This window comes from Rutilus rutilus, assembly GCF_951802725.1.
Source record: "Rutilus rutilus genome assembly, chromosome: 25".
Taxonomy (NCBI): domain Eukaryota; kingdom Metazoa; phylum Chordata; class Actinopteri; order Cypriniformes; family Leuciscidae; genus Rutilus; species Rutilus rutilus.
The window spans coordinates 22,298,442-22,442,620 of NC_140229.1; the positions used below are offsets into that span (position 1 = coordinate 22,298,442).

Below are 144,179 nucleotides of genomic sequence, written 5' to 3' on the forward strand. Positions count from 1 at the left end.
TGTTTTCTTTTTTCACAAATGTATTACTTTTGGAAGTGCAATTTGATTACCATATGCAGTTTTAATAAAGTTAAATAACGTACTCGGTTACCTAATGTAACCTCGGTTCTCTCTAGAAGAGGGAACGAGTATTGCGTAAGTTGCTTACGCTACGGGAAAGTTCTCTTTCTTCGAGATCTGAAGCCAAAAAATTATCCTTAATTTTGTATTCATTGTCAACGCAGTGCGGCAGCCGGCAGACCATGGCAGGCTACATAAGCGCGCTCATTGGCTGCCCGGCGGCAACTGCTGCAGCCTACCAGTGAGCCCTGTGTGACGTCACACCCTATGAGGGCGTTTTGTGCCCTCCACACCCTTCTAACCGTCAAGATGGGTGTGGCCAGTGTGTATATAAGGAGGGCTCACAGGCTGAGAATCTGGTTTTCATAGTCTGAAGCGCAAAATTTCGTGGCGCGTCACGTCAGGTTACGCAATACTCGTTCCCTCTTCTAGAGAGAACCAAGGTTACATTAGGTAACCGAGTACGTTCTCTTACGAGAGGTTCTCTCGTATTGCGTAAGTTGCTTACGCTACGGGAACCCCTTGTCAACGCCGTGCGCGCCGAGCATCCAGCGCATGAGTCCCAGGGAGACCGGGGAAAACAACATGCTGAAACAGGTGGCCGGTCGGAGAAATGGGCCAGCACATGTACAAAGCACTTCACTTCATATATAAAATAGAGCGGCACAGCCGGTCTATATATCAACGTAAGCAATATATCAATATATCAACACAAGCGCGTAACGGGGAACAAAGGAACAGAGCGGCACAGCCGGTCTGTGTACAAAAATACTCTTCCCTTGGTGCCATACCAGAAATATTACCAGTACGTGAACATAGTCTGCACATGAGCGACTGGGCAGAACATACATGCCACTTATACTGACAACAGTTTAGCCTGCAAGGCGGGAACTTCCAGGTTAAAAACCACACGAATGTCGATGGGGAGGCCCAACCCGCCGCCATACAAATATCGTGAATAGAAATTCCGCTGGACCAGGCCCACGACGAGGCCATGCCTCTAGTGGACTGGGCTCTGATACCCAAAGGGCACTGCAGGTGTTTGGAGGCGTAAGCTGCTGCAATCGCGTCCACTATCCACCTGGACAGGCTCTGTTTCGAGGCGGCGAGACCCTTGGTGCGCCCGCTGAAAGAAACAAAGAGCTGCTTAGAACGCCTAAAGGCGGCGGAGCGCATAATGTAAACTCTCAGCGCCCTGACGGGGCATAGGAGGTTATCACTGTCCCCGCTATCGGATGCTGGCAGAGCCGACAGGGAGATGATTTGCGCCCTAAAGGGGGTACCAATCGCTTTGGGGATGTAACCGTGTCTCGGTCTGAGAATGACTATGGAGTCATTTGGTCCGAACTCAAGACATGCAGGGCTAACGGATAGCGCGTGCAGATCCCCCACGCGTTTTACTGAAGACAGAGCTATCAGAAAAACGGTTTTGAGCGAAAGGTATTTCAAATCCACGGATTCAAGCGGTTCAAAGGGAAAAGCCTTCAGGGCCTCCAGGACCAAGGACAGATCCCAAATAGGAACCGAGGGGGGCCGCGTGTATTCACCTGTCTGGCTTCTCTGAGGAAACGGATAATAAGCTCGTTCCTTCCTATTGCACGGCTGCGCGTTGTCTCTGCGAACGCTGCAATAGCCGCCACATACACTTTGAGCGTGGAAGGGGACCTGCCCTTATCCGACAGCTCCTGTAGGAAGGAGAGCACCCGCGGAACCCCACATGTACGTGGATCCAAGCTCTTAGTAGCGCACCATTTAGAGAACACAGACCATTTAGACGCATAGAGCCTTCTCGTGGAGGGAGCTCTAGACTGCGTGATCGTGTTTACGACCCCTTCTGGCAGGTCAACGGGTATCCGTTGATTATCCACGCATGCAGAGACCAGCGCTCTGGATGGGGGTGCCAGATTGATCCACCGGCTTGAGAGAGGAGTCCTTTCTCACCGGGATCGGCCATGGGGCTAAGTGCAACAGTCTCACTAGCTCTGGGTACCAGATTTGGTTCTCCCATCGCGAGTCTATAAGAAGCACTGGGTGGTGCGTTTCCCTGATCCTCTTGATGACCTGTGGTAACAGGGAGATAGGAGGGAAAGCGTACAGCGGGAGGCTGGGCCAGGTTTGGGCCAGCGCGTCCTTGCTCTTTGAGAAGAACGTCGGGCAGTGAGCGTTGTCTTTCGACGCAAAGTGGTCGACTTCCGCCCTGCCAAACAGGCGCCAGAGTGACTGGACTGTCTGGGGGTGCAGAGACCATTCTTCCGGGGGAATGATGTCTCTGGACAGTCTGTCTGGGCCGACGTTCAGGTGGCCCAGCACGTGCGCGGCTCTCAGCGAGCGCAACGAGCGATGAGCCCACACAAGAAGGCGTTCTGTCAGTTTGCATAGGACACCACGGACATGTTGTCCGAGCGGACTAGCACATGGTGATCCCATATGAGTGGGACGAAGCGCTTGAGCGCGTTCTCGACCGCTATCATCTCCAAACAGTTTATGTGGAGGCATTTCTCCTGGTCTGACCACAGGCCAAAGACCGGTTTGCCCTCGAAAAGAGGGCCATTGTTATAGCAATTTTTTATCTCACTGGGAAAAACAGCATCACAGGGTTAAGGAACACTCAAAAGGCAAAATTGTAATAAAGAAGAAAAGGCCTTTATTCTTTGAGGAATCTTTTCGCAACCGCAGCCACCCAGATGTGAAACAGAAAGCCTAATAGACATAATAAAACATACAGATCTTATACAGTTTCTCGGCAAAAGAACTCCTCCTTCCAGGTTTCTTGTAAATTTCCGGAAAGATACCCCCTATCTCCTGCTGGTTCGGACTGGTTCTACCCCCCCTGGGCAGGTCATGCTGTTCTTTGTCCCTGTGAAGCCAAAAGGCCTTTATTTACAATCTTTATCCCTGAGAAGCCAAAAGGCCTTCATTTACAATCTAGATGACCTCCTGCTGTTCTTTATCCCCTAAGGGGATGGCATGGGACCCCTTGTTTATTGTTAAACGACCCCTGTATTCTCCTGGCTGGATCCTTTCTCGTGCTCAGGTGTAAGTTTTATCACCCTGTCTTCCTGTCCCTTCTTCAGCTGTTAGAAAACCCTCACAGAAATATATATGGTCAGATGCTTTTACACACACTCAAATGAAATCAACAAGTTTAAATGAATGGACACAAGAACAATGAATTTTTCATTAACACCATCATTGCCACAGAGTCCAGATCCAAACCCAGAAAAGAGGTTGACTGACTGGGCACCAATGAGCTCTTGGTCCAGTTGACCGTGAGACCCAGGCTTTCCAGGTGGCTGAGAAGCACTGTTCTGTGGGCGATAAGCTGTGCCTCTGACTGTGCTAGAATTAGCCAATCGTCCAAATAGTTCAAAATTCGTATTCCCTGGCCTCTCAGGGGAGCGAGAGCCGTGTCCATGCGCTTCGTGAATGTATGGGGTGCTAGAGACAGGCCGAACGGCAGGACGGTGTATTGATATACCTGACCGTCGAAGGCGAATCTCAAGAATGGCCTGTGACGGGGTATTATCTGGATCTGAAAGTAAGCGTCTTTCAGATCGAGAGAGATAAACCAGTCCCTCGGGCGAATCTGCGCGAGGATCTGCCTGATTGTGAGCATTTTGAACGGTCTTCTCATAAGAGCTTTGTTCAAATATCTCAGATCCAAAATCGGTCTGAGAGCTCCGTCCTTCTTGGGAACGAGGAAATAACGGCTGTAAAAGCCTGACTCGCTCATAGAAGGGGGTACCGGTTCTATAGCCCCTTTGCACAGAAGTGTCGCTATTTCTGCTCGAAGTAGATGTGCTACCTCCCCATTCACTCTCATCTCGGTTCGCGCTTGAAAGCGCAGGGGGCGGCGAGCGAACTGCAGAGTATAGCCCTTTTTTACTGTGCTCAGCACCCGTTCTGACATGCCTGGAATAGCTTCCCACGCTTTCGCGTGTGCAGCCAGGGGCCGCGCATCACGGGCTCGAGAGCTCGAAACGGAGGCGCGGGCGCAGCAGCGGCTCGCATGCAGCGATGGTTGGCCGTTTTACACACAGTGTCCCGGTGGCATTAGACGGGGAACATATAGTGTGAGGCGCGACGCACGAGGGTGGCATCGGGGGCGAAATGTTTGTTAGTATGTGTGAGCGCTCGAGGGCAGGCACAGGACTTACATTTAAAACATGACCGGTCGTGAGAGGCCGTGTAACAGAGCGGGCAGTGAGTAGGTGTGGGCACGGGGGGTGGACACGTGACCTACTTCTAGCACTCGAGCGGCTTTTGCCCGCTTTATGAGAGTGGGCTCTGTGAGAGTGAGAGACACGGGATTTATAGTGCTTGTGTGCAGGGGTGAACACAGAAACGTGGGCACATTTACTGCACTTGAAACACATGCGGCGTGAGCCATGCAACCAGATATTATGCTCTTGAGATTTCTCTGGGTTGCCCTGAGAACAGCGGTTGCGCGCAGGCGAGCGGGTAGATATACCGGCTCGTTGGCTGTGAGGTAAACATCTGCAGTAGCCGCGGCAACGGGGACTGACAGAGCGTGAAGCTTTGACGGTGGTCCGGCCGCAGTGGACTTAACCGTCTTTTCCTCCCTCGTGTTTAGACGCTCATAAATACTCAAGCACCATTAGTAGGTATGGTGCGAGAGGCGGGTTCGCTTTCTGTATGTAAGAAAAGCTGGCCGCGAGCTCGGAGAAGCGAACAGCATAAATTTTTATCTGCCGCGAGAGCCAGGATCGAACACAGGTCTCTGGCGCAAACGCCTAAGATTCTGCCACTGAGCCACAGGCGTGCGTGTATCATAACAGGCTCGTTTACTGCAATAGTAATATTTCCAGCCGCCTGAACTTAAGAGGGGACTGAGAAATGTGTGAGAATTGGCGGTTGGTCCGGCCTCAGTGGGACTAAAACACTCTCTCTCCTCTTTTCGCCGGTGAGTGAGGCGCGCGCGCTGAACGTTGCTCGTGACCGTCCGCTCTGTCATCCCTTGTGAACGGCGCAATCTGCGCGGCTCAACAAGGGAGAGAGCGGGATGAGTGACGCGCGCGAACGGGGCGAGTAGCAGGTTCGCTTTCTGTATGTAAGAAAAGCTGGCCACGAGCTCGGAGAAGCGAACAGCATAAATTTTTATCTGCTGCGAGAGCCGGGATTAAACACGGGTCTCTGGCACGAAAGCCTAACATTCTGCCACTGAGCCACAGAGGAGAACACATTAGCTTTTGGTTAGCGCGAGCATATAAGAGAGCAAGGGCGTAGATTTGGTTTGAACATTGGGGGGGTTGTAATGTTTAATATAGTTAAAAAAAATTGTTCTGCATATTTTTCATATGATCATGGTATAAATATTGGGGGGGTTATCTCCCCCCCACCCCCCCCACAAATTACGCCCCTGTAAGAGAGCGTCATCATGTCTTGTGACGCCATTTGCTTGCAGGCGTGCGTGTATTATAACAGGCTCGTATACTGCGATATTAACAATTCCAGTCGCCTGAACTTAAGAGGGGACTGAGAAATGTGTGAGAAATGGAGGTTGGTCCGGCCACGGCGGGACGAAAACACTCTGTTCTCCTTTCGCCGGTGAGTGACGCGCGAGGACGGAGTAGCTTTCTTGTAACGTAAAGAGAGCTCCAAGACCGTCCGCTTCTGTCTTCCCTTGTGAGCGGCGCAGTTTGCGCGGCTCGAACAGAGGGAGAGAGAGCGAGGAAGCTCGCTCCGAGACCGTCCGCTTCTGGCATCCCTTGTGAGCGGTGCAGTTGCGCGGCTCGAACAGAGGGAGGGTGTCTATCTCATTTGCCTCATCCCCTGACACGGCGGCGGCGCGGGCGAGAGCCGGCGGTTGAGCGGCCGGGAGGGGGGGGCGGAGAGGGCGAGAGAGAAGCTCGAGGGAGAGATTCCGGCGAGCTCCTCAGTGTCACATCAGTCTCCGGTGGTCTCTGCGAGTGGCGCTTCTTCCTGCGCGGCCCGGCAGAGACAGGCGGAGCGACAGCTTGGTCGAAAACTTCAAGTCGAGCCCGCAGGGTCGACATTGGGAGTTCTTCGCACTCGGGGCAGCAGCCCGTAGAAAGTGCGGTGGCAGCGTGCTCGCGGCCCAGACAGAGAGCGCAGATGAGGTGGCGGTCTCCGTTGCTGAGCAGGGCGCGGCACGAGCCGCAGGAAAAACGAGGCATTTTTACAAAAACGCCTCGTGCTCTTTTAGAGTAATGAGAGAGAGTGTGTGTCGCAGGGCGGTAATAAAAGGATATGTCGCCGGATAGCGTAGCAGGCACGGATGGCTGAAGGCGGCGAAGGCGGCCGGCTTCTTCAAGCGCTTTCCTAAGCTTGCTGGTCGCTGGTTTCAACGGCGGCGGCTCTCAAGATCCAGCGATGCGAAGAGCTTCACTGAAGACAAGAAAATGAGATTCTCAGCCTGTGAGCCCTCCTTTTATACACACTGGCCACACCCATCTTGACGGTTAGAAGGGTGTGGAGGGTGTGACGTCACACAGGGCTCACTGGTAGGCTGCAGCAGTTGCCGCCTGGCAGCCAATGAGCGCGCTTATGTAGCCTGCCATGGTCTGCCGCCTGCCGCACTGCGTTGACAATGAATATAAAATTAAGGATAATTTTTTGGCTTCAGATCTCGAAGAAAGAGAACTTTCCCGTTGTGTAAGCAACTTACGCAATACGAGAGAACCTCTCGTAAGAGAACGAAACCTTCTCTCATTTTTACTCTTCAAAGTGTACACTTGCAGGTGTTGATAGCCCCATTAAATAATAATATAGATAAAGAAATAAACTATAAAAAGTATATAATTATCTAACAAAATGCTAAATGGGGGATATAGCAGCATATAAAAATATTGTCAGAACGTCGTCTCTCAGTTGCTGAATGTCGTGTAGCAACGTTGCTACAGCCCTGTCGCGTCTTACAATTCTACGTTGTTACAATGTTGCAAGCACGTAGACAGCGACGTTGCCATAGCAGAAATGCAACGTGCCACAGACGTTGCCACAACGTAAATGTGTTTGCTGGGTGCGCGTGGTTGTCCTCGATGATAGATATACAATTTGTAAAAAATGTGGATGTAAAGTGGCTGAAAAAGGAGGAAACACATAGAACACCATCCCTCTGCGCGGAAAAAGGAAGGTATGTCCTGTTTATATTTAGATGCAGAGGGAATCTCAGAATCCAGTAATACGAAATGAATTTACAGTAGGCTATAGGTACTTGCACACTGAGTCCAAAATTTTCGTATACTTTTTTTCGTATTCGTCATTCGGTGGCTATGAATTGTCAAAACACCATTGAAAATGCTTGCTAGGATGCAAAAAAAGCTGAAAATCAAGACATGTGAGGTCGTATTTATTTTTATCATGCGAAAATTTCGGACGTGACTTTCAGTGTGCAAGGACCTCAACGCAGATGTCACGTAAAAGACGCAAACTGATGGATGGATAAATAAATCGAAAGTAGAGCTGTGTCTGTGTGGGAATGAGCTGCGTCGCTTTGATACAATCAAGCTCAAGGTGTTTTCATTGTCTCACAAACAATACGAGGACATGAATACATGAACATTTCCAGAACAGGGGCCCGTTCTTCGTACCTCGCTAACTCAGTTAGCTGGATTTGGTTGTTGACGATTTGGCAATATCTTGGATTGTTTGGTTCTTCGAAGCTCATCCTGGACTTGCTGTCATAGCAACAGGTCCATAAGCTTAAACCTGCTCGGGAGGTTTCCCTCATGCTACTATTGGAGATGCGGAGAACTTGATGGAAAGTGCTGTCTGTTGTGTCATTCGAAGTTTACCTGGCGCTTTTAGGTTTTAAAAACAGTGTTAGGTTTTTTTGTGGCATTTTCAAGCCACTTAAGACCCAATGTTGTAAAGCAGTTTTTTTAAAGCAGTTTTTTTTAGGCTATGACCATGCTATTTCTATCATGACCATGCCGATTACAGTAGCCTATATGTAACTCAGGCTTAAAGGGATACTCCACTTTAAAATGAAAATTCTGTCATCATATAGGCTACTCACCCTCATGTTGTTTCAACCCTGTATGAATTTCTTTCTTCTGCTGAACAGAAAGGAAGATATTTAGAAGAATGTCAGTAACCAGACAGTTTCTGGTCTCATTGACTTCCATAGTTGGAAAAAAATATACTATGGAAGTCAATGAGACCAGAAACTGTCTGGTTACTGGTACCATTAGCCGCTTTCCGACCGGAGGAACCTTTTCACAGTTCCTAGAACTATTGGCTAAAGTACCCGGATGTCGGCGTGTTCGCACCGCAGGAACTAGGAACGATTTTAGTTCTAGGAACTCCATTTGGAGGAACTAATTTAGGTCCTACTTCAGAGTAGGGTCTAAACCAGCACTATAGGAACTACCCGTGACGTTAGTGTACGCTGATTGACCGAACGCACGCGGAACACCAGCACCCGCCATTTTTAAAACAGCTAACGTTAGAATGTAAACACACAGATTATAGCCTATATTCACTCCAGAAACTATCTATACAAACATGGAAAACAGTGATAGATGGGTCTCTAAACCTTTATGCTGAAGAGAAAATCCAACGCAACTTTTGAGGGGACCAAGCCAAACATGATTATGTTTATCTGCCCAGCTAGCAACACTGGATATCAACCACACGGCATAGGCTAATAACCTTTTTTTCATATACTGTCTACTTTCTATAACAGTTCTATCTAATAACATATTAAACAGTACTGTTAGACAGATCGCTAACTAATAAACACAGAGAATGCGAGCATCGTTTGCTCTGGCGTTCTCAGCGCCGCCAAAATAAAGGTCCGTCGCGCCGTCAAAATAAAAGTCACCGTGCTTGCGTCACTCCCTTACCCCTCCTACTAGTTCCTATGGCCACTTGGCCAGTGCGAACGCAAACAGCAAAACTGAGTTTGGGGGAGAGTAGTTCTTAGAACTGTTTAGAAGTGGACAGTTCCTAGAACTAAGTTCCTGTAACTACTTGGTCGGAAAGCGGCTATAGACTATAGGCTGCCATCAAGGCCTCAATGAAGGGGATTATGTGAACAGAAAGGGGGTTCACAATGTAAATGTGCTGCCTAGTTACTATTGTTATTCTTAATATTCCAGATTATATCAAATAAAAAAAGGCATTTGACTAAAATCTTCCATATCACAAATGTGAAAGCAAAATGGCCAGGATCTGTGCATGACTTAAGAATTTTCAGAGATTCACATTTATGCACATTATTTGAAAGTGGTAAGGAAAGTTCCACAATTAAATATCAATCTCACTGTATTACATACACTTATGCTGATCCTAACAGAACTGCATTTTTTCATAGGTGATTATGACATGTTCCTGCCTGCAGACACGTGTTTTATGACACCATCCCCTGACCCAAACCAGTTACAATGCAGCTCTAGCCAGGACAAGGGCACACAATGAAATTAACTTTGGCTAACTAAAGGGAAGATGTCAGTGTCTGAAAAGTCTGAGGGTTGCACACCTGACAGGGCCTGTGACATTGTTGCATGTGCCATATTACACAACATTGCCAAAAAAACAAAACAAAAAAAAACCACTTTTCATTCAATGTTTAATAAAAGACAAATATGCTTAGTTCCTTGAGTTTTATTTCAATTGTTCTTTGTAAGGAAAAGCCAGTGGTCAAGTGCCTGCAACAAGAGATATTAGACACATGCCTCATGCAACAAATAAAAAGGAAAAGTTGGCTATACACTGCCCACCTGTAGGCCTATGTCTCCTCTGTCTGTGCAGAGTCTTCTGTAGGCCTTTCTGTAGATGTGGAATCCTGCAACTTATATTGCAGCCATAAAGCATACAAGTATAAATTAAGTAAAGTTATTTATGGACTTGCAGGTTCCTCCATATGACAGTTATCTGAGATGGTTTATTCACTGTCCAGTGCAATGGAAGTCTTATACTTTCTTTCCTTTGGAAAGTTGGAAAATGTCCACTAACTGCACATATTTCAGCCACCACCAATCATCAGAAAATCTCTGAACAACTTATGTCAGTGGAGAAAGCCATATAGTTCATCATAACATCGTAATATACATCATACACTGGCTATATTGCTAAATATGCGATTTTTCATAATACCTGGATAACCTGGCTTCTCGAGATTCCCCTGATAGTTTGCTGTTAGCTAAATCCGCCGGCACCATCGACACATTGACGTGATTGGTTACAAGGTAGCCTGTGACGTCAAACACCATTTTATTACTATTTTAAACGCATTTTTGAGACTTTGGTTCTTTGGTTCATTGCATTTTCAAAGAAAATGAATTTGACAGCACTATTATTATATTAGTGTGTGGGTCAGGTTTTTTTTTTTTTTTTTTTATTATAAATTCAATGAGTCCTTCATTTAGTGATATGCTGTATACATATGACAGATAAACCAAAACCAGGAGTGTGTCCAAAGAAAACCATTGGAGGAGTGGTAGGAATGTGTGTCGGGTCACGTTCCCTTGATAGTGACTGTCCGAATGATGAGAAATGCTGCAGCAATGGATGTGGACATCAGTGTATGGCTCCGTATACAGGTAGCCTACTTTTATTTTATTAGTGTGTGTGTGTGGATCAGTTCATTTTAATTTAATACAGGCAGTCATTCATCATTCACTGATATGTTGTTATACAAACACATGACAGAGAAACCAAAGCCAGGAGTGTGTCCAAAGAAAACCATTGGAGGAGTGATAGGAGTGTGAAGTCCGAAGGCCAAAAAACAAAAGATATAATAAGAGTTAAGAGGCCAACTAATGGAAACACTAATCACTGTTATGGTGATGTCAAATGAAACACGTTAGAGTTAAACCTTTGTTAATTCTCGATAAAAACGTTTGTAGACGTCTGACAGAAATAAAGTCAGTCTAGTTAGTAATAAGTGAAGCTGGTAATGCTGTTTGTGGAGTTGTTTAATCCTCCTCTGCTGAGATCTTCAGAGATTTAATGTCTTCTTTTCTCTTCACTTGATTTCATCTAAGGCTGTGGCTGAAGTCAGTTGTCCTTCTTGTGTTTCTACTCGTCTCTTTTTCTGCTCTCTTCTTTCCTTCAGTGATTCTGCTTGTTAACAGGCTTATTAAAGTTGAGATGACTCCATATTTAATATACACAGACTTTGTGGCTCAGATAAGGTCCAGTTCTGGTTTATTTCTTTGCTCTTGGCTGACATGTGGCATTGCTATGGCCTGCTTGTGTCCCAGATCTGGCAAACAGGAGCGGTCCGCCCAAGTGCCATCATTTCATGCTGCATGTGGGCCAGATTCGCATTCCACAAGTGCCAGATGTGGGCCGGATCTGGGCCGAAACAATGTTGCTATAAAGTTCTTTTATTTTAAACCCCTAGCCACTCATGTGACCTACCGTTTTATCCTTAACGATATTATTTATTTTCTATTTTGAAATGCCCGAATCATCATCTCTTGTTGTTAATTTCTTTATTTTATATCCATTTTTTTTTTAACCACAAGCAAAATTGGCTTAAATCTCCTTTGTTTTCCTCTTTTTCTTGTTGAATTTAACTCTCGTCACTTCCCTCATGCTTATAACAAAAATGCATTTTTTATTATAATGAATTATTCAAGAAAATATTTATGATATTCAACCTTGTCAGTTCTTTTTTCGTGTGTATAAAATTTCATATTATGTACGCAAACCCATGATATGTTAATTGTTGTTGTTTTTGTCATTATGATTGTTTATTGTTAAAGATACAACCATGGTATCTTTCCCTGATCTTAAATAAGTTCTGCAATAAAAAAAAAAATCGCACCAGCGACAGGTGCACTAACACCTCATAACATCAGTAACTTGAAAGCCCTACCCAGCTGCTTGAAGATTCGCCTTTGGAGAAAATGTTTGATTTTATACTCAAACTCAAATGTAAGTATCATTAATATTAAAATTAATATCACCCCAGAATGAATTGCATTGTTGTCCCACCCCAAAACATACAATAATCATAATGATAAATGCTGACCAATACTTTATATTACTTTTTACTGAAAATGCTATAATTCAATAAAACAAACAAAATGTAATTTGTTATGTCATATGATGGACAAATACACACTACATGTGTACATAGTGAACATATCTAAATTTTCAGTCAAGCAATGAATTAATGCATAAATTAATTATTTTTTTTGTGTTGAACCATCACAATAAACAAATGTATATACAAGTCAACAACACATGAAACAAAACTTTATTCAAACTACAGTCATGTAGTTAGAAGCGCTGAACCCCAAATCCTACTGCCATCTCAACTCAGCGGTTCCCATTCTGTGCCTTTATTCTGATCACCAGAGGTGAGCCGTTCCTTCGTGCCGGAGCTTTTTGCTTGCTGCGTTGTGTTTCACAATCTGAGGCAATAAGGGCCGGTGGAGTGATGGTGGGTCTCGTAAGGGCAGGTGGAGAGATGGAGGTGGAGTAATGGAGGGTCTCATAAGGACAAGTGGAGTGATGGAGGGTCTCATAAGGACAAGTGGAGAGATGGAGGGTCTCGTAAAGGGCAGGTGGAGAGATGGAGGTGGAGTAATGGAGGGTCTCATAAGGACAAGTGGAGAGATGGGGGTCTCATAAGGACAGGTGGAGTGATGGAGGGTCTCATAAGGACAAGTGGAGAGATGGAGGGTCTCGTAAGGGCAGGTGGAGAGATGGAGGTGGAGTAATGGAGGGTCTCATAAGGACAAGTGGAGAGATGGAGGGTCTCATAAGGGCAGGTGGAGCAATGGAGAGTCTCATAAGGACAAGTGGAGAGATGGAGGGTCTCATAAGGACAGGTGGAGTAATGGAGGGTCTCATAAGGACAAGTGGAGAGATGGAGGGTCTCATAAGGACAAGTGGAGAGATGGAGGGTCTCAAGGGCAGGTGGAGTAATGGAGGGTCTCATAAGGACAAGTGGAGAGATTGAGGGTCTCATAAGGGCAGGTGGAGCAATGGAGGGTCTCATAAGGACAAGTGGAGAGATGGAGGGTCTCATAAGGGCAGGTGGAGTAATGGAGGGTCTCATAAGGACAAGTGGAGTGATGGAGGGTCTCAAAAGGACAAGTGGAGAGATGCAGGGTCTCGTAAGGACAGGTGGAGTGATGGAGGGTCTCATAAGGACAAGTGGAGAGATGGAGGGTCTCGTAAGGACAAGTGGAGTGATGGAGGGTCTCATAAGGACAAGTGGAGAGATGGAGGGTCTCGTAAGGACAGGTGGAGTGATGGAGGGTCTTGTAAGGACAAGTGGAGAGATGGAGGGTCTCATAAGGACAAGTGGAGAGATGGAGGGTCTCATAAGGACAAGTGGAGAGATGGCGGGTCTTGTAAGGACAGGTGGAGTGATGGAGGGTCTCGTAAGGGCAGGTGGAGAGATGGAGGGTCTTGTAAGGGCAGGTGGAGTAATGGAGGGTCTCATAAGGGCAGGTGGAGTAATGGAGGGTCTCATAAGGACAGGTGGAGTGATGGAAGGTCTCAAGTAAGACTTAATGTGATTCAGTTTCATTCAATTTAATCATTCAAAACACAGATTCCTTCGAGCATCACAGTTGCTTGGAGATGCGCAACAGTTCTGACGTGGCTTTGTTTGAAACTATTTTCACAAAATAGAGCAAAAACAGACAGTATTGTGGCTGAAATAAGTCACTTAATATCACCTTATTTATTCAAAATAAAATCATTAATGCATTAATAAATACCGATTTGTAACTAACAAACAACTGCATGTCTGTAATTCCCTCAAATTGAGTTTAATTTCCTTTAACTTGTCATTTAATTGATTAGTTATGTTATTGTAGACTTTTACATTATGGAAAATAACTTAAGCTTGGTCCGTTATGGTTGAATCACGGGACCGGACCCCAGTTATCTGCATGTATGGAAAGTATATGTATAAACCACACTGAAAAAAAATGCTTTGCATCAAAAAGGGCAAAGTCCAGTAGCAGTGGGGGTTCTACATTGAATTACACCCTGGGCGAGACCCCCTTTAATTTTAATGGGGGGGGGGGGGGGGGGCAGATCATTGGCAGATCATCATGTTTTGATGATCTTCTTACCCCATTGGCAGATCATCATGTTTTGCTTGTTTTAAGCAAAAACTCAATTTTAAGTGTTTCACTCAATTTTAAGATATTAAGTCTTGTTTTCTGAAAAAAATAAATAAATAAAATTATTTCCCCAGAAAACAAGACTTAATATCTTATGTCATTTTACCACTTTGTTAACGTTATGCATCTTTATTTAAGAAATGTTTGATATTTGGACTGGAAACAAGACAAAAATACTAATTAAGAAAAGCATTTTTTGCAGTGTAATAACTGAACTTGTCACAGTTTTGTTGCAAAGCACAATATTATGGTGAAATTAGATCTCGTGTTTGAGTTAAAACCGAATTATTGTTAAGCATAGCAAGAAGAATCATAGCAAAAAGGATAACAAATAAGAGTTATACCCACCAATTAATATTGCCCCTTCATTCATGACATGGATACCGTAATCATACAGAGAAAACATAGTTGCATACCTTTATCTTTCACTCGTTTCTAAATTGGACACCTGATGGCTTTGACCTTTCTTGTCCATCTCTTATTTGGCACTCGACATCGACAATCAACAGATTTCCCCTGATCCCCCCCATACCAACTGTCACTCACGAGACACGACCAGAAGTCAAGACTAAACCAATTCACCTTGGTGGTGACCAAGTAATCGTTTTGTATTACCTATTTTTATTCAGACCATTCAGAAAAACAAAAATGTGCAGGAAATATAGAGGCCTGTATTTATAATATTATGAATGAAAGTCGAGGTGTGACTGACTTAGATAACTATATGGATCCCCCCCCCCCTTGTCCGTTCCATTTGGGAGAGACCCAGAGGTGAACTGTCATCCGCGCCCGCGTCTCCGCGCCCCCTCCCCTTTCCCCTTTTCAAACAAACAGCTTCTGTGCGCGGCATCTTCTCAGCAAGCAGGGGCGCCTGCAGCTGCAGGGGGCGCAAATTTGCCAATTCCCCACACAGTGAAATGATAGATAATAGAAAACCGCTTCGCGGCGCAGATTATTATTATTTTTTTTGCTCGTGCCGGCGGCGCCGCCCCCCCAAAAATGCCGCCCCGGGCGATTGACCGGTTCGCCCGTGCCTAAAACCGCTACTGTCCAGTAGTCCTCTTGCACATCTTTGTGTTTCAACAGCGTCAATACACTGAGGAAATGCAGCACTCCTACAGCCGTGTCCCATCTACACTCAAACTGCACCCACTAGTTGTCTATCATCTTTGTCGATGGCCCTAAACGGCCATGAGTGGAAATGACCCTAAAGACAGAGTGAGGGTTACCGTCCTTTTCACTGTTTTTCCATTCATCTGTACACAAGGCCTCACACTCCCTCTTTTTGCTTTTAAGAATTTTTCCACCTCAGTCTGTGAATACATAGATCCAGCCCCGGTGTTAATCACTTTGCATCAGTTTTAAGCTGCATTTTTGGTTTCATTTCTAGTTTGACCAAAAAAAAAAAAAAAAAAATAATTGAAAAGCCTTACACTGAAATATATACAATAACAATAACCCAGAGGAATGTTTTACTAAACAGATTTATTTGGTGAAAAGTCAGTCCTCATGTATGGTATGCAAAATCAATCTCAGAGGACTCTTTTTGATGGTTAAACCAGCACAGGTGGTTGGGCAACACTTCTGTCTGGCAGGACATTGGCAATCATGGATCCACTTGTCGGCACAAAAAGGGTGGATAACATTTACCAGGCGTCACTGCATGGATACAAATATTCAACTTTAGTCAGTGCATTTAGCGGCATTCAATTTTAGAAACCGCAAAAAAACTCAAAGCATGAACAGGTTTTATTGTTACTAGTAGTATTCTAAGCATTATAGATCTTTATTTTGTAAAGCAGAATCTTTGATAAATGTTGGTCTTAACTATTTTATCCTTTTCATGTCAATCCAACATACAAACAAGCGCTGATTCGAGCGCAGAAATTGAACATTAGTATGCTGCCAATCAGATCATATGAATGATCATGTGTTGATAAATGTGGCGGCTGAAAACAATCGTCATTTGAAAATCACGGCCCTAAAAATACATGGTTTTGAAGCCTCATCTCTAGAGTTTACGCCACAGATAATGTAACCTGGCCAAGAAGAGGAAGTTATGTTGAAAGAGAAATTGGTCTTATTGCAAAAACAAACATTTAACTTAATTTCTATGTATATTAAATACAGGTGAATGAAACTAAACATTTATCAACAAACACTATAGCCTAGGTCATTTACCCCTCATTTCACAAATCCTTTAAATTCAGTGGTATTCAAAACAAGAAAGAAAAATAAGCTATAAATTATATTGAACTAGGCTATAAAATAAAGTTATGCTATGGTGGCATTCATAAAAAATATATATATATACCACACTGTCGTCCACATCTAGTGCTGCAGCATTTCTCATCGTTCGGACAGTCCCGGTCATAGGAACATGACTTGGTACACACTACTGGTTCGATGATTTTGCTTGGACACACTCCTGGCTTTGGTTTATCTGTGTTTGCATAACATAATATCAATGAATGCCTCACTGCATTTAAAAGAAAAAGCTGACCCACACACTAACTCATACCTATGTATGGAGCCGTACACTGACGTCCACATCTATTGCTGCAGCATTTCTCAGTCGTCGGACAGTCACTGTCATCGACACATGAATCCTTACACACTCCTCCAAGGGTTTTGGCTGGACACACTCCTGGCTTTGCTATTTAAAAAAAAAAAAAAAAAACAAGGAAGCCAGATCACTGATTGCTGAATGTCTCATTCAATGCATGTTCTACTGATGCCTGGGTCAGTTTTCCCCTATTACCTTTATATGGAGCCACACACCAATGTCCACATCCAGTGCTGCAGCATTTCGCATCTTTCAGACAATGACTGTCATCGGAACACGCCTCAAAACATATTGTTTCGTCTCCAGGTTTTTTTTCTGGACACACTCCGGGCTTTGGTTTCACTGTCATATCAATAAATGCTGAATTACACACTGCACAAACGTATGCCTTCAGAGCCGGACAAACAGGGTTTCAGACAGCTCTATACGTTAACATTGAAGGGTTCCATTGAGCTTCAGCCTAATTCCTCAAAATGAGCCTTATAAATATCTCTCTATGAGCAGGCGACAGAGACAAGTCCGAATGGACTGTCTTTTCTGATTTTGCACTTTGTAGACGGTCCCTTCGGACTTGTCTCTCGGCTGCCTGCTCATGGAGATCAACTGATTATAAAGCTTGTATAAAAGAAATTAGTTTGCAGCTCATTTTTCTATGTTACTACGATTGGAACGAGGTGACATGAGTTAACGTTTAGCACATGAGTTATTGATCTGGGAAGTTTGAATCTGTGAATATATTGCCAGTTTTAATGAACAAATAAACCGCTTCACTATTAACGCTCTGTAGCCTTCTGAAACACTGCCAGCGGGACATTAAACAGGAATGTCAATGTAATGTGTCACAATGTGTCAATGTAAAACAGTTTTTTTTTTTTTTTTTTTTTTAAACCACCATGTCCCTTTAGGGGCTCTGTATAAAGCTGACCCACACACTATACAATTTACATACATCCTGTATATGGAGCCATACACTGATGTCCACATCTATTGCTGCAGCATTTCTCATCGTTCAGACAGTCACTGTCATGGGAACACGACTCAACACACACTCCTATCACTCCTCCAAAGGTTTTCTTTGGACACACTCCTGGTTTTGGGTTCTCTGTCATGTGTATGTAAAAAAAAAAAAAAAAATGCTTTCCAACAGGTTTTATCGTAGTTTTTGTCCAACTCCATTGACTTGTTTTGGATGTGCTGTGAGGTACGGTATTACTCCGCTGGGCTGGAGTGTCTATTATTCAAGCTCTCAACGGAAGAATGTACGGGTGTGGAGGGGGAAGCGAAAGAAACCTAAAATTCTCGGGACAGCAGCATGTGTCCAAATTTTAATCTTAACCGTTCTATTTCATCAGAAACGATCTGCAAACAGGGCTTTAAGTGTAAAATACCGAACTTGTTCTTTAACTTATCGCCTGACTGCGCTTATTTAACACCTTACGGCGTTAGACGGCGTTTTAATATTGATACGGCGGTCAAAAGCACGCGAATTCGGAACCATTTGGCTTTCGATAAACGGGTGGTTGAAATTTAAAACATGTCACAACCTTAAGCAATGGCCTTGAACAGTGGTTTAATGTCGACATTGTAACAACGCTGTAACAACCTTCATCACACAACGTAGTTATAGCAGCCTTTTGGCTATGATGTTAAAACGTTGCTAAAAGGTTGGGTACGTTGTGCCAACGTTCTGTGTTTGCTGGGTATTTAGCTGAGGTAAATTAGACGCAATTCTCACGTAACCTTGCTTGATAGGTACAATAGCTGTAACAACCTTCACCACACAATGTAGTTATAGCAACCTTTTGGCCATGTTGTTAAATACGGCTGGGCAATTTTGTTTTTCGATTAATCGTTTTTTTTAAATGTGGTCGATTCAAAATCGATTCTCAAATGCCATGAATCGATTTTTTTCCATATTTATTTATTTATCTATTACCCAAAAGCCAGTATTAGTTTTCCTCCACTGTTCATAGGCTTGCAAACTCCATTTTATAGCTAATGCTGTGAGATTTTATGTTTGTTTTATCTTAATTATAAAATAACCTCAACTAGTGCTGCACGATTAATCATATCGCAATCGCGATGTCAAGCCTACGCAATTATATGACGCAAAATGCTGCGATTTTATATGAAATAAACAAATTTGGGCTGTTAACGCAATTAATGCAGCATCTGTTAATTTTTGTCATCCTTTGGCTAGTGTTACATGATCCCGCTCTTATTCATGCTAATGTTTTTAAACCATTCATGCACGACAAGTCAAAAAAGAGCTCGCTGCCTGTGAATGTCCTGAGTGTGACACACAGAAAGACTCGCGCTGATATCGTGCGTGTGCACAAGACAGCCCAGAATACAGTTCTCTTTCACGCTTGAACGAACAATAACACACACTTATGCCAAAATGTGTTTTTGTCGAGTATCTTCATAACATAAGCAGTCTTATGATGAACGTGAAGAGTTGACTCGTGAGAGAATGAGGCGCGTGTGAGATCCGCGTCTCTGTCAGCAGCGGCTGCTCTTAAAGGGACAGTACACAGTAGCCACTAATTACTAGGGGTGGTGAAAAAAATCGATTATTGATTAATCGCGAGTATGTTATGGACGAGTATGAATCGATTATTAAATTTTCAAAAATCGATTTTTTATTTAAAATGTTTTTTTTTTGAGCATGTTATGTTATGAGAGGCGAATCACAACTACTTCAGAAAACCCAGCACAATATAGGAACTACCAGGCAGTGACGTATGTGTACGCTGAAATAAAAAGTATTTCACCTCAGAAAAACGGACGTTCCTGTCAGCCGTTATACTGTACTCATAGCGCACACTCTTCAATTGCACGCGCAAATGCGGAGGGGCGCGCCGTGTATCGCTTCACTGTATAGTGCAAAGGAAACTACTACGAGCATGCAACGTTGTTACATTGTAAATTAGTAAGTCATGAAATAAAAGTAAAATACCACTAAATCACGTTACTGGCACGTCGTGTGTTAGCTGAGAAGGATTTGCATGCAGGTATGATTTTCATTCTATTCACCAGGAGCAGTTTCCATGTTTCATTAACAGTTCTTGTTAGTATTGTGTATTCACCATGGTAACTGTCGTTTCAATATTAACCCCAAAATGCCACTTTATTTTCACTTTGTGTTATTTTTTATATTTGTAAAATACTGTGGTGGCTCATACCAACATTGTATTAACAAAAGCTAGTGACTGCTATTTAATATCTTTAGCTGAACACCTTGTCTTTCTAGAAGAAAATTGTCCAGTTTCTACAGTATGTTGGTTCTGATCTACTTCCTAAAGGAAATAAGCCTTTCATTTATTTGTTATTGTTTAGTTCAACTTGATGAGTCACAACACAATGTGATGTATTCATTTCTGTGTTCTACAGAACATAAGCTACATACAAATAATTCTGAAGTTATAACTACACGACACAGAAAGTGCTTTGAGTTGTTACTCAATAAAAGAGTTAAGTAATTCAGCAGCTGACTTTTTTTAATACTGCAATCACTTTGTAGTGTATTTTCGTTTACTGTTGTGAACTGGAAAATCAATAATCGCTAATCGAGAATCGTTAATAATCGAAAATCGACTGTAATCGAATCGGGACTTCAATAATCGTAATCGAATCGAATCGGGAAATCAGACAGATTAACCACCCCTACTAATTACCTCTGTCGTTTAAGTTAATCAAAGAACAAAGGGTAAAGAGAAAACAGACACTCACTGCTGTTGACTATAGAACTTTTGTAACTTTAATAAGGATTAGTCTATATATAATTTATAATTAATGCAGCGCAGACTGTTTGATAACTTTATTCAATTTCTGTATATGTCCTACCTGTTAGAGACAGGAAGGGCACAGGTAAAAATGATATGGCAGGTTTTTTTTTTATATTTTTTTTTTTATATGGGTTTATGTGAGGATTGTTAACCTGTTTGATCAAGGCATGTGACTGTTCTGACTTGTCCAATTTTCAGCATAAATTTTTCATCTTGCATCAAAATCCTGTCTATGCATTTGAAATATAGACTTTGGTTCTGTTTTAATGTACTCAAGTGTACCTAAAATAAAGAGAGTTTAATATACAGGTTTGTAGCTCTTAATTTATTTTTATCAGTTAACCACTTGTAAACTTATGTTCACTTTTCTTTTTTCTTATAAATATAGGTTTTGTATTAAATATATATATATATATATATATATATATATATATATATATATATATATATATATATATATATATATATATTTATTGAGTCGAATTGAAATCGAATTTAGAATCGAAATCGTTTTTACAAAATCACAATTTATGCGTCGGGAGTGGCGTACGCCTCTTTTAGGGCCTGTTTTGTGCATACGCAACAATTATAAATGAGGCCCCAGAGGACCAGACAGACACGTATACAAACAGGATTTTTTTTTTTTTTTTTATTCAATCTTACTGATTAAGATTATGTCTTGCATAAGAATTCTTAGACTTTTAATTCAGTAATTTGTATAAAAAACTAAACAGAAAAGGTTGTAGCCTAAGCTCATGTTGCGTGTACACATCATGGCAGATCAGACATTTTGGAAAGCAATCGTCTGAACATTGTCAACTTCTCAGCGACAGGTTGCTGAAGAACTTCGCAATTTCCTGAGTAGTACTGAATGGTCACCTCTTCTGATGAAATAAACTCTGGCCAGACTTTTTAGGCCCTGTGTATGTTAACATATTATATTTTAACATCTTAAAAGTTGTACAACCACATTACTTCCGTAGTTTTAAAATTTGTATATAAAACCACAAAATGGAGGAAATTAATAAAAAGATGACGTACCCTACCCTGATTTAAGTCGTTAAGAAATTACTTTGGTAAACCATGTGTTTTTTTTAAATACTTTTTGTCATATGTTTTGTAAAGGCAACATAATGTCATATCTAATCAATAAAGAAAAAACAACATTATATTTTAAATATAGCAGTTATAACATACTCACTCGGTTTAGATGATTCTGAAAATACAAATGAAGGAATATTCCCAAGGAAAAGACTGACTATTAATATCATCTTGGACATGTTTACATTACTCACTTGTTTTGTGTCTGTTTCAGTCTTCCCTGTTCTGCCCTAATGTATCTGCTCTATTTAATTTTTTATTACAGTTCACTTTTACATAAGTTATCAAAAACCTAAAATAAGCAATACTAATATGTATAAGGAATAAATATATATATTCTGACCTTTAGTTACATGTAGACACTATATATAACAATCAAGTACAACAAAAATGTTTCACATCACAATTCATATTGTAAACAAACTTTGCACTTCTGTGCAATCATTCAATTGGCTACCATATCTTTATTTCAGTGGGGAAATTTACTGTACTGAAGAAGATAAACCATTAAACCAACTGATAATTATATTTTTGCATCATATGTAAGAGATGCTATGATAAATTGATTGTTTTATTGTACATATATTTTTATATTTATATGGTACATCAATATCAAGTAACTTGCGTACAAGATTAGTTCTATGTGCCAAAAAAAGGGGGATTTATAAATGTAAATTTACTGATTTAGAAATCTAATTCTCATCATGGCAACCTTCCCACACAAATACTGACTTTAAACCAGCACCCAATTCAGAGGTTGCGTTTACAAAAAAAATTCCACCATTTACAGACTTTTTAAAACATTTAGAGAAGATTCAGAATGCTTTCTGTCATTTCGCTCTACTGCATTCCCCTACATGGAATTAATGTGTGTGTCCTACCTCTTCTCATGACTCCGCAATACTCCGCACACTCCTTCTTGCTGTTGAACTTGTTGTCATTGCCCAAGCAGCCTCCATATATGAAGGGCACACACTTTCCCGCAGAAGAATCGAAGGCCCACATGGGTATGTCTGCTTTACAAGGACCAGTGTCCATAGGCAGTCTACAGGTATCTAGATGGACAAAATACACTCTATATATTAGGAGGACCGCACCAAGATGAAGTGTGTGCTGGGTCAGTATGGGCCACTCAGCTGGGCTGTAATTGATCTTTGAATCACACACAAAAAAACCAACGGACACACACACAGACACAGACACAGACACAGACACAGACACAGACACAGACACACACACACACACACGCTGGCACCTTATGAGGACTTTCCATTGGTGTAATGGTTTTTACACTGTATTACCTGTATATTATCTCCCCAAAACCTCACCCTACTCATCTCAGAAAACTTTATGCATTTTTACATTTTTGATAAAACATTGTTTAGTATGTTTTTTTTTAAGCCATTTAATTACAAGGACTCAGGAAATGTCCTCTTTAACCATGTTTATGCTGTGATACCAGTTTAATACCCATGTCATTATGCAAATTTGTGTCATCACGCACGCACGCACGCACGGTCATTTTGCAGATGCTTTTGTCCAAAGCGACTTACAAATTAGGACTAAATTAAGCGAGTCATAGTGAAGAGGCAAGAAACAACGCAAGAAGTGCTCAAAATACTAAGTTCAGGCATTGTTCAGAGTAGCATAAGCCCGATAAGTGAGGATTTAAAGGAAAAAGGAGATTTTTTTTTTTTTTGAGGTTAAGTGCTCACGGAAGAGATGGGTTTTCAGCTGTCTTTTGAATGTTGTCAGGGATTCTGCATTCCGGATCAGGGTGGGAAGAGCGTTTCACCAGCATGGAACTGTGAATGAGAATGTTCTGGAAAGTGATTTTGTGGCTCTCTGTGATGGAACCACGAGACGTCGCTCGTTGACCAATCGTAGGCTTCTGGTAGGGGTGTAGACTCGTAGGAGTGAGTGAAAGTAGGAGGGAGCTGAGCCTGTGATAGATCTGTAAGCAAGCGTCAATGCCTTGAACTTGATGCGAGCAGCGAGTGGTAGCCAGTGCAGGGAGATGAACAGAGGAGTGACGTGAGCCCTCTTGGGCTCGTTGAAGACAAGACGAGCTGCAGCATTCTGAATCATTTGTAGAGGTTTAGTTGCACATGATGGAAGTCCAGCCATAAGAGCATTGCAGTAGTCAAGCCTAGAAGTGACCAGGGCCTGGACGAGAAGCTGTGTTGCATGCTCAGTTAGGAAAGGCCTGATCTTCCTGGTGTTGTGCAGTGCAAACCTGTTGAGGCGGGTGTCGGATTGTTTCGAAGCCTCGACACAATATGGTACATTTGCTTCATAAGTTTCATTGTTTCACAAAGCCTCGATCTGCCCACCACTACCTTCAGTGTGAGTGTAACCATATTAAAATGCTAAATGTAGCTTATGGTCAACCTGATAGCTGAAGAGCCACATTAGAAGAATGGCATTTGGACAGCATGCTTACCAAGTAGCATGCTAAGCTAACTAACATAAGGCAACAAATACAGGCAAGGTCAACTTTGGAGACAAATATCTCAGGAACTTTAGTTCTTAAAAAAAAAAAAAAATTTATGTCAAAATCCAATATTGTGAAACTCTGTATCCACAAATTCAGCATGACACAAGGAATCCATAGACATGATTTTTTGACAAACTGTTAAGTTATTGGCAATAATAGCCATTTTCCAGATCTCATGACCTGTTGTGCTGTTGCCAAATTTGGCATGGCCAATCACATCGAATTGTAACATCTGAATCGATACCCAACCCTAGTGTTAAAACGTTGTTAGAAGGTTGGGTACGTTATCGTGCCAGCGTTCTGTTTGCTGGGCTGCTCCGTCTGCTAAACGTTCGTAAGCATGGGTCAGAGTTTGCGTGCAGCACAATACAAAAGCACAATTTATGCGTCGGATGTGGCGTACGCCTCTTTTAGGGCCTGTTTTGTGCGTACGCAACAGTTATAAATGAGGCCCCAGAGGACCAGACAGACACGTATACAAACAGGAAATGTTGGGTTTTTTTGTCAGAAACACTATTTTATTCAGTCTTACTGATTAAAATTAAAAGTAAACTCATATGTCTTGCAGAATTCTTAGACTATTTTAATTCAGTAATTTGTATAAAAAACTAAACAGAAAAGGTTGTAGCCTAAGCTCATGTTGCGTGTACACATCATGGCAGATCAGACATTTTGGAAAGCAATCGTCTGAACATTTTGTCAACTTTCTCAGCGACAGGTTGCTGAAGAACTTCACAATTTCCTGAGTAGTACTGAATGGTCACCTCTTCTGATGAAATAAACTCTGTGGCCAGACTTTTTAGGCCCTGTATATGTTAACATACTATATTTTAACATCTTAAAAGTTGTACAACCACATTACTTCCGTAGTTTGAAATTTGTACAAAAAAACACAAAATGGGGAGGAAATTAATAAAAAGATGACGTACCCTACCCTGATTTAAGTCGTTAAGAAATTACTTTGGTAAACCATATGTTTGTTTTTTTAAATACTTTTTGTTATACATGTTTTGTAAAGGCAGCATAAATGTCATATCTAATCAATAAAGAAAAAACAACATTATATTTTAAATATAGCAGTTATAACATACTCACTCGGTTTAGATGATTCTGAAAATACAAATGAAGGAATATTCCCAAGGAAAAGACTGACTATTAATATCATCTTGGACATGTTTACATTACTCACTTGTTTTGTGTCTGTTTCAGTCTTCCCTGTTCTGCCCTAATGTATCTGCTCTATTTTATTTTTTATTACGGTTCACTTTTACATAAAAGTTATCAAAAACCTAAAATAAGCAATACTAATATGTATAAGGAATAAATATATATTCTGACCTTTAGTTACATGTAGACATTATATATATATATATATAACTATATATATATATATATATATATATATATAACTATATCTAAATATATATATATATATATCTATATCTATATCTATATATAACTATATATAACTATATATATATATATAACTATATATATATATATATATATATAACTATATATATATATATATATATATAACTATATATATATATATAACTATATATATATATATATATATATATATATATATATATATATATAACTATATCTATATATATATATATCTATATCTATATCTATATATATATATCTATATCTATATCTATATCTAACTATATATAACTATATATATATATAACTATATATATATATATATATAACTATATATATATATATATAACTATATATATATATATATATATATATATATATATATATATATATATATCACTATATATATATATATATATATATATATATATATATATCACTATATATATATATATATATATATATATATATATATATATATATATATATATATATATATATCACTATATATATATATATATATATATATATATATATATATATAACAATCAAGTACAACAAAATAAATGTTTCACATCACAATTCATATTGTAAACAAACTTTGCTCTTCTGTGCTATCATTCAATTGGCTACCATATCTTTATTTCAGTGGGGAAATTTACTGTACTGAAGAAGATAAACCATTAAACCAACTGATAATTATATTTTTGCATCATATGTAAGAGATGCTATGATACATTTTGATTGTTTTATTGTACAAATATATTTTTTTATTTATATGGTACATCAATTTTAGAAATCTAATTCTCATCATGGCAACCTTCCCACACAAATACTGACTTTAAACCAGCACCCAATTCAGAGGTTGCGTTTACAAAAAAAAAAAAAAAAAAAAAAAAAACCATTTACAGACATTTTAAAACATCGAGAGAAGATTCAGAGTGCTTTCTGTCATTTCGCTCTACATGGAATTAATGTGTGTGTCCTACCTCTTCTCATCGTGACTCCGCAATACTCCTCACACTCCTTCTGGCTGTAGAACTTGTTGTCATTGCCCAAGCAGCCTCCATATGTGAAGGGCACACACTTTCCCGCAGAAGAATCGAAGCCCCACATGGGTATGGCTGCTTTACAAGGACCAGTGTCCATAGGCAGTCTACAGGCATCTAGATGGACAAAATACACTATGTATTAGGATCACACCAAGATGAAGTGTGTGCTGGGTCACTATGGGCCACTCAGCTGGGCCGTAATCCATCTTTGAATCACACACACAAAAATAACGGTCACACACACACACACACACACACACGTTGGCACCTATCATTATGAGGACTTTCCATAGGTGTAATGGTTTTTATACTGTACAGACTGTATATTATCTCCCCTAAACCTCACCCTACCCATCTCAGAAAACTCTGCATTTTTACATTTTTGATAAAACATTGTTTAGTATGTTTTTTTAAGCCATTTTAATTACAAGGACTCAGGAAATGTCCTCTTTAACCATGTTTATGCTGTAATACCAGTGTAATACCCATGTCATTATGCAAATTTGTGTCCTCAATCATATAAAGCACACACACACACATTTACATTTAGTCATTTTGCAGATGCTTTTGTCCAAAGCGACTTACAAATTAGGACTAAATTAAGCGAGTCATAGTGAAGAGGCAAGAAACAACGCAAGAAGTGCTCAAAATACTAAGTTCAGGAATTGTTCAGAGTAGCATAAGCCCGATAAGTGAGGATTTAAAGGAAAAAGGAGATTTTTTTTTATGAGGTTAAGTGCTCATGGAAGAGATGGGTTTTCAGCTGTCTTTTGAAAGTTGTCAGGGATTCTGCATTCCGGATCAGGGTGGGAAGAGCATTCCACCAGCATGGAACCGTGAATGAGAATGTTCTGGAAAGTGATTTTGTGGCTCTCTGTGATGGAACCACAAGACGTCGCTCGTTGACCGATCGTATGCTTCTGGTAGGGGTGTAGACTCGTAGGAGTGAGTGAAAGTAGGAGGGAGCTGAGCCTGTGATAGATCTGTAAGCAAGTGTCAATGCCTTGAAATTGATGCGAGCAGCGAGTGGTAGCCAGTGCAGGGAGATGAACAGAGGAGTGACGTGGGCCCTCTTGGGCTCGTTGAAGACAAGACGAGCTGCAGCATTCTGAATCATTTGTAGAGGTTTAGTTGCACATGATGGAAGTCCAGCCATAAGAGCATTGCAGTAGTCAAGCCTAGAAATGACCAGGGCCTGGACGAGAAGAGAAGCTGTGTTGCATGCTCTGTTAGGAAAGGCCTGATCTTCCTGGTGTTGTGCAGTGCAAACCTGTTGAGGCGGGTGTCGGATTGTTTCGAAGCCTCGACACAATATGGCACATTTGCTTCAACAGTTTCATTGATTCACAAAGCCTCGATCTGCCCACCACTACCTTCAGTGTGAGTGTAACCATATTAAAATGCTAAATGTAGCTTATGGTCAACCTGATTGCTGAAGAGCCACATGGCATGGACAATCACATCATGGTTCTGATAAAGCACAGGTGTCAAACTCAGTTCCTGGAGGGCCACAGCCGTACACAGTTTTATTCCAACCCTACTCACACCTGAAGGACTTGATCAGCTGGTCAGGTGTGTTTAATTAGGGTTGAAGCTAAACTCTGCAGGGCTGTGGCCCTCCAGGAACTGAGTTTGACACCCCTGCGATAAAGCAAACCAACGCAGCTCCATGTCTCTCTGGCACGGCTCGTTATGTTCTTTGTTGAGGTTTTTGTACTGATGTAACGATTTTGTTTGACAAGCATGTTCCCGGTATGGGATTGACTTGTGTTATTTTTAGTTTATATTAAGAGCTGGTGGTATTTTGGTGATGGGTTTTCACGTTGTTTAGTTTAATGTTAGTTTAGTGTAGCAGTTAGAGGACCCTTAAGACTCACAACAAACTTGTCTTTTGTTTTGGTTGGGAGGTAGGCAAGTTTCACTTGTCTTGTAGATGTGTGGTCAGGGTTTTTTTTTTTTTTTTTTTTTAAGTTACTTTCTTACTACCATGCTCTGTTTATGTCAAATCATTATATTTCATTAAATTAAGTTGATATGCACTGTTGTACCATTTCAGTTTATTTGATGGTCTCGTAACAGGTTTGTATAATGGCATATTAGTGAATGTTGAATGACTCCCTGCATTTTGAAAGAAAAAAGCTGATCCACACACTAATATACCTTTATATAGAGCTGTACACTGATGTCCACATCCATTACTGCAGCATTTCTCATCTTTAGGACAGTCACTGTCATGGGAACACGACTCAACACACAATTCCTCTGATACTTCAAGGGTTGTTATTGGACAAACTCCGGGCTTTGGTTTCCCTGTGATGCATTATATAACAGCATATCAGTGAATGTTGAATGACTATGCATTTTGATAAAATAAAAAAAAGCTGATCCACACTATAATACATATTTACGTTTATATGGAGCTGTACAGTAATGTCCACATCCATTACTGCAGCATTTCGCATCCCCCGGACAGTCATCGTCACCGAAACAAGATTCAGCACACAATCCTATCATTCCGTCTGTGCTTGGACACACTCCTGGCTTTACTGTTATTCAAACACATGACAAACCATAATTACTGAATGCTGTATGTCTCCACCATTCAATAATTTTCTGTTACCATGAAAAAATTCAGTCTGTCTCCTTCAAAGTTTCACATTTAATTTAATGTATCACTTGCATTTTCTTGTGAAACTCAACAGCAACATTTTTTTCAGTGTTTCTTTTGGAGGACCTCTGACATCCACTATTTAATGAAAATGGCTGAATGCAGGGAGACAATCAAATCAGTTCCACAATCAAATCATTGCATTCGTGTCCTTTAGAGCAGTCTTTATCAGAAACAGAAACGCAATTTAGTTTCACCAGGCACCAACTGGCCACTATACAGAAGATAACTAAAGACGATCATTGGGGAATTTGTAATGCGTGTATCAAACTGAAGTATAACAGCCACACATATATCTGCATCGAGTCAAAGTCAAATTAGTTTAGAAATCTACCATTTATCCCTAAATTGTTACAAAGTGCCATTACAACACAGAACCTACCACTACTATTGTAATGCTAATATAAAACATGGACGGCGATTCATATTTTGTGGCATAATTATGTTGAACAGTTACATTAAGCATTTTAATACACACACAAAAAAAAAGCAAAACAGACAGAACTCATTAAACTCATGCAATCCATTTTTCTTTTTTTAACAAAAGTGGCTTGTAAGGTAATACTTCAATAAATAAGTTATTATCCCCCGTGCTTAATAGTACATCATTGTTAAAGGGGTAAAGGGACAAGTACAAAGTACAAAACTGCAAGCAGCGATTTCAGGGCCATGCCCCTGAAGAAACAGCAACAGCAGTGCAGAGCCAGAAGAACAAAAACAGCAGAAATCTAATGTCTATGGGGAAACAGCTGGTTCAGAAGTGTAGGTGAAAAATGCCACTGTTTGCAGCTTGCGCCATGCAGTTGACCCTGACTCACCAAACTGCAGAGGAGAGCCTTCAGTGTGAGTGTAACCATATTAAAATGCTAACTGTAGCTTATGGTCAACCTGATAGCTGAAGAGCCAAATTAGAAGAATGGCATTTGGATAGCATGCTTATGTTTTGGATGGCCTGTTTTGTGGTACGCAACAGTTATAAATGAGGCTCCAGAGGACCAGACAGACACGTGTACAAACAGGAAATGTTTGTGTTTTTTTTGTCAGAAACACTATTTTATTCAATCTTACTGATTCAAATTAAAAGTAAACTCATGTCTTGCATAAGAATTCTTAGACTATTTTAATTCAGTAATTTGTATAAAAAACTAAACAGAAAAGGTTGTAGCCTAAGCTCATGTTGCGTGTACACATCATGGCAGATCAGACATTTTGGAAAGCAATCGTCTGAACATTTTGTCAACTTTCTCAGCGACAGGTTGCTGAAGAACTTCACAATTTCCTGAGTAGTACTGAATGGTCACCTCTTCTGATGAAATAAACTGTGGCCAGACTTTTTAGGCCCCGTGTATGTTAACATATTATATTTTAACATCTTAAAAGTTGTACAACCACATTACTTCCGTAGTTTTAAAATTTGTATATAAAACCACAAAATGGGGAGGAAATTAATAAAAAGATGACGTACCCTACCCTGATTTAAGTTAAGAAATTACTTTGGTAAACCATGTGTTTTTTTAAATACTTTTTGTTATACATGTTTTGTAAAGGCAACATAATGTCATATCTAATCAATAAAGAAAAAACAACATTATATTTTAAATATAGCAGTTATAACATACTCACTCGGTTTAGATGATTCTGAAAATACAATGAAGGAATATTCCCAAGGAAAAGACTGACTATTAATATCATCTTGGACATGTTTACATAACTCTGTTTTGTCTCTGTTTCAGTCTTCCCTGTTCTGCCCTAAATGTATCTGCTCTATTTTATTTTTTTATTAGTTCACTTTTACAAAAGTTATCAAAAACCTAAAAAAAGCAATACTAATATGTATAAGGAATAAATACACTCACCTAAAGGATTATTAGGAACACCTGTTCAATTTCTCATTAATGAAATGATCTAATCAACCAATCACATGGCAGTTGCTTCAATGCATTTAGGGGTGTGGTCCTGGTCAAGACAATCTCCTGAACTCCAAACTGAATGTCAGAATGGGAAAGAAAGGTGATTTAAGCAATTTTGAGCGTGGCATGGTTGTTGGTGCCAGACGGGCCGGTCTGAGTATTTCACAATCTGCTCAGTTACTGGGATTTTCACGCACAACCATTTCTAGGGTTTACAAAGAATGGTGTGAAAAGGGAAAAACATCCAGTATGCGGCAATCCTGTGGGCGAAAATGCCTTGTTGATGCTAGAGGTCAGAGGAGAATGGGCCGACTGATTCAAGCTGATAGAAGAGCAACTTTGACTGAAATAACCACTCGTTACAACCAAGGTATGCAGCAAAGCATTTGTGAAGCCACAACACGCACAACCTTGAGGCGGATGGGCTACAACAGTAGAAGACCCCACCGGGTACCACTCATCTCCACTACAAATAGGAAAAAGAGGCTACAATTTGCACGAGCTCACCAAAATTGGACAGTTGAAGACTGGAAAAATGTTGCCTGGTCTGATGAGTCTCGATTTCTGTTGAGACATTCAGATGGTAGAGTCAGAATTTGGCGTAAACAGAATGAGAACATGGATCCATCATGCCTTGTTACCACTGTGCAGGCTGATGGTGGTGGTGTAATGGTGTGGGGGATGTTTTCTTGGCACACTTTAGGCCCCTTAGTGCCAATTGGGCATCGTTTAAATGCCACGGCCTACATGAGCATTGTTTCTGACCATGTCCATCCCTTTATGACCACCATGTACCCATCCTCTGATGGCTACTTCCAGCAGGATAATGCACCATGTCACAAAGCTCGAATCATTTCAAATTGGTTTCTTGAACATGACAATGAGTTCACTGTACTAAAATGGCCCCCACAGTCACCAGATCTCAACCCAATAGAGCATCTTTGGGATGTGGTGGAACCTTGTTGAATCAATGCCACGTAGAATTAAGGCAGTTCTGAAGGTGAAAGGGGGTCAAACACAGTATTAGTATGGTGTTCCTAATAATCCTTTAGGTGAGTGTATATATTCTGACCTTTAGTTACATGTAGACACTATATATATAACAATCAAGTACAACAAAATGTTTCACATCACAATTCATATTGTAAACAAACTTTGCTCTTCTGTGCTATCATTCAATTGGCTACCATATCTTTATTTCAGTGGGGAAATTTACTGTACTGAAGAAGATAAACCATTAAAGCTGCAGTCGGCAAGTCTGGCAGATTGAGTGGACTTAGCCAAAATTTTGAATGTTTACAACTCTCATGCCCCTCCCCCACTACCAACGAGCACCCGCCCATCGTCAGTGCGTGTGCACCAGATTTTCTGTCTCTTCAGCATCGATCAACACCATGGACTCGGAGGTAGGCTGCCCTGGCTAATCTATCCATAGAAAGCAATAACCGAGGAATTGGAAGCTTGTTAGTAGATTTTATCTCCGCCATCACGCTTCGTACAATCTTCAGGCGAACTTCAGGCGTGTCGTGTGCATGTGATATTGTAATGAGCGCGCGTCTGCGCGAGGGAGAGGGGATCTGTAGCGTGTGCACGACCTGTGATTGACAGTCAGATCTCACACCCCCTGCGCTGATTGGACCCGATGAGCCGGGAGCGGTGGATTTTTGCAAAACAAATAACACGCTCCAGGTGGAGTTAGAAGCTTGGGGTTTTTTCTAAAACCACCTTATTTATGTTGTTCTGTCGGATTATAGTGTCAATTTCACTGAATTTGATCAAAACATTTTTGCCGACGGCAGCTTTAAACAAACTGATAATCAATTATATTTTTGCATCATATATAAGAGATGCTATGATACATTTTGATTGTTTGATTGTACATTTATATGGTACATCAATATCAAGTAACTTGCGTACAAGATAAGTTCTATGTGCCAAAAAAAAAAAGATTTAAAAAAAAGGGGATTTATAAATGTAAATTTACTGATTTAGAAATCTAATTCTCATCATGGCAACCTCCCCACACAAATACTGACTTTAAACCAGCACCCAATTCAGAGGTTGCGTTTACAAAAAAAAAAAAATTCCACCATTTACAGACTTTTTAAAACATTGAGAGAAGATTCAGAATGCTTTCTGTCATTTCGCTCTACTGCATTCCCCTACATGGAATTAATGTGTGTGTCCTACCTCTTCTCATCATGACTCCGCAATACTTCTCACACTCCTTCTGGCTGTCGAACTTGTTGTCATTGCCCTTGCAGCCTCCATATATGAAGGGCACACACTTTCCCGCAGAAGAATCGAAGGCCCACATGGGTATGGCTGCTTCACAAGGACCAGCGTCCATAGGCAGTCTACAGGCATCTAGATGGACAAAATACACTGTATATATTAGGAGGACCGCACCAAGATGAAGTGTGTGCTAGGTCATTATGGGCCACTCAGCTGGGCTGTAATTCATCTTTGAATCACACACACAAAAACAAGGGTCTCATAAGCACACACACACACACGTTGGCACCTATCATTATGAGGACTTTCCATAGGCGTAATGGTTTTTATACTGTATTAACTGTATATTATCTCCCCTAAACCTCACCCTACCCATCTCAGAAAACTTTCTGCATTTTTTAATTTTTGATAAAACATTTAGTATGTTTTTTTAAGCCATTTTAATTACAAGGACTCAGGAAATGTCCTCTTTAACCATGTTTATGCTGTAATACCCATGTCATTATGCAAATTTGTGTCCTTAATCATATAAAGCACACACACACTTACATTTAGTCATTTTGCAGATGCTTTTGTCCAAAGCGACTTACAAATTAGGACTAAATTAAGCGAGTCATAGTGAAGAGGCAAGAAACAACGCAAGAAGTGCTCAAAATACTAAGTTCAGGCATTGGTCAGAGTAGCATAAGCCCGATAAGTGAGGATTTAAAGGAAAAAGGAGATTTTTTTTTTTATGAGGTTAAGTGCTCACGGAAGAGATGGGTTTTCAGCTGTCTTTTGAAAGTTGTCAGGGATTCTGCATTCCGGATTGTGTCGAGGCTTCGAAACAATCCGACACCCGCCTCAACAGGTTTGCACTGCACAACATCAGGAAGATCAGGCCTTTCCTAAATGAACATGCAACACAGCTTCTCGTCCAGGCCCTGGTCAGGGATTCTGCATTCCGGATCAGGGTGGGAAGAGCATTCCACCAGCATGGAACCGTGAATGAGAATGTTCTGGAAAGTGATTTTGTGGCTCTCTGTGATGGAACCACGAGATGTCGCTCGTTGACCGATCGTAGGCTTCTGGTAGGGGTGTAGACTCGTAGGAGTGAGTGAAAGTAGGAGGGAGCTGAGCCTGTGGTAGATCTGTAAGCAAGCGTCAATGCCTTGAACTTGATGCGAGCAGCGAGTGGTAGCCAGTGCAGGGAGATGAACAGAGGAGTGACGTGGGCCCTCTTGGGCTCGTTGAAGACAAGATGAGCTGCAGCATTCTGAATCATTTGTAGAGGTTTAGTTGCACATGATGGAAGTCCAGCCATAAGAGCATTGCAGTAGTCAAGCCTAGAAATGACCAGGGCCTGGATGAGAAGCTGTGTTGCATGCTCAGTTAGGAAAGGCCTGATCTTCCTGGTGTTGTGCAGTGCAAACCTGTTGAGGCGGGTGTCGGTTTGTTTCGAAGCCTCGACACAATATGGCACATTTGCTTCAACAGTTTCATTGTTTCACAAAGCCTCGATCTGCCCACCACTACCTTCAGTGTGAGTGTAACCATATTAAAATGCTAAATGTAGCTTATGGTCAACCTGATAGCTGAAGAGCCACATTAGAAGAATGGCATTTGGACAGCATGCTTACCAAGTAGCATGCTAAGCTAACTAACATAAGGCAACAAATACAGGTAAGGTCAACTTTGGAGACAAATATCTCAGGAACTTTAGTTCCTAAAAGACCTGGTGTTTTACCTCACAGCACATCCAATACAAGTCAATGGAGTTGGACAAAAACTACGCTATAACTAGGGGTGTAATCAACCAAAGAAAATCTTGGTCGACTGAAGTCCTGAAATTTTCGACTAAAAATGATGTTAGGAAAAAAACGTTAAATGAATTAGCTGAGCACTGTGCACAGTACTTGGCAGAGATGGGACCAAGTCACACATGTGCAAGTCTCAAGTAAGTCTCAAGTCTTAACCTTCAAGTCTCAAGTAAGTCCCAAGTATTTTTTTCTTGGGCAAGTCAAGTCAAGTCAAGTCAAGTCACAGGCTATGTCAAGTCAAGTCCAAGTCAAGTCACCTTATTATTATAATGTTATCTGCAGAATCTGATCTTAATAAAGTGAAAAGACAAGAAATAAGTAACTGTCAGTAAATTACAATAATTTGGATTTGCATTGTAAATACTCATGTTCAGTAAAATACATAATGGGATCAAACAAAATTGTAACTTCATAAAATTATTTATTTTTCACTTCTGCCACAGTGTTTGAAATGTTTTAAATTTTCAACATTGAGTCCATAAAACAAATAACAGCTTAACATCTAACAGACTCCTCGCTGAACACCTCCTTCTCTATCTCTCAAACACAGTTTAGGTACAACATTAAACTTTGTTACATTTCTCCTCTCTCTCACACACACACACACACACTCATTCTCGCTCTCTCTCACTCACTCACACACACTCTCTCTCTCTCTCTCTCAGACACACACACACTCTCTCTCTCTCTCTCTCTCACACACACACACACACACACGCGCACGCACACACACTTTCTCTCTCTCTCTCTCTCTCTCTCTCTCTCTCTCTCTCTCTCTCTCTCTCTCACACACACACACTCCCTCACTCTCTCACACTCTCTCTCTCTCTCTCTCTCTCTCTCTCTCACACACACACACACACACACACACACATACACGCGTTTTTTTTGACGGCCTGCTTAAGCCTCTGTTATACTCCAGTTTTGACGCGTACACGACAGCTGTGCACAGCTCGGACGCGGACGACTAGCATTTATACTTTCTGCTGAGGTCCACTCGGTGAAAGCGTTCAACGCATGCGCAGTAGATCGGCTTGCGCTGTTTAGCCTAGTGACCGCGCATACTTGACAGCGCAGTCATAAAAAATGGGAGGCACGCGGATGTCCGCAAGCAGCCTGATTAACACTCAAGTCATTCAAGTCATCGTGTCTCAAGTCAAGTCAAGTCTTCAACTTCCAAGTCCGAGTCAAGTCTCAAGTATTTTATTTTTTGTCAAGTCAAGTCACAAGTCATAAAAACAGCGACTCGAGTCGACTCGAGTCCAAGTCACCAAGTCACAAGTCCCCATGTCTGGTACTTGGTAGCCTTGTTGTCCACCTAAATGATTTATAAATAATAATAAAACGAATAGGCTATTTGCAGTATATTAAATCGTTTTTACCTAATTATTTTGCACAGTTTCGCATTTTGAAATGAGTCTGACACACGAGTTGTCCGCTCTGACGGCGCTGCATCACGTGCACCTGCGCAATATTATGTTATAGCTTATGATTTCCGAAAACAGTATGTTGTCAACTAGTGATAATCACAAGAACTTTTGAGGAATATGCAACATAATTTAGACCATTGTTTTTGTCATGTATGTATCATAACTGACAGACACACACAGAGCGAGGCTGAACACAGGTTCGGGTTCGCGGCTGAGACACGCGGCTGAGACACGAAAAGACTATTACTCTTAAACACAAAAGGCACATCCACTTTAATAAAAAAAGAATATTTATTAAACAAACGAGATCAAGAGCAGAAAGGAAATAAAGTGCATAACTGAAAAATAAAGCATAGGCTCAAAACTAATACAAACAGTGGGCACAGCATTTGGCTCCAAATAAAAAAAATAAAATAAGTGCCCAAATCCAATAATTAATACTAGAAATATTACACTAAAACATTGAAATATGGCAATTCTGATATGTTCATATAGCCTACTCAAAACAGACGAGCCAACTTAACGCAGACAAGTTAGCTTACCATTTTTAGGTGATATGACATGTTTGTCGTCGAGCTTTGATATGCAAACTGATGCTTGCAAAATTTGCATTTTGACTTTTTCCACGTTTTCTATTTAAAAAAATGCTGCCACACTGCCGATGTCTTTGTTGACATTGTAGAAGAGGACTGAGTTAATATGTATTAAACGCTCTCACAATTAAATCAATCATATTCAGCAAACCTTCTAGTAGCCTACTTTCTTCAATCCGTCTTTCTTCTCCAGTGGGTTGGGCTAATCCAAAAGAAGTGAACACAAGGGTTCTGAAGACAGACTGGGTCTGTGAAACAGGGGTGCTCTGAAAACACCCCCATTAGCAATTAGTGCTTTCTGATGAAATGAACGAGGCAAAACTGATGAAATGAACACAGAAAAAAAAAAAAAAAAAAAATCGACCAGTCAGAATTTTGGTGCTACCACAGAAAACGACAATTTGTCCAAATTTCAAACTTAACCGTTCTATTTCATCAGAAACGATCTAAAAACAGGGCATTAAGTGTAAAATACCGACCTTGTCCTTTAATGGGCGGAGTCTTAATTTAATGTTGAATGTGCATGTCATTTTTCTTGATCAAAAGGTTCAAAAGTTATTATAACCATTTCAAAAGTGAATCTTTGAACTGGTGGGACAATTCACCATGACGTCACAACAGTAATAGACGTTCTTCCGGGTGGCAAAAGCTGAAGCGTTACTATGGCAACCATGATGGCAACACTGGTAAATTGCTTGGAAGGAAGACGCACCGTCGACAGTAAAAATGTAATAAAAATTAAAAAATTATTAAATAATGCGTTTTTTAATCATAATAACAACTGTGTTTAATGATATAAGTAAAAAATATAATAAATATGTAATATAGAAGGCCTAAACATAATTAGCAAAATACTCTCTCTCTAGCTCTTTTTTCCAGCCAAAATAACGTGCTATAAAGCCTATCATGGTCATTAAATGGCTTTCCTGAGTTAAATGTTATGTGACAAAATTGTTCTCCAGCTGTTATATCTTTGCACGTTTGAAAAACACTGATTGGTCGATATTATGTATGAGGAATATACATTTCGGTAAGTAGGGCATACCTGGCAACACTCCCGTTTTTCCCGGGTTTCTCCCGTTTTTTAGCCCCATCTCCCGGACCCCTCCCGGTTTGTTATTTGCATGGCCCGAACTCCTTTATGAATAATCGGACCAATAGTTTTTATAATGTTTACCAGTTGCCAGATCTTGTATTAAATGCATTATATTCACACACCATAACTTTCAACCCATTTGTCACCTCAACCTGGCAACTTATATCCCAATTGCGCAGTCGCGGAAGGTATAACCCGAAAGCGATCCGATAGACATGGCAGGTGAAGGCGGTGTCCCTGCAAAGAAACCTAAGTACCACAGTGTTATGTTTGTACCAGTGTTAAAAACTACAGTGCAATGTTTCTGTGATGTTTTGTTGTAGCCTAATCAAATTTAAAAAAATAAATAAATAAATAAATTAAGTTATGTTTTCATTTATGGTTATTGCAATGTAAATAATACACTTAACACATACAGTACACTTAACAGCATGAACTTTTAAGTGTAGCCTACTGCACACGTGAGGTTTTTAACTGCATGTTCACAGAGTAAACGCAACAACGTCTGACTTGCAACACACACACAGCTACAGCTGTGCTCACTCAAGGTGATTTTATTAATTAAACAACCAATCACAAATGTACACACTCCCATTACTCATCACGTGCCATTTCATTCATCTCGATCAACTCAGACATAAATATCAATAAAGAGACAAAAAAAAAAAAAAAACACATTATGGCATTTGCGAGTTTAACAAAACAAAAACAATGCACATTGAGAGCACACGGTTAACACCCCCACTTGCTCTCACATTGTTAACAGAGTATATCGCATCATTTTCCAAAAATCAATGCATCAAACTTCATCAACTTACACTTGGTTACAGGCTTTGTCAACACATCTGCTACCATCTCATTAGTGGGACAATACACTAATGTAATGTCACCATTATTTACAGAAGACCTAATAAAATGGTACTTGACGTCTACATGTTTGCATCTTTGCCTGCTCACGGGATTTTTTGCTAAGGCGATTGTACATTGATTATCTTCATATACCTTAGGTTGCGAATACTGACATGTATCAAGATTTTCCAACAGTTGTTTAAGATAGAGACACTCCTATATGGTTGTGGCTAGGGCTATATACTCTGCCTCACAGGTGGACAGTGCGACAGTTGGCTGTTTCTTTGTTTTCCATGAAATCAAAGCACCACATTCAGTTAGACTTGCACAATAGCCTGTTGTACTACGTCTGTCATTGCTAGCCGCCTAGTCTGCATCACTGTAGTATGCTCTTATTCCCTGTCTCATTACATTTTCTGTAACACAGTTCTTTGTCAAGTGTACCTTTAAGATACCTCAGTACATGTTTAACTGTGGACCATTGCTCAACAGTTGGCTCTGTGAAATATTGTGACAGTTTGCTTATAACAAAACTTATATCAGCTCTAGTACAGATGGACAAATAGATGAGGCTTCCCACTGCCTCTCTATATTTTTTCACATCAATCAACTTTTCGGCATCATTAGTGTAGTCAAGTTTTTGTTCACAAGGAGTCGATCTAGGTTTGCAATCCTGCATATTAAACCTTTGCAATATTTTTGTCACATATTTTGCTTGTGACATTCTCACACAGTTGTCACTCTGGTTAAAATCAACACCTAAAAAATGCCTTAATTTGCCCAAGTCTTTAATTTGGAATCTTTCAGTAAGCATGTCCTTCACACGTCTAAGAACATTTTCATCACTTGCCACAATCAACAGTTTGCAAGAAACTTTTTAACTGCAAGAAACTACAGCGTTGGCTGTTGTCTTCTAGCGATTTAAATCTAGCGGGTTTAGTGTATCGTGTCGCAAATACAATGACACTGGTAGTGACGATTCTGTCTGACCATCAGTGATCTGCAGTGTTTTCACGTCACATTTTAGTATCGGTACGGTACGGAACCTCAGTAGAGGTGGTACCATTTAAAGCGAGCCGTACCGTACCATGCAGTGGAAATGCGCCATAAGTGAGCCATACCGAACCATGCAGTGGAAAAGCACCAAAGAATGCCGTACCGAACCGAGCCATACCATACCATGCAGTGGAAAAGCGCCATTATAATGTTCTGAGATGTGCCTATTCATATTTTGGTTAGGTTGTTTACATATTTTCTTCGCTCTGTAATGAAGTTAAAAGATCTCACCGTTGAATCGATCATCGGAGATTCTTCTTTCGCTCCAGCAAACAGAGGAACACAATAGAACAGCGACCAACGAGCAGGAAAGCCGAGCTGTCATCCTGAGACCTGATCTGACAATGGACTCTGTCTCTGCTGGAAATGCACTGAATTAGGGTTTTAACACGCTTTTAAATATACAACTTTGGAACTTTAGGTGCGTCTCCAACTTGCCTGTAGCTTTAGTGGTGTAATCTTAAAAACCCTGATTAACTCATTCAGGTGTGTCCGAGTGCTACTTAAGGGCACGTAATAATAATTACCGTAATTAGGAGACACACCTGAATGAGTTAATCAGGGTTTTTAAGATTACACCACTTAAGCTACAGACAGGTTGGAGACATAATTTGCGGGTGGGACATGTCCCCACCACGTTTATGTAAACTAGTTAACCTGTATTTAATAAAAAAAATATATATAATTGAAATTAAGATGCTCGCCTGCCATAAGTCTCCAAAAGATTGAGCTGAACTGACCACGGAGAAGTCTTCTGTGATCTAAATATTGTAAGTATGGAAATTCAAATGCTTGCTATTTTAGGACAGATTTGACTTACTTTACCTAGCCTGAGAATAATTAAAATAAGGTGGAAGGTGTCTATATTTAAGACCCAAACAAGGGGTTAAACTAAGCACCATAAAACAATATGTACAGAATATACAGATAAGGAAGAAGTACTATGGACATAATTTACAAAAAAAATGTAATACTATCAGTATGATATACAGATTGGTGATATGAACATACTATACAGATGGATTGTGCAGTAAATGTATGTACACTATGAGCAAAAACTATGAATATAATTACAAATGGATAAGAATAAGCTATACATTAAGATATATAAACACTAGTGCAATGAACATTGAAAGTGCATAGAAATAGAAATTCCCAGTACATAGTACTCAGTGTGTAGATAATTATTATTTTATTTTATTTTTTTTACCGATTTAATGATGGGGAGGGGTGAAGAGTTTGTAGTGGTGTGTGAGGGGGGTATCATTGGGCAGAGTTTAGTAGGGAAACAGCTGTAGGGGAAAAGCTGTTCCTGAGTCTGCTTGTCCTTGTTCGGAGGCTCCTGAAGCGCCTCCTAGAGGGCAGTAAGTTAAACAGTCTATGGTCAGGGTGAGAGGAGTCCTTAAGAATGCCGTGAGCTCGACGTAAACAGCGTTTTCTCTGGACATCCTCAATGGCAGGAAGTGGTGTCCCTGTGATGCGTTGGGCGGTTTTCACCACCCTCTGCAGTGCCTTGCGGTCAGCAACTGAGCAGTTCCCACAGACTGTGATACAGTTGGTCAGGATGCTTTCAATCGCACATCGATAGAAGTTCACCAGGATGGCTGGAGACTGATGGTTCTTCTTCAGTGTCCTAAGGAAGAACAGGTGTTGACGAGCCTTCTTGACTAGGCTGGATGTGATGGTGGTCCAGCTCAGGTCCTCCGAGATGTGGGTTCCCAGGAACTTGAAGCTGGAGACACGTTCAATAACCATCCCGTTAATGTGGATGGGGTCATGTGTTCCACTTTTCTTCTTCCTGAAGTCCACAATAAGCTCCTTTGTCTTGCTGGTGTTGAGGAGCAGGCTATTGTCATTACACCATGCAGCCAGGTGCTGTACCTCCTCCCTATAGGCACTCTCATCATTGTCTCTGATGAGGCCAATCACTGTTGTGTCGTCAGCAAACTTGATGATGGATTTGGATCCATGCACAGGCCTGCAGTCATGGGTGTAGAGGGAGTAGAGAAATGGGCTCAGCACACAGCCCTGTTGTACGCCGGTGTTGAGTGTGATGGTGGTGGAGCAGGTGTGGCCTGTGTGACGGGGCGCTTAGCTACCGTCACGGCAGCGATGCGCTACCTATTACAGTTCACAAAGACTGAGTGCAAATGTTGCTTGTATTTGTTTGTCAAGCGTGTTAATGTGTTTTGTTAATCCTTATATTGTTTCAAATCAGCGGTAACCTAGCTTTTTATCAAAATTCCTACAGTAATCCCGTAGTTTCGTGTGCACACTTATAATATCTATTACTATGGTGATTTATATGCTATAGCTACTGTCATCAATACATATCTTACTGTTTAATATCATGTTATTTATCGCGCAATCATGATTAGTTTCAATAACCATGTAACACATGTTTTCGTTAATTATGTATCTGTTTATTTAGTTTAAAAGGAACATAGCTTTGACATACCATCTTTGTGTCTTACTGGCGTCTCCGGTTTGTTTGGGTAAAGGAAATTTTGCCGCAATTGGGGGGTTTAAATGACGCTATGACTTCCGGGTCAATTGCAAGTGAACCGGAGTTTGAGTAATAAATTTTTTGGCTGTTAATATGATTTGTGGCTTTGCCAAATGTTAGCTGGAACCATAGAAATAATATTTTGTAATTTTCTAGTTTTATAGATGTAGTATTTTGGCTGTTTTTAAGCATTTATGGACTATTCACCTGAGCCACCCCTGCATTGTAATATTGTGTTGGTATGTGCCAATTTCAGGGGTACCTTTAGTCCTATAAAGATGAGTAGCTTCATTCTCTTGGGGGGGCGTGAGATGAGAGGACATAAGTCTGTGTGATGCTCTATGTATAGTGGCTTGTGTAAAGGTCAATTTCAAAGCAGCTGCAAAATTTAGATTTTTTGTTTTTGTTTTGACTCTCATGTCAATTTATTTTCTTTATTAAACAGTATTTTTTTTTTTCTTTTTCCTTTTTTTTTTTCTTTGTAAATTTGTATTGCCTTTCTTTGGCCTTAATTGACCCTTCGCTAAGCCACGCCCGAAAACCGCCACAGGCCAATCGTGGCTTAGCAACCGTAACTAGGCGCGGGAGGTCTGGCAAGCTTTCGAGCGAGGGAAACATGCCGAAGCGGTGTGCGTATGGATTGTGCAAATCTGATACCCGGTATCCTAAAAGTTTGGACGGGGTGGTGGATTTTGTTCCCTTCCCGAAACCTAAAACCCAAGGGGAGATGCATTTATATAGCGCTTTTAACAATGTAGATTGTTCCAAAGCAGCTTTACATTGATAATAGGAAATAAAAAGTAAAGTGTTTTGGCTTTATAGCAGCTCTAGAATAAAGTTATTGTCCAGCTCGTGGATCAAGCAGTGTGATTAAAGGCAAGACGGAGGCTCACTGACATAATTTAACATTACTTAAAAATATATTTCAGCATTTTGTTAATCGACGGCCAAACTAGAAACGTTACCCCAATCCGATCGCGACTCTCCCGGTGTTAGTTTTAGTAAAAGTAAAAGGTAACGTTATTTAGTAAAAGCAGTGAACATCACGGGGCTTGCCGGAGATCTCCAAGGAAAAGGTTGGTATGCAAACTTAATCAGTTCATAACAGTAGTCACTTATATGACCCACGACGTGTGAGCTGTAACGTTAGCCTGGCGCACTACAAATATAAGCGGGAGATCGTTATCATTGCAAAGTGGTCAGGCTAATGTCTTGTGTTTATTCCACAATACATATGGATAAGTTGTTTGATCTATAAATATTAGAATATTTTCACATTTCACTTACCCTGCTGGCTCAATTTGTGTGTTTCCCATTTAAATGATCAGTGTATGAGGCGGCTGCTGCTTGCGCTGGGACCTAACGTTATAGACTTTAGCTTCAATTTTGATGAAATTATTCTCTAATCGTTTGCATATTATGTCGTGGATATATCCCTCGAATGCATACTGCAGTCTTGTTCTCTCATATTTTCACCTGTTCGCCAAAAATGACGTATAGACAACCTCATAGCTCGTGGTCAGTCTACCTCGGATGGTTTAGACATTATGGCTGATAATCTAAATCCTTATGGAGAAATACTGTTGACCGGAAGTTCTGAATCCCTACTCCGCGTTCCGGAAGCAGGAAGTGTGACATAGGCCTATTATCTCCTTAGGAATGTCTGAAACCAGTGCATACACACTGTAATAGACGTGCCAGGCGCAAAAGCTTGACAGGCGTAGCAACAGTAACTAAGGAGGGCGGGGCTTAGCGAAGGGTCAATTGGGGTAAATAAAAAGATCCCATCTGTTCAAACTCATCCAACTTCTCCTGAGTGTTTACATCTGCTCATGACGACTCAGCCACATTTACCCTCAACAGCCTGACCTAACATTCTGAGGTCTGTTGGTCAGAAAGTCCATAATCCAGCTGCAGAGGGAGGTGTTAACACCCAAGTCACCAAGTTTAGTGATCAGCTTGGAGGGAATGACGGTGTTGAATGCTGAGCTGAAATCAACAAACAACATCCGTGCATATGTGTTGTTGTTATCCAGGTGTGTGAGTACCGAGTGCAGTACTGTGCATACTGCATCCTCAGTGCTTCTATTGCTTTGATAGGCAAATTGGTGTGGGTCCAGTGTGGGTGGGAGGCAGTTCTTGAGATGTGCTAGGACCAGTCGCTCAAAGCACTTCATAACGATGGGTGTGAGTGCTATGGGCGGTAGTCATTCAGGCACGTTGCGGAAGAGCGTTTCAGCACTGGCACAATGGATGTGGACTTAAAGCATGTTGGCACCATTGCTTGGGTGAGTGACAGGTTGAAAATGTCTGTGAAGACCCCTGCGAGCTGCTATGCACATGTCCTGAGCACACGTCCAGGAATGCTGTCGCGGCCAGACATCTGTGGAGGTGAGTTTGAGGGTCTGATGGTCTCCTGAGAGTGTGATCTTGGTGGCTGTCTCCTTGTTGTTGTTGTCAAAGCGAGCATAAAAGTCATTTAGCTCATTAAGGAAGGAGATGTCTGTGACCGTCGGAGTGGAGTTGCATGGCTTGTAGTCACTGATGACCTGGATGCCCTGCCACATCCGCCGGTGGTCAGAGTTGGAAAAATGCTCCTCTACCTTTTGCTTGTAGCAGTGCTTGGCCTTCTTGATGCCCCTCTTCAGGTTAGCCCTGGATATGCTGTAGGCCTGAGCGTCATCTGATCTGAAAGCAGTGTTGCGGGCTTTCAGCAAGAGCCGCACTCCCTTGTTCATCCATGGCTTCTGATTAGGGTACGTTGTGATCTGTTTCTCTGTTGTAACACTGTCAATGGAGGTATTGATGTTATCCAGTACAGAGGTGGTTTAACAATGTCTGTGTGAGAGCCACTGGCAGCCTGAAAAGCAAACATACCCCAGTCCGTGTGTTGAAACTTGTCCTGAAGTACAGATTCTGCTCCCATTGGCCACACTTTGATGGTCTTCACTGATGGCTTCACACGGTTGATGAGGGGTGAATACTTGGGGGTGAGAAACAAAGAAAGGTGATCAGATTGTCCCAGGTGGGGAGGGGAGTCGCGATGTAAGCTCCTGCAATGTTTGTGTAAACATGATCCAAAGTTTTTTCTCCTCTAGTGTGGCAGGAGACATGCTGATGGAATTTGGGGAGCACTGTCTTTAAGTTGGAGTGGTTAAAATCACCCACAACAATAAATCCAGCTTTCAGGTGTACAGTCTGTTGTTTACTAATGGCCGCATGCAGTTCGTTCATAGCTATGTTCGTCTTGGCTATGTTATCAGAACCATGATGTGATTGTCCATGCCAAATTTGGGAACAGCACCACCTACAGGTCATGAGATCTGGAAAATGGCTATATTGACACATCTTGAAGAGATAAACAGTTAACAATCTTCTGTCTCCTGTCACACTTCTTGCCGGAGTTCCGTAGTGGACTAGCCTTCCACCTAACTTCACAAAATAGAGTCCTTTACAGTAATAACTTTTGAACCTTTTGATCAAGAAAAATGACATGCACATTCAACATTAAGACTTCGCCCATTAAAGGACAAGTTCGGTATTTTACACTTAAAGCCCTGTTTTTAGATCGTTTCTGATGAAATAGAACGGTTAAGGTTGAAATTTTTTTCAACAAGCCCCCCCCCCACCCCCAACCACCTGCACAATGGCAGCATAGGTGCACTGGAATAATCCTTCCTAAAATGCATTAAACTTTCATTTACAAAGACGTGAAACTCACCGAGTGGTCAGGGGTGTTCACTGATATGCTCACACCAAAATCGCTGCAAAAGATGCTTTCCAACAGGTAGGGATGTACCGATCCACATTTTTTCACTTCCGATCTGATCCCGATACCTGAATTTGGATATCGGCCGATACCGATACTATTCCGATACCAGAGCTGTGTTTGATTTAATATTATTATTATCATTATTGTTTATTTTATATGTTGCTGAAATAAACTTCTCTCAACAGGCAAGTATGAATGATATGATATGTACGTATGCATGTATGTCCCAAAAGGCAACTTGAGGTAAGTATAAGGTCAGAAAAGGAAGTCAGAAAAACAGGAAATCCTGTTAACAGGAAAAATCCCATTCTGAAAAAAAATATATGCAACTGTAAGGGTTTCAAATTGATTGTCATGTCAATATTTATTACATTACCAAAAAGTCAAATACTTGCGTCTTGAAATATAAGAAAAGTGCAAGTGTAAACATCTTACACACACACTATCTGAAGGGTGATCCTCGCTCCGATGCAGTAACTCTCTCGATGAATGCTCGATCAACATCAGCATCGTGCAAACAAACAAGCAGATTTCGCCTCAGACGCGCGTCGATTTCGCTTCAAACTTTTGCTTTTTACGCACGTCAATTTTTCTCTGGTCGCGCGAATGGATTCAAAATATTCAAGCGTCCAAATAGACGCGAATTTGACGCGCTATTCGCGTTTGGTGTGAACGCACAGTAACGTGGTGCTTTTTTAAATGTTTGATTGCATTCGTTGTGTTGTACGACGCGAGGGAGCTTTAAAACGCTCTGAATTACAGCTTTGCAAACATTGCATTTTGCTGTCTTGCTCTGCGGTGTTTCCAGTGTGAAGTATTTCCACACAGCGGACGTTGTTGGCTAGCCGCAAACCGTGGAATGGATTTCCTGAGCGGGGGCGTGTCTCATAACTCTGTGTCTCATTGAGCCGCGCCTCCGTTCAGGAAATCCATTCCACAGTTTGCAGCCAGCTAGCAGACTCGCCGGCGGGAATCACTTTTGGACTTTGGAGTCATTTCAGCAGACGTTAAAGCGAGCGCAGACATGACTCATGGATATCGGATATCTCAGCAGGTTGGATCGGGAAAATCCGATACGTGAATTACGCTGGTATCGGGTCCCGATACCGATACTGGATCGGATCGGCCCCATCCCTACCAACAGGTGTTATATCATAGTTTTTGTCCAACTCCAATGACTTGTATTGGATGTGCTGTGAGGCAAAACAGGTTTTTTAGGAACTAAAGTTCCTGAGATATTTGTCTCCAAAGTTGACCTTGCCTGTATTTGTTGCCTTATGTTAGTTAGCCTAGCCTAGCATGCTACTTGGTAAGCATGCTATCCAAATGCCATTCTTCTAATTTGGCTCTTCAGCTATCAGGTTGACCATAAGCTACATTTAGCATTTTAATATGGTTACACTCACACTGAAGGCTCTCCTCTGCAGTTTGGTGAGTCAGGGTCAACTGCATGGCGCAAGCTGCAAACAGTGGCATTTTTCACCTACACTTCTGAACCAGCTGTTTCCCCATAGACATTAGATTTCTGCTGTTTTTGTTCTTCTGGCTCTGCACTGCTGTTGCTGTTTCTTCAGGGGCATGGCCCTGAAATCGCTGCTTGCAGTTTTGTACTTTGTACTTGTCCCTTTACCCCTTTAACAATGATGTACCATTAAGCATTGGGGATAATTATAACTTATTTATTGAAGTATTACCTTACAAGCCACTTTTGTTAAAAAAAGAAAAATGTCTGATTGCATGAGTTTAATGAGTTCTGTCTGTTTTGCTACAAATGTGTTACTATTTTCTTTTTTTGTGTATTAAAATGCTTAATGTAACTGTTCAACATAATTATGCCACAAAATATGAATCGCCGTCCATGTTTTATATTAGCATTACAATAGTAGTGGTAGGTTCTGTGTTGTAATGGCACTTTGTAACAATTTAGGGATAAATGGTAGATTTCTAAACTAATTTGACTTTGACTCGATGCAGATATATGTGTGGCTGTTATACTTCAGTTTGATACACGCATTACAAATTCCCCAATGATCGTCTTTAGTTATCTTCTGTATAGTGGCCAGTTGGTGCCTGGTGAAACTAAATTGCGTTTCTGTTTCTGATAAAGACTGCTCTAAAGGACACGAATGCAATGATTTGATTGTGGAACTGATTTGATTGTCTCCCTGCATTCAGCCATTTTCATTAAATAGTGGATGTCAGAGGTCCTCCAAAAGAAACACTGAAAAAAATGTTGCTGTTGAGTTTCACAAGAAAATGCAAGTGATACATTAAATTAAATGTGAAACTTTGAAGGAGACAGACTGAATTTTTTCATGGTAACAGAAAATTATTGAATGGTGGAGACATACAGCATTCAGTAATTATGGTTTGTCATGTGTTTGAATAACAGTAAAGCCAGGAGTGTGTCCAAGCACAGACGGAATGATAGGATTGTGTGCTGAATCTTGTTTCGGTGACGATGACTGTCCGGGGGATGCGAAATGCTGCAGTAATGGATGTGGACATTACTGTACAGCTCCATATAAACGTAAATATGTATTATAGTGTGGATCAGCTTTTTTTGATTTTATCAAAATGCATAGTCATTCAACATTCACTGATATGCTGTTATATAATGCATCACAGGGAAACCAAAGCCCAGAGTTTGTCCAATAACAACCCTTGAAGTATCAGAGGAATTGTGTGTTGAGTCGTGTTCCCATGACAGTGACTGTCCTAAAGATGAGAAATGCTGCAGTAATGGATGTGGACATCAGTGTACAGCTCTATATAAAGGTATATTAGTGTGTGGATCAGCTTTTTTCTTTCAAAATACAGGGAGTCATTCAACATTCACTAATATGCCATTATACAAACCTGTTACGAGACCATCAAATAAACTGAAATGGTACAACAGTGCATATCAACTTAATTTAATGAAATATAATGATTTGACATAAACAGAGCATGGTAGTAAGAAAGTAACTCCAAAAACAAAACAAAAAAAAAACCCTGACCACACATCTACAAGACAAGTGAAACTTGCCTACCTCCCAAGTCCCAACCAAAAACAAAAGACAAGTTTGTTGTGAGTCTTAAGGGTCCTCTAACTGCTACACTAAACTAACATTAAACTAAACAACGTGAAAACCCATCACCAAAATACCACCAGCTCTAAATATAAATTATAAACTAAAAATAACACAAGTCAATCCCATACCGGGAACATGCTTGTCAAACAAAATCGTTACATCAGTACAAAAACCTCAACAAAGAACATAACGAGCCGTGCCAGCGAGACATGGAGCTGCGTTGGGATGCTTATCAGAACCATGATGTGATTGTCCATGCCAAATTTGGGAACAGCACCACCTACAGGTCATGAGATCTGGAAAATGGCTATTATTGCCAATAACTTTTTAACAGTTTGTCAGAAAATCATGTCTATGGATTCCTTGTGTCAATGCTACAGAGTTTCACAATTTTGACATAAATTGCAGTGTCATTTTTTTTTTTTTGGAACTAAAGTTGCTGAGATATTTGTCTCCAAAGTTGACTTTGCCTGTATTTGTTGCCTTATGTTAGTTAGCTTAGCATGCTACTTGGTAAGCATGCTATCCAAATGCTTCTAATGTGGCTCTTCAGCTATCAGGTTGACCATAAGCTACATTTAGCATTTTAATATGGTTACACTCACACTGAAGGTAGTGGTGGGCAGATCGAGGCTTTGTGAAACAATAAAACTGTTGAAGCAAATGTGCCATATTGTGTCGAGGCTTCGAAACAATCTGACACCCGCCTCAACAGGTTTGCACTGCACAACACCAGGAAGATCAGGCCTTTCCTAACTGAGCATGCAACACAGCTTCTCATCCAGGCCCTGGTCATTTCTAGGCTTGACTACTGCAATGCTCTTATGGCTGGACTTCCATCATGTGCAACTAAACCTCTACAAATGATTCAGAATGCTGCAGCTCGTCTTGTCTTCAACGAGCCCAAGAGGGCTCACGTCACTCCTCTGTTCATCTCCCTGCACTGGCTACCACTCGCTGCTCGCATCAAGTTCAAGGCATTGACGCTTGCTTACAGAACTACCACAGGCTGCAGCTCCCTCCTACTTTCACTCACTCCTACGAGTCTACACCCCTACCAGAAGCCTACGATCGGTCAACGAGCGAAGTCTCGTGGTTTCATCACAGAGAGCCACAAAATCACTTTCCAGAACATTCTCATTCACGGTTCCATGCTGGTGGAATGCTCTTCCCACCCTGATCCGGAATGCAGAATCCCTGACAACATTCAAAAGACAGCTGAAAACCCATCTCTTCCATGAGCACTTAACCTCAACAACAACAAAAAAAACTCCTTTTTCCTTTAAATCCTCACTTATTGGGCTTATGCTACTCTGAACAATGCCTGAACTTAGTATTTTGAGCACTTCTTGTGTTGTTTCTTGCCTCTTCACTATGACTCGCTTAATTTAGTCCTAATTTGTAAGTCGCTTTGGACAAAAGCATCTTCAAAATGACTAAATGTAAATGTGTGTGTGTGTGCTTTATATGATTGAGGACACAAATTTGCATAATGACATGGGTATTACACTGGTATTACAGCATAAACATGGTTAAAGAGGACATTTCCTGAGTCCTTTTAATTAAAATGGCTTAAAAAAACATAAACAATGTTTTATCAAAACTGTAAAAATGCAGAAAGTTTTCTGAGATGGGTAGGGTGAGGTTTAGGGGAGATAATATACAGTTAATACAGTATAAAAACCATTATACCTATGGAAAGTCCTCATAATGATAGGTGCCAACATATGTGTGTGTGTGTGTGTGTGTGTGTGTGTGTGTGTGTGTGTTTATGAGACCGTTGTTTTTGTGTGTGTGATTCAAAGATGGATTACGGCCCAGCTGAGTGGCCCATATTGACCCAGCACACACTTCATCTTGGTGTGGTCCTCCTAATATACAGTGTATTTTGTCCATCTAGCTGTCTGTAGACTGCGTATGGACGCTGGTCCTTGTAAATTCGAGAGCAAGTGGACTGTGCGTCTACCATAGTTAATGCATGTATGAATATTTATATCTGCAATAGACTTCAGCAGATGATTTAGTTAAACTAACATATTACAGCAAGTCGAAGGCGTCAGCTGACATGGCATTAAAAAGTTACAATAGTAGGAGTAAAACCATTAAAAAGTTACCATAGTATAAAAACTGTCATTTTGTGTACCGTAAATCCTCTAATAGTGGCCTGTATTCCATTAGTGGCCGGGTCTCTAACATTGGCCGGTCTCGCTGTTGGCGGAGGTAAATAAAGGCCGGTCTCTAATAGTGGCCGGGGCTATTATTAGATACAACGTTGTTCTGGGCAGGCCACAACATTATGCTTGTGATAGTAACATGCAAATACCACAGGGGGGCAATGTTTGCTAATGAATCCAAGCCATAGCTATGGTAGCCTGGTCATGTCAATCACTTCGCTCTTGACTCGCACGTGAGAATTCAGTCACCGGTAGGCTAATGTTGTTTACCATGGCAGCTGCGGAGCCAAAGAGGATTTTTGGCGAAAATCTATTTTTTAACCCCCTGGGATCGACAATCGCACTGGCGCGATAGGCTCGCTTTTTTTCTTAAGTGCAAACGAGTTTCAAAATACTCTGTTGACTTTGATCTCTTAATTACGGAGAGCGCGCGTTATTCAAACGCAAATAATCTGAGGCGATCCACGCAAACCTGAACACCCACAATCAGCTGGATAACACATCTATCTAAGTAATAATAATCCTGGAAAATTTACCTCAGAAGTGCTTGGAAGTATTATTTCGAGGAGCAACGGATCCAGCTGAGAAATAGGTCAGTTCTATTTGCTTTGTTCTAATCGCAATAGTGTCTGTAAAAGTTACACGCAAAAAGACACGCGTTTCTAGTGTGTGAATGAATGAATGAAATCAATGAATGCACAGATGCGTGCTGTTGTGGAGCTAACGTTACTACTGCTGGAACAAATACTGTTTCAAAATGAATCATTGCTTTTCACAAAAAATATTATTTATATTATATTTATTTGTTGTTAATGTTCTGTATGCATACCATAATGTTATATGGTAACTAACTGTACGTTTTAAATAAATTAACCTAGTATTTTATAGGTTAAAATAGACACAAAATCTCGTTTTTATTCATTCTACTGGTAGTCCGTTTTGCTCAAATACAAATAAAGGCCTGTCTCTAATTATGGCCTCCTTCCAATAAAGGCCTGGGCCGCGATGCGCTTGAGTAAAATAAAGGCCCGGGCCTTTATTAGAGGATTTATGGGGTAAATACAGATAAAAACACAAAGCAACACATTCTCACCTGTGAAAGGTTATCCTTTCTTCGGGAATTTAAATCTCGGCGGTTTCCCAATCAGGAGTTGTGATGTTGTGGCATCATTGATTCTCACTGTGAGTGACAACACGCTGACCATTCCAAGATGGCGGGAGCGCCGACGTGTCTGGAGCCATCGAAAATGGATTTATAGCCTATTTATAATAGGTTATGGTTGTTGCACACATGGCCTGCAGGTCGATGTCCTGTGGATAGTGATGTTACGTCTGACACCGACGCTCCGAAGCTTGCTTCAAACTCGAACGGTCCTTGCAATGAACCACTGCTTCGGAGCTTGTATCATTACGTCACTAGTCACGTGAAAATGACTTCTGAAGCAAACACACTGGTTCACTCCTGTAGTGAACCACCTGACTGCTTTGACAGCCCAATCCAGTGTTGACAGGTTTGAAACCTGGCGGCTGTATTTCTTATAAAAGTGAAGCCAAACCATGGCAACACCGTGGGTTGTAGTAGTCGGTAAATAATATTTCTGAATAAAAACCATACCATTAAATTAACACTTTGTCTAAGCCTTCTGCATGTACCCAAAGCACACCCTCTGCCACAATTTTTTTATTTTTTATTTTTTTATTATTAAAGGTGCATTGCGCAACTTTTCATGTTAAAAATACCCGTTTTCTAACCCATACATGCTTAAACAATTGCCTGATGGGCTGAATGAGCCCTTCTCTGATCACTGCGATTGCCTCTATAATCCTGTACAGTAAAATAAATAAGAGGGATTCGGGTCGGAATCTGAGACTGGGCGTGACGTCATGCGCGTTCACGGCACGCTCATATGTCTGGCAGGTTTGTGTATGCGCCGACGCCGCCATTCTCCGTAGAAAATGGATTCTAAGAGACCGGCTTGTAGTTCATTTCAAACACCAACGCAAACTCCACGTAAGATAAAAAAAGAGAACTTTTGTCTAGTGCAACCAAAAGGTCCAAATTGGAGTCAGACAGGCGTCGGGGTAAGACGAGAGTAAACATAGGGAAGGCTTTCAACAAATGTGGAGAGATCTCCGGTCTGCTCTAGGGCTCAAACCGGATCCTCAGTTGGCTTTTTTCTTGATAAAAAGGTAAGATATATCCCATTCTCTAATGTCTGATACGGCCAATAATGACAATAAATGACGATCCATAAAATGTGTAATGCTTTAGCGTAAGCTAGATAAATGTACAATCGGAATAGGTTTTACTAACTTACCATTGTCAGTGATCAGGTTCAGAATGATTGTGATATAAAATGCTGATATATAAGTTAGATACTTAGACACAAATTTTGAGCAAATTACTGCTTAATTACGATGTATTGCTATTGGAATATGCTACTTAGCTGATCAATAAAACAGGCTAAACCCCCGCAAATCTTCGTCGGACTAGCCTGTTTGGCTTTTATGGTAACGTCATAGTGCCACTTGATTGTTTATTACCTTGAGACATTTGGGTGTACTTTGTTGACCGACTGTGTATGGTATGGTATCATGATTACTATTTTGAGCTTTTACAAAGTAACTTATATTGTTCATGAACGTGTTTCCATAATAATGGTCATAAGTGGATACAGTAAACACATAACACAGTTCAACATGGCGATAGATGGGAATAAAAAACGAAGTTTTCTACTACCCCCATTTTTTCCCTCACACATAAGTGTGTTATTTACTCAATTGCCTTTCCTTTCACATATTTTAAATTACTTGCAGATTTAAAACTTTATTACCTCTGAAGACATTATGATTGTAAACAAAAGATTTGTGCGGCTGATGCTCCTTGGGTTATGACCAGCTCGTGCTCGTGCAAGCGTGCGTGTGCGTGTGGTCCGTGAACGTGCACACCTCTGGTTGCAGTTTCGCTTGCCGCCAGAGGGGGCGTAGTTCTGCGAAAACTCAGACTCTTGCGCAATGCACCTTTAATTAGAGAACATATGAACATTGTTACATAAAAACATGCATCAAAGACAGAAACTTCAAAAACTATACAAGTACAACCAGTTACACAAGCATATCCTTTTCAACATCCCACCAGTTAACAAGTTATAGAGTTCTGCTTCCCACAGCTAAACAAGATAAAGCTTTCACACATGATACTGCCCTGCTAAAAAAAACTAGAAACCATTTCCGAAATTCTATTGGATTTAGTGGTTTTCATGGGAATTTTATTGGTTGTAATGGAAATTATAGTGGTCTCTGTGGGTCTCTACTGATATGTGTTGGGTTCTATTGGTGGGGGCATTAAATCCTAATGGAATATGTCCCAAACACACTACAAAAAAGAATTCTGTAGTGGTTTAATGGTAAAAGCCAATGGTTCCTATTGGTATTTTAATAGAAACCATTTGAATTTATTTGATGGTTTCCAACTTTTTTTAAGCTGTTCTGATTTTCTGTCCTTGTCTAAAGAAATAATTACACACACACACACACACACACACACACACACACACACACACACACACACACACACACACACACATCATGCTTAATGTTTTATTATCAAGGTGAACACATGAAATTCATAAGTATCTGTAAAATTCACCTACATAAATAAGTTTCACAGCACTAACACTGTTTCAGCTTTGATCGCCTCGGTAAACACGTAATAAACGGGACGTTAACATATAAGCCTTGCATTTTATGGTTGTCAGCTTTGTTGAATTACATTTATTTCACCAGGAGATGGTGCTGCAATTTCTATCTGAATGAAGCTTCGAGTAATGAACCATTTTCAGTATCAGAAAGCAATAATGCTTCGAAACGCTTCATTTGGCCATCACTACCTGTGGATGGAGTGGTAGTGGTTCTCATTTAGCTTTGGGATCAGAACTTCATTTGGATCACAGACAGACAGAATGATGCGTGTTGTTCTGGTGTTCCTGCTGCGCCTCCTGGGACTGTTGCATGCTGGGCCTTTGCCCGATGAGCCCGTCCTCGAGACCCAGGAGAAATTTGATGTAAAACGGGTAAGTGTTTCCTTTTGGAAGTTTAAGAGACTGTTTATGCATAGGAGACCAGGATAAGTTTTCATAATTTTTACAGTTTCGATATAGTTGATTTCTATACAGACACAAAAATTCAAATGCATTGATTACATATTATGTATTGAACACTTCAACCATTATTGGTCGGGAAAAAGGACTTTTGACCTTTTGTGACAACATGCCCCAATGGTCACACTGTATGTCACAATGGGAACTTATTGTTTATTGACACTAATTTTAGAACACCACTTAAAAAAAATAAAAGTATTTAAAAGGTTTCGTTGCACTTTACTAATATTTTATATTGTAATATGAAATATTATTTGAGAAAAAAATTATATAAAACAAAAAAGTACATACAACCTTTTAAACATGAAACAAATATGAAACAAAAAATTATGAATCAGTTTAAAATTAGGCTTGTTATTTGCATTTGAGCAATCTTTCATTTTGAAATAATTAAAATGCAATATTTTGAGAAAAAAAATATTATACTGTAACATGAAACAAATATAAGCAAATCATGAAATAGCCAAAATAATAATTAATTTTATTATTATAATAATTATTGAATACAAGTTTTACATGTAAAACATTTGTGCTGCCGACCAACCTAACATTATACAAAATGTTCAGTTGAAATCTATTGCTAACTAAACAAACAAACCAAAAAAATTATATTGTAATATTACTTTATAGGTCTTAGTTAACCTTTAACTGTCACCGTCCCGTATACGGGACGCCTAAGTTTACTTCACTATATTACAATTAAATCCTAATTTAATCATGACAAACTATATATCGTTGGAAAGGTCCCCGGGGGCAATATTATTGTGCTTTAATCGCCCCTATCTTCAGTTGAGATGTTCAGAACTGCACCATATTTCATGTGTATGATAAACTTGACATCCTCTGAGGGTATCCTCTGCTAAGTTTAGTAGAATTTCATCCATGGGGGGGTATAAAATAAATTCATTTGTGTGCACATTTAGTGACTGTGTGCTGTTGAGCGAAGGGTTGCTGGTTTAGGATGATACTGTCACACACACACATGCAGGAATACAAACAAACGCAAGCATGCACACACACTGACATCCACACGCACAGACACACACCCATACACACACATACAAATCCACATGCACAGACACACACACACAAACACACATGCGCACACACAAACACACACACACAGACAGAAATGCACATACTACTTCTTTTTTTACATAAACACGTGTAACCCACTCGAAAATAGCTACTAACAAGATTACATTATTCTAGTTTAATATCTGATTTCTTGATTACTTTTAGTTCTCTTACGAGAGTCCTCTCGTACTGCGTTTTTGTAAAAACGCTACGGGAAAAGTCTCTTTTCACGAAATACTGAAGCAAAAAATTATCCTTAATTTTCATAAATGTAAAACGCGTTGCGGCAGTGCTTAGCTATGGCGAGACGGCTTGCTCGCTCATTGGCTGCTCTGCAGCAACTGCATAAGCCTATCGAGCGAGGCCTGAGGTGACGTCAGGCCAACGAGGACGCTTCGCGCCCTCCTAGCCATTTCCCGCCGAGACGGGTGTGGCTAACCTCTATATAAGGAGCTCGAGAAGGCTTATTCACTTGATTTTTCATCTCTTCAGCGAAGCTCTCACATCGCTGGATCACGAGGAAGCAAGCGTCGTTTGAGGCAAGCACTTCAGCGGGACGAGTCACTTGAAGCTGCTGGCAACGCCGCCTTCTACAGCCGTACCTGCTGCGCTTTCCGGCGCTATATCCTTTCATTTATTACTGTTCTTGTGTGTGTGTGTGTGTGTTCGCCCCGCGACACTCACCCCTAAAAGAGCTGCGTCTTTTTAAAGATGCCTTCATGTGGCTCGTGCCGAGCCCCACTCTCCCAGGGAGACCGCCACGTCATCTGTGTTTCCTGTTTGGGAGAGGACCATGCAGCGCTCGCGCTCGCTGACGGCGGCTGCCCTCACTGCGAGCTTTTGCCGATGGTGACTCTGCGGACTCGCCTGGCTTCCTTCTCAGAGTCTGCATGCCCCGCCGCGCTGCCGCGCCGCAAGAAGCGCCGCTCGCAGCGGGTCCCGGAACCCGCTCCAACCCGACCAAGCTCGCCGGTTCGCCCGCCTGCTTCACCGGCTTCTCCTGCTCTTCTTCCTGATGCTCAGCGCCCGCAGTCTGCCGCCGCTTCATCAGAGGAAGTCGTTTCCGAGGCCGCGTCGGGGGAGAAGGACTCCTGCTCTCTGTTAGCTTCAGGCAGCGAGGACTGGGCGAGCTCTGAGGACCTCGCGCCTCCTGCCCGCAAGCCCACTACGAGAGCCAATATCGAGAAGGAGCTCATGCGAGTACTCGCGCTGGCCGCGGCGAGCCTCGGCCTCGAGTGGTCTGCACCGGAACTCCCCTCTCGCACCCGGCTAGATGGTAGCTTCCTCCCTGGTGAGCGCACTTCTCCGGAATCTAAGCCCGCCCCCTTTCTTCCTGAGCTTCATGAAGAAGTGGCGAAAGCTTGGAATGCGCCCTACTCTGCGCGAACGCGCTCGTCTGTGTCGCCTGCATTTTCCTCCCTGGATAATGCAAAAGACCGAGGCTACCTTTCACTTCCGCCGGTGGAACAGGCGATAGCAACCCACCTTTGCCCGCCCTCTGCTGGACGGCGGACTAAACCGGTGTTGCCTTCCAAAGCCTGCCGCATGACGTCGACGCTGCTCGCGCGAATCTTCTCCGCCGCTGGGCAGGCTGCGTCAGCGCTACACACCATGGCTACACTGCAGATATTCCAGGGTGATCTCCTCCGTAAGTTGGATGAGATAGGACCTGAAGCTATCTGCATCGCGGATTTAAGGAGCGCTTCGGACCTAACTCTCCGCGCTACCAAGTCCGCTGCACAAGCCATGGGACGATGTATGGCTTCCGCCACTGTTGCTGAGAGACACCTATGGCTTACGCTCACGGAGATGGCTGATTCCGAGCGCAACGCGTTCCTCGACGCCCCGCTGTCTTCCGCTGGCCTGTTCGGTTCTTCTCTCTCCGAGTTCGTGGAGAGATTTACCGAAGCCCAGAAAGCGTCTCAAGCCTTCAAGCACTTCCTTCCGAAGCGCTCCGGTTCTGCAGCGAGTCGTGAGAAACAGACTCCGCGGAGTTCTCAGCCTCAGCCCCCGCCTTCGGCCACATCTTCACAGCAGCGACAGCAGCGACAGCAGCACAGCTCTAGGTCCCGCTCTCGCTCTACTAGCCGACGCCCCGCTCAGCGCGGGCCGCGGCCGAGGATTGTGGTAAAGCCGGAAGCCCCGAAGAAGTCCTAGCACTCCTAGGAAAGCGCAGGTGTGTGAGTCCCGCTGCGGCCGGTCTCTCACCCAAGCGCGCCGCTGTTTCAGTCCCAAGACTTGCGACTGCCCCAGCGTTTTCTGCAAGGCGCAAGCCCGCACAGTTGCCCGCTTGCCTGCACACAAAAGCCGTTTTCACGGCTACCCAGATATATCCCGAAAAGAGTGTATTTTCTGGTGTCCCGGCCACGGCCGATGGTGCTATAAACGTAGTGTCGATGCCCACTCCTCAGTGCCCATCCCTACACATAAGCACAGCCCTACACTTAGGGCTCGCGCACATAAAATCGACTCAGATCGATTGCGCTTCAAATGTAGTGAAAGTGTCCACTTCCCAGTGCCCACACACACTATGTCTCACGGACCACAGGCTCTCTGTAAAAACGAGACCTGTGTGCGCTCGCTCTGCTCAGGCAGACAGCGCGTCCAAAGCAGTGAATGTGCCCGCGTCCCGCCCACATTTACCCGCAGACATGAGTCCCGCGAAACTCGCTCAGCCCTCCCTCACTCAGTTAAGCACTGTAGTAAGGTCGAGGACGAGCGCTCTGCCCGCTGTAATAAGCGCGCCCCCCGCCTCGAATGCCACAGGCATAACGCCTATGTTATCGCACCCCGAAGCACCTCTGTCACACGAACAGAGCGTGCTTCGCATCCAGCCCTTAGCCAACCATGCAGTAGCATGGGCAGCGCTCCCAGGGGTTTCGGACTGGGTGCTAGGCATTATAAAGAGAGGCTTCTCGCTACAGTTTTGTCGACGCCCTCCCCGCTTCACAGCGCGCGTCGAAACTTCGGTGAATTTAGAAGTAGCACACCTACTTCGCGCCGAAATATCAAAACTGATAAGCAAAGGGGCGATAGAGCACGTACCCCTAGCTCAAAGCAAAGGGGGGCTATACAGCAGATACTTTCTAGTCCCCAAAAAGGACGGTGGTATCAGACCCATACTGGATCTAAGACGGCTGAACAAAGCATTAGTGAAACGCAGTTTCAAAATGCTCACGACCAGGAAAATCCTCGCGCATGTTCGCCGAGGAGACTGGTTCATGTCGATAGATCTGAAGGACGCGTATTTTCAAATACAAATAGCGTCACATCACAGGCAATACTTGAGATTCGCCTTCGAGGGTCAGACATACCAGTATACAGTCCTGCCGTTCGGCTTGTCCCTGGCACCTCGTACATTTACGAAGTGCATGGACGCAGCGCTCGCTCCTCTCAGACTCAGAGGCATGCGAGTGCTGAACTATTTGGACGACTGGCTGATCCTAGCTCAATCACGATCACAGCTCGTGGAGCACAGAGCCATTTTACTCGATCACCTCGAGAATCTTGGTATCACAGTCAATTGGACGAAGAGTTCACTGAACCCCAGTCAAACGATCTCGTTTCTGGGTACCATTCTGGACTCACAGTCTATGACAGCACGGCTGTCGCCACAGCGCGTGCTGCACATTCAGCGCGCAGCGAGATCTTTCCGCTGCGGCGCGACTACCCCGCTCAGGACGTTTCAGAGGATGCTAGGTCTCATGGCCTCAGCATCACCGGTTCTTCAGCTGGGCTTGCTCCGCATGCGCCCTCTGCAGTTCTGGCTGAAAGCGCGAGTTCCGCGCGGAGCGTGGGTGTCCGGCCGGTTACGCCTCAAGGTCAATCAGAGCTGTGTGGCAGCCCTAATACCTTGGTTGGCGGGCGACTGGTACCGATCAGGTGTAAGCCTGGGGACTTCCTCGCGAGTGAGGATGGTGTCGACAGACGCATCCACCTCGGGATGGGGAGCGCTGCTCGAGGGCAGACCGTTCTTCGGCCTATGGTCGAAACGAGAAAAGCTCCAACACATCAACTGCCTGGAGATGCTGGCAGTGCACAATGCGCTGACGCGCTTTTGTCCCCAAATCAAGGACCATCACGTCGTAGTCCGTTCGGACAACACGGCTGTGGTGTCCTATATAAATCGCCAGGGCGGTCTGAGATCCACAGCCCTATACAGGCTGGCGAAACGCCTCCTAGTATGGGCTCAGCACAATTTGCGCTCGCTGAGAGCAGTGCATGTGCCTGGGCTCCAGAATGTGGGCCCAGACAGGCTGTCCAGGAACAACATTCCCCTGGGCGAATGGTCTCTACACCCGCAAACAGTTCTGCTGTTGTGGGAGAGATTCGGCAGAGCGGAAGTGGACCTATTCGCGTCCCGCGAAAACGCTCATTGCCCCGTGTTCTTTTCCAGAAACGACAGCGCGCTGTCCCACGTGTGGCCGCGCTGCCCGCTTTATGCCTTTCCCCCCGTCTCCCTCCTGCCACAGGTGTTAGAGCGGGTCAAGGAAACGAAATGCTCAGTGCTGCTTGTAGCACCGCTCTGGAAGAACCAGGCATGGTTCCCAGTCCTGATGCAGCTAGCAGACATCGCTCCGTGGCCAGTGCCATGGAGGAGAGATCTCCTCTCGCAGGCCAGGGGCTCGATTTGGCACCCACACCCGGAGCTGTGGTCCCTTCACGTGTGGGCGCTCAACGGTTATCCGTTGACCTCGCAGAGGGAGTGATGAACACCATCACTCAGGCCAGAGCGCCGTCAACTCGGCGGCTTTATGCCTCGAAGTGGTCGGTTTTCTCCGGCTGGTGTACAGCTCGGAGCCTATCACCTCTCGATTGTGAGGTGACGGAGGTTCTCTCCTTCCTACAGGAGCTGTTGGATAAGGGCAGATCCCCTTCCACGCTCAAAGTGTATGTGGCGGCTATTTCAGCGTTCTCCGGTTCAACGCTGGGCCAGTCACTGGGAAGGAATGATTTAGTCATCCGCTTCCTCAGGGGAGCTAGGAGACTGAATCCACCCAGACCTCCTTCAGTTCCTATGTGGGACCTTTCTACGGTTTTGGCGGCCATGAAAGGTGCCCCTTTCGAGCCTATCCAATCTATTAGCCTCAAACATTTGTCTTTCAAAACAGTGTTCTTGATGGCTCTCGCTTCGGTGAAGCGCATAGGCGACCTGCACGCGCTCTCTGTGAGCCCAGCGTGCTTGGAGTTTGGACCTAACGACTCTAAAGTCATACTCAAACCTAAGCATGGCTATGTGCCAAAGTCCCTCAACACACCGTTTCGGGCTCAGGTTATCTCCCTGTCTGCCCTGCCGGGATCAAGTGAGGAAGGGGACTCAAGTTTTCTTTGCCCCATTCGGGCTCTAAGAGCTTACGTGTCCCGCTCGGCTGTCTTCAGACAGACTGAGCAGCTCTTTGTCTCGTTCAGTGGACGTTCCAAGGGAATGGCTGTGTCGAAACAGAGCTTATCCAGATGGATAGTTGACGCCATAGCGCTGGCTTATACTACCAAGGGCCTCCAGTGCCCGTTGGGAGTTAGAGCGCACTCCACGAGGGGCGTTGCCTCCTCGTGGGCTTGGTCCAGCGGGATTTCCTTACAGGATATATGTACGGCGGCGGGCTGGGCCTCGCCGTCTACATTTATCAGGTTTTACAACCTAGAGGTTCCCGCCTTACAGGCTAAGCTACTATCGGTATAGCCGATTCAGCTGTCTAACTAGAACACTGAAATCGCACGCGCAACGCGCTGCCGACTGTCTTATGGGCAGAACTGTGTAAGACCCACATTTCCCACATTTAGTTCAGGTTCCCCTACCCTGTCTATGTGATGTCATATTCGCGTCTGCTGACGCAACCATATAAGGACAGAGGAATCCCCTCTTGTCTCTAGACTCTCTCTGTGAGGTCATGTTTTACGTCTGCGGACGTTACAATATAGGGAATTAAGGTTCCCCTCCCTTAATCCCAGGCTCTTTGAGTCTATCTGGTGATTATGCACTGTACACCTGGTTAGCTTCCAGTGATCGGTGTCTTTATCCCAGCACGCACGGCGTTTTACAAGGGGTTCCCGTAGCGTTTTTACAAAAACGCAGTACGAGAGGACTCTCGTAAGAGAACGTACTCGGTTACTAACGTAACCTCGGTTCTCTCTAGAAGAGGGAACGAGTACTGCGTTCTCTGCCGTGCGTACGGTTCACTCTGGTTCGCTTCGGCGATGAAAATCAAGTGAATAAGCCTTCTCGAGCTCCTTATATAGAGGTTAGCCACACCCGTCTCGGCGGGAAATGGCTAGGAGGGCGCGAAGCGTCCTCATTGGCCTGACGTCACCTCAGGCCTCGCTCGATAGGCTTATGCAGTTGCTGCAGAGCAGCCAATGAGCGAGCAAGCCGTCTCGCCATAGCTAAGCACTGCCGCAACGCGTTTTACATTTATGAAAATTAAGGATAATTTTTTGCTTCAGTATTTCGTGAAAAGAGACTTTTCCCGTAGCGTTTTTACAAAAACGCAGTACTCGTTCCCTCTTCTAGAGAGAACCGAGGTTACGTTAGTAACCGAGTACGTTTTTTTCCTGCACGCCATATTTGTCCAGTAGGTGGCAGTAGTGGCGCTTCACAGAGGGGAAACTGTTGCACTGATTCTTGAAGAAGAAAAAGATTGCGAACAGCAGAACGATAGTGAGCTGAAGCTTTATTTAGATTTCTCATACGGAATAAAGATACAGATAACATTTAAGAGCTAGTTAAGAAGTGTTTTCTCACCAAACTTACTTCTAAGGCAAGAATACCAGAGCAGAGTGTCGAAATTACTACAAGGAGTTTATCTACTTGTATGATTTGTCTCCGGTGAGTGTTTTACACGTGTGTTACTAGCAGACATGGCGTGAAAGATATGATTGAGTTAAGTATGTAAAAGTTATCTTTACTTTTCAGTTTTTCTGCTGTAACTCAGTTGTTTAATGCATTGTGTAAAATGTATTGATGAGATTCGTACTGCATAATCTAAAAACCAATCGGAGTTGAACATGAGTTTAACTATTTGAAGTGCTATTTCATGCTATGTTGAAGCCACGTTATTACGTGATGTGCTAGTGTTTGAGTTTCATGTATGTAGTGAACGAATAGATTCAAAATAAGAATTTAAGCTACTACAGTTCATAAATATGAGTTATATTTCCAGATCTGGTCAAATTTATCGAGTGAGTAATTGAATTTTGCCCTGCTATGCAGGTTGGTTTTTTTTTGTATGCATGATTTGAGAGGGAGTTCCATTGGACAAATTCACCATCGGACACGCGAGGCGGAAGAGCAGAGGGCGCGAACGATCATCTTGCCTGCAACACGAACTGCTTCTACTCACCATTTCTTCATTGCATCGTACAGATAAGCGCGAGATCTCACCACACTTAAAAAAAAAACATACTACCCGGGTAGATGGACTTTGGTTTAATATTTTGGGGTTATTTTATCAGAGCTCTGAGGTCATTTTATTTCATATTTTTTTCAACTTGTGTGAAAAAAGTTGCAAACTAAGAGAAATACTGATTTTCTCAACTAAAAGGACATTACAAAGAAAAGATAAACAAGGTCATACTGGTTGATATTTGATGTTCAATAAATGCCGGCTATATGTTCTGAGTAAACTATTTTGGTACTTTCATTTGTCTACTCCTCTTGTGAAAAGTTCCTTAGAAAGGCAGCACATCACTCTACATTATAATAAGTGCCCCTTACATAATTTGGCGAGCCAGTGGCCAAGAGGAGAAATTAGATTAAATTAGTATTGTATACATTGCCGGTTAAACCTGATTATTGACCCACTGTAATATTTTTTTTTATTATTATTAACATTTTTTCAGTTTGCTTTTGTAAATTGTGTCAAATCCAATGCAGTCATGGATACTGAACAAGAGTATGGTGTGAATTTGAAAATGGCTGTGTACGTTGAGGGTATTACCACAACTGATACTGATGAACAGATAACTGAATCCTGTTCAGCTTTTGGGCCTGTGAACAAAGTTCTTAGGGTAAGGCAGACAGGACAAGAGAATGGAGTTAAAGCTCTAGTTGAGTTTAAGTCTGAGCAATCAGTCATAGACCTAGCTCCTAACCTCCCACAATATCTACCTAGTGTTAGAGATCCTAACATTTTGTGGCGTATAGATAGGGCTTATAAAGTAGCTCCTACTCCTGAGAAATCCCTACCCACAGTGCGAGCAGAGCTCTTGGACTCGAGTAACAGTTCAAATTCTGATAGTGAGGCAGATTCTGATGACAGTAGGACCCCTTTAGTCCGTAAAGCACACACTAAGTTTTACCCAACACAACATGCTTCCCCTACATTCACCACTAAAACAACAAAACAGAAAACACAGTCAGCTCAAATCAACCAAGGAGCCTCAGACAATGACATAATCAATCCACCTGACGTTCAGAGGATCATTGTAGAGCATGTTATTAAAAATGACAACTCCAATGCCTCAAGCCAGGGATCTAAGCGACTTCGTCCTTTTTCAGGCAAACTTCCTAAACCTACAAATGAAGCTGACTTTCAGACATGGTCTCTCCATGTGGAGCTTATGATTCAGGATAAAACCCCTGTTGACATGCAGCGACGTAAAATCCTAGAAAGCCTGCTTCCTCCAGCCTCTGATTTAATCAGGCAGCTAGGCCCAGATGCAGCTCCTCGTGATTATGTGAAGCTCCTTGACTCGGCATATGGGTTAGTTGAGGATGGGGAAGAAATTTTCGCAAGGTTCCTTAGCACTCATCAAAACACAGGAGAGAAAGCCTCAGAATACCTGCAGCGGTTACAGGTGCTGATCACTACAGCTATGAAGAGGGGTGGCATTGCGAAATCAGACGCCAATAAACAGCTGTTGCGACAGTTTCGGCGTGGATGTTGGGACCAGTCCCTTATTCTGGCACTGCAATTAGGGCTTAAAACAGAAACTCCCCCTGATTTCTCTGATTTCCTGCTACAAGTTAGAACAGAGGAAGACAGGAGAACTGCAAAGCAAGATCGCATGCAACGCCATTTAGGGAACACAAAGCCCAGGTCCTCTATGAATATGCAACTCGTGCATGAGCCGCCTTTTTCTGATGATGCAAGCGCAAATGTCCTCCAGACATACGTCACAGAAACTGAAGCTTTACGGAAACAGGTCTCTGAACTAAAAATGCAACTTGCCAAAAAGAAAGATCTAAGGAGGCAAAAGCATGCTAACAAAATCCAGAATTCAGCTCAAGAAACCCCCTCAGTTAGGGTAGCTGAAATTCAAGCCCAACAAACAGCGCCAAAACCCAGGCCAAAGGCTTGGTTCTGTTTCAAATGTGGCAATGATGGCCATCTAGCACGACAGTGTGAAAATCCCCCAAATAAGCTGTTGGTTGATCAGAAACATACAGAACTCAAAGCAAGACAAAATGAATGGGAAACCAAATATGACCATTTAAACTGGACAGGGTCGCAGTGGAGGGACTAACTGCACCCAGAAATAAAATGAAACGTCCCACACAAAACGAAGGCACGAAAACAGTCGTCTGTGAAACACATTCCTCAGCTCAGTCATTGGATGGTGCTCTCCCAAGAGGGTTGATAGGGCCAAAATGTACATCAACTGTTGTAATTGAAGGAGTTCAGTGTGATAGCCTTCTAGATTCAGGTTCCCAGGTTAGCACAGTTTCAAAGTCTTTCCATGAGAGTTACCTTTCACATCAGCCCATTTTCCCCATTCAAGACCTATTAGACATAGAAGGTGCTGGTGGTCAGGAAGTACCCTATCTAGGTTACATCCAAGTCAACATAGACTTTCCAGAGCACATCATGGGGCAACCTGTAAAGATTCTTACATTAGCACTTGTCGTGCCTGACCACAGAACAAACATGGACGTTCCCTTGTTGATAGGCACCAACACATTGGACCCACTGTATGAAAAGTGTGCACTTATTCAGGATGACTGCGTAAAACATGGGACCAACGGTGGTCAATGCTCCCCACTTGTGAAGCATTTGTATCAAAGATTCAAAATAAATCAACAAAATGGCAGAGTTGGGACTGTGAAGCTGCAGAGCAAAAAGAGTGTCATCATTCCTGCAGGTGAAAGAGTGGCTTTAACTGGATACGTAAAGCATGTTCCAGTAGCTACCGATACTCCCCTTATGGTAGAGCCCCCCAAATCCAACTTACCTGCCGGTCTCTTGTTCTGTAGCTACGTCATGACAAGCCTGCCATTTTCGTCCTTCAAGATGCCTGTTTTGGTGAAAAATGAGACCGCACATGACATCAAAATATCAGCAGGTCATAGCATTGCTGAGTTATCTTTTCCTAAAGCTGTGTCATTCTTACCAGGTCATGTTGACAGAGTCACAATGAGTGAGCCATTCCACCTGACTCCATCCATCGCGACGTGCAACTCCATGCATGTGTCTGATTCCGGTAAACTCACTTTTGACTTTGCAGACTCTCCCTTGTCTGAAGAGTGGAAGGAGAGAATCACCAGGAAATTGAATTCAATGTCAGACGTTTTTGCACTCAACGACCTTGATTTTGGTCATACCACTGAGATCAAACACAGAATACGATTATCAGATCCATCTCCATTTAAACAGAGGCCCAGACCGATTCATCCCTCTGATTATGAGGCTGTCAGACGTCATTTAAAAGAGCTTCAAGATGCGAACATCATACGTGAGTCAGAAAGCCCCTTCGCTTCACCAATTGTAGTGGTGAAGAAAAAGAACGGTGATATTAGGCTATGCGTCGATTACCGAAAACTGAATAGACAAACCATCAAAGACGCATATGCTTTACCCAACATAGAAGAAGCCTTCTCAGCCTTGAACGGGTCCAAGTGGTTTTCTATTATGGATCTCAAGTCTGGCTACTATCAAGTAGAAATGGAGGAGGGGGACAAGTGCAAAACAGCTTTTGTGACACCTATGGGGTTCTGGGAGTTTAACAGGATGCCACAGGGAGTTACGAATGCCCCCAGTACTTTTCAGAGAGTAATGGAGAGGTGTATGGGTGGAATGAACTTGAGAGAAGTCTTAGTCTTTCTTGATGACGTTATCGTTTTCTCGGCTACACTTGAAGAACATGAAGATCGATTACTCAGAGTTCTGCAGAGGTTGAAGGAATTTGGCCTAAAGCTTTCACCTGAGAAATGTCAATTCTTCAGAACATCTGTTAAATACCTCGGTCATGTTGTGTCTGCTACTGGGGTAGAGACCGACCCAGCCAAGATAGCTGCTCTGACGACGTGGCCTAGGCCTAATAACATCAAAGAGCTTAAGTCTTTCCTTGGATTTGCCGGATATTATAGGAGGTTCATAAAGGACTATTCCAAAATCGCAAGGTCTCTGAACGACTTAACAGCTGGTTACCTGCCACCAAAAAGGAAGTCAGCCTCCTCACATAGCAGCTCAACACGTCTCTCAAGTGTAGATTTCAGAAGACCGTTTAATGAGAAATGGACATCAGCCTGCGAAGACGCATTCAAGACTCTCATTCAAAAGCTCACAACAGCTCCGATTCTTGGGTTTGCCGACCCGAAGAAGCCTTACGTCGTACATACAGACGCAAGCACTCATGGCCTGGGTGCGGCCTTATATCAAGAGCAGGAAGGCAAATTGAGAGTAATAGCCTATGCGAGCAGGGGACTAAACCGCTGTGAACGAAGATACCCTGCACACAAACTCGAATATCTCTCTTTAAAGTGGGCTGTCACAGAGAAATTTTTTGATTATCTCTACGGAGCGAAATTCACTGTTGTGACAGACAACAACCCACTGACGTATGTACTGACATCTGCCAAGCTTGATGCTGCAGGCCACCGCTGGCTGGCTGCTCTTTCCAGCTTTGACTTTAACATCCAGTATAGAGCTGGGAGGAAAAACCAAGACGCAGACGGTCTCTCAAGGCGTCCACATCCTCATGACGAATACCAACCTGACTTCACTTCTCAGGATGAGGATAATCGCATTCAGCGCTTCCTTGCCCAGTTCCTACAGGACGACAGAGGAGCCGATTTTCCATCTGATGCTGTAAAGGCAGTGTGTCAGAGGCACCAGCACATCTCAGCAGCAAGTACAGAGCCGGACTTCCAAACGCCGGTACCAGTTGAATGTTTAGCAATTGAGGCCTCTGCCATTCCTGTAGGATTCTGTCAAGCTGATGTACTTGGGTCATGTACGTTGCCGCAAATGTCACTTCAAGATTGGGCACGTGAGCAAAGGCAAGATCCAGTCATCAGTAGAGTGATAGAGCTTGTCAAAGCAAGAAAGCGACTTTCATACAGGTTGAGGCGTCAGGAGGACCGAGAGGTCCAGTTGATGTTGAGAATAATGGAGCAACTGGTCTTCTCTGATGAAGTCCTATACCGAAAACGCATAAGTCAAGGTGAGCCTTTCCATCAGCTTGTCCTTCCAACGAAATACAGAAAGACAGCTCTAGAGAACCTCCATGATGCTGTCGGACACCTGGGTACTGACAGAACTTTGGACTTGGTTCGTGCCCGATTCTATTGGCCTCGTATGGCCATGGACGTGACTGAGAGAATCAGGACCTGTGAGAGATGTATACGGAGAAAGGCATGGGCTGAGAGAAGTGCTCCCTTGGTGAATATAAAAACAAGCCGTCCTTTGGAGTTGGTCTGTATGGACTATCTTTCACTGGAGCCTGATGGAAAAGGAACAAAGGACATCTTGGTCATTACGGACCACTTCACTAAATATGCAGTAGCAGTTCCCACAGCAGATCAAAAGTCAAGAACAGTGGCGAAAGCTCTATGGAACAACTTTTTCATTCATTACGGATTCCCCGAGCGGTTGCACAGTGACCAAGGTCGCGACTTTGAATCAGCCCTGATCAAAGACCTGTGTATGCTACTTGGCATTAAAAAGACGAGGACAACACCTTACCACCCACATGGAAATCCCGTGGAGCGGTTTAACAGAACACTCCTTGAGATGCTGGGTACATTAGAAGAGGGAGACAAAGTGAGGTGGAGGGAATTTGTGCAGCCCCTTGTCCATGCGTATAATTGCACTAAAAATGATACTACTGGCTATTCCCCATATCAGCTGATGTTTGGTCGCCAGCCAAGACTCCCAGTCGACATCGCTTTTGGGCTGAGCCCTGAGGGAAGCAGTAAACTATCCCACTCTGAATACGTCAAGAAGCTGACGGAGAGTCTAACTGAAAGCTATCGACTGGCCACTGAACACAGTTTGAAGAATGCTTTACAGAACAAACAGAGATTTGACAGCAAAGTGAGAGAGTCCACACTGGTAGCAGGAGACAGAGTCCTTGTGCGGAATGTCGGCATCAGAGGGAAGCATAAAATCGCTGATCGATGGAGTAAAACCATATACACTGTTGTTAAACAGATCCAAGACTCCCCTGTCTATGTCGTCGTCCCAGAACACGCAAGTGGACCTGAAAGAGTTTTACATAGAGACCTGCTTTTGCCATGTGGATTTCTTCCATCCACTGTCAAGGAAGTATGTCCCAGAGAGTCTAAGTCCAGACAGAAACATGATCACTCACCTTTTCCTGTTGATGATGAAGCTGAAGAAGATGGAGAACTGTCTGAAGAGGAGGACGAGGCCGAGTATTACTCCCTTTACGACCAACCTTCGACTTCCACTATTGCTGAACAGGATAGAGGGATTCCACAAGAAGAAACCAGACTAAAGCAAAAGTCTCATGCTGTAGAATTCACTGGAGAGGATACCCAGATGGAAAATGAGCCTGTCTCTGGAAGTCAAGAAGCTAATGTGAGTTTTGATGTCTCCAAGCTGAACCCTGCAGCTCCATCATTCGAACCTGAGGGTGTTGGAGGTGATAGAAATAGTGAGGCTAGTCAAGTTCAATACTCACCTGCACCTGAGATTGTACGAGCCAAAGGAAATCCTCCTAATGTTCCTGCAATGGACCTGAGTGAGCATTGTGGTCCTAGAGATGGATCAGGAATTGCATTGGTGTTGACTGAGGAAAGTGGGAATGTAAAAGAACACAACGAGGTTGCCCCTGAAGAAGAGGTGACGTTGAGAAGATCCTCTAGGGATAAAACAGCTCCCAAAAAGCTGACATACCCAACTTTAGGGAACCCACTAGTCACAGTTATGCACTCCATTTTAACTGGGTTAGACCAAGCTTTCTCCCAAACTCTTTCCCTTGACACTGTACCTTATATATGTCACTTAACACCCTTAGCATCTGAAATAGTGTAGCATGCAACATGCAAGGATGCATGTAGATTAAGGAGGGGAGGATGTAACCCACTCGAAAATAGCTACTAACAAGATTACATTATTCTAGTTTAATATCTGATTTCTTGATTACTTTTAGTTTTTTTCCTGCACGCCATATTTGTCCAGTAGGTGGCAGTAGTGGCGCTTCACAGAGGGGAAACTGTTGCACTGATTCTTGAAGAAGAAAAAGATTGCGAACAGCAGAACGATAGTGAGCTGAAGCTTTATTTAGATTTCTCATACGGAATAAAGATACAGATAACATTTAAGAGCTAGTTAAGAAGTGTTTTCTCACCAAACTTACTTCTAAGGCAAGAATACCAGAGCAGAGTGTCGAAATTACTACAAGGAGTTTATCTACTTGTATGATTTGTCTCCGGTGAGTGTTTTACACGTGTGTTACTAGCAGACATGGCGTGAAAGATATGATTGAGTTAAGTATGTAAAAGTTATCTTTACTTTTCAGTTTTTCTGCTGTAACTCAGTTGTTTAATGCATTGTGTAAAATGTATTGATGAGATTCGTACTGCATAATCTAAAAACCAATCGGAGTTGAACATGAGTTTAACTATTTGAAGTGCTATTTCATGCTATGTTGAAGCCACGTTATTACGTGATGTGCTAGTGTTTGAGTTTCATGTATGTAGTGAACGAATAGATTCAAAATAAGAATTTAAGCTACTACAGTTCATAAATATGAGTTATATTTCCAGATCTGGTCAAATTTATCGAGTGAGTAATTGAATTTTGCCCTGCTATGCAGGTTGGTTTTTTTTTGTATGCATGATTTGAGAGGGAGTTCCATTGGACAAATTCACCATCGGACACGCGAGGCGGAAGAGCAGAGGGCGCGAACGATCATCTTGCCTGCAACACGAACTGCTTCTACTCACCATTTCTTCATTGCATCGTACAGATAAGCGCGAGATCTCACCACACTTAAAAAAAAAACATACTACCCGGGTAGATGGACTTTGGTTTAATATTTTGGGGTTATTTTATCAGAGCTCTGAGGTCATTTTATTTCATATTTTTTTCAACTTGTGTGAAAAAAGTTGCAAACTAAGAGAAATACTGATTTTCTCAACTAAAAGGACATTACAAAGAAAAGATAAACAAGGTCATACTGGTTGATATTTGATGTTCAATAAATGCCGGCTATATGTTCTGAGTAAACTATTTTGGTACTTTCATTTGTCTACTCCTCTTGTGAAAAGTTCCTTAGAAAGGCAGCACATCACTCTACATTATAATAAGTGCCCCTTACACACGCAATACAGCCAAATTGCTCCACGTCATTTATTTTTGTGGAAAGCCGGTGCAGGCCTGAGCGGCGGTCATATTTTGTACCGCCATGCGGTACATCTAGTTGAAACTTTGGTTTTCATGCTAAAAGTTCATAATAAAACATTTAATCTAGTATTTGTCAATAATTTTTTTTTATAAAATAATATTATCCTCTAAAAAGTATAATATACCCTAAAATATAATATTATCTTTTTTATTGCCTTTTTTATTACATCACATATTTTAGTAGTTATCATAAATTGGGTATCCTTTGAAAGCTTACGATCTCAGAATTCATCCTGTGAAAACTGTTTTGAAATTGGACATTGTTTTACCATAGAAACGGTACTCTAAATTATTTTATCAGGCTCCTCCCCTTTTGGGCGTCGTCATGTTTCATAATTTATGATCAAAATATTTTCTAATCTTGACAAAACACATATTGTCAGAAAGGTCTGAGTCTCAAGGTTCCATATTTTGTGACAGAAGTGATATTTGGACAGAAATTTATTAATTTGTTATGGTAGAATGCATACAGTTAAATTCAATGGAATTCAATGACACCCGGTGGCTATTTTTGGTAATACGCCTAAACAAAATCTCATGGGAACTTCAATTTTTGTGATATCAACTTCAAATTTGGAACACAACTTGGTTAGATATATGGCTTTGTATATATTTTATAGTAATTTTTTTGTAAAACATATTTTGTAAAATATATATTTTATATAAAAGGAAAATATTAAATAAATTATATTTGATTTAATGTAAATTTAAACTTCCATAACTTTTTCATACTTCAATTTTTTTTAAGTGCTTTCACTTCAGTAATAATCTGCATTTTTTCCCTTTAAAACAAGACCAAACTTGGGTTTATACTCCAAAGCATTCTTAAATTACAACCATTAAAGCTTGAATAGTGAATTTTAATGTCCATTCTCAAAAAGGGGGGTGACAGCTAAGGGGTTAATTTGGTTGCTTTATACACATTTCAATAACCTTTTTTTTTTTTTTTCATATACCACCAGTGTTAAAGTCCGCGTGAACCGGAAGTTGCAACAACTTTTCTCCAGTGCTGTGACGTATTTCCCAGTGAAAAGGAATATTGAACAGAGGGCAGGGTTTTACTCTAGCGCTCCTCCTCTCCATCTCTCGCTCATAGCAGACTAACGGTTTGAGGGGAGTGGTTAAGCGTTTCCCAAACCAAGCCGTCAAACATACGTCATCAGAGAAGGTCCTCCAAGGCAAAGGGGAGGGGCATTTTCAGATTTTGATTAAAGATTACAAAGCCAAAAAATTTTTTTGTGTGGATTGACTTGCATGGATGAATTGTTCACCACAAAACTAACAATTTAGGCAAACAAAGTAAATATGGTCAATTTTGAATTCATGTGGACTTTAAGGTGAAATCTGCATTAAATGACTTTCTGGCTATTGCACAACATGTAAATAAAAATAACTATGCAATATTTTGCCCTGTTGCACCACCAACCAGGGAGACAGACTAGTGGCGGGAAACTGAACAAAGGAACATGTGACAACCCAGCCAGCAATGACATGTGGGGCCCAGATGAGGGCTTCATGGGCGGCAAATGTGGGCCCCATTATGGGCTTGCACCCGGGATCCACATTGGGGCAAGCCGTGGAAGCCCAGACGTACTAAAAGTGGGACATGTCAGACCCATTTGGGCCCCACATGTCATTGCTGGCTGGGTGGTGACTAGCGTGACTTGAAATGTATTGACTTACAATTACACTGTAAAAAATAAAATCGTAAAAAAATGATCAATGACTGTCAGCTGCGGCTGTCAAACAAAAAAACGTAAAAATAAAGTAAATTATCCTAATTTAAATAAGTGCAAAATAGCTGTAATAGCAATTTTTTATCTCACTGGGAAAAACAGCATCACAGGGTTAAGGAACACTCAAAAGGCAAAATTGTAATAAAGAAGAAAAGGCCTTTATTCTTTGAGGAATCTTTTCGCAACCGCAGCCACCCAGATGTGAAACAGAAAGCCTACTGACATAATAAAACTGAGACATTTTATACAGGTTTCTGACATTCTTGACTCCTCCTTTCCCTAGTCTCTGTAAATTTCCTTAAAGACATCTAGTATGGACTGGTTCTACCGGCAGGTTATGCTGTTCTTTGTCCCTGAGAAGCCAAAAGGCCTTTATTTACAATCTTTATCCCTGAGAAGCCAAAAGGCCTTCATTTACAATCTAGATGACCTCCTGCTGTTCTTTATCCCCTAAGGGGATGGCATGGGACCCCTTGTTTATTGTTAAACGACCCCTGTATTCTCCTGGCTGGATCCTTTCTCGTGCTCAGGTGTAAGTTTTTATCACCCTGTCTTCCTGTCCCTTCTTCAGCTGTTAGAAAACCCTCACAGAAATATATATGGTCAGATGCTTTTACACACACTCAATTGAAATCAACAAGTTTAAATGAATGGACACAAGAACAATGAATTTTTCATTAACATCTCCCCCCTGTTTATCATTCTCTGATAACCAATAAAATAATAAAAATTCATTTCTATTTTCTAAAATCAATCAAACCCATTTTACTATTGAATCCTTAAGAATAGAATTAATTCAAGTCTTAATTCAAGAACAGTTATACCCTTCATGTATATCAATACTAAGCCCTAATTTGATTCAATCAAATAAAATCGCAAAACTTTTCTTCAACCATTAATTGGTCAACATTTTCTCCAGATATGTTGATCATCTCGTTGCCTCATGGACGTTCCATCTTCACCAATATGACACTTTGTGTGCTGTTGAAATGGTCTTTTTCCAACGTTGGCAGGAGAGGTATGTTCTAGCGCATATCCTTGAGTCATTTACTGTCTACTGTCACCTGCGAATGGAGGCCTTAAGTGATTTTGTTAGTGACCGCTTGTTTTGTCGTCCCTTTGGTGTGACCTGTGAAATTTTCAACCTGAAACATATCACCGGATAATTTCTTGCTCATTGAATAGCACTCAGGGTCCTTGTCCCCTGAAAAAAAACATTCAACCCACGTTGCTCATGTTAACAAAACAATACAGAATCAGTTCTGTTTGGTTCAATCCATCCTGACATCCTGCAAAATGAAAATTTTAAGTTAGGCATTACACAGGGTTAGGCACTGTTTCTTCACTTTGCTCATGCCATGCGCAAAAGTCTGCATCTTCTGTAAAGAAAAACAAATGTTGAGGTTATTGTCACATAGTTTTCTTTTGTCTGCTGTGCTGCCACATCTGCTCCGGCGTTTCCTGTCAAAACAATTCTTGTTATTAGCACACTTAAAATACAAACAATACACACAATTAAACCCAATGTCCTCCCAACATTTATCTTCCCACCTGTGCGATGGCTTTCAGCAAATGTGAACCCCTTAGTAAACCAGATCTAGCTGGTTAATACAAATAAAGTTCTTCAAATAAACCCCTCCTGGACTTTTACTGTCCTCATATACCGATGAGGTCAAAGCTAGATAACCTCTCAGCCTGCTGTGAAGACAATGGGTTTAGCCCTTCCCCCCTGGATTTACTGTTTTCCCACCTGTGAGGCCGAAATGTCTTTGTTTGTGGCCTGAATACAAATTATCCATACTAAAAAGTTCAAAGACTCATCTGACCACTTGTTTTACTGTGCGTTCTCTTGTTCCCGCCATGAGCATATTCATCCTCCTCTTGATGCACAACACCCATCTCGTGCATAAATCTAACATTATAAAATTCTCTTACTTTTATCAGACGCTTTTATCCAAAGCGACTTACATTTCAAGGTACACATTTACATTCTTATCAATTCTTGCTTTCCCTCGGAAATTGAACCCATGACTTTGGCGTTACAAGCGCTAACGCTCTACTGTTTGAGCTATAGAAAACTGCAATATTTGTTCATATTTATTTGGTAACATTTGTTTGGATAAAGTTTGCTAACCCAAACGTTGTCCTTCAGCCAAATTTCCCATCTTTCTCTGCCTCTGAAATAAAAATATTACTTAAAGCCACAATTTCATCTTCTTATCAAATTGTTTTAAGGCAATGGCCCCTAAACCCTATTGTTTGGTCTCTTAATCAGCTGTCATCTACGAACATTTTCCAGGTCATCAATTGGTCAGGTCAGGTCGTGTACACTTTGTCAACGTCACTACACTTCGTCAACGTCAGTCGAATAACAATCTTCCCCTTTTTACAATACATAACTGTTAAGGGCTCTCTGGATAATCTGATATTTACTTAGCCTACTGTACGTGTTTGTTGCTGTCAAATTTATAACTTTTTCTCAACACATGACTGACGGCTATCTACGACTTCACAATTCTAATTTATCAATACTTAAACCTGTCCAGAAAGTAATTCAAATCTACTGCACATCATGAATGACCAAAATAATAATTAACAGACAGAGCTCGATGACCAATCAACTTAAAGCTCATCCTGTTCTGTGTTGCCTTCTCATCAGATTGACTCACAATCCTCAGCTTTGTGAAATTTCAATTTCAAAATTTCAAATTTGTCATTCGCCTTAACCCATCTATAATGCAAAAACACTCTTTCCAGAGGTTAATGACAAATTTATACACACTATTCAGACAGAACAGTTGTCCTAAACTAACACATACTGTACAAAACATGAATTCACACTCACACTCTTCCCTGACTATGAACTGCTCATATTTCTTATTCATATCTTTTCTCTAAAAAGATTTAAATTTTAAATGACATTTTAACCTTACATTTTCCTGTATCTTTTATCTAATGTTTTTATGGCCTCTTAACCAGTTTCAAAGCATGTCTGTTCATTATCCATCTGATTTTAGAAAAGTCAGCTGGATTGTTTTGGTTCATTATCTTATTTTGCTCCAGCTTTCTTTGGCTGACTGATAACAGAAGAACAGACAGAGTACCATCCCAAGCAGTCTCTTTCTCTCTCACTATAAGCAAATAATCTTTTCAACAGCCTCCTAGGACTGTAACTAAAATAATCATAGTCATATTCAATCGTTCTATGATCTTTTCTAAGGTTATCTTTAGTTTAAATACTCAATTTACCTAACCTTTGTTTTCCAGAAAATTCTCTTGAGTCATCTTTAGCCACCACCATGTCTTATAATGGTCCTTTGTCATGTCTAAATGATCTACAGGAGTCAGAACTGACACATTAGTTCAGCATCGACACAAATCTCTGTGTTTTCCTTGCTCATCAGGCAACTAACATTACAACTTTTTTTTTTTTTTTTTTTTTAAACTGTCTCCACAACAGATAACCATTAGTTCAATGGTCTCTGCTGGCTCCTGAATGCCCATTCAGATCAGCTCTTAACCTATAATTGTCTTTTCTTCAGGGTGTTGTCCCCTGGCATAGTTGCAGACACTTGTCAGAAAAACAAGCCATTCAATCAACGCGGTTTCTGGTGAGTGGTATATAGAGGAACTCACATTTTCTGGGTCAGACGGCCGTAACTTCTTACAGCTCATCTCGCCTCTCAATGGTTTGCTGATGCTGCTGGCCTCACAGTCACCGCTCAACTCTAATACCTTTCTCACATAAAAACACCTCCATCAGGAAATGCCCAGTGTTTTTGCGTGACCCTTCTGTCTTAGGTTGTCCTTTTGGCCTAAAAGATCGTACCCGTCGTTGAAGTAATCACTCGTACACACTGGTAACCGCTTTTTCCCATCACAGAATCTGTGACCGTTTTCTTCAACATAATCTGTTGTTTTCTGGAGCTTAGGAAAAGGCGCATTCAAGAGTCATCAGAGCCATTCGGACCTAATAGTGTTCACAGGGAGACAGGTTAATAACAACAGTATTTAATCACTTAAATTCATTAATCATCTTAAAGGTAGCAACCTGCTTAGATTATAGTCAGTGAATTTAGATCACAATCGTACATTCAGTCTACTGTTACTTCTGTAGCCGGAGCCATCAGCCCTGTTTTATGGTGGAGGCTAAAATCAGACAAAGAAGCGGTCCTAAAATAAACTAGTCAAAAATGTCACTTCTATCATTTAAGGTCTGCATTATTATTTTAAAGACTTCTTTAAAATCATTCAGTTTTACTTTTAAAACATTTACAAATTGTCCTCTAAATTTGTCAAATCTGAACTGCCTGTAGCATGATTTGGTTTAGCTCTTCCGCATCTATGAATCTGTTCAACTGAAACACTGTGCTTTACACAGCCTCAGACAACAGGTTTCAGCTGACATTGAATGAGAGAGAGACTCTTGAGGCATCAGGACTGGTACACTGCATTCTCATAAACCTTTAACTTCAGACTTTATCTGCCATCTTTTCTTTAACTGTAGCCTATCTTAAGGCATCTTTTCCATAAATTACATGTATTGTAATTTAGACATTACAAATATCCACTCCGAATGAGTCTCTGTTGCACTGAAACTGTGGCAGTTTCAGTTACAGCACATGCCAGATTTAGATAAGCAAACCTGTTTTGGCCAAATCACATTCTTATCTTTTAAAATCAACATTAACAAGCCTTTGTTTAATCAAATGCCTTTTACACATTTTACATTTAGCAACTGTTAATCCTGTAACACTGCTTCTGTTTATTTTATCTTAAAGAAATAATAATTATTCTAGTTCTTAATAACGTTTCAAATTTCATTTCAATTTTATTTTCAATTACCATAATTTAATACCCGACTTCAATGTTTTCTCTAGGAGTTTATCAATCTGCTTCTATGGTTCATACTAACTTTTGAGGCTGCGCTCTCTGCTTGTCATACATTTTATGATTATCACTATAAATCATTCGTTAGATTTGTCTCTCTATATCATCTAAAACCTTATCAAAGCGTTTCATTCAAAACACAATCATCCTTTTAGTGATCGGTACTTTTAAAATATTTTGCAACTCATTTAGCTCATCTGTAATTTTACGTCAACCGGTACTTTTTATAGTTCTTTTCCTTTCAAAAGGAATTCCTTACACTTAATATCTTTCAATCTTCTTAACAACTTTCAAAAGTTCCATCTATGAACTTTCTTTTCTCCTTCATTTACCTTTACAGTCATACAGTGGGCATTTACAGTCACTGAATGACCCAGCTGACTGCAATAAAACACTCTCTGTTATTCTGCCTTTTATCTTTCTAACATCTCCACCCTACTTTACGCCCCTGAAGCAGAGCGTTCCTATTCAGGAAATGCAAACAGAACCACTGATAAGTTCTCTGCATTTTCCCCCACTGTCCCAGCTGCAAATTCAATTACAACAGCCGAATCACAATCTTCATCATATTAACACTGATCTACTTTCTAACTCATATTAACACAGACTTTTCTTTAAATTTGTGTCATTTTGGCACTTTCTTTGTTTGGAGCCAATTAAGTTATTGTTTATCTTTCCAATCACAATCAAACTTTTACAACACATCATCTGCAAATCTCTTCAGAGCATGAGCAGAACTGCTTATAGCATTTGCTCTCTATTATCTCACTATTTATCAGGACTGTTCAGTTACTCTTCATACAGTATTAAAACTTTAACGTGTCATTAATTTCATCAACACTGGTTTTAAAAGCTTATTCTTCTATCAAATGGTTAGTTTGCAGATTCAACATAAATCACAAGATTGTATTATAATTATTCAGTCCTACTTATCTCTACTGTTTCACAGAAAACACAAGATTCTCTAAATCTTCTCAGTCTCTAAATTACACAGACAGCTATCTTAGCCGCTTGCACCTTCAACTCTTGTTACAAAAGTATGGCAATCTATTCTTCAATACCCTTGTTTTCATAACATTAATACAATAAAGCATTCACATCGTCATTATTGGCAGAACATTAATTTTCATAAGCGACACGGAAAATCTAAATATTCTAAACGGGTTTCACAAAGTTTCTGATTAACTTTGGTCACACGTGTCTAGGGAAATTATCTCCAACCCATAATTTCCTTTATAAAACAATATATTTTCCTTAAATGGCTTAATATCAACAAAATATCCAATCTCTGGACATTTTCTAATTTGATATTATCATCAACAACACTGATTACAAAACAAGTATACATTTAACATTCAGAAGCTGGTTTGAACAAGCAAGCGCTGTTGCTGTACTCCCAGCAGCTGGACCCTTTAGGTTCAAAAGACAATCGTTTTACTTAATGAAACATTCCTTATCCTTATAAACATATCAATCCCTGTTAATCATACTCAACGCCCCATTTCCATCTAAAACTCACCTTTCGTACCATTTCAACTTAATTTGACTTAATAGTTCCATGAACTCTATCGTTCCCTACATGTCAGTTCCTTCTGCATCTGCTCAATTCAACAATTCACTGTTTCCATCAGGAAAAACATCCTATCTTCCCCTACATGTCAGTTCCTTCTGCATCGACTCTGTTCTCTTTTATCTGCTTCTTTCCCATCCAACAATTCACTGTCCGTTCACAGTTTTACACTCATGAACAAACTTCAACAACCCTTTCTGACTAGTAACGGATAAGTTAGCATTTCAGAAAACCCTGTAGGCTACTTTTGTACAATCTCATATGCTCATCATTCACAACACTGCTCAAATCATCAGTCATAGCTTTGCTCAAAGTTTCATCAGCCACACATAAAGATCCTTTACACACGTTTAACACACACACAACAACCATTCTGTTTTCCCTCGTTCTTTTCTATTGATTCTTTTACAACATGAGTCTTATCTTACTCAAGGTTCCCGCCTCGGGGAAATACATTTACATTTACCACCATCATTATTTCTCTTTTAACAGAAAATTGGTGTATAAAAATGATCTACTTTACTGTTAGATGACCCCATTTTGGCTGAATCTCCCTTCTGGATTTCACAATTTCGACACGTGTCTTACAGTATCTGTCAAACGTCTTCAACAGACCCGATCTTTCCCTTACCCCAAGATCGGTCGGGTGGTTTGTAATTACGTTTCACTCAAAAACTTCCTATAAGCACTTTCCAGCGCTCGATTAATTCTGATTTGACGTGGCTCTTCCGTCCACATAAATCGATTATTTTGATGTGGCTCTTCCGTCCACTTGTACGAGATTTCCTCAGGTTACAGAGTTTTTGAGTAAAACTAATTAATCAGCAATTGTGATTATCTGAATCACCTGTGGCACTTCCGTCCACCAACGAGCTTAAGTGTGGTAGATACCGATCCGAATCTGTCAGATCAATTTCTTCCCCAAAAAATGTGTGATTATCTGAATCACCTTTTCGCTCGTACCAAAAGCAAAACTCAGCCAATATGGTTCACGTTCACTCACAATTATCAAATTACACTCAACTTCAATAAAACAATTTTGCCGTTCTTACCCAGAGATGCTTTTCTGTTTTTCCCGCAATCGTCGCGGATTTTTTTTAATCCTGGTGGGAGTTTTTCTTTCACTGGTCCTGAGTGTGGGGTATTTGCCTCTCTCTCTCGTAATCTGTTGAGTTTCTATCTCAAACCGTCGAGGTATAAGACGGCTGCCTAGTGCTGCCGAGGTTGTGCACTTTCCCGTCAAATCCGTTCTCAGGACCAGGAGAAGAAGCGTCCGCACAGGATCCCTCTTCTTGACACCAGCTGTAATAGCAATTTTTTATCTCACTGGGAAAAACAGCATCACAGGGTTAAGGAACACTCAAAAGGCAAAATTGTAATAAAGAAGAAAAGGCCTTTATTCTTTGAGGAATCTTTTCGCAACCGCAGCCACCCAGATGTGAAACAGAAAGCCTACTGACATAATAAAACTGAGACATTTTATACAGGTTTCTGACATTCTTGACTCCTCCTTTCCCTAGTCTCTGTAAATTTCCTTAAAGACATCTAGTATGGACTGGTTCTACCGGCAGGTTATGCTGTTCTTTGTCCCTGAGAAGCCAAAAGGCCTTTATTTACAATCTTTATCCCTGAGAAGCCAAAAGGCCTTCATTTACAATCTAGATGACCTCCTGCTGTTCTTTATCCCCTAAGGGGATGGCATGGGACCCCTTGTTTATTGTTAAACGACCCCTGTATTCTCCTGGCTGGATCCTTTCTCGTGCTCAGGTGTAAGTTTTTATCACCCTGTCTTCCTGTCCCTTCTTCAGCTGTTAGAAAACCCTCACAGAAATATATATGGTCAGATGCTTTTACACACACTCAATTGAAATCAACAAGTTTAAATGAATGGACACAAGAACAATGAATTTTTCATTAACAATACTTTTACAGAAATCTTCATAAATCTTTTTTAACAGAAACACACAGTTAAAACACAGTCATTTCACATTTATTTTCTGATTTTTTTTTACTGAAAAACATGCAGTTAATTATATGCATGATTTGTTGTGACTATACATCACTGCATCAGCAACTACACAGTTACTGTCAGTTAATTAAAGCAACATGCAGCATTTCATCAGTGTTTCTCTGCTCATCCTGGACTGAAGCTCAGGCTCTACTCTTCAACACAATGGTGACACACGAAACACACCATACAGAAACACTTTAAACCCCAACAGAACATTAAACACTAACAGATCTCTCAGGATCTCAGCATCTTCACTTATTACAATCCAGACTTTATTTCTTTCATACTAACATTCTTATTGAGAATTAACAGAGGTTTAGAAGTTGAAGTTTTATTGAAAAGAATAAAGTTTGATGTCACCATGATGGAGATCAGTGTTTGCTTTAGTTGGGCTCTTGACCTTTTAGTGTTTAACTTTAATGTTTCTCTGGCTGCTTTAACTGTGTAACTGCCCGGGCTGCCCAGTTATTGGCTGGAATTAATCAGTGTTGACAGATTGGCATCTTTTGACTTCGTCGGCTGGGGAAAATAAGCCGGTGTTATTTTAACACCAGCTTAGGCGGGCAGATAAAGTTAAATTGTAGGGCAGATTTGAGTTCAATTGTTTATCTGTGACAGAATCATTGTTGGGGTGGATTTTTTGCTGAAGGGAGCGGGTTTTCGATCATGATTGGGTGGAAATAAGTCAACCCAATCTGGCAACACTGTTTACAGTCGACCCAAGGCGCGCACAATCTCAGCACGACGGACAGGTGGAGCCTCAGCGGATTTTCTACAACATCACATAAAGGTATGCTCCCCTATTATTTTGTTTAGATAACCGCGCTAAGTTTTGCTGATTTACATTACAAGCAAAAGTTTTTGTCGTTAACATGGTACAGAGATGGTTGCAGTGGGTCGTCAGTATTCAATGATGTGTGGTAACACTATGCTAACAGATGTAGTGAGCTTGTATTCGTCTGAAATGGAACTTAGCTAACTGCTGTACCATATTGCATACAATTGAAGCTAATGTTACTACTTACCAATACAACTGCTCATTTTAATACTGGGCTAGCTGCTAATGTTACAAAATAGAGCCCTCTTGCTATTTAGTGGTAAGTTAAGTTGCTTTGGCTATATACAGTGTCTGAAATTGTCATCGTAGGTGCATGTCCAATACTTATTTGCAGCTGTATCATACAAATAAATAATTAAAAAATCATATATTGTGATTTCTGGATTTTTTTTTTTTTAGATTATGTCTCTCACAGTGGACATGCACCTACGATGACAATTTCAGACCCCTCCATGATTTACAAGTGGGAGAACTTGCAAAATAGCAGGGTGTTCAAATACTTATTTTCCTCACTGTATTCTCTATTCCGTAATGGTACAGTAGCCAAGCTAACTGTGTGTGTGTGTTTTAACCCTAGATACTTCTTAGCCTACACTGGGGAAGACGGTAAAAGTGACATGACCACAGGACGTAAGTACCCCAACATACACATGTTCAAATTACTGTGTGATATGCTTTAAGAACTATAATGCAACTTTAACATTAGCGCTCAATAGTTGAAATATCCAGCAGCTAACATCATGCGCGGAAGTTGACATTGGAAGGGGGTGGGGACGACACGAGCCTCGGTAGGACACGAGCACGCAGCTGTGTGTGGGAGCCGTTACACTTCCCTTCCCTGCTGCTGAATACTTAAAGTGACTTACGGTACAGCAGTGTCTTTGACGACATGTGACCGAATGCCCTCTTGCCGTTTGCCCCCTTCCAGCTTATGGTCTTGGCCACTTCTTCAGTGAACATCCGAGAGAGGATGTTCCACGCCACTCTCTTCACATCTTGGCCACCGATCGTGGCCAAAGAAGAAATCTAAAAGTAAGTCACAAAACACCTTAAAATACAGACAAGGTATAAAGCCCTGATGTAATAACTTGTACGACAATCTTTGCCCCATCTCCACCCCACACCCACCACTTTACCAATTAGAGTTGAGAGTGACAGGCAGGAGCATACCATTCTTTGTTTGGCTGCTGCATTGGCAGCATCTTTCAGGAATGCTTCAAGCTCATCCACCGCTTCCAGTGATTCGATGGGCAGCTGAATGCATTCAGGACACTCTGGCTCTTGAGCTGTTGAGGTGTTGAGCACCCTGCTGCTCAGGTGATTGACCTTGGCCACCAGCTGGTCCTGCTGCTGCTTAATGTGCTCCAGCAGGCTTAAAATGTGGACCTGAGCAGCTGTTGAATACATAGTATTATAGAAAAATTATTCCCCCTCCATTCCATGCACTTAAGTCCCCCCATGTTCCCTGTGGTTAAAGTCAAGGTATTATAGTTTGTAGTTACAGTTATTTCTTACCAGAGCAGGGAATGGTTTCTGGGCCATGTCTCCCACCTCTCCAGGTAGGTCTGTAGACCTGGCTTGGCTCCTCTGGCCCCCGTTGTTGCTGGTTGCATTGTGCAGGTTGAGAGAGGAGTGTCTGTGGTGGTAGTGGTGGTAGTGGTTGGGGAGGGGCAGTTCTGCCAAACACTGTGTTGTTGTTGGGGTTGAGGTTGGAGGTTGGAGGTTGGAGGTTGGAGGTTGGGGGTTGGGGGGGGGGGGGGGGGGGGGTTATTGGTGTCAAGCTTATATAACATACACAACACAATCACACAGACTTAAGAAACATTCACAGAGGACAACTGTAGGATGACTACATATTCAGTATGCATAGAGCAGATAAAGCTAAAAGCTGGATGGCCCAGGGAAGAAAGGACTTCCTCAGCCTGTCTGTTGAACATGCTAGTGACAAGAGTCTGCCACTAAACTTGCTCTTCCGTGTAGTGAGTGGGGGTCATTTTGTGGTTTGTGTATGTGTTTTTTTGTGGTGGAGAAATAGAAACTTTTTTTTAAATGATTAGGACATGAATACTGTTGTAAACTCAGAATCGAAGACCAGGAGACTTGGTTGTTTCTTCAGCAGGATTCTTTATTGAGATCAGCTGCAGTCACAAAGTCTGACTAAGTGAATGTTCTCTTACAGTTTATATACATTTAGGGGCAGGGACCAAAACTTGGTGATGAGACAGGTTTAGGAACCGGTTCTAGACTGAGAGTGCTCCCCACCCTAATCCACTCAGCATCTCTATTCAAATGCTGAGACCCGAGTACAGGACTGGCAGGACTCTCTTGCTAAAACACAAACTCCAAGAGCCATTAAAGCTGGGGTAGGTAAGAATGGTCTAAAAAACTTATTTTTCAAATTTGTTTAAACTTTATGTATATATCAATACATAATTAAAATGTAAGTATTCTGAAAAAGAAACTATAAAAATCGAGTGTATGTAGACCTCTAACGACTGTTTTAAAGACAGCTCATTATTTCCATTCAGTCCACCCTCTCCCTTCTGGGGTCCTTCCAAAGCCACGCCCCCAAAACACATGAACGCGCGACTCCGACAGCTGAGCTGGAAGACGCATTATTTACCTGAGACGAGCGGAGAGGAAGGAGCGCAGTGCATGTAGCATCATGTCAGAATCACATGTAATAAAAAAATCTAACTTTATCATTATGAATATAAACAAATAAGATGTATTTTAGTAGCCTACTCACTATCAAGCTATCATATCGATATTGGTAAAGTTTAAAATATATATTTTTTGATTCGCTAACGAGCTATAACTATAAGGCAAAGCTAAAAACAGGTTGCATTGATACACGTTTTTCCATTTCCATTAGTTGCACTGTGATGAAGATGAATTTCGTGTAAGATTCATAACATATAACGTTAGGCCTACTAGCTGTTAAACATGTATTTTGTTATGTAAAGTTCCCCCCACAGCGGAGCCTGCCGTGAACGCGCAGGCTAGTAAACATGCAGGGTCACCGATGACGACGGATAAGGTCGCTAGATATAAGGTTAGCAGGTTTCAATTGTTGCTTTGCACAGTGCGTGACATTTTATCTGTATGTTATGCGGCTAGAGTTTTAACACTGAGTCAATGGGCTCCGACGGGCTTGTTTATCGTCATCGGTCTTTTTCCGTTTACCTGTCTTTGTTGTATGAGCAGGTTCCACTCGAGAAATTGGCAGTTTTGGTTGTTTGTCCGCCATTAGCACAGCTGCTCGGCACACCGGCAATCTTGATTTTGAATGACGGTACGCGCTGTGCAAGAGAGGGGCGATCAGAGCGTACGCAAACTTGATTGACACTGCTAAGACACTCCTCCTGGCTCTGAAGGCATCTGATTGGTTCTTTACATTCGCACCGAATGGCAGTGATTGGTCAGAGTTTTTACTGTCCTACAGCTGCTACAGAGGTCTGATTGTTTTCATTCCTTTTTCTGAACACATAATGTATTGACTACTCTCAGGATGGAAGGACCATTTCACCCAGTATAAAAAAAGTGTTTCTGAACAGGATTACCTACTATAGCTTTAAGAGTTTCAGTAAAACAGGACTGACCGGAGTCTTTTGCTAGAAAACTCTGATAATAATAATTTATACCTAACCTTAACATGCTAAATTCAATGTAAACCTAAATTAAACATTTTAATAAATTTGTAATCCCACAATACTCTCTGACTCTTACTTTCACAGAGCTCTGGACTATTTGCAGGGAGTTGGTGACTTGTCCCAGCAGATGACCCGGATTTGGACCTCTTTGGGGGTCGGTAGTCCTCCTCTACATCAGTGTCACCAAAGAAATGTCTGTTTAACCCGTTCAGACCTGAATTATGTTTTAGGTTTCTGAAAAATATAAAAGTACATTTTCCCAGCTCATGAGGCTTCTATAAATGAGACCAAATAAAAAAATTAAAAAAAATGTTTTTTTTGTCCATTTCAATGGACGTCACGTCAAAACAGGTGTACTTCACAAAAATGTACCAACATAAAATTAAATAATAAACATAAAAATTGTTAGTATATACTTAAAGCTTTTTCTCAAGGTCAAAAACCTTTCAACAGTATACCATTTCAACTTTAATTTTGAGGTTTTTGTTTTACAGACTGCACATTGTTTGTAATAAACTAAATATCTTAGAATCAATCAATATGGTCATGTTAGAGTCATTTTCTTTGCGAATCTTTCTTTTTTAGATCAAAAACTTGAACATTACAACATTTCAACTTTAATTGTAAGGTTTTTGCTTTATAGATCGCACATTTGTTTATTCATAACAAAATAAACCTAGGAATCAATCAACGAATTCACGTTAGAGTAATTTCCTGTGTGCATCCTTGAAACAATTTCTCTGTTAGCGATTTTCTTGTATTTCTACAGTACATTACTGGCAGCACAGTTGCCATGCATGATGCATGTATTTTGATTTCCAGTAAATGTACTGTAATTCACTTTACAGTACACAAGATCAGTACTGTAAACTACCAAATAGTACTTTACTGTATTTGTACTGTATTTTGTAATTTGATCTGCTTTTGCTGTAATTAATTATACGGTGTTGTAATATCTATATTGAGAAATTACTGATAAATGTTATTATAATTTTCAAAATAATTACTAATAATGATAATATTATATCACAATAATATAATATGTAGTTATTAGGAAATATAGGCTATAGTAGGAAAAAATATGGAAATCAATGGCTATACTGTCAACTGTCTAGTTACCGACATTCTTCAAAATATCTTCTTTTGTGTTCAGCAGAATAAAGAAACTCATACAGATTTGGAACAACATGAGGATGAGTAAGTGATGACAAATATCATTTTTGGGTGTACTATACCCATAAAGGGATAGTTCACCCAAAAATTTAAATTGGCCCATGATTTACTCACCCTCAATCCATCCTAGGTGTATATGACATCGTTCTTCTTTCAGACGAATACAATTGTAGTTATATTAAAAAATGTCCTGGCTTCCAAGCTTTATAATGGCAGTGAATGGTTGTTTCTGTTTTGAAAGTCCATAAAAGTGCATCCATCCATGATAAAAGTGCTCCATGGCTCTTGGGGGTTAATAAAGGCCTATTGAAGCGAAGCGATGCGTTCGTGTAAGAAAAAATAATTCATTTTCAAGTTACGCTTTCGATTTATGTCAAATCCTATGTTTCGTTTGGCCGGAAGCTAGTCATTTTACTTTATAAAGTTTTAAATACGGATATTTTTCTTACATCTCCATCTTCCTCATCATCACTCCACATAAAGTCAACATCTGAGATACTTCCATCAGCTATATGTTCAAGCACTTCAAGAACTATATATTCTGCATATGAAAAAGTAAAAAAAAAATGTATCGGTACTGTGATATAGATTTTTATATAAGAAATTTCAATCAGCATTACTGGACTTCAATTACTGGAATGTGATTTCAGTAACAGGCTTTTGAACCCACTGTCCATTCTAATGGACAGACACATTTGAAAAAATCCTGATTTAAAATGTGAAATTCTACAATCGATTTTTAACTTTAATTAATAAGTTCAATCTTTCTATTTTACATACAAACTATGAAATACTGGCAAACATATCAAAAAAAGTAAATAAAACCACAGAAAATGTTGCTTGCTTCTGTGTTTGGAGTGAAGTGCTGACATGCTTCTCTTCAAAGTAGTGTTTTTTTCTATAATTACTACATGCAAAGCTTTACTACCATTTGATTGGATGACAAGCGTCCAATCTAATGGACTGCAGGCTTTAAACTAGGTGAAATGCTCCAGAAGTAAAAAAAAAGGGGGGTTGACATGTGATGTCCATTGTAATGGACGCAGGGTCTGAATGGGTTAAATAAAAAAAAAGATATTTATCTACATGCAAATCAACATTTAAAGGAGACAGAGAATGGTTGAACAGGGCATTGATCTCTGTTCTGTGTTATGTGACTGAGAAAATGGCCCAGGCTCAATGTCGGCCCTTACAGACTCATAGACCTAAATGCACGTTCACGCTAAGTTCACGAGAGTTTAGGGTGTTTTGCTGTCTCGGTTGCTTCACCCTGTCCCAATCATGCAAACAGCAGGGTGAGCACTCACAGCCTGGCAAAACTCATTCATTTTACAGCGTGAGTCAGTTAAAGGATTAGTTCATCTCAAAGTTGAAAATTGTGTCATCATTTACTCACCCTCAAGTTGTTTTAAACCTGTATGAATTTCTTTCTTCTGCTGAACACAAAGAAAGATATTTTGAAGAATGTCGGTAAACAGACAGACTTGGGTCCCATTGACTTCCATAGTAGGAAAAAAAAATGCTATGGAAGTCAATGGGACCCAAGTTACAGACATTCTTCAAAATATCTTTCTTTGTGTTCAGCAGAAGAAAGAAATTCATACAGGTTTAAAACAACTTGAGGGTGAGTAAATGATGACACAATTTTCAACTTTGAGGTGAACTAATCCTTTAAGTCCATGAGGGCTCAGGGCTTAAGTCTCAGGGAGGACATTGAAACTCCGCCAGTAAGATGTATTTTTGGTGGAGATTTCTAAAGCAGAAATTTACATGAAACAGTGGTTCAGAATGTCCAGCATTCGTATGTTTTTGTATGCAGAGAAACTAACAAATATAAGGTTAAACTGTTTTTTGATTTTGTCTTTTTTTTAAATAAAAGTATATGGTGTTAGTGTTTGTATGTGTAACATTAAGGAAAAACACTGACTTCACTGTTGTTCTCCTTCTCCCAGGCCGTTCCTGTTCATCCTCAGTTTGGAGGTCCGAGGTGCTACATGTCAGAGCCTTCTTCAGGATTTGATGTGCCTCCATGTAAGTATCTGAAAGGTAAACATGGAGCTTGACATAAGTCTTAAGGAACACGCCACCATTTTATGAAATTAATTATTCACGGTCTCCCCTACAGTTAGATAAGTGCGCAAAAACATTTTTGTCACTTATCTTACTCAAGGGGAGACCGTGAATAACCCAATTTCATAAAACGGTGGCATATTCTTTTAAATAGTGGTGGTAGTGGATTTGTAAAAACCACTTTGCCAAGAAACAACTTTGAGATTTGGCATACCAGATGATTTGATGATTCTGACATCATGTGTCTGCCAGTCATCCTGTGGCTCCTCTCCATGTTTTACAGCCCTATTTATTCTTTCATCGCTGTTATAAGTTGGCCACGTTGCACAACCATCCTCGTACCAGCTTTGGGGCACCACTGCTACGGTTTTACTGGTAACAAATTCAACTACATGGAACATCCTTAATGGAGAAGACAAGAAAAGAAACAAGTGTGAATGCACAGTTATTGTGAGTCAGAGTAAGAAGATCTAGTGGAAAAAGCTTTGACATTTTGTTTTTATTGATTTTGATAATATAGGGGCTCATGTGAAGTGTCAACTTGCACAACACTGATACTGACAGTTGACACCTGAAAGATGATTAACTTCAGCAAAGTACTTACAGCAACTTATCAGCCCGTTTTCTGATGCAGCAGAACCACTGCCAGCAAGTCAAACTTTGGTCAGTCCTCAGACCCTGATCTAAACTAGTCATGCTATGATTATGATTGGTACTGAAGAAATGAACAAAAACTATCAATTAATGTAATGAAGTAACTAACTAATTAATTAATGTCTGAACTAATAAACTGATTGAAATGCATTTTTTGCATGTTAATGCAGGAGAGGAAAGGCCACAAAACCTTCCCTGTGGGGCAGGGCGACACATTTCCCATCAAGCTCTGAAACACTGGCAGCCTTGATGATATCAGATTTTTCTGAAATGATGTAAATATTCAGTGTATCCGAGCTGAATGGGTAACTAAAGAACAATGACTTCCTTCTATATTCCTTATATATTGCATAAATGCCCCCTCCAATGCATTCCACAATATTTTGGATGCAGACAATGTCATTTCCAAACCTGAAGATGTTATTACCAGTCGATGTTCTGAGAGTCCACTTCTCAGTGGACATCTCGCCATACTGTGCCTTGATGGCCATCCCCCCAACAATAGGGCCCACAAAATGCTGCCGTCTTAAAGTGCTGCCAGGTAATGTGACCTCCCGAATTTTTACTTCTGACAGACGCTAATGATCTGTGCCAAAGGATATTCCGGTTTTCTAACCAGTTTTTTTATCTTCTGCAGATAATTTTCATATGGGAAGACTATACCCATATGACTATACCCACCTGCCAGATGGGTTATGCAGTGTACATTATACACAACGTGGTGTCTCCCATAAAGTGTAGCAAAGTGCTGCACAAACGACTTCAGTAAAGTGTCAGCATAATCAGTGAGGTAGGAAAATTTTGGGCTTGCTAAGATGGAGATGCCAGAGAAGAGAAGCATAAAATTCTGATACAGGTCTTTGTCCAGAAAAATGGCCAGCATTACAGGTCCAGTGTACAAAAGAAATTGTCTTAGCTCAGTAGCCTTCCAGCGATCCAATTCTCTAAGAGATCGCGGCTTTCTGGCAAACTCCACCGGAATATAAGGCCTCATGGATACCAATTTAGCAGACATTTGTTCAACTATAGTTGCAGGGACACGGACAGTCAGAGGACCACGAAGCCACATATTGAGCAAGCGCCTAACGATACCCAAGCACACCAGGTGCATGTAATCTAGGGGAAACTGTGACACCATGCCAACCCCAGTACCCTCAAATGCATGTGGCCCCTCATGGTGATGTATCTCATCTAACCTGTCATTGAAAGACTCATCCGTCCTTAGTGCATAATCTTTACATGGAAAACTCATTCGGCTCTGTTCGTGTCTACCAGGGTTTGTGCATTTATCACAGCCGTGGTAGGCATTATGACTTTTGGTGTGTTTCACAAATGCTCTTGCCGGTGTGTCACAAATTACTGTATCAAGTTTAAGCGTCAAAGTCTTTCCCTCGAAACAGAAACCCTTTTCCAGATGAACTAATTCTTTGGTGAATTCTTCGAGGAATTCTTTTGCTGATGAAGGTTTTTTTTCTCCAGAGTATAATGCGATCACTACAGGCTCTTTCATAGGGACACTGAGCAGGAGACCCAGGATGGGCCACAGCTGAACACTTGAGCTTTTAAATAATGGTAGCCCATCTATGTTTATTTGTAGCCTCAAAGTTAACCCATCAGTTAGCGTGTGTACATACCCGCTGAGTGTAGAACTAAGTGAATGGATGATGCCAAAATAGTAGTATTTTCCCCCTGCCTTCTCTTGAATGGAATATTTAGTTGTTGTCCTAAGGAGTGTCCTGCCATCCTTTGGAAGCTCAGAATGGGAGAGGCGAAGGATGCCTAGTAGGGCAGTAAGAGCAACCAATGAAATTCCAAAGTGTCTGGCCCAGTCCGCAATCTTGTCAGATAAGGACATCTCATAGATCTCATCTTCAGGTTCGGAACTATCACTGCAACTAGCTAAGAGACCCTCAGTATAGTCTGACTCAAACTCCATGCCACCTTCCTCTTCATGAAAGACTGCTCCTGCTGCAATACCCGAGGTATCATTTGCACATTTAGCCCTGTCTCTGTGTCCATGTCAGTCAGATTGAGATAGTCATCCTCATCCCTAATTTGTTCAAGTCGTTTTCCCACATCTACACGGGTCCTCCGTCTTATGGTGGAGCTGGAAACTGGCACAGTCTTTCTGTTCATTTCCTCTAAAGAAACCAAACATTTCACCAAACATTTCAGAAAGCAACCAGTGAGGGGTTAAACGACCAGATTTTTAAATGCTGCTTCAAGTATTTTGGAGTCAACCAGCCCATATCCCTGTTCTTTGAAGCTACCAAGTGCTGCCGACAGCACTTAGTACAACGTAAACCGAATTTTGCGAACTAGCAGCTAACGCTAACAGATGGAGGCATAAGAAAACTTAACTTTCTTACCCTACATTACTAGTCAGAGCATCATCAAACTGGTGTCATTAACTAGACAAGACATGAGGATTCTGTACAAAAAACCCAGCCCATTACTATAGACCATTTCAAGATAATTCCATTATCAGCATCATAGTTGTTCCCACAAGGCTTCCGTTTTAACATTCCATATGTTATCTTAATGCAGAGGAAGTAGATTGGGATCAAAATAGAAGCATTGTTTTTGTTTATCTTGTTGAAAGGCTCTATATCAACACCTTAGCATTTAACAGTGACGTCACTATTTATGCTCCAACAATGAAACAATGCAATTGGTGATATATCCTAAATGTTGATCTTACTTCACACAGGTGGAACAGTCCTCGGCCCAAGATCCAATAACAAGCTGCAAAGAAAACAGAATTATGTTAAATTGTGATTAGGATTATGGATACCAGTATGCATCTGAAGTGGCATGACGTTATAGCTATCAGTCTTTTCTGTCGAGATGAGTCAATTTGGAAAATAAATAAATAAATAAATAAAGTCAAATAAATAAAGTTGGAAAAGTATTAAATCTTACTTTACTCAGATATTCGGATAGATGAAACCGTTGATCAGACTGGTAGCACTTGAACAAACTGTAAGCTGAAACAGAACACACACACACACACACAGTCTCTTAATCTGATATTAAATAATTATCTGAAACAACATTACATGGGGAGGTGGTTGAAAATATATTTGTCATGATGTAAACCAAAATGAACTCAACCTAACCAAACCAGTGTACAGTGTTAAATGCTGTAGTGGGGACCAGTGTCAGTATTTGACTAAATATCTGGCTAAATCAAGTTGGAAAAGTATTAAATCTTACTTTACTCAGATATTCGGATAGATGAAACCGTTGATCAGACTGGTAGCACTTTAACAAACTGTAAACTGAAACAGAACACACACACACACACACACACACACACACACACACACACAGTCTCTTAATATGATATTAAATAATTATCTGAAACAACATTACATGGGGAGGTGGTTGAAAATATATTTGTCATGATGTAAACCAAAATGAACTCAACCTAACCAAACCAGTGTACAGTGTTAAATGCTGTAGTGGGGACCAGTGTCAGTATTTGACTAAATATCTGGCTAAATCAAGTTGGAAAAGTATTAAATACTTTACTCAGATATTGGGGAGGTGGTTGAAAATATATTTAGGCGGTCTCTGACGTGCCAGGGCGGGAAGTGCCCTGATTGGCTCAAGCGTCTGAGCCGCCTCGCCATAGGTTCGTGCAGCATTTGCTGCAGCACAGCCAATGACCGCTCTAGACTCTAGACCGCAACTTTACTGCGTCACAAAAAAATTGGCTTCAATATTCTCGAGAAAAGGAGTTTTCCCGTAATACGAGACCTCTCGGAACACAAATTTAATTGAGAAAGGTCATAACACTTGTATATACATACAACCGGCGTAGCGTCATAGCACGTCTCTGAAAAGGTTCACGCCCACTTTTAGGGGAAAACAAACCGGCGAGCGCCATACACAGTATCGGATTGAGGACGTGTAATAACCCTTACAAACATGTAATTTGTATTTAAACATTTTTTTTTTTCACACAATAGGCTACCCCTATTATGTATTTGTATTTAATTAAATTTTTCCACACAGTATTTTGTATTTTTATTTTATTTTAAATACATTTCCATGTATTTATGCCCATCTCTGCCTGCCATTATCATCAATATCTTGCTGTTATGGAAATATCATGAATTACGGATGATGCTATCGAAAGCTAAATCAGGCTAGTTGTATGGCTGGACAGAAAAGTGCACTCAGTAGCTACTCTAAATATAAAGACATAATATTATACATTTAAAGATGTTTACTTCTTAAAACCGAAGTAAAATCATTCACTGGCTACCTGGTGACTCGATGAGGTACGAGTAAATGTCCGGGTAAGACACTTCTGGCCACTGGGTGGGGTTGTTAGACCAATTTGACGCTGGTCGGGACATGTTTTTAAGTTGCCCAAATTAAGTTTATAAATGTATCGTTCACACTCTATGGAAGGCAGGGTGGACATATAATTACTCGACATATTTCATCTAAGTGATTTCTGAAGTTATACACATCTGCCGGCTGTGTACGGACGTTGTTTTGTGCCGCTATTTTGTATTGAAGTCTATGGGAAGTCTGGTTTGTTTTCCCCTAAAAAGGGGCGGTTACGAAATTTACAGTTAAGTTCCCGGATGTGCCGGTTGTATGTATTGTTACTGTTAGTCTAACTGATTTTATTGTTCTCATTTGTAAGTCGCTTTGAATAAAAGCGTCTGCTATATGAATAAATGTAATTAATATAAAAGTCATTAGGTGTCCTTCCGCTGTTTATGAAAAGTCATAAAGTCGTAATTACAGGACTCTGCAGAGCTGTCTGCTCTAACGTTACTGAACTCAAGCGAAATGTCATCCGCTCCCGAGCTCGAGCAACTAACAGTGACAAGACGTCGTCACTCGCGAAGTTATGGCAACCAAATAACAACAATATATTGTATATAATATATATAATATATTAGGGAAAGTGACAAACAGCGACGAAAGCCGTGACATGAAATCCGCACTCACGGGTCCGTGAAATATGACAGCTAACGTAACTTACAGCTTATTGGAAAATACATAGCATTGTGGACACTGAATTTGATTCATTTAACTTAACGTTACTGTTTATTAGACCCCAGACGACACAAGAAATGTTTATGTTCACAAGGTATATGGTTTCAATGTAACTTAGACGGTATAACTAACATTAGCAGACGCGCGCATTTTTGAGTTTGACGTTCAAATAGGCGGCATAGTTGTCTGAACCGACTCAAACGGTGATTAAAATGCCGTAACTTAATTTTGAGAGTTAAGGAGGAACTTAAAGAGGATGGCAGACACACACACATGAGACCAAATTTGGCAAAATGCAAACTTAATAATGCACAGCTAGCTAGAAGCTAGCGCTAAACCATTAAGTGAACATTCTAAAGTTGTCCTAATATCAAACAACGTCATTACAATCATTAGTATACAGTGATTTAAAAACCAATGTTTACTGTGAATGTCGCAATATATCAATAAATCAATATACTTACTCAAAAGAGGGTTCAACACAACCGTGTCACAGCAAAAATATTCTCGACTGATATATCGGCTCTTGGTGACGTGCTGTAGTCCAACCGTTGCCGTAAAAGGCGCGTCCGAAATGCGAATCCGTATGTGATCCGTTCTAGGTTCTGCATATGTTTAGCGCTATTTGCCGCGCTGTGGACAATATAAACATGTATAGATGATGTATACTGAGGTGAATCTTTATGTTTACTGTATTCATTCATATTCTTATATATATTTATTTGTCTATTTCAGACTAAACCACATTCTACCACCTCAGTTATGGCTAATGGCTGTATAATGCTGGACATGTATATTGACACATCTTGAAGAGATAAACAGTTAACAATCTTCTGTCTCCTGTCACACTTCTTGCCGGAGTTTCGTAGTGGACTAGCCTTCCATCTAACTTCACAAAATAGAGTCCTTTACATTTGGTCCTTCGAGCCGGATGCTATAGCCACTACGGTGACATGGAGCAACAGACAACATGTTACTCTCCAGATACCACACATCCTGCTCAAATGCAAGCCAGAGCACGTCAGATCCCTTCATATCTGCAAGCTTATGAGGTAGCCTTGCCTAAATCCCTTCTGCCAGTTACTGGGCCTCACGAGACATATCAGCAGCTAAAAATGGATCATGCAGCGGCACCGTTGACCTTCAGTGGGCAGGCCGAGCTCGCCTCGACTGGGGTCCAGCCAACAAGACATGAGCTATCATCTCTGCAGTATGGACGAGGTACTGCCATAGTCAGTGGGGGAAGTATAGACATGGGGCTCAGCAGTCTAGTGGAGCAGCTAGATGTTGGTAGATCTCCTTCCTCTTCTTATTACACATCTCCAGTACCACAGCACCGGGATAACCAGTTAGAGTGTGAGTCATCAAGTAGTGGCACTGTTTCTCCATTTTCCGAGCGAATGGAACAGGCTCAAGCTTACTCACCCCCATTGTCAGGCCAAAGGCTACTGCAGTTCCAGCCATCCCGTTACTAGTCTCGCGTAGCCAGAGGCTGAGGCTGAGACTATCCCGTTACCAACAGAGACACTCATTCCAGGCCTTGGAGCGCCCAGGGACACCTCCCATCAGTCTGTACGGTGGCAGACATCTCCGACTACAGCTCATATAGTGTACAGCACACCCACACCACAACCCTTTATTCAGCTGCCAGCAGCAGCGTATGCGAGGCAGACAGCAGTGTCATGCAGTGCAACGTCCTCTCCTGCTTCCTATAATCTTATATCATCTTTGCCGCAAACCATCACGTCATTGAAGCTGCCTACAGCCACGACAGTACACAACACTCTGATGCCACCAGTTTACCAATTACAGATCCCTGCACATAGCCAACCAACACATGTGCCACACCAGTATCAGCCATCACCCATGGTCACAGGATATTATACACCGCAGCCCTCCATTCAGTCATCAGTACAGAACTGGCATCCTCCTCCAGTTGCATCCACTGTGCCATATCTGGCCTCACACGCACGTCCAGTATATCAGCCAGTACCTGCTGCACCTCCGCTCCAACCAGTCCCAGTCCCATCGCTACCAAAACTTGTGAATGACAGTGAAAGAGAGTTCACAAATCTGAAAATAGCCCTTGACAATCTGCTGAACCCCCACACTGAGCTCACAGAACATTACAAATATCGCGTGCTGATGGAGCAGTTGGTCCTTGACGAAGCAAAGCTGATAGCCCAATCATGCCGTCATCACCCTGCACCTTACACAGCAGCCATGGCAGCCCTGCAGCGCCAATACGGCCAACCCCACCAGCTTGCACAAAGTGAGGTTGCGGCTCTAATGAACTTACCAGATATCAAGGCTGGAGATTCAAAAGCATTCCAGAACTTTGCTCTTAACATTGATCTTTTGGTGGGTATGCTTATGTCTCTAGAGGGACCACAAGGAAGAGAGCTTACCTCTACCGGTCATGTTGACAGGTTGCTTAGTAAACTCCCTAAACACTACAGGGATGGATTCATAGAGCACTTACAACTAAGGGGAAGACTGAATACAGACAGTCTTAATCCATATAATTTGCACGATCTTGCAGAGTGGTTGAAGGTCAAGGCTGAACCCCAACGGCTTTCATCAAAGATGGCTCAACGCTACCAGACTGAGAAGGCTCCAGCTCCACGTAGAGAGCGTCCAGCTATTATTAAGCCACAGACCCGGGCCATCTCCGTTTATCATGGTAGTAATCAGCCGAAAGAGTTTAAAGAAGTACAGCATGTCCGAACAGAGGCTCTTCCAAACCAGCAACTAGTCCAGAGAACAAAGCGCCTGTGTTTATTCTGTCATAGTGAAGAGCACTACCTCTCTCAGTGCAGTGAGATCACTGAATGCCCACCTGAGCGACTTATCAAGTGGATAAAAGAAGGTAAGAGATGCTGGAAGTGCGGACGCACCAATCACAATTGTAATGAGTGCACATTGAGGAAACCATGCGGAGAATGTGGGGACGTGCATCTTAGAGTTCTTCATCGCATAGCACAGCAAGGCCCGAGCATCATGCTAGTTACAACCTCAAGTGACCGCATCTATGTGACACCACCTAGCCATACAGGACGGGTCTTTCTAAAGTTCACCCCCGTGTTACTGTGGAAAGGTGAGAAGTCTATACAAACCTACGTGATCCTTGATGACGGTGCACAGCGCAGCATTATTCTCCCTGCAGCAGTCCAGCAGCTAGGACTACAAGGAAAGAAGGAAGTTATGGCCCTTCGTACCATTCGTCATGATATTACCCAACTAGAGGGACAGTCTGTCCACTTTCAGCTCTCATCCCAGTCCAGGTCAAAAGAGAGGTACAACCTTGCCGGTGTATTCTCTGCACCTCTCCTGACCTTGACTGAGCAGACGTACTGTACCCTAGCAAGAGACTTCAGAGGAGGTACTGTCACGTAAGGGGTATTCCTCTTCCATCATTCAGCAAGATTCAGCCCCTTCTTTTAATTGGATCTGATTACCCAGGTCTAATCACTGCAAAGGAGCCCACCAGATTAGGCCCAGATGGCGGACCAGCAGCTGTACATACGCAGCTCGGTTGGGTTCTCCAGGGACCAGACGGGCTTCTCCCGCACCAAATACCACCTCAACAGTGTTTGCTCACTTCCCTTTATCGGTGCGAGATAGGGCTGGGCGATTTAAATCGTGAGATTGTTATGCGCATCTCGTCAGTAAAGCCGGTTCCTTGATTAGTAGTAAATCGCCATCACCTGCTTTCAGATGGAGCGGCATTTACTACAAAGAGCCGTAGTTAACTGACAAGCTGAGCCATATCGCATTAATAATCGCTGGCGATACGTCCGCGATTTTAATGCGATATGGCTACCACTTCATCAACCACCATTCTTCTCGACAGGTGTCGATTGTTTCGGGCCCTTCACTGTCAAATTCGTCTCTTGCTTTGGCTCTCAACGAAGGCGGTCGCATTTTCCTACCCTCCTCTCCCTTATCTTCCCTGCTTTGCTCCTCTCGTCTCGTCTACTGTCTTGTACTTTGAGAGACTCTCTCCGCACTGCTCTACAAACTAAGAAATTATGGATTTGATCAACTGGTCTCTCAACGCAATTGACACCATCTTCTCGACGAGAAGCTTGGGTTCGGGGGAACCTGACTGCCCTGCCGGAACGTTCGCAGCTGGCTACACGATGGACGCATGGGAGAGGTGGCGGGTCGTGTGTCTGGCGGCTCTTTCCGTGGAGGACGTTGAAGATATCTACCTATTCGGAACCATGATAAAAGGTTTTCTGCTGTTTGGATTAGGCATTGCCCTGGTTTATCGAGGAATTAAGAAGACGGTGACAGCTGTCCAAAGCCCCACAAGGCTGCCTGTCATGATTGAAGCTGTGGGCAGAGCTGTTGGCACTCAGACTGTGACTATGAACCACAATATGGATAACATCATGGAGAAGCTCACAGCTTTGCAAAGGCAAATGGATCGTTTCGGAGACCCAAACGGACCAGGAGCTGTGTAAATTGGAATGCGGCTACTCGTCCCAAGACCAAACAACCACAATCTTATCTGCTTTTGGCCCCCCTCTATCAGCACTGGCCTTGGCCGAGGCCGCTGCTGGAACAACAACTCCCTCTGGAGAGAGCACTGCAAAGAGACGCTCTTGCGTTCCTTCCCCGACTCCACACTGACACCTGCTGATTGTTGACTCTGTCTGGGACCTGATCAAGGTTGTCTCCATGGCAACTGCTGTGTTTCGCTATGACATCCTGCGGACTGAGGCACCTAGATTGGGATGCCAGGCGTAGCGACTCTTCAGGCCCACACATACAGAAACTCTTACATAGATACAGATATGCAATCACCCTCCCCCACCCCCCATCCCACGCCTTCGACGCTTTTTACCACCAGTTTGTCAGGCGGGTCTGTGACCAGCGCCGAAATGGCTGCAGGACCGGATGGCTGCTTGCCTGTGCTGGATTACCTCCAACCCCCTCTCCCCTCCCCCCTCCCCTGTTGCAAGTCTTGTGTGTTCATGTTGTGTACTGATTATGTGCAAATTGCTGAGGTGTTTTACTGTCCCCAAACTGTACTCCCTATTGGAGCATAGTCTGGGGGTTGCCTTTTTTTTCTCCTCAACTCTCCTCATGTTATGCTGTATTCTTACTAACTTCAGGTCGGTCCTAAATTGCATTTCGTTGCCTTGTACCTGTACTTGTGTACTGACAATAAAGTTGAATCTAATCTAATCTAATCAAAGTAGGCCGCCGTTCAGAGAAAAGATGGGGTGTGATCTTTAAATGTCTGACTACCCGCTGCATACACCTTGATCTCCTCAATAGCCTGGATGCCGATGCCTTCTTACTTTCCCTGAGACGTTTCATAGCACGGAGGGGTACTCGTTCGGAAATTCTCTCCGACCAAGGGACTAATTTCAGAGGTGCCGAAACAGAGCTTAGAGAAGCCTTCAGGAAAATGGAACCTCAACTGCAGGAACGGCTGGCTGACCATCAGATCACTTTCAAGATGAATCCTCCTGCGGCGCCTCATTTTGGCGGCACATGGGAGCGAGAGATCAAATCTGTGAAGTCAGCCCTGCAGGTTGTTGTAGGAAGTCAATCCCTGCCTGAAGATGTCTTGCACACTGTGTTAGTAGAGGGTATCCTGAATAGTAAGCCACTGGGTTATGTCTCGTCTGACATTGCAGATGTAGACCCAGTTACGCCCAACTTCCTCCTCATGGGGCGGCGGGACTCTTCGCTACCCCAAGTGGTCTACACTCCAGAGCCTCTGTCTAAGCATCGATGGCGCCATGCCCAGACTATAGTTGATCACTTTTGGGCGTATTATACCCGGCATTACCTACCTAACCTCCAGCCTCGGTAGGGTGGAGAGTCTGGTTCCCAGCGAAGATGGTCATATTAGGTCAGCAAAGGTCAGAATAAAGGATCGTCTGTATCTTCGACCTGTGGCTAAGTTAGTTCAACTTCCAGCACTCCCGGACGGTGATGAAACCGATGTTCAGAACTAAGGAATTTATATTCTACATTTTAGCTATGCTAATCTGGGGGCGGCTGTACTAAATTCCTTATATATTTGTTATGGGTAGCCCTTTAATGTGTATTACGCTGTTACGCACGTACAGCGCGCTGACGTGCATTCCGCCAGAGCGGTTTTAGTTTTCTCTCAGTTTCGTTTCTGCCGCCATCTTCTACGTGTGGTAAATGTGCGTGCATGAATGTAAGTTCATTTATCCTTATATTTAGCTATTATATCGTGATATATAAACACTTTCATGTTGCAGCTGTATATCCGATTGTTGTTATTATGTTCATTTCGTGATTAATGTGTTCGGAGGCGAGAGATGCCAGTGTAATTCACGTGCATATGTTTAGCGCTATTTGCCGCGCTGTGGACAATATAAACATGCATAGATGATGTATACTGAGGTGAATCTTTGTTTACTGTATTCATTAATATTCTTATATATATTTATTTGTCTATTTCAGACTAAACCACATTCTACCACCTCAGTTATGGCTAATGGCTGTATAATGCTGGACATGTATATTGACACATCTTGAAGAGATAAACAGTTAACAATCTTCTGTCTCCTGTCACACTTCTTGCCGGAGTTCCGTAGTGGACTAGCCTTCCACCTAACTTCACAAAATAGAGTCCTTTACCGTTATAACTTTTGAACCTTTTGATCAAGAAAAATGACATGCACATTCAACATTAAGACTTCGCCCATTAAAGGACAAGTTCGGTATTTTACACTTAAAGCCCTGTTTTTAGATCGTTTCTGATGAAATAGAACAAATTTTCGTTTTCTGTGGTAGCACCCCCCCACCCCCCACCCACCTGCACAATGGCAGCATAGGTGCACTGGAATAATCCTTCCTAAAATGCATTAAACTTTCATTTACAAAGACGTGAAACTCACCGAGTGGTCAGGGGTGTTCACTGATATGCTCACACAAAAATCGCTGCAAAAGATGCTTTCCAACAGGTGTTATATCATAGTTTTTGTCCAACTCCAATGACTTGTATTGGATGTGCTGTGAGGCAAAACAGGTTTTTTAGGAACTAAAGTTCCTGAGATATTTGTCTCCAAAGTTGACCTTGCCTGTATTTGTTGCCTTATGTTAGTTAGCCTAGCCTAGCATGCTACTTGGTAAGCATGCTATCCAAATGCCATTCTTCTAATTTGGCTCTTCAGCTATCAGGTTGACCATAAGCTACATTAGGCATTTTAATATGGTTACACTCACACTGAAGGCTCTCCTCTGCAGTTTGGTGAGTCAGGGTCAACTGCATGGCGCAAGCTGCAAACAGTGGCATTTTTCACCTACACTTCTGAACCAGCTGTTTCCCCATAGACATTAGATTTCTGCTGTTTTTGTTCTTCTGGCTCTGCACTGCTGTTGCTGTTTCTTCAGGGGCATGGCCCTGAAATCGCTGCTTGCAGTTTTGTACTTTGTACTTGTCCCTTTACCCCTTTAACAATGATGTACCATTAAGCATTGGGGATAATTATAACTTATTTATTGAAGTATTACCTTACAAGCCACTTTTGTTAAAAAAAGAAAAATGTCTGATTGCATGAGTTTAATGAGTTCTGTCTGTTTTGCTACAAATGTGTTACTATTTTCTTTTTTTGTGTATTAAAATGCTTAATGTAACTGTTCAACATAATTATGCCACAAAATATGAATCCCCGTCCATGTTTTATATTAGCATTACAATAGTAGTGGTAGGTTCTGTGTTGTAATGACACTTTGTAACAATTTAGGGATAAATGGTAGATTTCTAAACTAATTTGACTTTGACTCGATGCAGATATATGTGTGGCTGTTATACTTCAGTTTGATACACGCATTACAAATTCCCCAATGATCGTCTTTAGTTATCTTCTGTATAGTGGCCAGTTGGTGCCTGGTGAAACTAAATTGCGTTTCTGTTTCTGATAAAGACTGCTCTAAAGGACACGAATGCAATGATTTGATTGTGGAACTGATTTGATTGTCTCCCTCCATTCAACCATTTTCATTAAATAGTGGATGTCAGAGGTCCTCCAAAAGAAACACTGAAAAAAATGTTGCTGTTGAGTTTCACAAGAAAATGCAAGTGATACATTAAATTAAATGTGAAACTTTGAAGGAGACAGACTGAATTTTTTCATGGTAACGGAAAATTATTGAATGGTGGAGACATTCAGTAATTATGGTTTGTCATGTGTTTGAATAACAGTAAAGCCAGGAGTGTGTCCAAGCACAGACGGAATGATAGGATTGTGTGCTGAATCTTGTTTCGGTGACGATGACTGTACGGGGGATGCGAAATGCTGCTGTAATGGATGTGGACATTACTGTACAGCTCCATATAAACGTAAATATGTATTATAGTGTGGATCAGCTTCTTTTTTTTTTATCAAAATGCATAGTCATTCAACATTCACTGATATGCTGTTATATAATAGCCTGGTAATACCAGACTCTGCTACTTCACTTTGCTTCGTATACAGAGTCTGGAATGGCATAATAGAGAAGTGTTTTCTCTCTTACTAGGGGGCGCTTGTCTGACGTTTAAAATCATTGGTTACCCGTAAGCCAATCACATGACGTTTGGTTATGGCGTGTGTTATGCGCATGCTCAGCCGCATCTAACTTCCACTGTAAACACATGTATGATGCGAAAACAAAACAATCGAGCGAAATACCGGAGTGAACATGGCTGTGAACGACTTTTGCAGATTATGTGAAGTAAATCTACGCATCCACGGTACAATCAGCATCTACGTCACGGCTCTCAGCCCGCCCTCTGTTCGTTGATTGGCCCGGCCGTCAGAAGGCCGGTGAAAAACTGAAAGATAAGCTGCTATCTCAGACTGACTACAGAAGCGAAATGAAATTGAGCGGAAGTAGGAAGTCTGACGTAGTCAGGCTAGTTATATAATGCATCACAGGGAAACCAAAGCCCGGAGTTTGTCCAATAACAACCCTTGAAGTATCAGAGGAATTGTGTGTTGAGTCGTGTTCCCATGACAGTGACTGTCCGAACGATGAGAAATGCTGCAGTAATGGATGTGGACATCAGTGTACAGCTCTATATAAAGATATATTAGTGTGTGGATCAGCTTTTTTCTTTCAAAATACAGGGAGTCATTCAACATTCACTAATATGCCATTATACAAACCTGTTACGAGACCATCAAATAAACTGAAATGGTACAACAGTGCATATCAACTTAATTTAATGAAATATAATGATTTGACATAAACAGAGCATGGTAGTAAGAAAGTAACTTAAAAAAAAAAAAAAAAAAAAAAACCCTGACCACACATCTACAAGACAAGTGAAACTTGCCTACCTCCCAACCAAAACCAAAAGACAAGTTTGTTGTGAGTCTTAAGGGTCCTCTAACTGCTACACTAAACTAACATTAAACTAAACAACGTGAAAACCCATCACCAAAATACCACCAGCTCTAAATATAAATTATAAACTACAAATAACACAAGTCAATCCCATACCGGGAACATGCGTGTCAAACAAAATCGTTACATCAGTACAAAAACCTCAACAAAGAACATAACGAGCCGTGCCAGAGAGACATGGAGCTGCGTTGGGATGCTTATCAGAACCATGATGTGATTGTCCATGCCAAATTTGGGAACAGCACCACCTACAGGTCATGAGATCTGGAAATTGGCTATTATTGCCAATAACTTTTTAACAGTTTGTCAGAAAATCATGTCTATGGATTCCTTGTGTCAATGCTACAGAGTTTCACAATTTTGACATAAATTGCACTCTCATTTTTTATTTTTTTTTAGGATCTAAAGTTGCTGAGATATTTGTCTCCAAAGTTGACTTTGCCTGTATTTGTTGCCTTATGTTAGTTAGCTTAGCATGCTACTTGGTAAGCATGCTATCCAAATGCTTCTAATGTGGCTCTTCAGCTATCAGGTTGATCATAAGCTACATTTAGCATTTTAATATGGTTACACTCACACTGAAGGTAGTGGTGGGCAGATCGAGGCTTTGTGAATCAGTGAAACTGTTGAAGCAAATGTGCCATATTGTGTCGAGACTTCGAAACAATCCGACACCCGCCTCAACAGGTTTGCACTGCACAACACCAGGAAGATCAGGCCTTTCCTAACTGAGCATGCAACACAGCTTCTCGTCCAGGCCCAGGTCATTTCTAGGCTTGACTACTGCAATGCTCTTCTGGCTGGACTTCCATCATGTGCAACTAAACCTCTACAAATGATTCAGAACGCTGCAGCTCGTCTTGTCTTCAACGAGCCCAAGAGGGCCCACGTCACTCCTCTGTTCATCTCTCTGCACTGGCTACCACTCGCTGCTCGCATCAAGTTCAAGGCATTGACACTTGCTTACAGATCTATCACAGGCTCAGCTCCCTCCTACTTTCACTCACTCCTACGAATCTACACCCCTACCAGAAGCCTACGATCGGTCAACGAGCAACGTCTCGTGGTTCCATCACAGAGAGCCACAAAATCACTTTCCAGAACATTCTCATTCACGGTTCCATGCTGGTGGAATGCTCTTCCCACCCTGATCCGGAATGCAGAATCCCTGACAACTTTCAAAAGACAGCTGAAAACCCATCTCTTCCGTGAGCACTTAACCTAAAAAAAAATCTCCTTTTTCCTTTAAATCCTCACTTATCGGGCTTATGCTACTCTGAACAATGCCTGAACTTAGTATTTTGAGCACTTCTTGCGTTGTTTCTTGCCTCACTATGTTCACTATGACTCGCTTAATTTAGTCCTAATTTGTAAGTCGCTTTGGACAAAAGCATCTGCAAAATGACTAAATGTAAATGTGTGTGTGTGTGCTTTATATGATTGAGGACACAAATTTGCATAATGACATGGGTATTACACTGGTATTACAGCATAAACATGGTTAAAGAGGACATTTCCTGAGTCCTTGTAATTAAAATGGCTTAAAAAAACATACTAAACAATGTTTTATCAAAACTGTAAAAATGCAGAAAAGTTTTCTGAGATGGGTAGGGTGAGGTTTAGGGGAGATAATATACAGTTAATACAGTATAAAAACCATTACACCGGTTGTGTACGGTTGTTGCACACATGGCCTGCAGGTCGATGTCCTGTGGATGGAGTGGTAGTGGTTCTCATTTGGCTTTGGGATCAGAACTTCATTTGGATCACAGACAGACAGAATGATGCGTGTTGTTCTGGTGTTCCTGCTGCCCCTCCCAGGAGAACTTTGATGTAAAACGGGTAAGTGTTTCCTTTTGGAAGTTTAAGAGACTGTTTATGCATAGGAGACCAGGATAAGTTTTCATAATTTTTACAGTTTCGATATAGTTGATTTCTATACAGACACAAAAATTCAAATGCATTGATTACATATATTATGTATTGAACACTTCAACCATTATTGGTCGGGAAAAAGGGACTTTTGACCTTTTGTGACAACATGTCCCAATGGTCACACTGTATGTCACAATGTGAACTTATTGTTTATTGACACTAACTTTAGAACACCACTCGTGGTGTTGCACTTTACTAATATTTTATATTGTAATATAAAATATTATTTGAGAAAAAATGACATACAACCTTTTAAACATGAAACAAATATGAAACAAAAAATTATGAATCAGTTTAAAATTAGGCTTGTTATTTGCATTTGAGCAATCTTTCATTTTGAGAAAAAAAACATTTATAACATGAAACAAATAGAAGCAAATCATGAAATAGCCAAAATAATAATTCATTTTATTAATATAATAATTATTGAATACAAGTTTTACATGTAAAACATTTGTGCTGCCGACCAACCTAACATTATACAAAATGTTCAGTTGAAATCTATTGCTAACAAAACAAACAAACCAAAAAAATTATATTGTAATATTACTTTATAGGTCTTAGTTAACCTTTAACTGTCACCGTCCCGTATACGGGACGCCTAAGTTTACTTCACTATATTACAATTAAATCCTAATTTAATCATGACAAACTATATATCGTTGGAAAGGTCTAAGACTCCTTAATAGATATTTCAGCATTGTTTTTTTGTTACAATTTATGCCGGAACAGTAATAGATGAATTTATGACAAGAGCGCACCTCAAAAAATCTAAATCATAACAGGCGTTTCTGGCGTTTGTCACAAAAAATCGACGCACACACTTTTAATAATTGAAACTTTGGTTTCATGCTTTCATAATAAAACATTTAATCTAGTATTTGTCAATAAAAAAAATTTATAAAATAATATTATCCTCTAAAAAGTATAATATACATATTATCCTCTAAAATATAATATTATCTTTTTTATTGCCTTTTTTATTACATCACATATTTTAGTAGTTATCATAAATTGGGTATCATTTGAAAGCTTACGATCTCAGAATTCATCCTGTGAAAACTGTTTTGAAATTGGACATTGTTTTACCATAGAAACGGTACTCAAAATTATTTAATCAGGCTCCTCCCCTTTTGGGCGTCGTCATGTTTCATAATTTATGATCAAAATATTTTCTAATCTTGACAAAACACATATTGTCAGAAAGGTCTGAGTCTCAAGGTTCCATATTTTGTGACAGAAGTGATATTTGGACAGAAATTTATTAATTTGTTATGGTAGAATGCATACAGTTAAATTCAATGGAATTCAATGACACCCGGTGGCTATTTTTGGTAATACGCCTAAACAAAATCTCATGGGAACTTCAATTTTTGTGATATCAACTTCAAATTTGGAACACAACTTGGTTAGATATATGGCTTTGATTTTATAGTAATTTTTTTGTAAAACATATTTTGTAAAATATATATTTTATATAAAAGAAAAATATTAAATAAATTATATTTGATTTAATGTAAATTTAAACTTCCATAACTTTTTCATACTTTAATTTTTTTAAGTGCTTTCACTTCAGTAATAATCTGCATTTTTTTTTCCTTTAAAACAAGAAGACCAAACTTGGGTTTATACTCCGAAGCATTCTTGAATTACAACCATTTAAGCTTGAATAGTGAATTTTAATGTCCATTCTCAAAAAGGGGGGTGACAGCTAAGGGGTTAATTTGGTTGCTTTATACACATTTCAATAACCTTTTTTTTTTTTTTTCATATACCACTAGCCTGGGTGCGAGCCCGAACCCCGCCCACAACATTTTTTGGTCGGGAAGTTCGGTCTGGACTCGCTCCGTTGAGGAGCTTTTATGCCCGAACAAAAATTGTTCGGACCAATCAAATTGTCAGGGCGGGCTTTATACGATGATGGACAGATGAGCAACGGTAACGTAATCATCCACGTCACCAAAGAGCGCTTGATTTGAATTAGTTCACAACAAAGACGACAGCCGCTGGAGAATTGAGATTTCACGAGTTCACATTTACAAATAAGTCAGATAGAAAAAATGCGTATATAAGATTTCACACAAATAAGTCGATAGAATAAATGCGTATATGACGTGCTGTCCGAGGAGAGGGCTGTGGGCTCGGTAGCCATACTCCCCCGTATTCCTGGTTGTGAGAGAACAAGACAAGAGTGAGGATTCGGGGTGGTGGAGGGATGCTATAAAAAAATGTCAAGGAGTGTTTGTTTGGTAAGTTGACAGAGTGAATATGCTTCCTCATGCTGATAGATAGGGTAACGTTAGACATGGTATTGTTTGATGACAAGTTGATATTGGATTGATTATTTGTACGTGCTCCTCCCGAACTTTGTTTATGAAACATCATGTGTAGATTCCACCATCGCGTCTGTTATAAAAGATATCCACAGTGCATTCATTTTAAAAGAGGAACAGAGAGCCGCGACATTTTGTTGGTTGAAAATATGAATGAAGAACATGCGTCATTTACTCCGTTGCTCTGATTGGTTGTAGGTCTATCCAATTGAGTGCAGAGTTTTTTTTTTTCCTGGTTCGGTTGAGACACACCCCATAATCAAATCTCTATGGAGCAGTATCAGACTCACATTCTGACTAGAATCTGAGTATGACGACGTCAGGCTAATATACCACCAGTGTTAAGGTGAAATCTGCATTAAATGACTTTCTGGCTATTGCACAACATGTAAATAACTATGCAATATTTTGCCCTGTTGCACCACCAACCAGGGAGACAGACTAGTGGCGGGAAACTGAACAAAGGAACATGTGACAAATGACAACTAACTGAAAAGTCCATGAACACACACGTTTTGTTGCCATTACACTTGGCTGACACTTTTCTTTTCATTCCTGTTATGAATATGCAGATCATTTTATTATTATTTCTCAACAAAAATCCATACGACAAAACAAGCATGAAAATTGTTAAGGTTACACTTTATTTTACGGTACTTGTACTTACAGTGTAGTTAGGCCTACTCAAGAAAGTAGGTAACCTGAAGTCAAAAGGTTTGAGATCCACTGATCTAACTGACCTCTAAATTGACCCTCTTCCGAATCTGACACCTCCGCTCCACCTCTGGAAGATCATGGGAAAATGGTATGGGATTGCGATAGCGTCCACGTGCTCTTGGCTCAAGCGTCATAAGGGAGAGGTATCCATCGGCTCGATAGAGCTCCAGCAGTCCAGTGTCTCGACTCAGACCATCAGCATGACCCGCATCGGCCTCAGGTAACACACACTCATGCAACTAACAATAGAATAATATTACACCAAGGGAACAATGCAGCCAGTGTGTGAAACTCTTTCTTTCATTTCATACCCTCAAAAGCAGTTCCCTTTCGTGGTCACTCCGAGTTACGTCGGATGACGACGATTGGGATTTCATTTAGAAAGCCTGTCATCTTCGAGTATATAAAACGAGCCAATGGCAATGAAATGCCATGGGTCTGCGGAATTTGCATATAAGGAAGTACGCTGGCAACATTCAGATATGTTTTCGCTTCGGAGCTAAGAGTTTTCTTCACTCCTACAAGCCATTCTGTATCATCTTCACTCTACGAGACGAGCGGCTCTTCAGTGTGTTTGTGTGACGGCGTGTTCCAGCGAGATCGCATTCCCTGCTGCTGATCTGTGCAGTGATCTGCCGACAGTGAGTGTGTTTCTCCCTGGGCGCTTCAGCACACTGCTGAGCTTTTCCTCTCTCTAACTGTACGTTCACACCGCCGCCGGCGAGAGCGGCAAAATTCGCTCTCGCCGCCCTGCCACAGACGCCGGAGAAAGATTCAGGGACTCTCTGACGCTCTGACGTAGATTAGAATGCATGTTTTTTTTTTTACTTTATTTAAAAGGGCCGCAAAAACCGTAGCTGCAATTGGTCAAAATCATTATTATTTTAAACAAATGAAATGCATTCCCACTGAAAAAAAACAAGCGTTTTTAATTCAAAGAAGTTCTAGCGTGAAAATGTTGCCTATTAGTGTTGCGCGGCTTTTTCTAATCAAACTGACAACACTATGGATGACAAGTCGTACAATAACGGGAAACCCGCAACAGAAATGATTAATTTTTCCTCCTTTTTGCTTAGGAACTAATGTGGTCGGAACCAATGTTTACAGGAATGTGTTCTCTTGTGTCCTCTCAGGCGGAGGACTTTCGATTCCGATTGGTTGCCGCTGGTTGCTGCCGAACCGCGTCATAGCTCATTACCATAAAGTTGACTTGATTTCAACTCTTCTCGCCGCTCTCTCCGTCCAAGACGCGCCGCGCCGCCCTCGCCGGAGCTCGCCGCCGGCTCTCATTGAAAATGAATGGCTTCCGGCCACTTTGACGCTCTCGCCGCCGGCGGTGTGAACGCACAGTAAAAGAGCTGCACGCGGCACGTCTTTTTCAAGACGGCTCGCCCGTGTATTTACTGGATGTGGGCGCGTGACTCATCTGTTTAACGGTCGCGAGCGCTGTTTTGCGTGTTGGGCTTAATCACGCTCGGCAGCGCTCGTGGATGAGTCATGTTTTCATTTTTGGAACATGACCATCGCGATGTTGTAGATCGAGACTCAATGATCTCTGTGTGAGAGTCCCCTCTGCCACACCCTAATCTATCTCTTCCTAAAAAAAAATTAAAAATGAGAGGGATACTTTGGCTGGTGGCCAGGGTGATCTGAGGGTTTTGGTGTGGCATAATTCTGACGAGCTTTCCTCGGGCCACGCCCCCCTCCACATCGCAAACCGCGGGGCTTCCGTGTGTGCCTGGTTCCTCTCGAGGACCCAGTGTTTTCATTCGGGACTCCAGCAGATGGTGTCATGTCACTCACAGCATCATAAGGCGGGCTTGATTCCTCTGGAAATGAGGATTCGACTGCGTTGCCTCCCTCGAGAGTGTCAGCGTTAGTCGAGTCAGATCCAGAGCTGATGGCCATGCTTTCCCGGGCAGCTGAAAGCATCGGTTGGAGTGGCGTCCTCCCCCCGAGCGCTGTAGGCTTCCCGGATGTGCATCAGGACGCTTCCGGCCCGCGGGAGTCCACGTGACTTTCGCGGCCCGCGGGCGTCCTCCGCCTTCGCTGCCCTTGATCGTGAGGCGATCTTGGTCTGTATGTTCTCTGTCACTATTGTGACACAGGCATGCAGTCCTGTGTGTCGCCTTCGCCTTCGAGGCAGTGCTGACTCTGGAGTTCTGTCAGAACCGGCCGCAGTGGAACGCTGGTCCTTCCCTGGCCAACACTGACAGAATGCGGAAACTCGACCACGCCCCCTTGCTGGGACGCTATGCCTCCCATGCCCGGCCTGGTTGTTCCACCGCGCACACTACTGACCTCGCTCTCGGGCGACATCGGTACCTGCATGATCCTGGGTTAGGTGGTGTCCACTAGAGTGGTCCAGACATGGGCTTAGCCAGGTTGATGTGAGGTGGTCTGAGAATGAATTTTCTCAGCTCCCCCATGTCCCAGGCTGGGCTCTTCGGCGGGGTGGCTTCGGCCACCAGAAGCAGACTCGGGTCTGTCTGCACTGATGGTCATCCATCCGTGTGGTCTCCTTAGTCTGCTTCCCGCCAAGGCCACCTCCATGCGGCTCCTCCCCTCGGGCCTTCACCGGCCCTGAGCAGGAGGAGGTCACAGGAGGGTGGCGCTGCCAGTCTCCACCCCTTAGACTGCCACGCCAGCCTAAGCAGCACTCTTGAGACGGGCAGCTTGGTCGGCAGGGTGGTTGAGGACTGCGCCCAACAGTCTTCGATCTCTCCAGAAGCGGACTGAGGTTCTGCACTGACGGTCATCCGTCTGTGTGGCCTCCTTAGTCTGCTTCCCGCCGACGCCACCTCCATGCGGCTCCTCCCCTCGAGCCTTCACCGGCCCGAGCATGAGGAGGTAGCTGGAGGCTGGCACCGCCTGTCTCTGCCCCTTAGCCGGCTAACACCTGGCTAAGCAGCACTCCTGAGACGGGCAGCTTAGAGTTAGGGCTCAGTTCTTTCAGGAGCTGGTAGCAGGACCACTCCTTCCCCCGGTGGAGGGCTGGGGGAGAATCTCGTTTAAAATGAACTGATGCTCTTTCTCTGAGCCCCAAGAGGCTGTGGATGACAGCACGCGCCGCCCACGGGCCACGCTCATCTCATCCCCCTCTGTCACCAGACCCCTGCCAGAGCACGCCCCCGTGGGACGCTGGTCCTCCCCTGGCCTCCTCTGGCAGGACGCGGCTAATGACCGTGCCCCCGTACAGGGCCCTTCACAGGCTGCCGTTCAAGATGCTCAAGGCCAAACGCATCCTCAAGTGTGTGCGGCCGCAAGATTGGTTTGCAGCGATCGACCTGAAGGACGCCTAATTCCATGACTCCATTCTTCTTCGAAACAGACCATTCCTACGGTTTGCTTTCGAGGGGCGGGCATACCAGTACGCGGTTCTCACATTCGGGCTAGCCCTGTCTCCTCGCGTCTTCACGAAAGTCGTCGAGGCAGCCCTTGTTCCCCTCCGGGAACACGGGGTTCGCATCCTGAACTATCTCGGCGACTGGCTGATCCTAGCTCACTCTCGAGATCAGGTTTGCGAACACAGGGACCTCATACCCTCTTGGGACCTCTCAGTGGTTTTAACTGCCCTGCAGAGTGCTCCCTTTGAGCCTCTGCAATCAGTGGAGCTTAAGTTTCTGTCAATTAAGACAGCGCTCCTGGTTGCATTGGCCTCCATCAAGAGGGTAGGGGACCTGCAGGCATTTTCGGTTGACGAAGCGTGCCTGGAATTCGGGCCGGCTAACTCTCACGTGATCCTGAGACCCCGGCCTGGATATGTGCCCAAGGTTCCTTCCACTCCCTTTCGAGACCAGGTAGTGAACTTGCAAGCACTGCCCTTGGAGGAGGCAGACCCAGCCTTGGCACTGCTCTGTCCAGTACGCGCCCTCCGTGCTTGCGTAGACAGAACGCGGTGTTTCAGGACCTCAGACCAGCTCTTTGTCTGTTATGGTGGGAAGCTGAAGGGAAAGGCTCTCTCCAAGCAAAGGTTGTCCCACTGGATAGTGGACGCCATTGCTTTGGCATACCAGCAGCAAGGTTGACCATGCCCCCTTGGTGTGACGGCCCACTCCACTCGGAGTGTGGCATCCTCTTGGGCTCTAGCGCATGGCGCCTCGCTAACAGACATCTGTAGAGCTGCAGGCTGGGCGACACCTAACACATTCGCGAGATTCTATAATCTCTGAGTGGAGCCAGTTTCTTCTCATGTACTCGCTTCAACTAGTCGGTACTAGATTCTGCTCAGGTGTCTTCGCTTGCTCGCCATTCCTCTCCACGGACGGGATACGTGCGATATTCTCCTCAGGTGAGCCTAATAAGCCCTGAGTCTCCTCCAGCACTGTCGACGTCAACGCCAGAGTTATGCCTCCGGCAGCTCTCGCGCTTGGCTAGGTGCCTCCATATGCATGGTTCCCCCTCTGGGCGACCCCCCACATGTGTATTTCCACTGTAAGCCTCTCTGAGCATGTGTCTTTCCCTCGGCAAGCCACCTTGCCACCCCTGGGGTTGAAATATTCCACCTGCGGCTGGACACCCCAGTGATACTCCATATGTAGCTCCTCTGGGTCATATGTGTATTCCAAGTCCCCCCCTTCGGGCTGGGCATAATTGCATATTTCCTCTGAGATATGCTTCCCAGTGTACCTTGGTATTCCTGTGTTAAGTAGGACTCCTTCGTCCGTGCTAGTCTCACGATAGGGAGCTCAGACTTACGCAGGGCACTGGAAGACAGCCGAGGTGGCGTGATTAGACTGGGGACCCCATTCGTCGTCATCCGACGTAACTCGGAGTGACCACGAAAGGGAACGTCTCGGTTACGTATGTAACCCTCGTTCCCTGAGTAGGGAACGGAGACGTTACGTCTCCCTGCCACTTCCGCTGTACCGCTGGGAACGTCTGAGTTCAGTCTCGGCTCCTCAGCGAAGACATATCTGCATGTTGCCAGCGTACTTCCTTATATACCCCCTCGGGGGGGGCGGACCTACGCTATGCAAATTCCGCAGACCCATGGCATTTCATTGCCATTGGCTCGTTTTATATACTCGAAGATGACAGGCTTTCTAAGCGAAACCCCATTCATCGTCATCCGACGTAACGTCTCCGTTCCCTACTCAGGGAACGAGGGTTACATACGTAACCGAGACGTTTGTGTGTCTTGAGACCCATATGACGGTATTATTCGTTTATTTTGCAGACATGGCACATGTAAGTCCATCAGTGGAGAATATCAGCTGACCAAAACACCTGGAAGATTTCACTACCACAGTGCCAGTGGGTACAACACCACAGCTGTCAATCACTCGGTTCATGTCACTGTTATCTGACTGTGGTTTGGGTGTCTTTCGGCCTGTAGAGTGGAACTCCGATGTGGACACGTATGTGGTTGACACGAACTACGATGAGTATGCGCTGGTGGTGATGTATAAACAAAAAACCGGCGGGGAAAAATCCACATCTGTGAAACTCTACGGTAAAACAACCCTTTTCTTCTTGGGAAACATTTCAACTTTTTTTCACAATTTCCATAATTTCTTGATGAGCTTTGACCTCAAATCAAGTACTTTAAAAAATAACATGCCAAATATGGGCATGCATTATAGATTATTTCTGGGGATTTTACTTTTTTTTTTTTTTTTTGCAAATATTACCCACACGGGATGATAAGGCGTTTGTGATGGTTCGATGACTCGCCTTTCAGTTGAAGAAAATAGCGAGGAATGTGAGGCAAAGTTGCCACCACAAGTTTTGGATGTATGGAAACAAACAATTAATTTAGCTAAATGCTAATGCTAACATGCAAATGAAAACAGTATGAGACAAAGAAGTGTGTGGTAAGACACCCTTCTATGATTTTCATCTTTTGTTTCTACTCAAACTCTCTCTTAATGACTTTAGTTCAATGACTATGTTCAAAATAGAATGGACTACTACATAGTCATTATATGTGTGTGTGTTTAGTCTATGTTTAGAGCTTATATGAGCCTACTGTATGTTTAAATTACATCACATTGAACTAAATGCTGTTTAATTTAAAAAAACTTGAGTATTTTTAAATAAATGAATGCCATTCACATGCAATATGTGGTCATGTGACTACAACATGGGGTAGGCTACTGCTGTTTTAATGGGCTGCACCCGAAATTGCATACTTCCGTACTATATAGTAGCCCAGACAGCAAAATAGTGTCGGCCCAGATCCACATGTAGCCTACCAGATGTGGCCCGGATCTGGGCCGACAATATGTTGCTGTCTGGGAGGCGAAAAGCAGTATAAGAAAAGAGTAGTGTCCGAATTTACAGTGTCCCATGAGGCCATGAGAGAGGATTTGTGAATAGCTGTGAAGTGACGCAACTGACGCTGGTAAGGTCACATGACAATGACGGATGTAGTACATGGGGATTACATTCATACTATATAGAACTTTTTAATTGTCGTGAAGTAATGACTTATTCAGAAGAACTACCGTTCATTATTTTCTATATAATAATATCAGGCAGAATACAGTATTCAGTAAGTAATCAGCGTTCAGTTCTGAACATAGACAGCATGAACACATGTTTGTGCTTGTGAACTATAATGATCTAGTTATACTCCCCCTGTAGGACGTAGCATGCAACTGCGGTCCACTCTCATTGAAGACTTCAAGACTCTGGTGGCTAAACAGGGAATGAGGGACGACACTATAGTTATCAAAAAGAACAAAGGTATCCTCATGACACGGACCAGTTCCAAACACTCCTTTTATTCCGACCATATGTCATTATTTATGTCTTTCTGTCCTTCTCTGTGTCATCAGGGGAGTGTGTTCCAGGCGAGCCGGTCACACCAGAGCCACAGATCCAGGTGAAGAGCTTGCCATCATCACAAGACATCTAAACCATACTTACAGCATAAACAATCAATATTGTTTATTTCATTTTCAAGTAGTAATTACTCTTAATTAAAAAAAAAAAATCCTGATAACATTTGAACAATTTACTGGTCGCTATAAAAGTGCTTATGTGAACTCTACTGAAGCCATTCATTAACTAACAAACCAGCAAACCATGAGGGTGAGTAAATGACAGAAATGTAGTTTTGACTGAATTATTTGTTTAACTCGTAGAAGCTTCATTAATAATCCGGTAGCATTTTATTTTACAGTCCTGTTCCGCATGTAAATACTATGTACTTCCCAGACTGCAGCATAGTGTCGCCCAGATCCGGCCCACATCTGGGACGCGTGGAATCCACATTCGGCCCGGATCTGGGCCGACATATGCACTAACCCTAGATCTAACCTCAACCCATGTAGTTACCTTATATTACCAGTTCTTGGGTAACTACACTGCAAGTACACGTACTGTAAAATAAAGTGTAACCAGTGATGCTGTTATCTGATTGGCTTATAACAGAGGGCGAGGAGGAATGTGGTTGTGGCGCCCCCTGAGGAGGGATCGGGCGACGACACGCCCATGTTCAGAGGACCTGGTGAGTAACACTGCCACTAATGGGCCTCCTTCATATTTAGAAGAAAACAATCAGGCTTCATACATGGGTAGTTCTCAAATAACTTTTATACATTGCTAAAAAAAAAAAAAAACATTTGACAATTTTTTTTTTAGCAATGTATAAGAGAAAGTTTATATATTTTGGGGTATATTTGTAGGGTTTGTGACTGGATGGTAACCATTTTATTTAATATGTAAGTAGTAAATATGTCAGTAGTAATCACAAAATTTTTGAGGCCATAAAAAGACTTAAAAAATGCAGTTTAAAATACTTTTTTGGAATATATTTCCTAATTGGATGGTTATTGAGGAAATGTGTCTTACTTATTTGGGCAGGCTTCAAAAAATATATATAAAACTAAGAAAAATAAAAAGATTCCCTTTCTATGTGCATTTTTTTTTTCATACAAATTTTTTAAAGGCTGCATTTATTTGACCAAAAATACAGTAAAAACTGTAATATTGTGAAATATTATTACAATTTAATAAAAGCTGTTTTCTATTGTAATATATGTTAAAATGTAATTTACTCCTGTGATGGTAAAGCTGAATTTTCAGCATCATTAATCCAGTCTTCAGTGTCACATGATACTTCACAAATCATTCTGATATGATGATTTGATGCTCAAGAAACATTTATTATTATTATCAATGTTAAAAACTTGCTGAAATATATTGCTGATTTTTGTGGAAACTGATGCATTTCTTTCAAGATTGATGAATAGAACATTCAAAAGAACAGCTTTTATTTGAAATATCTACTTTATAAATGTCTTTACTGTCATTTTTGAGCTGTTTAATGCTTCCTTGCTGAATAAAAGTATTAATTTCTTTCAAACCAAAAATCTTACCGACTCCAAACTTTTGAACAGTAGTGTATCTTACATTGTTTTTACATTATTTTATTACGCGAGAAAGAGAACAGAGTGAGGAATGATGAAAGTCAATGAGCATTGCTTTGATATTGAAAAATATAGTTTCTTGTATAATTACATTATGATTAAAGACTAGAGTTTGATATTGCTTTGATTACAGTACAGTGACCTGAGTGTGTGTGTGTGTGTGTGTGTGTGTGTGTGTGTGTGTGTGTGTGTGTGTGTGTGTGTGTGTGTGTGTGTGTGTGTGTGTGTGTGTGTCTGTAGAAGCATGTAAGTCCGAGCCAGATTCCGGTCCGTGCTTCGGGATGATGCAGCGCTTCCATTACAACTCGTCCATCATGACCTGTCAGATGTTCACCTATGGAGGCTGTATGGGAAACCAGAACAACTTTGTGACAGAAAAGGAGTGTCTGCAGAGCTGTCGCACTGAGGGTGTGTGTGTGTGTGTGTGTGTGTGTGTGTGTGTGCTTTATATGATTGATGAGGACACAAATTTGCATAATGACATGGGTATCACACTGGTATTACAGCATCAAGGGTAAAGAGGACATTTCCTGAGTCCTTGTAATTAAAATGGCTTAAAAAACATACTAAACAATGTTTAATCAAAAATGTAAAAATACAGTCTTGGTGTGGTCCTAATATATACAGTGTATTTTGTCCATCTAGCTGCCTGTAGACTGCCTATGGACGCTGGTCCTTGTAAATTATCCATAGCCCTGTGGGCCTTCGATTCTTCTGCGGGAAAGTGTGTGTCCTTCACATATGGAGGCTGCAAGGGCAATGGCAACAAGTTCTACAGCCAGAAGGAGTGTGAGGAGTATTGCGGAGTCATGATGAGAAGCGGTAGGACACACACATTACACTGGGGGAAAACAACACCACATTTTTTTGTTGTGTAATTTTTTTGTTTTTGGATTTGCAGGAGATGACGAGTTTCTCACGGTGAACTGAGAATGGTGTGAATAAGAAAGGAGCATTACTTCGTTTTTAAAACAGAAAAGTGCAACATGGATCTTCTTCCAAAAGGCATTTACTTCAACATTAACACAATAAATAGAAACCTGTTAAATTGTCTGGTTGTGCAGTTTACTTTGATACATTTTAAGATGCTGTGGTTGTTGTGGTTGTTGTTGTTGTTGTTTTGTTGTTTTTTTTTTTTTTTATTAATCTGCTGGAGCCAAGTGAGCCCATTTCTTTACTGACTGCCACTGGTTCTGAACAGAAGCCTACACAAGTCCATGACCTTTTAATGATTATGCAGAGCATCAAGATGATAAGTTTTAAACATAAAGCAAATGTAATAAAGTAGGCCTGTATTTTTAATTGTAGGCTAATTTTAAACTGTAATATAAAAGCTGTTTTAACTTGTAAAATAAGTTTCAATTTAGAGTTAAAATAAATACATATGTACAACTCTTTTTAGCAAAAGCAATTTTTAAAAGCAATGTAGACGAAAACTATTCAACGTTTATTGAAAATTATACGGGGTACTTTTACTTTGCCTCAAAGTTCAAGTACACGCATTTGACCAGCCAATGGGATTGTAGCCCGCGCAGTGAGTGCACTTTATGTGCGAGAAGAAGTTGGGAGGGACCAGGGGGGAAGTAAGTCGACCGGAAGTTGAAGTCGGCCGCGTGCCGCCATCTTGTAGCAGAACTTCACCTGCAGTTAGCATCCCATTGACTCCCATTCATTTTGGCGTCACTTTGACAGCGAATAACTTTACATCTGAGGCGTTTAAAGACTCCATTTGTCCATTATTTATTTCTAAAGAAACACGACAATGTATAAAATGCTCCATTACCTTGTAGCTTATGTTATGGCCCCGTAGAAGCAGTTTTTGTAAAAGTAGGCTAACGATTGCGTCATAACCACGCGACTCTCTGTCGCACAGTAGAGAGATTACCGTATGGACAGGAGGAGAAGCTCGCGGGCAATCGGGGGGACGTGGAGGCAAAATGACAAAATAATTAATCAGAATACCTAGCAAAAGTTGCTCCTGCTCCAAGCTCATGGACAGCTCCTACTCACACTCTCCGTCTCTGCAAGATTCGGAAGGGAATGATTCAGATTTTTCTTGGCACAGCTACTAGAAGACAGACGGGTTGCTCACGTGGTCCGTGTAACGCTTTGCTCGGTTTGAGTCTGCGCGTCAGGAAAGGAAGTGCTAAGAAATCGCTAAAAATGGGCTTCACTTGTCTCAATTGAGTTCCAATGGGGTCGCTGTGTCCATTTCTTTTACTGTCTATGGGCTGTGCTGCACAAACAACGACGGTTATTCCATGATGGCCGTCTCACTCCTGACGCTGTCGACGGAGGATCTTCTTCAGAAATTGAAAGAAGCCGGAATAAATATTACCGAAGACGAAGCACAGAAATTCAGAGGTATGTTCAGTTTTAAGTATTGTGAAAATCCGTTGGTTCCCTTTCGAGTTATGTGCACTTGACATAGCGTCTGTAACAGGCCTACTGACGCGTGAGGGAAAACCTTTCTTCGAAAATACTGACCTGACAAAACCAACGTACTGTTCTTACGTTTTAAACTTATTGTTATTACAATTATTTTTATTTTTCAGCCATAAATTAAGATATATCTTTTAGCATAACTTATAAGGTTAACTAACGTTACTCTACCGCGAGACCGCGGCCATAGAAACAGTTAAAACCCATCGCGTTTTGTGTAAAAAAAAAAAAAAAAAGTCCATATAAGCCAACAGATTTATAAATTCTGTTTCCGAGAATTTTCTTACAACTCTTACTTAACGTTTAAGTTACTTACCCGTGTTCATCCTGGAGGCGAGCGAACGCTTGGCCTGTTTCTATTTTAACGCTTCTAGTCAGTCTGGAATTAAATAATTTACGAATATCATCCGTGTGAGTTGATTTTATATCAATTTTATTTGGTAACGTTCAATATTTAAATTACGTTCTAAACGTTAGTCCATGAGAGTAATAATTTAGTCCTGTCAGCCATCACGAACGTGAGCAGCAGTCAACTGAGGCGACTCGGAGATCGCGGCGTCCGTCAGCATCGAGAACCTCCTAAAACAGAAAGTGAAGTTCGTTTACCAAAACTGATAAATACGTGAAATAAGTTTCTAATCTTTGAGCTGCTAATTTAAATAAGTTTGCTTCTAATCATACACTCAGAAAAAAGGCAACGTTAACCGTTACTCTCTGTACAAATTAGGCCTATTACTTCAAGTGTACATATTGGTACCTTTTAGCTTTTGTACCTTAGGGTAGCAGCTACTGCCCCAGTGACAGCTTTGTACCTTTTTTCTGAAAGTGTACAGTTATATGTACATATGTACAGTTCAATTTCCATTGAAAGTTTAACAATTATTTTTAAAAAGACTTTATTGTTGTTAACCTCAAGCTCACATTGATCATTCTTTTTCTTTTTTTCAGAAAATTAGGTGGACGGGGAAACAATAGATTGTGGCCTCACAGAGAACATTATCTCATATTTATTTTAAGGCTCCTTTAAAAAACAGTCCAAGTTCAATAAATTTGCACATGAGATGAAGGAGGTGATAGCACTAACACTAGAGCCAGTGCCAGCAGAATCCCACCAACAGACTTCGACTACAGAAATGCAAGTATAACGTTTCGGGTTACTTGACTGTAACCCTGTTCCCTGAAAAAGCAGAACGAGATGCTGCGCTGCTCAGCGCATTGGGAACGTCTTTAATCGTGACCAGCTGTGAATAATGTGTGTAACACGTCAATAGAATTGACCCGGAGGCGCCCGCGGCGCGAGGCTATAAATAGATGAGCCACAGGTGCATTGTCAGGATATTTTGTCTGAAGAGCAGTCCTGGGACATCTTCAGCACAGCAATGCAGTGCATTGGGAACGAGAATACCCACGCCGCTGTGCTTGAAGGTGTCTGGACCCCTTACGGTTGTGTAGATGTGCTCACAAGAACGCAAGAAGGCCTCAGATATTAGCTTGTGATGTCGACTCAAGGACGTGAGAGCCCGGAGTGGCATTAACATCCAAACTATAAAATCTTATGAATGTGTTCAGAGAGGACTAGCCTGCCGCATCACAAACAAATTGCAAGGGGGTACCTCTTGCCAGAGCACTTGAAGAGGCGACCCCCCCTGGTGGAGTGAGCCCTAAGAACCCGTTGGTGAAACTTGCGCGCCTCATAGGCAAGAGGAATAGCATCCCTGACCCAATGTGACGTGGTCTGCTTGGTGGCGGCCGCCCCTTGTAACGGTGGGGTTACAATTTTTTAGAAAGGACACGAAGCACTGAACGCGTGCTCTTGCCTTTATTTCCCCGTGACAGGAATTTCTCCTGGGCCCAGGGAAAAATCTGCCTCGCTATTCTGTTCAGATTGCGTGAGTGCAGACCTCCCTGGTGATTTATGTAAGAGCCTGCCGCTGTGTTGTCCCCCCGCACTAGGACATGACAGCCTCTCAACTGAGGGAGAAAGTATTTCAGGGCCAGAAATACATATTCCATCAACTTGAGGCAATTGATTTGCCAATCGAGATGATGCCTCCCCAGATCCTTTGGGCTGGACGAGCACTTAAGGCCGCTACCCAGCCCGACAGGGAGGCGTCTGTCGTTAGCATTCTGTGACGGCAAGACGCACCTAGAGTGGGACCCAAGGTGAGGAACCGGGGTCTGAACCACGTAGAAAGGGAACGAAGCCACAGCGCGTGACTTACCATAAACATGGATTTTTAGAAAGGACACGAAGCACTCAGCGCCTGCTCTTAACTTTATTTGCCCTTGGGGATTTTATAGCGATTTTGAGCCACAATCGAAGTGGTCTCATGTGCAAAAGGCCCAGATGGATCACTGTGGACGCAGCTGCCATGAGACCTATGTAATGTCCTGACCTAGCCAGATGTTGCTTTAGGGTGTTTAAAATGGTCTTGACATGAGTGGAGGACAGTTGTGCCCCCGATGGTGACAAAGTCCCATTTAAGTCCCATTTAACCCCCAAGCACGTTACCCTCTGGGGAAGAGAGTGTACGCTCTTCTTGGCGTTGCATCTCAGCCCCATAGAGAGAAGATGAGCGGGGATCGATCTCGATGTCGAAGCGCAAGCTCTTGAGACTGGGCCAGTATCAGCCAATCGTCTATGTAACGTGGCTAGGTCGAATGGAAGGACCCGATATTGGTAAGCTTCGCCCACAAAAGCAAACCTCGGGAACTTCCGTGTTGTGGCAATATTTCTATGTGAAAATATGCGTCTTTAAGATCGACCGTGAAGAACCAATCGTGATGTTGAATTTGCAACACAATCTTCTTGATAGTTAGCATCTTGAACTTGAGCATTCTGACAGTTCAAGCCTCAAAGATCTAAAAACGGACGCAGTCCCCCATTTCTTTCTTTCTTAAGACCGCAGTTGCGCCTACTCCTGTTTCACGGTAGTGGGAACCACACCGTTAAAACGAAGAGGGCAACATATTCCTTTTTCCTGTCTTTAGGACACAAAAAGAGATGCCCGGCAGTAGCTTCCACGCTGCCAAAGTCTCTTTAATACTTCCTGTTAGGGGAATGTTAAATGTTATTGTTTGGGGAATGTTATGTTATGATTATTGTGTATTGTATTTGTCTCATGTTTAGTGGTCCTAGGTGAAAATGGTCATTTTGACTCTCCTTCACAAAATAGTGGATTACTCAGTCAATATTCATTACATTTAATATTTAGGTTTTCATCAATATTAAAGTTTGTCTTTTTTCAGAAAAAAAAAATTAACAAAATCACAAATTTGAGCCAGGGAAGTTTCTGAAATTTGGTCAATTTGACACGGATTGACTCATTTGCATAATACCTTTTTTAAGGAATTAGTTGTGCACAATGTTGCAGCTTTAAATTTAATATCTCTCTTTGTGATCATAAAACATGTAAGGGAAGGAAATAGTGAATGACATATGGTTTTGAGGTTTAACTTTTATTATTATTATTTTAATTATTATTGTTCTGTACTTTTAAATTTGATCCAATAGGAGATTGCTGTCATTGGTGAGAATTCATCCTCTATTGAGGGTCATGTGAATGTCCTGCATATCCAGTACAGAAAGTTGCGACCAGACACCTTGGTGGTCAAAGACTGAACGCAGCGAACTTCTGCATGGCGAAGGAGGGAGATAAGAGATGGGCTGACTGTGGAGGATATACTTAAGAAATACCCTTTCTTAAAAACACCCTCAGGAGTCAGTGATATCACTGATTTTATATCAGTTCTCAGCTTAAAATAAATGTTGGATGTTGATGTAAGCTAAAAGTATACTAAACTGATCATTTACAGTTATAACTCTTTTGTAAAAACATTTCATTTTCTAAACCCTCAGGTGAACAAATATATGTCCATTCAAGCTTAGAAATATTTGTACAATGATATTACTAAAGGGAAATTGCAATGAAAGAGGCAACATAGAATATTAAAATATGTTTTAAAAAAATTAGTTCATGTGAATAATTAACTTTCTCTTTCTGTCTATTTTCAGCTGTGTGATGAAGTTGACCGAATGCATTCATCAACTCTCAAATCTTAAAATCTGTCCTTTTAAGGGTACTGGCCCAGTGACAAGCGTTTTGCTCCTTATGATGGCAAATTTGTACTCCATACAGCACATTAAAAAGGCCAGAAAGCTCTTTATCATTTATTAAACATTCAAAATTACATTTTTCACAGGATGAACATTTTAAGCACTGTCACAATGTGTCATAACAGGATGCATATGTTGAGCAATTTTACTTCAACTTTTTATACTCTTTTATACGTTTAAAAAAAGAGTGGACTAACATAGCCCTCATGGACTAACGACTAAAAACGCAATCAGTTACTCGCGTTATTGTAACTAAGACTTGTTCATCTTCGAAAACACAACTGAAGATGTTTTAAATTAAATCTGAGAGGTTTCTGTCCATCCACTGATATTCCACTCAACTACAACTTTGTTGCTTTAAAAAGTTTATAAAGAGTTCATGAACTAATCAATATGAACTACAAAGTTGTAGTTGAGTGGATAAAAAGTTGAAGTAAAATTGCTCAACATATGCATCCTGTTATGACACATTGTGATAGTGCTTAAAATGTTCATCCTGTGAAAAATGTAATTTTGAATGTTTAATAAATGATAAAGAGCATTCTGGCCTTTTTAATGTGCTGTATGGAGTACAAATTTGCCATCATAAGGAGCAAAACACTTGTCACTGGGGCAATACCCTTAAAAGGACAAATTTTAAGATTTGAGAGTTGATGAATGCATTCGGTCAACTTCATCACACAGCTGAAAATAGACAGAAAGAGAAAGTTAATTATTCACATGAACTAATTTTTTTAAAACATATTTTAATATTCTATGTTGCCTCTTTCATTGCAATTTCCCTTTAGTAATATCATTGTACAAATATTTCTAAGCTTGAATGGACATATATTTGTTCACCTGAGGGTTTAGAAAATGAAATGTTTTTACAAAAGAGTTATAACTGTAAATGATCAGTTTAGTATACTTTTAGCTTACATCAACATTCAACATTTATTTTGAGCTGAGAACTGATATAAAATCGGTGATATCACTGACTCCTGAGGGTGTTTTTAAGAAAGGGTATTTCTTAAGTATATCCTCCACAGTCATCCCATCTCTTATCTCCCTCCTTCGCCATGCAGAAGTTCAATGCATTCGTACGCAAGTTACTTGATATTGATGTACCATATAAATATAAAAATATATGTACAATAAAACAATCAAAATGTATCGTAGCATCTCTTAGATATGATGCAAAAATATAATTGATTTTCAGTTTGTTTAATGGTTTATCTTCTTCAGTACAGTAAATTTCCCCACTGAAATAAAGATATGGTAGCCAATTGAATGATAGCACAGAAGTGCAAAGTTTGTTTACAATATGAATTGTGATGTGAAACATTTATTTTGTTGTACTTGGTTGTTATATATAGTGTCTACATGTAACTAAAGGTCAGAATATATACAGTATTTATTCCTTATACATATTAGTATTGCTTATTTTAGGTTTTTGATAACTGTTTTTATGTAAAAGTGAACTGTAATAAAAAATAAAATAAGTTATTCTAATTCCTATTTCTTCTAAATCCTAATCTAATTACTATTTTCTTTTATACACAAATTTAGCATTCAGTTCTTTTCATAACAGGCAGTGAGCAAAAAAGTGGTTTCTGTTGAACAGGAAATAGATACGTCAACCCACAAAGAGCAGATACATTAGGGCAGAACAGGGAAGACTGAAACAGACACAAAACAAGTGAGTAATGTAAACATGTCCAAGATGATATTAATATTAGTCTGTCTTTTCCTTGGGAATATTCCTTCATTTGTATTTTCAGAATCATCTAAACCGAGTGAGTATGGTATAACTGCTGTTTTTAAAATATAATGTTGTTTTTTTCTTTATTGATTAGATATGACATTATGTTGCCTTTACAAAACATATAACAAAAAGTATAAAAAAAAAACCCACATGGTTTACCAAAGTAATTTCTAAACGACTTAAATAAGGGTAGGGTACGTCATCTTTTAATTAATTTCCTCACCATTTTGTGGTTTTATATAAAAAAAAATTAAAACTACGGTTGTACAACATTTAAGATGTTAAAATATAATATGTTAACATATATAGGGCCTAAAAAGTCTGGCCACAGTGTTTATTTCATCAGAAGAGGTGACCATTCAGCAGAGGTGGAAAGTAACGAATTACATTTACTAGCGTTATGTAATAGAGTAGTTTTTTTTTTGTGTACTTCTACTTTAAGTAGTTTTTAAAATCTGTAATTTTACTTAAGTACGTTTTGATTGAAGTATTGTACTTCACTACATTTTAAATCATATCCGTTACTGAGTAAAAAAATAACTAATAATACGAATCGCGCTCCGGAAACTACTGCAAGGGCGGGAGAACAAATGTGCAAAAGAAAAGAAGTGATGCAACACCGTCGAAAGCGAACCATTGTCAGTATGGGCAATATCTGGATGTGCAGTAAACGACTGCGCGTGGTTGTCCTCGAGGATAGATATACAATTTGTAAAAAATGTGGATGCAAAGTGGCTGAAAAAGGAGGAAACACACAGAACACCATCCCTCTGCGGATAAAGGAAGGTAGCCTATGTCCCGTTTATATTTAGATGCAGAGGGAATCCCAGAATCCAGTCATGCAAAATGAATTTACAGTATAGGTACTTGCACACTGAGTCCAAACATTTTCGTATGCTTTCTAAATGCATTTTCATCATTTTATTTGAGAAAAACCATTGTCAAATACACTCTGGAACAGGTCTTCACTGCAACCCGTCAAAATAAAAGTTTGGTTTAAATAGGAGAAATTATGAAAGAAATATATTATTGTAGACCTACAATAGAAAGCACTTCTCAGAATAATAACAACAATAATAAGACAATTTATTTAAATATTATTTAACCCTCATGTGGTGTTCGGGTCATTTTGACCCGGAGAGAATTTTCTTTTACCCCAAAATACTAGTTAATGTTATCGCTTTGGACTGAAACTTAGTGACTTTATTCACAGATGGTATAACTACTTCTCAAATGTTTTTTGACAATTTTCTTACTTTTTTAGGGGGGGATTTTGTCACCTTGTTACACTTGTGGTCTTCCCGGTCAAAAATGACCGGATTACAAAAAATTGCTTATAAATCACTTGTTATGCTATATTATCACCCAATATTGGATTCAATCTTTTTGTCAACTTGTTCTCTTTCAATTAGGACTGGTTTTATATTTCTATTTGCATCTGATTAATCGTAGGCCTCATTTATTTGACAGTAGGCATCTCTTTTTTTTTTTTTTTTTAAACAAATTTTTTAATAATTGTGGAAATTTTAAATAAAATCTGAAGAAAATTGGCACTGTTGATCACACTAGTCTACTTTAATATTTCACCAGGAATTTTGTTTTGAAAAACTTTTATTTTGTACAAAATGGCACATTGTCACACTTGTGGTCTTCCCGGTCAAAAATGACCGGCCTACAAAAAATTGCTTACAGAACGTTGGCACAATAACATACCCAACCTTCTAACAACGTTTTAACAACATGGCCAAAAGGTTGCTATAACTACGTTGTGTGGTGAAGGTTGTTACAGCGTTGTCACAGTGTTTACATTGAAAATGGCGCAAATCAAAAGACACATCTGACCTGAGTATGTTTCAATCTCTCCTCTCTTCCTTTTCTATTGTTGTTCATGCTGAAAAATGTTCATACTTCCACAACAAGATCAACAGCTCCTCCAACACACGATCACTCTTCAAAACGTTCAACTCTCTCCTCTGTCCACCTCCACCACCACCCATCTCCTCCTTAACTGCTGACGATTTTGCTAACTACTTCACCAACAAAACAACAACTATCAGCAGTCAGTTCTCAGCTCCACACACACAAGAACCCAGACCAACCTCTCCCACAGCCAATAACCTTCTCTCCTCCTTCTCTCCACTAACCGAGGAAGAAGTATCTAAACTGATCCTCTCCAGTCATCCTACCACCTGCCCTCTAGACCCCATCCCCTCACACCTTCTACAAGCCATCTCTCCCACACTTCTTCCAGCACTCACACATCAACTCATCCCTCCATACTGGCACTTTCCCTACTGCATTCAAGCAGGCTCGGGTAACTCCACTGCTTAAAAAAACAATACTAAACACATCTTTTGCAGAGAATTACAGACCTATCTCTCTCCTACCATTCATTGCGAAGACACTTGAACGAGCTGTTTTCAACCAAGTAACATCCTTCTTGTCGCTGAACAACCAGCTGGATGTCAACCAATCCGGCTTCAAGAAAGGGCATTCAGCTGAGACTCCATTACTGTCGGTCACAGAAGCCCTACGGATTGCAAAAGCTGCTTCCAAATCTTCAGTTCTCATTCTCCTGGATCTGTCTGCTGCCTTCGACACTGTGAATCATCAGATTCAGGGTTCAGTTCTTGGACCCCTCCTCTTCTCCATCTACACCACATCACTGGGACACATCATACAGGCACATGGTTTCTTCTACCATTGCTATGCTGATGACACACAGCTCTTCCTCTCATTTCAACCAGATGATCCCACAGCAGCTCCACGGATCTCAAGCTGTCTGGCGGACATCTCCACATGGATGAAGGAACATCACCTGCAGCTCAACCTGGCAAAGACTGAGCTTCTCGTCCTCCCTGCCAATCCATCTCTTCAACATGACTTCACTATCCAGCTAGATTCATCATCAATCACCCCATCAAGGTCGGTCAGAAATCTTGGAGTAATACTGGATGACCAGCTGACCTTCACAGATCACATTTCAAAGACAGCTCGATCATGCAGGTTTGCTCTGCACAACATCAGGAAGATCAGGCCTTTCCTAACTGAGCATGCAACACAGCTTCTCGTCCAGGCCCTGGTCATTTCTAGGCTTAACTACTGCAATGCTCTTCTGGCTGGACTTCCATCATGTGCAACTAAACCTCTACAAATGATTCAGAATGCTGCAGCTCGTCTTGTCTTCAACGAGCCCAAGAGGGCCCACGTCACTCCTCTGTTCATCTCCCTGCACTGGCTACCACTCACTGCTCGCATCAAGTTCAAGGCATTGACGCTTGCTTACAGATCTATCACAGGCTCAGCTCCATCCTACTTTCACTCACTCCTACGAGTCTACACCCCTACCAGAAGCCTACGATCGGTCAACAAGCGACGTCTCGTGGTTCCATCACAGAAAGCCACAAAATCACTTTCCAGAACATTCTCATTCACAGTTCCATGCTGGTGGAATGCTCTTCCCACCCTACTCCGGAATGCAGAATCCCTGACTACTTTCAAAAGACAGCTGAAAACCCATCTCTTCCGTGAGCACTTCACCTCATACAATTTTTTAAAAAAATCTCCTTTTTCCTTTAAATCCTCGCTTATCGGGCTCATGCTACTCTGAACAATGCCTGAACTTAGTATTTTGAGCACTTCTTGCGTTGTTTCTTGCCTCTTCACGATGACTCGCTTAATTTAGTCCTAATTTGTAAGTCGCTTTGGACAAAAGCATCTGCTAAATGACTAAATGTAAATGTGTGTGTGTGTGTGTGTGTGTGTGTGTGCTTTATATGATTGATGAGGACACAAATTTGCATAATGACATGGGTATTACACTGGTATTATAGCATAAACATGGTTAAAGAGGACATTTCCTGACTCCTTGTAATTAAAATGGCTTAAAAAAACATACTAAACAATGTTTTATCAAAAATGTAAAAATGCAGAAAGTTTTCTGAGATGGGTAGGGTGAGGTTTAGGGGAGATAATATATAGTTTGTACAGTATAAAAACCATTACGCCTATGGAAAGTCCTCATAATGATAGGTGCCAACATGTGTGTGTGTGTGTGTGTGTGTGTGTGTGTTTATGAGACCGTTGTTTTTGTGTGTGTGATTCAAAGATGGATTACGGCCCAGCTGAGTGGCCCATAGTGACCCAGCACACACTTCATCTTGGTGTGGTCCTAATATATAGTGTATTTTGTCCATCTAGCTGCCTGTAGACTGCGTATGGACACTGGTCCTTGTAAAGCAGCCATACCCATGTGGGCCTTCGATTCTTCTGCGGGAAAGTGTGTGCCCTTCAAATATGGAGGCTGCAAGGGCAATGGCAACAAGTTCAACTGCAAGAAGGAGTGTGAGGAGTATTGCAGAGTCATGATGAGAAGAGGTAGGACACACACATTACACTGGGGGAAAACAACAACACATTTTTTTCATTAATAACCTTTATCTTATTATCAAAACTGTAAAGAGAAGCTCATATTGTGATACTTGTGTAATTTTTTGTTTTTGGATTTGCAGGAGATGACTAGTTTCTCACGGTGAACTGAGAATGGTGTGAATAAGAAAGGAGCATTACTTCGTTTTTAAAACAGAAAAGTGCAACATGGATCTGCTTCCAAAAGGCATTTATTTCAACATTAACACAATAAATAGAAACCTGTTAAATTGTCTGGTTGTGCAGTTTACTTTTATACATTTTAAGATGCTGTGGTTGTTGTGGTTGTTGTTGTTGTTTTGTTGTTTTTTTATTAAATAAAATGAAATAAAATGTATATATTTTAATTTCAATTAAATAAAAATTTATTTTAGTTTAATTTTAGGGATGTGCTCTATTTTCCTCTCACTGAATATTTTCCCTGGATTCCCCAACAGACAGTGTCCAGGAGAGGTCAGTGTTGTCTACTGAAGGCGATCCTGTGAACAGCTCTAGTCTTTGCAGTTGTGTGAAATCGCCTGCTGATCTGATTTCACTGCTGATCTGTGACCAGTATTATGGTTCTTGTAACAATACTGAAGCATTACGTTCAGGCTTATAAAGCTGATCCTGCATACGGGCAGTTTGGTAGTTTGGTACTTAATGGTAGTTTGAGCAAAGTCCCCAGCAGGCCTGCCAGGCTTCCTGCCCGCTGTTTCTCAGAATTCACGGCTGGTGATGTTGCTGTGAGAATGCTGGGAATATCCGGAGAGGAAAAAGGAACTGACGGCTTTCAGTGACCTTCCGGCCAGGGCCACATCACCTGCTCACACACACCCTCACACAGAAACAAATACACTCAAGCCGTAGACAAGCATGTACACTCTCAGAAAAAAAGGTACAAAAGCTGTCACTGGGACAGTACCCTTCACAAGGGTTATAATATGTACAGTTTAGGTACTAATATGTACGCTTTTGGTACCAATATGTACCTTTGAGGGACTAATATGATAATCTATAAATCACGTTCCCGGGGGGCGGGTTTATGTAAATTTTAGGGTTAGTGATGTCACTAACCCGGGAGGAATGTCGTGTTCAGCCGACCAGCCGTTTGTTGTAGTCCTTAAAAAGCAATTTCTTTAAAAGCAAATATCTCCCTTTGCTTTGAACTTTGAGCGTTGTAACTTTGCAGATGTTGTTTATGCTCAAACAGCAACATTACACACTAAATAAAGTTAGAAAAGTGAAATCATATTCAACCACCCCTTTAATACAATAAAACTGCACAAGACGTGTAGTGTGTACATATATAAACACACAAACATCCTCACTTACCAACACATGCTGATGCAGAAAACACAAACCCACAAAGCTACAGCACACTCTTTTTCACATAACACATTTTCAGTTTTACCCAACCGCACATTGCAAAATCTGAACTTCTTTAGAAATCACACACTTGTGTGTCATATGCTACAGGTGTTTGCACAAAAAGCACTGTGTGAAAATGCAAAAACAAATGTGAGCGACCGCCCCTGTCTTCACTACCAGTTCTACCAGAAAGACTCAGGAGGCAAAATAATGTAACAAGCATTCATTTATTAACAGCCCAGCAAGCAAGTATTGTGATATAAAGTTCTTTGGCGTAAGCCCCGTCCGTAGCTCGTAATCCGAGGGTACGGAATCTGCATTTCCTGCCTGAAGACGAAGGCAGGGGCACAGCCGACCCCCGGGAGGTATGGGAAGGGACCATCCTGGTGGTGGTGGGGAGCATGGAGGGGAATGAAAGCGTCAGCATCTGCGAACTCAGACGTGTAAGAACTGATCTTTTATACTACAAGTATTAGAACACTATTGGATAGATGAGAAGGTAAAAGTGACATAACAATTGAGTCTTCCCGGCAGAACTTACGCTAAAGCTTTCATTTCATTTCAAACCCGCATCCACCTACTGTGTATAAATGTTTATTAGTGATTTACTTTAAGACATGCTACTAGCGATCATACTCGCTGGGGATGGAGATGTAAAAAAAAAGAATGTGTATATCATCCTGCACTTTTTGTACAGTGGACATGAATGACACCTCAAATCGTGCAGCTTGTTGTGAAGAGATGTACTATTACTTTTACCACCCTGAACACAACTGCATAGCAACACCCTGGAAACCACCTAGAACACACTAGAGCAACTCCACAGAATTAATACAATCAAACTGCACAAGATGTGTATAGTAACACCCTGGAAACCATTCAGAACACATTAGCAACTGCATGGCAACACCCTGGAAACCACCCAGAACACATAACTGCATAGCAACACCCTGGAAACCATCCAGAACACATTAGCAACTGCATAGCAACACCCTGGAAACCACCCAGAACACATAACTGCATAGCAACACCCAGGAAACCATCCAGAACACATTAGCAACTGCATAGCAAAACCTTGGAAACCACCCAGAACACATTAGCAACTGCATGGCAACACCCTGGGAACAATCCAGAACACATTAGCAACTGCATAGCAACACCCTGGAAACCACCTAGAACACTTTAGCAACTACACAGCATTAATACAATTAAACTGCACAAGATGTGTATAGTAACACCCTGGAAATCATCCAGAACACATTAGCATCATGGGTGGAGAGTTTTACAAAGGTAAGCACCAATCACATTTTCCTCAGAAAACGTATAAATGTACTTTTATATCGTATGTCTCATTGGTGAAACACTCTGGCACAGCTGAAAGGTGTTACACATAATTGAGCCTTCTTACTATACATGTTGAGTCATGAAGTCAGATGAGTCTACCAGCTGTAGAGTTCCTGCAAACCTTTGATGTGCATGTTTCCCACAGGGTTGCAGTGGTCTGGGTAAATGAAGGATACATAAGGCATCTTGTGTGCGTCTATGTGTGTGTGTATGCGTGAGACTGGGACCAGTTTGTGGTGCTTCTTTGCTGTGGGAAGACTGCTGATGTGTAAATATGAAAAGAGTGTGTGAGCATCTGCGTGTGTACATGTGTCATGTCTGTTGGCAACTCAGGAAAAATGGTTTCAGACCGCTGAACAGGATCAAAGCCAGTCAGCTTAGACAGAAGGGTTCACTTCTCCTTCGAGATACACACATGGTCACACACATACATTTTCACACACATATTCAATCACACCCAGACTTTCCCACAGAGGGCCACTTTGAGTGAGCAGTTATGCAGAATTGCATAGCACACACACACACCCTTGAAGGTATGGTTCACAGAAAAATGTAAAATTCTCTCATCATATATCAACCTCAAGTCATTCCAAACCTGTGTGACTCTTTTTTTTCTGTGGAACACAAAATAATATTTTTTTATAGAATGTCTCTTTTTTCCATACAATGAAATTTAATGAAGTCCAGTGTTATTTTGGACACCATTGACTTTCATTGTATGGACAAAAAACAATAAAGATGATTCAAAATATCTTCTTTTTTGTTCGACAGAAGAAACAAAGTCATGGAGGGTTGTAATGACACGAGGTTGAGTAAATGTTTTGGGTGAACTATCCCTTTGTCCCCCTTTCCAGTTCCCATCCATTGAAACAGCATGGAAAAAGTCTTTGGAATTTCTTGTTTTTCACAGAAGAAAGAAAGTCATGCGGGTTTGGAACAACATAAGGGTGATTAAATGATGAAAGAATTTCATATTGGTTTTGAACTAATTATTTAAACCAGTTTCACTATGTCAATACATGCATCACCACAAGCATTCATTGCAGAAAAATATAAACCACACAGAACATGATTGACCAGAGATGAATTGCACCTCTCTTTTCCATAGCAATTAAACACAAGTTCAAGCAAAAACACGAGTAGGGAAAAAAAAGGGTGCTTGGATTCCTTTCTCCGTCTCCTTACAGGCTCTGAGCTCGACCGTGACCACAGGAAGAGCGAAGCCACTGATTGGTCATTGAGTCTCCACTCAAGCACATTTGTCAGCTTGGTTGTGTACATAGTAAAGCCCTCAGCAGGTTAGAATTAACTTTGTCAAACACTTCCCTTGCATATGATCAAAGCTATGCCCTCTTCCTGTGAAGATTTGACCTTCCTTTCATGTCTGACTGCTTCTTTTATTAAACAATAACTTAGGGATGTATTGACAATATTAGAGGTGCCATTTTCTTTCTTTTTTTATTACTATTATAGCTTGTTGAGACAAAGAAACTGCTTCTGTACAGTAGAAAATAAAGCTAATGAAATTGAGGCTGTCACTCTGTAGAATAGAAGAAAAAAAAACTTAAAAAAGGTCCTAGGACATTTACTTGGGGTATACCTTTCACCATCCATTAATAATACATTCGTTTATTATGAAAGACAGCCAAAAGTGAAAGAGGGACCCTTAACAAGTAAGAAAGCCTAGTAGGGGTTTCTACAGTTTTTACCCCTCTCTGTCCCCATTCGGTCTTCCCTCGTTGATCCCAACCCCCACTCCTCTCTCCCACCCAGACATCTCTCTCTCTCTCTCTCTGTCTTGGGCTGTATGGGGCAGCAGAGAGAAGGGGAGATGACAATGGAGAGAAAAGAGGGTTGCAGTTTGGGGGTCTACTGAATAGTCCCATTCAGCCTGCCCAGTCAAACAGAAACGCATCTCCCCACTCACTTACAACCCATAGTTTCACTGCAAACAACCAGGGCTTTATTCCCCACAATCACTTGCCAGCGCACACACTCACACTTGTGTAGCCCAAAAGGAGTGACGGCATGGCCAGACATACGTACGTACACGCACTCACCCGCAATCAATAGGAGGAGCACTGGGGTGACACACATAGCATATACTCAGCTTCAGTGTGGAGCAGAAGTGGAGCTGGTGAGCCAGACCTAAAGTGCTCTCTAGTGCTGTGTCGACATGTACATGGTCACATGGAATGATCACAGAATCAATGGAGGACATGAGAGTGTTGACGTGGTGGTCAAGAGGTTTGTTGCAAGCAGTTGTTTTCAAATGCAAAGGACACTCTCAAACCTGAAGAACTCGCACTGTCAGCAACAAAAGATGATTTTAAACCAGGAAACAAATGTTGCTGATGAAATCACACTGTTGGTCGCAAGTTAAGCTGGTGTGAAATGGAAACTTTTCTAAATGAATGTTATTGATCTTACTGCAAACGGTTCATCCACCATGTTTGTTTTCTTATTTTAATTAAAATGTCAACTTGATCTTCCAGTGAAATGACAGTCTTCTCTCTAGTGATATATGCACAATTTGAGGTATCATTCATGTTATAGCTTGTCAAGAAAATAAAGCTATTGAAATTGAGGCTGTCACTCTGACTGTAGGATAATAAATAAAAAAATATCTTAAAACTTTTGTTTCTGATGAGCTAAAGGTACAACAAAATAAGGTCCTGGGACATATACTTGGGGTATACCGATCACCATCCATTAATAATACACATTATGGGTGGTGGGATTTTCCTAATTTTATCCGGGTGAAAACTGTAATTCGGATTGCCAAGAAAAGTAAAAGCACAGCTCTCCTGAACAAGCCTAACAATTTGAGGAATCGTTCGTGTCTGTGTGAAAAGAACAGTGTGGTTATTGCGAAATCTGACTTTCTGAAATCTGATGTTTCCCTGACATCGATGAACTCAGACATGGACGATAGTCACATCAGAGCGTCCAGCTGGGTGAGGTCAGTGACCTCTGGTTACAGAGACCTGAACATGTGTAGAGAGGAGAAAGTCTGACCCCAGTGCTCGCACCCTACTCCTTAACCTCAGCTCTGTGTGTGTGTGTGTGTGTGTGCGCGCGCAGGGGAGCGCCCTGCCCTTGAAGCCTGTTGCACGAATGCGTCGCTGACCAGACATGCCCTCCTAAACACACACTCACACACCCACACCCTCCCTCTTTATGGTCTGTTCAGGAATGAGGCAAACAGCAGTGAATGAGACGCACAATAGCAGAACAAAAGGTGCAGGCAGCAGGAGGGTACAGCGATGTGACAGGGCGAGGGCTGTGTGTACGTATGCATGTGTGCGTGAGTGTTAATGCGCGTATGCTCCATATGGGCGCTCCCTCGCGCAGAAAGGCAGATGTCACATGAGTGGCCCCGCCCCGCAGGCCATTGGGTCACGCCGCTCGGGGACACGTCTAAATAGCTGAGCAGGAGCGAGGATGGGGCCTCTCCCCAGCTGCCTGCTCCATAAACACATAACCATATTCATGCACTGAAGCGCCCGAGTTCCCCTCCTGCTTTGTTAGTGCTCTTTTTTTTAATGTTTGTTTACTTCTCCATGCTGATTTCTGCTCGATTGTCCTCTGTCTATCATGCTTACCGTGCACACACTTCTCTCTCTCTCTCTCTCTCTCTCTCTCGTGGTAAATATCACACTACATGTTTGTGCATTTAGGCTTCTGAAGTACAAGCAAGTTTAAAATAGTTGTCATTCCAATGGTATAAAAGTACATTAAAAGCAAGATACAATTATATATCTGTAGTAGAAAAGCTAAATGTTGTTTGACCAGAGCAGTCTTGCATGTTATACAGACACGACAAATAAATGACTGTAAACAATACGAGCACTAAATGCTGACACACTATAAACAATAAATGAATGTAAAATATCAATAATGTACATGCAATATTTGTATAAATATGTATCTTTAAGGGTGTTGTTACATATATACACTTTGAGTGCCATACTGATTTTATTAACGGTTTCTACATGCAAAAGTATGTATAGTAGTACAAATTCATAGTTTGATGTGTTAAATGAGACGACAGTAGAAGTCATTCAAGAATTCACCCACACAAGTTTTCATTTTGACATAATTGGCATTGTGTGTTTGCATCTGAAAGCATTAATATTAAGGTTTAAAAAAACAAGATCAGTGTTCATGTCACCTATTATAAGCAGCTTGGGGCTTGTTGTTTTCTGGTTGTTTTTGGAATTATAAATGAATACAGTCACATATTTGGGCTTGTTAGTGCTTGACCATATCATGTTACATTTTGGCTGCTTCATTGTTATTAGGCGAGATGATGTTTCTCACTGTTGCAAGTCACTTATTTTAGGCTTGTTTTGTCAGACTAGTTTCATTCTTTTTATAGGAAGTATTACTTATAAAGATGCGTCTAACCTCATAATCACAGATTTCAGTCTGTCTGCAACATTCAGAAGTTTTTGATGAATGGATTTTTGAATGGATGAAAGCGACTTTAATTAGGCATACACTCATTTTTAATGCACTTCAGAGCCCTGTGCATAGTTATAGTTAAGGAACAGTAGTGGATATTTAACTGCAGATTCTAGCCAGAATCAATATGTGTTTTGGATGATATTCAGGCCTTGGATTGGGATATCCTGTTTAAGTAATTACAGGAGAGATGGTAAAGGTGTGGGCCGCCATGTAAAAACTGAAGGCCAACACACACACTGTGTGTTAAGTAAATCTTTGCTTGAAAGTAGGGCAGGAATATTGTTACTCTTCTCACATGCCTTTATCTTTGTTTTGATATTTCTCAACTCTACCAAACCTCAGTTTATTATGATGATACAGAGTCGTGTCTATGATTCCCTGTCATTTCCCCATCTCTCTATTCCTGAGGTTCATTAGCATAGCAGCTGCCGAGTGCAGGGTGTGTGAGGTGGAGACGGCTGGTGTGTGCGTGTGTGTGTGTGTGAGTATGTTTTGGAGGGGGTAAATGTAGGGGGGATCTAATCAATGGTGGTCCGTCTGGGAGCTGAATAGCGATGAAGCAGAATCCAGCAGGCTGGACAAAAAAAAGAGGAGAGCATAGAATAGAACGAGAGAATGAATGTGCTTGTCACTGTGTGCTTGAAAAAGCACAGAGCGGAGCGAAAGAATGAAAGAGAGTTCAAACAGGAGAGGAGGGTAAGGAAGGACAGGCCTTGCCACCTGTCTCATTCTCTCTATATTTTGCCTCTCGGTTTTCAATACGAGAGAACTTTGTTTTACATATTTAACAGCATGCATTAGTGGGGTTTCTCATATTAAACTAAAGTAAGCAGTTTTCTGTGCTTTGACAGTGTTCAAGAGCACTGATTTTTTTAAATCTAGATTTCCGCCTATATCACCTGTTAGTCAGACCTACATCTTTTTAATGACACAAGCAATGATATAGGACAAGGACACGTAAGATGTAATAGTTTTACAGAGAATAAAGCGTGTAACTACATTTCATTGCAAGTTTAATGAACCAAAAGAGAGAAATGGGTCTGCACAATTAATAACATATTAATAACTATTTATATATAATATTTGTTTATATAAATGTATATGTATAACTAATATATTAAATGTAATATATTATAATTCATATAATATTCATCTAGAGCTAATTATTTTAAATAAGTTAAGTCAATTTGATGCTCCAAAACTCAATACAATGTTGGTCTGATTATAAAATGTTACAGTGTTGGTCTGAGTACCAAAAGCGTACAATAAAACCATTGCATCTTTAACACTATAACTCATTCCCACCAGCAGAAGAGTGCATTTATTGGATTATACTGTGTTTGAAATAGTTGTGGTCATGACTAAGCCATTGCAACAATCATTCATCTTCATTCCCTTCTGGCTATAATGTTCCCTGCCTTCTGAGAATTCGCAACAATTTTTGCGGCCACAAACATGTTTTTCTCTGCGTGTGTGTACTTGCACCAGGGCAAGCAATGTTGTGGGGCCTTTGTGGAATCACACAGGGAAGTATGTGAAACTACTGATGTGAATCTGTCCGTGCGGAGAGGTCGTTTTGATCTCTGAAGCACTTGCGCTGGATTTCCACAACTCTGAAGGTACGGGAAAACAAAACATTCCTGCGCACCTAATTACGAACAAAAAAAAAAGGAAAAACCTCCAACTCAAAGCCTCCACTTCACATTCTCCGCTCTAGAAGAGGAGCATGTTTCCTTCTCGCTCTCAAGTACATTCACAAAATTCTTTTTCACATTGTTGGGTTTACGCATCCCTCCCTCTCTAGCTAGCGGTGGGGGAAGGCTAGCGCGCAGAGCGACGGGACTCTGTTAAAATCATTTCCAAATTCCTGCGATGATGTGTGTCGGGGACTGAGGCACATGAAGAATCTATTAGGGGGCCTCTCTATTGCACTCTGGGAAGGTGGCCAACTCAGCCGCCGGACAATGGAAATCCAGCTCAACAATAACATCCTGCCCGGGGAATGGAGGGGGGCATGGAGGGGGGTGGAAACAGAGAAGGATGCCATTGAGGTCACAGTCTTCTAGTGAGGGTTGTCTTCAAAAGCATGCAGTAAACTAGGTTTACCTGCAGAAAACACCAGGCACTCAGAGCGGTTTGCTTGTGTTCTGCTGCAGTTCGGATTACGCGATGTCAGATAAAGTTTTGGGCTTATTTGTGAATTGCAGAAATGCACGAGCTGGACATTCCACGCTCTGCACTAATACATCAGAACAGAAACAGAACTCTCTCGTTTCATGAATGCATGTGTTTCGAAGTTCACTTTCACTGTAAAAAGTGATTAGTTGACTTAACTTAAAAAAAGTGAGGAAACCCGTTGCCTTAAAATTAAGAAATAAACTTCACGCGTAATTGAAAAAATTAAGTTATGTGAACTTGACAATTCCACATAACTTAATTTTTTCAATTACACATGGTTTATTTACTCAATTTTAAGGCAATGGGTTTCCTCACTTTTTTAAGTTAAGTAAATAAACCTCATGTGTAATTAAAAAAAAAATGTTATGTGGAATTGTCAAGGTCACATAACTTAATTTTTTCAATTACGCATGAAGTTTATTTCTTAATTTTAAGGCAATGGGTTTCCTCACGTTAAGTCAACTGATCACTTTTTACAGTGTTGGAAGTCCAAAAGAAACTGAGGCAGAACTGCATGAAAATGAACAATTAAAAAGTGCTTGATGTGTGTTTTCTTAAGTTTGTAAAAGTATGAAGAAATGCTACGAGACTCCCAAAGAACAGAAGGGCAGAGAGCTGCTCCATGCACAGAGTAACATAAAACCCACGCAAACACACGGGGAGGGGATCTGTCTTTAAAACAAAATTACCCACAACCCCCTGCACTCTTTTATCCAGCATATGAAAGGACTGGGCCAAATGAATGACAAAAAGGAGAGAATGGAAACTGGGGTCAGGTTGGCCCAGAGAGGAGGCCCAAACCAGCCCAATTCTTCCTTAAAGATAGAAAGAAACTCTCACAGCCACACATTGAGGAAGGTTTAATTATTTCTTTACTGGCTTGAACACACACACACACACACACACACACACACATACATACATTACATACATACAAAAAAAATATACAGCACTCATATTCTCACCACACATGAATCACAGTGTTACAAATGTTCAAAAAAAAAACCTTACAAACAAAACAAACACACACAAAAAGGGAAAAGATAAAGTCAACACAGAAGAACATTCGCTTCACTCATAAAACTTTTGCTCGCTGGAGACACAAGATGAAAAATAACTTGGTCCAGATAAAAGAAAAGAAAAAATACAACAGCACTTTTACTCATTCATATACACCTATCCAGTCATTTAACCCCCATGCCATAAATGTTATGACAAATAGTGGGATAAAATAACTATACATCGTGCAATTTATTTTTGTTACAATGATCTTACCATCACAAGTATTATTCCCCTTTATTAACATCAGGAGGAGAGCACTTCAAATAAGAAAGTGCTCTGAGATATCAGCGTCGATATATCCATATATACCATATATGTATACACATACACCCGGTCACAGAGATACAAACATCTTTGCAAACGTAATGTTATACGATGTAACACACAAAAAGAGACAATATAACCTGGAGCTTTTTTTTTTTTTTATACAATAGTATTTTGTTGTGTTCCTTTTTTCTATTTAGAAAAAATAAAATGTTGACCTGAAGTCAACGAATTAACAACAGTCATCATCAGTGCAATATTTTCAACAAGAGTAAAAATATCAAGTTTAAGACAAGCGATGCATATTTGTTCTGCCTATACCAATCGAATAGATGATCATGAGAATCACATCTGTTGTGTCTCCAGGTGTACGAGGAGCTCCTGGTGTGGTTCACCAGGTTGAGCGACAGGGGCTGGAAACATCAGCAACACCACTGAACTGTGGGCATGAGTACAATCACACATGCTCACACAACTGCATGGGGCTTCTCGCAAAAACAACGACAAAAAAACTGAATCTAACTGATATTTGTCCTCATTCGCTCACCGTTGGCCATTGTATCAAGAAAAAAAAAAAGAAAAAAAACTTACATAAAAGCAGCATTGAAACAAACATCAGGTGCCATGAGTCTTAAAGGCGGCAGGCAGTCTTTTTGAATGAATCTGTCAATGTTTCCTGCAACAGAAGTCATAGTCTTCTCAATGTTCATATAGTCCTGCTCAGTAGTAACTATTGGGTAAGCCTCAGCTCCTGCAGTTACCCGACCAGGCACTAGGGGGCGTAAAAGGCTCCACATATATGTGCAACAAAACTCCCTGCATTTAATAGTCATGCAACGCATTTCACTTTTTGTAACTGACATGGAAACAAAAAATGGCAATGCAAAATTAAGCACTCGGCTGACATAAAACCTACAACGTCTCAACCATGCTTGACGAAAGGAAAAAAAATGTTTCGAATAACCAATGGATCTTAATTTTGGTTCACGGAGATAAATTGTCCCGAGTGAAGATTATAAAAAAAAAAAAAGGCAATAAGAAAACATCAAGTACAATTACCCAAACAGGGCATACTGATTCTGTTGAGCACTAGTGGGTAACTGAGAAGGGTTAAGGAGAAGGCTTGAGAAAGAGAGCATATGATATTGTCGAATACTTTCAAGTCGAGGTAGCTGATGCAGAGAACCAGAATAAAAGTAGAAGGGGACGCATTTCCCGGGAGAAAAAAAAAAAATAATAAAAAAAAAAAAAAGAGTTGTACACGTAGGGGGGCCGTGGAGCAGAATCTCCACACGGGACAGTTTAGCCTGTAACGAGTCCGAAGCAGCTTTAGGTCACCCTACATACTTTTACACTTAGGCTATAGTCTTAAAAATAACCACAACATAATTTAAATGCATCATCTCAATGTACCTTCATAAATAAAAAGACAAACCCAGCCTGTATTCACAGTGATGACCAGGGTGTTAATTCAAAAATACTGAAAAGAAGATTATAAAGTGTGTCCCAAAGGCGACTTTCCTGACGTTTTGATACAAAAAAAAAAAAAAAAAAAAAAAAAAAAAGGCGAAAGCAGCGGTTTTTAGTAACACGTTAACCATAGACGTGGGTCGCACTGGCCTGAAAGCTGTGTGGAAGCCGTCTGCTAGGTGAAGGCAGAGCACAATACACTACTTGTACAGAGAAACACAGTAAAGCTATGTGTACAGTACTTAAGAATAAGTCAATTGTTATTTCCGAGGACATATTTCAGCACTGGTCACCAATGCCACACGATCTGATTGATGAAACGACTTACGGTTTGTAATAAAGACAGTGTTTAGCCAAAACAGAGGATCATGGCCTTCATTCTGGAGTTCAACTATTCCAGCATTCAGCCACAGCATC

At 41.4% G+C, this 144,179-nt stretch overlaps 5 protein-coding genes across 7 annotated transcripts in view; 2 read left to right on the plus strand and 3 right to left on the minus strand.

Annotated features, from left to right (window-relative positions):
- Positions 1 to 15,610: 15,610 nt before the first annotated feature.
- LOC311285100 (actinia tenebrosa protease inhibitors-like) lies at positions 15,611 to 47,983 on the minus strand. 2 transcript variants are annotated; one of them, XM_084400556.1, is made up of 11 exons: positions 40,615 to 40,656; positions 40,408 to 40,536; positions 33,309 to 33,485; positions 28,949 to 29,086; positions 28,701 to 28,850; positions 26,478 to 26,654; positions 22,481 to 22,654; positions 16,906 to 17,052; positions 16,666 to 16,800; positions 16,459 to 16,587; positions 15,611 to 15,803 (listed from the first exon to the last, which is right to left on the minus strand). In XM_084400556.1, the coding sequence occupies exons 2-11, from the start codon at positions 40,499 to 40,501 to the stop codon at positions 15,751 to 15,753; spliced, it is 1,374 nt and encodes a 457-aa protein (XP_084256682.1). In that variant the 5' UTR covers positions 40,502 to 40,536; positions 40,615 to 40,656; the 3' UTR covers positions 15,611 to 15,750. The 2 variants fall into 2 exon arrangements, with proteins under 2 accessions (XP_084256682.1, XP_084256683.1); XM_084400557.1 differs by lacking the exons at positions 40,408 to 40,536; positions 40,615 to 40,656 and adding an exon at positions 47,942 to 47,983.
- A 7,666-nt stretch (positions 47,984 to 55,649) lies between these two features.
- On the plus strand, positions 55,650 to 119,941 carry LOC311285105 (protein AMBP-like). The gene is made up of 10 exons (XM_084400565.1): positions 55,650 to 55,775; positions 110,590 to 110,735; positions 115,695 to 115,771; positions 115,854 to 115,970; positions 117,104 to 117,205; positions 117,298 to 117,344; positions 117,896 to 117,971; positions 119,134 to 119,301; positions 119,539 to 119,715; positions 119,795 to 119,941. Exons 1-10 carry the CDS (start codon positions 55,665 to 55,667, stop codon positions 119,821 to 119,823), a joined length of 1,050 nt encoding a protein of 349 aa, XP_084256691.1. The 5' UTR covers positions 55,650 to 55,664; the 3' UTR covers positions 119,824 to 119,941.
- Positions 84,393 to 94,101, minus strand: LOC311285109 (uncharacterized protein). The gene is made up of 8 exons (XM_084400569.1): positions 94,044 to 94,101; positions 93,823 to 93,866; positions 90,682 to 90,869; positions 90,325 to 90,436; positions 87,301 to 87,419; positions 85,087 to 85,257; positions 84,742 to 84,965; positions 84,393 to 84,597 (listed from the first exon to the last, which is right to left on the minus strand). Exons 3-8 carry the CDS (start codon positions 90,866 to 90,868, stop codon positions 84,424 to 84,426), a joined length of 987 nt encoding a protein of 328 aa, XP_084256695.1. The 5' UTR covers position 90,869; positions 93,823 to 93,866; positions 94,044 to 94,101; the 3' UTR covers positions 84,393 to 84,423.
- Positions 119,942 to 127,071: 7,130 nt separating the features above from the next.
- LOC311285111 (PI-actitoxin-Afv2b-like) lies at positions 127,072 to 131,961 on the plus strand. Of its 2 annotated transcripts, none has more exons than XM_084400572.1 (3): positions 127,072 to 127,227; positions 131,397 to 131,573; positions 131,708 to 131,961. In XM_084400572.1, the coding sequence occupies exons 1-3, from the start codon at positions 127,146 to 127,148 to the stop codon at positions 131,716 to 131,718; spliced, it is 270 nt and encodes an 89-aa protein (XP_084256698.1). In that variant the 5' UTR covers positions 127,072 to 127,145; the 3' UTR covers positions 131,719 to 131,961. The 2 variants fall into 2 exon arrangements, with proteins under 2 accessions (XP_084256698.1, XP_084256697.1); XM_084400571.1 differs by lacking the exon at positions 127,072 to 127,227 and adding an exon at positions 127,731 to 127,982.
- A 9,859-nt stretch (positions 131,962 to 141,820) lies between these two features.
- Positions 141,821 to 144,179, minus strand: part of nrarpa (NOTCH regulated ankyrin repeat protein a) — a 3,635-nt gene continuing 1,276 nt past the window's right edge. Inside the window, exon 2 of the mRNA XM_084399951.1 lies at positions 141,821 to 144,179. This exon is cut by the window's right edge and continues 1,069 nt beyond it. The gene's annotated coding sequence lies outside the window, so the exon portion shown is untranslated.

Coding starts and splice junctions, on each gene's coding strand:
- LOC311285100 (XM_084400556.1), bottom strand. CDS start 40,501: ATGACAGCTCGGCTTTCCTGCTCGTTGGTCGCTGTTCTATTGTGTTCC. Junction 33,486..40,407: donor CTCCGATGATCGATTCAACG/GTGAGATCTTTT, acceptor TTGTCCATCTAG/ATGCCTGTAGACTGCCTATG. Junction 17,053..22,480: donor TTGCGGAGTCATGAGAAGAG/GTAGGACACACA, acceptor TTGATATGACAG/TGAAACCAAAGCCCGGAGTG.
- LOC311285105 (XM_084400565.1), top strand. CDS start 55,665: ATGATGCGTGTTGTTCTGGTGTTCCTGCTGCGCCTCCTGGGACTGTTG. Junction 117,345..117,895: donor CACCAGAGCCACAGATCCAG/GTGAAGAGCTTG, acceptor GGCTTATAACAG/AGGGCGAGGAGGAATGTGGT. Junction 119,302..119,538: donor GCAGAGCTGTCGCACTGAGG/GTGTGTGTGTGT, acceptor TTGTCCATCTAG/CTGCCTGTAGACTGCCTATG.
- LOC311285109 (XM_084400569.1), bottom strand. CDS start 90,868: ATGTTCCATGTAGTTGAATTTGTTACCAGTAAAACCGTAGCAGTGGTG. Junction 85,258..87,300: donor TAGTCCAGAGCTCTGTGAAA/GTAAGAGTCAGA, acceptor ACAACAACACAG/TGTTTGGCAGAACTGCCCCT. Junction 84,966..85,086: donor AGAAACCATTCCCTGCTCTG/GTAAGAAATAAC, acceptor TGTATTCAACAG/CTGCTCAGGTCCACATTTTA.
- LOC311285111 (XM_084400571.1), top strand. CDS start 127,787: ATGTGCAAAAGAAAAGAAGTGATGCAACACCGTCGAAAGCGAACCATT. Junction 127,983..131,396: donor CCCTCTGCGGATAAAGGAAG/GTAGCCTATGTC, acceptor TTGTCCATCTAG/CTGCCTGTAGACTGCGTATG.